This window comes from Xiphophorus hellerii, chromosome 1 (genome assembly GCF_003331165.1).
Source record: "Xiphophorus hellerii strain 12219 chromosome 1, Xiphophorus_hellerii-4.1, whole genome shotgun sequence".
NCBI lineage: Eukaryota > Metazoa > Chordata > Actinopteri > Cyprinodontiformes > Poeciliidae > Xiphophorus > Xiphophorus hellerii.
The window spans coordinates 20,719,253-20,842,867 of NC_045672.1; the positions used below are offsets into that span (position 1 = coordinate 20,719,253).

The 123,615-nt window shown below is 37.4% G+C and overlaps 2 protein-coding genes and 1 long non-coding RNA gene across 21 annotated transcripts; 2 read left to right on the forward strand and 1 right to left on the reverse strand.

Annotated features, from left to right (window-relative positions):
* The first annotated feature begins 20 nt into the window (after positions 1–20).
* On the forward strand, positions 21–1,535 carry LOC116720947 (rhodopsin). The gene has a single exon (XM_032564512.1). It carries the CDS (start codon positions 125–127, stop codon positions 1,187–1,189), a length of 1,065 nt encoding a protein of 354 aa, XP_032420403.1. The 5' UTR covers positions 21–124; the 3' UTR covers positions 1,190–1,535.
* A 1,094-nt stretch (positions 1,536–2,629) lies between these two features.
* Positions 2,630–108,199, reverse strand: LOC116707478 (membrane-associated guanylate kinase, WW and PDZ domain-containing protein 1-like). Of its 19 annotated transcripts, XM_032564716.1 has the most exons (25): positions 107,222–108,199; positions 78,046–78,162; positions 45,769–45,888; positions 43,372–43,560; positions 41,760–42,027; positions 41,419–41,466; positions 41,069–41,151; positions 40,475–40,513; positions 38,346–38,403; positions 38,037–38,149; positions 36,000–36,122; positions 35,290–35,475; positions 34,494–35,105; positions 24,402–24,436; positions 21,313–21,568; positions 17,703–17,794; positions 16,046–16,241; positions 15,603–15,905; positions 12,810–13,013; positions 10,708–10,792; positions 10,538–10,595; positions 8,976–9,119; positions 8,706–8,844; positions 7,399–7,490; positions 6,427–6,619 (listed from the first exon to the last, which is right to left on the reverse strand). In XM_032564716.1, exons 1-25 carry the CDS (start codon positions 107,517–107,519, stop codon positions 6,563–6,565), a joined length of 3,915 nt encoding a protein of 1,304 aa, XP_032420607.1. In that variant the 5' UTR covers positions 107,520–108,199; the 3' UTR covers positions 6,427–6,562. The 19 variants fall into 19 exon arrangements, with proteins under 19 accessions (XP_032422173.1, XP_032408233.1, XP_032414457.1 ...); XM_032566282.1 differs by lacking the exon at positions 7,399–7,490 and having other exon boundaries at positions 2,630–6,619; positions 12,810–12,977; positions 38,055–38,149; positions 40,475–40,510; positions 107,222–108,196; XM_032552342.1 differs by lacking the exon at positions 7,399–7,490 and having other exon boundaries at positions 2,630–6,619; positions 12,810–12,977; positions 107,222–108,196.
* LOC116723134 (uncharacterized) lies at positions 72,083–73,589 on the forward strand. Its single transcript, XR_004339967.1, has 2 exons — positions 72,083–72,978; positions 73,380–73,589. It is a non-coding gene; the product is annotated as an uncharacterized LOC116723134 (long non-coding RNA).
* Positions 108,200–123,615: the final 15,416 nt, after the last annotated feature.

The following is a 123,615-nucleotide window of genomic DNA, read 5'->3' on the forward strand; positions in this document are numbered from 1 at the left end:
TGTGCCTTTTAAAAGCCCAGCTGAGGCCACCAGAACCATTTGTAGCAAGGTCCATCTCCATCGTAATCTCAAACAGCCAGAAGAAACACCACCGCGGGGCTGAGAGCAACCACAAACCGCAACCATGAACGGCACAGAGGGACCCTATTTTTATGTCCCTATGGTTAATACCACTGGTATTGTCCGGAGTCCTTATGAATATCCTCAGTACTACCTTGTCAGCCCAGCAGCCTACGCTTGTCTGGGTGCCTACATGTTTTTCCTCATTCTCGTCGGCTTCCCCATCAACTTTCTCACCCTCTATGTCACCATGGAACACAAGAAGCTGCGAACCCCTCTAAACTACATCCTGCTCAACCTTGCTGTGGCTGACCTTTTCATGGTGTTTGGAGGATTCACCACAACAATGTACACCTCTATGCATGGCTACTTTGTCCTTGGGCGCCTTGGCTGCAATCTGGAAGGATACTTTGCTACCCTGGGTGGTGAAATCGGTCTCTGGTCACTGGTTGTTCTGGCTGTTGAAAGGTGGCTAGTTGTCTGCAAGCCCATCAGCAACTTCCGCTTCGGTGAGAATCATGCTATTATGGGTCTGGTCTTCACCTGGATCATGGCCAATGGCTGTGCTGCCCCCCCTCTTGTCGGCTGGTCTCGTTACATCCCAGAGGGCATGCAGTGCTCATGCGGAGTCGACTACTATACCCGTGCTGAGGGTTTCAACAATGAGTCTTTTGTTATCTACATGTTCATCTGCCACTTCTGCATTCCTCTTGCCGTTGTGTTCTTCTGCTATGGCCGTCTGCTCTGTGCCGTCAAGGAGGCTGCTGCCGCCCAGCAGGAGTCTGAGACCACCCAGAGAGCTGAGAGGGAAGTCACCCGCATGGTCGTTATCATGGTCATCGGCTTCCTGATTTGCTGGCTTCCTTACGCCAGTGTGGCCTGGTACATCTTCACACATCAGGGTTCTGAGTTTGGACCTCTCTTAATGACCATCCCAGCTTTCTTTGCCAAGTCAGCCTCCATCTACAACCCAATGATCTACATCTGCATGAACAAGCAGTTCCGCCACTGCATGATCACCACCTTGTGCTGCGGAAAGAATCCCTTTGAAGAGGAGGAGGGAGCATCCACCACTGCCTCCAAAACCGAGGCCTCCTCTGTGTCCTCCAGCTCCGTGTCTCCTGCATAAATGGAGCAACAGGCACAGGCTTCATAATCCACTATCCAAGAAGAAGACTTCCACTCCCCCAGGGAAACGACTGAAGGCTAACGTCTACAGAAATAACTTCCTCTTTTTTATTTGTACAAACGACTTGGTTCAACCTAAAGACAGTTGCAGGGAAGGTCAGCCTATTACAGAGTTGTTCCTGTATGTACAGAATATCCGACTTATCAGTCTATGAGTATTTATTTCCTCAGAATAAAGGGGAAAAATCTTATTCTCTATCAGTTGGATCCTATATGATACTGGCTTATTTTTGAATGTAGAGGCATGTAATCAAGGCAACGTAAAATAAATCGCACTTTGCAAATGACTCATCCTGTTTATGTTTTAATTTTAACTTGGGTGGAAAAGTTCATATGACTGTAGTATATTTATTCAGATAAATAAATAAATGTCAATGACCTATTCAAAATGCATTTATGTCTGGAGTCAATTTCTACTTCTTCTGTTTTTAGCCTGCTTTGGTGATGTCTACCTCAGAAATATGTATATCATATACAATTTTTATATAACATTTAAAATATTCTTTATGTGGTGCCTGCAAAGCTAATATAATCTAATTTCAGTCTCAGGTCACCTCGGATTTAGATCTTAGCATTATAAAGGGATTAAGATATTAATCTTAACAAGGATACATATAAATATAAATGGACATGACACAACATGGTTTATCTGATTACAAACACTGCCTTAGAAATAAAAGGTTAATAAAGATTAAGGATTAATACTTATATTACCAAAAGAGACCTTCAAACAAAGGTTATGAATATGGAGAAGTACAATTGGTGCACAGAAGAATATACTGATGTTATAACTAAAATAATTTACCAGAAAACTAAAGAAGAGTAAAGAATGGATCTTAAGTAACAGATAGTTTTAGACGAGAATAAAACTGAAATCATTACTAAAATATGAGGTCATTGCTCTGGGATTACACATGCATAAATGATTTATTTATAGATTAATATTCTTTTTATTCCCTGCATGAATTTTGAACGAGAGGACTCAAAGTAAAACAGAACCTTCAAATCCAAAGAGTTACTGTGAGAATGACTCATTACTTATCATTTTACAGTACAATTCAAATGTGGGAACTGCATAAAGTTTCTCTTTAACAAAAAATTCTCTAACAGTTGGATTCTATATATGATAACTGTTGGATATGATACATCCATTTGAAAGTAATTGTGATGCTTTCAGCACCAAAAAAACAAAAAAAAACTACGGAGATAGACGAAAAGGGTTTTCAATGTCGAAGTAATTTCTACTCAATGGGTTAGTTGCTCCAATAAGTCGAATGGCACATTTCATGTTGAAATTTAGTGTGTTTTTTTTTACTGAAAGAGACAAAGAAAATCAAAATGCTTCTCCTGGGACAACCAGCTGTGTAGAGAAGTGAAATCCTTTTGAATTTGTATGCAAAACTTTATTTGATAATAAAAATAGCATCCACATACTTCTTTTGATAGCTACATATACATTGTAATCCATCTGAAGGAAAAGAAGCTGGATAAGTCCACATCTACTTTTACTTTGACTAATGTTATGTATAGCTTCATGGGTCAAATAAAGCTATGGACAATGTAGTATTTATATATGCATAGTTATATAAAAAAAGATTGGCCCATATACATGTACTGCTTTTATCAACACAGAGACAGCATTATGTCTGGAGCACACTGCAAGAAATAATGCTTGAAGAACACAGACTGCATACAAGTGCTTTATAATACAAAGGCAGGCTAACCATAGAGAGATTCAAACCATTTATCAGCTGTTGATTGACCAAATACAGTCTTTCATTTTTAAAATGTCTTTATATACCTGACCCAGAGTAAATCAACATATTTACCATAAATTGTCAGGTCCATTTCAGAGATATAAACACAATATCACATTCCTCACTGCAGAGGTTCTTCATAAATTTCTGTTTTGTGCAAGAAAAAGGCAACATTTTATTCCTTGACAAGTTCCTAGTAGTTACATTGGGAGAGAAAATCTCTTTACAGGTGATGACCAACCTCCTAACTGTGACTCTATCTCTCCCTCTCTCATTTTTTGTTTGGTTTTGTATTTTTATTGAATACAGTACCATAGTGACACCGGTGATGAAACAATGCATTTGTTGTGGTTCATCCAATATATAGTTCTAGTTTTCAAACAAAACATAAAACAGAGAATAATCACACAAAAACAAAAACATGAAAAAGCAGCAGTCAGACTACAGTGGCGTGACAGTGTGGCTCAGAGTGGCAGAAATAGTTGTCTCATCTACCAGGACTCACTGTACGTTACCGTGCCAACAAACCTCATCAGCTCAACGTGTCAGGGCCCAGAGGATGGACAATGGGTGTAATAAATATGAGAACTGGGCTAGAAATAAGTGTTAGGGATTACAGTGTTTCTTTAGGCCTAACAAGGTTGTTACACTACATTTTAACTTACACATGCATCTTGCACAGGGATAATTAATGATTTTTTTTTTTTTTGGCATATCTGAATAAACGTACTTTATGGCAGCTTCAGCTGGCAGTATGGCAAAAATGCTGACTTTTCTAAATTACTACACAGGCTTTTTGAGAAATTTGGGAAACTCACTGTGTCATGAACAGATTCGGATGTAGTAGAAAGAGGCTGCTTCAGTTTAGAGAAGGGCAAAACTAGTCATTTGGTTTAAACAAAAAGTCTCAGGTCCCAGCTATACTACTCTAGATATTTTCAATGTTTTCATCCTTTGTTAAAAATCTATCTGTATTCAGTAGTACAACTTTTAAATGTTGTAATAACTGTGCTTCGCCAGCAGGTGGTGATAATGCTAGCATTAATGACAATTTTAAAATAATATTAATCCTGGTGAAAGCTGTGCTAGGGTAAAGATTCTTTCAAAACAACTGGATCGTATTTCCTTTCACTAAGTTTATCCTTTGTCCTCAGATCTTCTTCAGCTTACTGGGAGGAGAGTCCGGACAAATCAAGAGCGATGTGGGAAAGAATAATTACCCCACTGTTGTTACAGTTTTTAGCATAGAAAGGAAGAGCAGGCAATTAAAAAGTCAGATTCTAAGTCACAATTTTGGTTAATCACCACATATCCAGAGTAAACACATTTATAGCACACACTGACTTTTAAAAAAAATATTCTTCACTTTCTCTTACCAAAAACTCACCTTCTGCTCACCAAAAACTCAAATCCAAGCTAAACCACTCTAGAAATATAAAAAACTGAATGGAATGAATAGATCTATTGTGAGATATAAGGCTGAACACATTTGAAAAGCAAAAGCTGGTAAAATTAGGAAATATGTTCTTTAACTTCCGCCTTCTTTTGAAGAAAAGAAAAATTAAATTGGCTCTATTGATGCCGTGGTTTCTAGAAAAGAAATGTGTATCAGGTCTAAGAAAAGTGTTTCTCCAGGTCATTGTTTCCTATATAATCTCTGGACATCCAGTGGAGAGAAAGTTTTTACAAATCTTCGCCTTATAGTGCTTTTTTATATGTAGTTTTTAATTGAAAACTCTATGGATGGTAGGCGGAAGCACAGCAGAAAACATCTGTGTTAGTGTAGAAAGGGCCTCAGAGTCACTGAAAATAATTTCTATTAGGAATAATATGGGCTGTCAAACAATGATGCAACACAAGTTGAAGTACAGCATGCTTACACTTCTACCTCAGCCCTTAAAGATTTAATTAAGCTCACTCAAGATGCGAGTGAAATTCTAAATAAATAGAGCAAAATTAGAAATGTCATATATTATTACTATTTATAATTTAATGCTCTAGTTTCACCATCCAATTTAAATGTAGAGCTTTGCTTTACTTCCACAGTTCTTGTGAACCATCAGTAGTTATAGTGTCAGTTATTCAGGAGCGAAAAGGACACCTAAAATAATTTCAAAAACAAGCTCAGGATTTAGGATTTACCACAAATGGAAGCATTATTCAGACCTTTGAAGGGAACAAATATTTAAAGTCAACAATGCCTACAAAAAGCAATATCACTGATTTCATATGCAGGCACATACAATACCTTTACTACAGTACAACAACCTCTGTTATGCTCAAAATAACAAGAACAATGACAACACAACCAGTATAAACTGATAGAGGGATTGTACTCCTGCTGTTTTTATAAATCTCTAGATGGGACCACAAGTAGTTTAGTCAATCAAATCAATTCATAAACAATTCAACCAAATAAAGAGTAAGAGTTAGTATTGTTACAAGTCCAATTCCAGTGTATGTTACGTAGTTTGTACGGACAGAGGAGAGAGCAGTGAGGGTACTCTCCTCCCTCTAGATACTGAGGTCTTTAGAATTTTCTTTGTACAGCCTTCTCTTGGGCTCAGGGATCTGGTTTGAGCTGCGGTCTCCGGCGTTATTGATGGGTCCTGTCTTGTTGTAGGTAGCGTTGTTGTGTGCAGCGTTGTTCTTCATCATGCTGTAATAGTCCTTCAGTCTGGGCGCTGCTGCATAGTTCAGCTCATCCCGGCTATAGTTGCTGTCAGGGGAAGAGTCCTGCTCCGATCTGTATCGCCTCTCCATTGTCCCGTTCATCCGGTGTCTCTCCTCCTTCCTCTCTGAGGAAGAGTCTCTCAGAAGATTGCCATTCTTAGTGGCTTTCTCATACGCACGGCCTCTGGGGAGAGAATCCCCTCTGTTGTTGACGCGGTCCGGGGTGGACGACTCGCTCACTCGTCCAGCTACCTGGGACTCCTTGAGGTGCTTCCGTTCGAAGAGTTTCCGCTCAGGGGTGACCGAGAGGAACCCTCCATCATCGTACTCCTTCTCAGGTGTGTGGTCCCGGTGCGCACGCTCTGCCCTGCGGTCCATGGATTTCGCCCGCCGACGATCTGGAGATGAGTTGCGCTTCCTGGTTGGTGAGCGATCGAGGGAGCCACGACGGTGCAACTGAAACCTTCTGTCCAGGGTAGAACTGCTGCTCGAGAGCTCTCGACCCCGCAGTTTTTCGGCAGCAGCAGCCTTCTTTCCCGAGTTGTCCTTCCTCAGAGTTTTCAGGAGCTTGGAGATACCACTCTCTGATTCAGACTTCTTGACTTTGCGGCCTCGGCTCTTCTTGTTGCCAGCGCTGCTGTCGTTGCTGTTGTCGGGAGACTGCTGTCGGAGGGTACTTTGACTGTGACTGTTATTCCAGGTGTGATGATGATCGGGATTAAACTGCCGGCCGTGGAAGTCCATCAGATCCGAGCCAGCCCAGTCCCTGTTTTTGTCCATACCTCGGCCACGTGCAGCCTCCTCCAGGCGTGATGGTTTGTGAAAGTCTGGTGGATAACTGGACTCCAATGAGGTGTGATATCGGCTTTTTGGTGGCAACGTTCTCACTTCCGGAGTGTTTTGTGCCCTGGGTGCGGGAGGGTGCCCGTCACTGCTGCCGTCTGCAGGAAAGGCAAAAGGGAGAGGGATTTGATGAATGCAAATAGATTTGAGTTACATTTACAGTATCTTGCACAGATGACTTTTCTGTTGCATTATGTGATTGCTTGCACTGGCACAACACAAATCAATGCAGCTATGAATATCATGCAAAGACGTGTTCTTTTAATATGTTGCATGTTTTCCAAATAAACAAGCAGCCTTTTCTATAGTGATATGTCAGATTCAAATTTGAATCTTTGCAAACATAATAAAAAAAAAACACAAATCTTCTCTGGGAGTTGAGTTTACGTTTTTAAACAGGTTACATCAGCAAAAGCAGGAGCAACACATCAGCAAGTGAAGGGCAGCGGTTATCAATGACACAGCAGGCACCTAGGAGGTCATTCCAAACAGTATGATAAAGGCACACCAAAACAAACCAAAACCAAATTTAAAATGTGCATTTGGCTGAATGTCTGCCAAATAACACAGGTTGCTATGGCAGCAGCATGTGATGAGTGGTGGCATTAAGTTAGTTCCAGGTTTTTTTTTAAGTGGCAGAAGGGTACGGTTTATATGGACTGACAGAAGCCACATAAGTACAGTTTAATTCAAGCGTGATGAGACATAAAGTATGTCTACAGTGTAAACACATCCGCACACAAACACAAACAAAGTAGGATGCAGGTCAGGATGAGCTGAAAGGCTGTATAAAAACTCAAAGTGAGGAGAGGGGAGATGACAGGGAGAGTGAACTGGGACAGAGTTGTTGTTGTTTTTATTTTTTTTTACTACAAACCGTTGTCTGATTTTGGCCCATTAGGTAGAAACAGGGCTCTCCCATCTTGTCATTCCTCAATGTACCAACAGCGAGATGAGGAGCCATCATCGCTGGAGAGAGGAGGAAGAGCCCAGCAACAAGAGACGATCAGAGAGAAGGAAGGAGGAGGCGAGAGAAGAAAACAAATAGAACAGACAAGCTGTTTTACAGTACATCCGTTGAGAGAAGAAGGGGTTTGGCGTGAAAGACAAAAATATTCTTCACTTCAATTTTTAAAAATGATCCCCAACATAAATCTCTGGATTACTATGAGAAATAATACAACAGTAGAGAACAGAGCTCCGAAGAGCAAAGGCATTGTTAAACCTATGGAGCATCTTTACTGTACAGTTTCCTGTATAAATCCCACTATATAAGTTTTAGTCATTCTTTTATCAATACAGATCTCCTCAGTTATTGGCATTAACTTAACGGTAAAAAGGTAGTGTATTAATCTTTCTGAAAATTCCAATCTTATCTTGAATACATTTATTCAGTAATAAGAAAAATGAGAATTCTAAAGAAATATGTATATGATTAGAAGGTACTTTGGTAAGATACAAAAAGTCTTCAACAGTTCAGGTGTGTCTACATTAATTAATTTGTGAAAAAGTACTAATGCCCTTTGTTAAGCAAGGTGGAGAATCTGTGGTGCTATGAGCATATTTCACCTACGAAGGCTCAATGAGTGCATGGCAAAATAAACTCCTTGAAATACAAGAAGATCTTGATTTTAACATAAAATTACAATAGTCTCAGATCAATATTGTTTTTTTTTAATGTATTGATCTAGAAAACATACCAAATCAACACATAAAAACCTTGACAGAGACAAAATCCACCGTCTTTCATGGTCATCTAAGTCCTCAAACCAAAAACTGAAGCTGAAGAGAAGAGTGCATACAAATTCTGGGCAGATCTCTAAAGACTGCAAAAAAAAAAAGGCAAAAGATTCCTCTCTATATTCTCTATATGCATCAATATTATAAATGATTGCCAGTAAGTGTGGTACATATATCTTATTGTAAATTGTATTTCTTTTTATTAGTAGCTTTGTCCCACTGAATAACTGTACTCATGTAAAAAGCTGGATTTTTTCAAGTTTTCTGCATTTGGCCCTATAGAATAAAATATGCATTTATTATTCTAAAATATTGTTAAGTATACAATAAAGATGTATCTGTTCAAGGAAATACATTTTCTATTCCACTGAGTTTACAACATGAAAAAAAGATCCGACTTCTTTACTGGAAGGGAAGTAAAGCATCTGCTGCATGTTAACCTACCATATTCAGGTACTGATCCATCGCCTCTCTTCAGGACAAGCCGCGCCCTCCGACCTCCGTTCTTGATCAGTTCAATGGCTCGTGAATGCTTCATGTTCTTTGTGCTCTCACCGTTAATCTCCAGAATCTCATCTCCCACCTGCAACGGAGAAGGTAAGTAACTGGGACAGCCAAGTGATAAAGTGGCCTCATAAATAATGCGAAAAGAGGAAATTTAGCCTGACAAAATGTTCTTAGTAGAGAATCAGAGGGAACTTGTGAGTTTCATACCCTCATCTTGCCATTTCTGACAGCAGCCCCATCCTCGGCTAGTCTCAGCACGTAAAGGTCCATGTTGTATTCCCGGCCTCCTCTTAGGCTGAAGCCAAATCCTTTGCTGTCCCTCTCCAGGTCCACAGAATAGTACTCGGCGTCCTGTGGTGTAAGAAAAAGTATATATCTATACACAAGAAACACTAGGAAACAGTGACTTATTCATTGTGCTGAGGACAGCGACTGATGAGTCCAAACTTCAGAACTAATCAAGTCGTGTTCCACAAAAAAAACCCTCAAAATGTCAATGGCAGTACAATACAGTGGAATACATGAATAATTAATGCAGAAGTACATGTGAGCAGGGTGCAGATCACCAAGCAAGGGCAGCACAAGGGCTGCACCCCAAAGTTTCCTCATCCAAAGTTTGCTTCAAACACAAGATTTCTATGTGAGAACATAATTAGACTGGTCAACAAAATGTTAGATAAAAGTTCATACCAATGTAGGTATATATAAGGTTATCACACATCATACCCTAATCTCTAAACATAAAAAAACAGCTTTTTTTCTAAATATTGTATTGATTTGATATCACTATATTCCTTTCCATCGTTTCTTTGATAAATGCAAAACTCCTTCAGTTCATTAATAAGGGAACCAAAAGAATGACTGAGTTGACTTCGAAATGCCATCACTGTGCAATGCAGTAACAAAGTCACACATATTTAATGTTTTTCTGTGACATCAGTTGTATTGGTGTGCAAAACAATGCACACCATGCAAACCGCTCTCACTTATCAGGCATTTTAACACATGTCAAATGTAAAAACTACAATCTATATTTTGTTTGCGAGTCCAAACAAATGAAAAAATTGTAGTTTAATTTATGTTGCTGATAAATAATAAATAAATTGTGCCAGTTTCCCGGACAACTCACTACAAGTCATTATGTGCACATTATGACTTTTTTTATAATGCTGCTAAAAATGAAATGAAGTGAAAGTTCAACTCATCCCGTGGTTTAATTTGCATTCTTAGTCTTCAACTTATCCCTTCTACGTCCATCTCTTGGTGTGTTACTGCCCCCTACTGATTAGTAAAATATACTGCGGTTGAAAAGGTTTAAGAACATTTCTGTCTTCTTTCACCCAGTCCCTTTTTTAAATTACAGGTGAAGTACACAAAAGTTATGCTCTTCTCAAGAGACTCGCTGTTGTTGTCATGAATCAATTTGTGTTTCTTTAGAGAGGTGACAATTCACAAATTTCCTCACCACAAGAAATATAAACATTATTTGAGTGTTAGATTGGCAAAATATTGCAAAACTAAACAAATGTACACAAAAACAATCTAAAAATAGCACCCTTACAAACCAAATTAGACAGTTTATAACCAAAAATAGGTTATTTGGGCTTAGATACACTTTAGTTTTGAATGTATTTTCCCAGAGCAATAAATGATTCAACACATTTGTTATAGTTTTAGGCAGAACGTAAACCATGACTTCATGTCTTAACATATACATGGCAATCGCAAGTAGAAAATCAGTTAACTGCATTGAAAATACTGACACTTACCTGCATTTGAGTTTGTGAAGGAGGTGGAGGAGGAGCACCTTTTGACTTCGAATGATTCCTTTCAAAAAGAAAACAAAGATTTCATGCTGGCAATATATTTTATGCCACATTAAGCTTTACTATTATTATTACATATGAAATTTGAAACTTAAAAATGTATCAGGACCTACCTTGACTCTGTGGTCTGAGGTGTGTGCGTGGTGGTTATGGTAGCTATTTTCTCTGCATTAGTCAGCAGAGAAGCATTGGAAGATTCTGAAAATAGAGGGACAAGAAGTTAAATTAAGTGGGTGTTTTTATTAAATGCCTCAGCCCAGAGCGAGGTCTCTAAAAGGCACTGTGGTGAACAAAATACCACTGTCCAAAAGAGTTTCTTAAATCACCCTTAGGCAGCTGTATTGATCTGATGCTAACTGTGTGTGATGCTGTCATCTGCTATTTTCCTCACTGACAACACTGAACACTTTTGCATGGATCGGAAACAACACAAATGTAACAAAAGACTCTCTCTTATTGTTTTGACTAGTTTAAGATCAAAAACTTAAAAAAAGGCTGCTTTCAATTGGAAGGAGCATAGCTCTAGAATATCAGCCTGTTTCATTCTTCTTAGGCACCTTAGTCACTTTTCACTAATCTCCAAAAAAATATGACTTCCTCGCTGTCCTACAGAGATCAATCCAAGTCCCTCTTGGATTGTGTTTCTAGTATCTGTATAGGTTTCACACTGATGGTGACTCTTGTCACCACTTTTCATCCCTAATCTTTTGAAAATTCATTTTAAAATGTTCTGTGTCCGTTGAACCAGTATTTTTCTATCTGAAGATGATATACAGTGATTTGCAAAACTATTCAAACCCCACTAACCTTTTATATATTATGTCATGATGAAAACCCAAACTTCAGTGCATTTTGTTGGATTTTTATCTGATAGACCAATACAATGTGATGCATAATTTTGAAGTGAAAGGAAAAGAAAAAATAAATAAAAATGTGACATAATTATATATTCAGGCCCTCCCTCCTTTATACACCTGCATAAAATCTAGTACAAGTTGGCTCTAGCTGTAATGTGCACTCAGTTTATGATCAGCTGTTTTACATTGGTTTGTTATAAACAATAGTGCACAAACAACATCCTGAAGACCAAGAACAACTTCAGATAATTCAGGGATGATGATTAAAGTAAGAGTTAGATTATATACTAAATAAAAGGAAGAGCATTAGTCAAAGAAGGAGCCAGGACACCAATAGAGCTGCTCTAAACTAGTTACAGATATCAACTTCTCACGTAGGATAATATAGATAGAAGTATATTCCTGTGTTTCAATGGTCTAGTCAAAGTCCAGACCAAAATCCAATTAGAATATGAAACCAGACTGCATTATAACCCAGGGGTGGGCAATCCTGGTCCTCGAGGGCCGGTGTCCTGCAACTCTTAGATGTCTCCCTGGTTCAACACACTTGAATCCAACAGCTGAATCACCTCCTAAGTGCAGTCAAGTTCTCCAAAGTCCTTCTAATGACCTCATTATTTGACTCAGGTGTGTTGAAGTAGAGACACATCTAAAAGTTGTAGGAGACCGGCCCTCGAGGCCTGGAGTTGTCCACCCCTGGAATAACAGTTCTTACACTGGCCCTCCATCCAGTCTGACTGTATTTGAACTGTTTTTCAAAGAATAGTGGACAAAGTCATCAGTCGTCTCTCTATGTGTGAATCTGGTAGATACACACCTCAAAAGATCTGCAGTTGTAATTGCAGTGAACAGTGGTTCTGAAAGAATCGACTCAGGTGGTCATAATACAAATACAAAGCACATTTATCAAAAATATTCCTTCTACTCCATAATTTTGTGCCACTTTGTGATGATGTATCATATATTAAGTTTGTAGTTGTGCATTGACAAAATGTTATGTTTAACAGGCATCAAAACACCTGCAGGAAACATGCAGCTTTGGGAAGTAGACTGCTTGTGCTGAGATATTGTATTATATTTAATAGTAAAAGTTAGTGAAATTATCACCAGAAGAAAAAGTGTTTAATTTGTTCAATCCAGAAACGAAATGGACAAAAATCAAAGAAAAGGGAGAATTTACTTTGGCTTACTCCTACCTAGTGATTTTGCTTCTTACAAAAGGCTCCACGCCCTGATAAAAAAATTTCTCATGTCTCTGAAAAGCATTGGTGCCCTTTGCCTCCCACTACAACTATGAATAAGTCACATCATGATGCATTATGAAACATCCATGTGATGTCGAAAGATGAGAGCCTTACCATCGCCTGGAATGATCCTGAGTGAGACGGTGTTGCCAGCCTCCTTGATCAGGTTGACAATGTCTGAGTGCGACTTGTTCGTGATGGAGCAACCGTTAACGGCCAGAATCCGGTCCCCGACCTTCAGCTTCCCGCAGCGGTCCGCCGGGCTGCCCTCTATGATGCGGCCTATTTTGTGGGGCATCGCCACACAAGCATTTCCAGCTTTTTATGTTAGATGTGTTTGTGTTTGTTTTTTTTTTTCATTTTAAAAACAATGTGCGGTATAGATTTGTTTGATTGAGATGATTATTTGTGTTGATTTGCATTTAATGTAAGTGGGAAACAAGGAGAAAACATAATAGAAGAAAGAAAAAGGAGGGCAGATTAATTATTCAAATCACCAAGTCCCAAAATCACCAAATGAAGGTGAAAAACTATTGGAGTTTGCACACAAATTACAAATTTTATTGTAAAAAAACAGAAAAGAGAAGTCAAGCTAAAATTGATGTACTCCTTAATAAAAATGCAAAGGATGTCCTTTTGTCCCCCAACTTGACATGTTAATTAAAGATCTGGGAATCTGATATATAAGTGGATCAATGGGTATTTATACAATCAGGTACCTGAACTATGGTACCTTGGCTGAGATAATGATAAGAATTCAAAGGGAAAGTTCAGAAGTTTTTTTTAGGTGAGCTTGTGTTAAAATGTCATGAGCAATTCATATTTAACCCACCGTAACATCATAAGAAGTTAATTTCTAACACTGTACTCTGAAGGACTTCTACTGTTTAAAAACAACTCTGATCTCATACATTTGCTTGGATAAGTCTGAACGTGACTATTTGTTGCTGCAGCTTTAATCAAGACGAAACTAAACTTATGGTTTAAACAGGTGTTTGTTTTGCAAGTACCCAAAGTGAAAAAAGGATTATTTCTGTGATCAAATGATTATTTTCCATCTGTTACCAACAGACAAGGAATCAAGAGAAATGTGACTAAGGAGTCTAAATTTAAAGCAACCACTGAAATCCCAACAGGTGTATTCTTTTGTCTTTGTAAACAAAAGGTCAGAGAGGAAAATCAGAGCTAATGTACTATCAGAGAAGAAATGTCCATCTAAAAAATACTATCCCTACTGCTGAAAACAGATAGATCAGATATAATTTCAGGTTTAAGAAATAGCAGGTTGTTGTGATTTGCGATCTTTCCATTGTTAACAACATTGATAAACCAAAGCAAGAATAACATACCACTTAAAAATTACCAGTTCACAATAACATTAAATTTAAAAACAGCAAGTTAATAGTACCGTAAACCATATTCAATTTTCTCTCTGTTCTTCATCCTTAGAAGTGGAGTTGATGAGTCGTTGGTATGTTAAATAATTTTATTATATTATCCAATTTTAGTTTTAAGTGCAAAAGTTGATATTCCCACATGTTTTAATCTGTATTTTGTGCAAGACACATTATTTTTTTTTAGGTAAGATGGTCTGGACGTTGTAAACAACAATTTGGGTTATAGATAGATTGTAGATTTCTTGTGAGAAAGTTATATACTGCACATATGATACAAACTGCTTATAACCTTTTCACAGAACCTCACCATATTCTGAACTATCCCTTTAAGACTTTATGTGAGTCTAGGCAGGTGATGACTGAAAACATGACAGGACATCGTTGAATCAAAATGAGTTTAGGATTCCTGATGGCAACTTAGGGAAAATCCCTGCTCTCACCAGTTGTCCTTCTCCTTCTGTTTCACTTTTTCTATCTCTCCTACAGCTTTCATTCAGAAATCTGTGCAGCATCCATATTAATTACATAACCTTTCTTCACATTCACCTCTCCTCTGCCTTGATTGAAAATGCACTTGTATGCTGTCACTTTATTTAAATAATGAGTTATGGGACATTACAGGGCTTGACAAGGATTTAACACCCAATCTGCTAAGCACAACACCAGCTCTGGGTCATGGAACGAGGGGATCAGCTGGGGGATGGGTTTTGATAGACTTAGGAAAAATGGTTTTTGTCCAACACTTATAGGGAACTCAATCAGACGAAACTGCTTTTATTTTTCGCAGAACTGACAGGCATTAAGAAATCTTGAAGGAACGCTCAGAGTAATGTCACTTGTTAAAAATGAATTCTTGATTTCAGCCCGTGTCCCACATGGTTACAACCCATTAGAGGAGTGAATACAGGGCACTATAGCAGACGTCTTAGTCATGCTTAGGAATAAAGGAGGAGCAAAAACACTAAAACACAAAGGGGAAGAAGGAAAAACAGAAACCTTTTAAGGCCTGAAGAAGATCAGACAAGGTCATTTTCCAACACTGTCATTGTTAATAACACATTAATTCTAAAATTGCATTCTGGAAAGCAACACCATTAGCTCCTGGTATTAGTGGAACCTCCTCAGGACACTTAGTGTGGCTAGAGTATCGTCCAGTCTCGTCTTTCACCTATGACACATCACATTACATTATCGTAACAGCTAAATACACAAGGGTCCTTGATATGACATCTGTGTTCATCACTCAGAGCTTTATACTGAATTTGTTCAAGGACAGCTTGTGCAATTTCTCCTCAAAGCCTGACCGACTTTACTGAATGCATGTCTGGTGTGTTGCTGCGATGCATAAAAGTTTAATATTGATATCAGTGGGATTGAGAATGTGATGGAAATATTGGTGAGGGCCAGGATGAGGAATACATCTTTTCATATGGGTGAGAGAGCAGCAGATTTTAACAGAATTCTGGCTTCTCTACAGAGTAAACAAATTTCACAGTCCTGCATCACCTACCGAATGTGGTGCCAGCATCAGGCCGGGAGACGGACGACACAATCACAAAACCGAATCCTTCGTTTTCTCCCCGCTGGATCTCCACGTCGTAAGGCTGCAGAGAGGCCGGAATCACAGCGCTCCCGCTGCCGCCTCCACCACCACTGCCTATGCCGCTGGTAGATCCACTGCCAGAACTGACTGTGTTCAGTGAGTTCTGACTCCCCTGAGGGGTCCGCTTGCCTTCTGTTAGGCTGGGAGCCTGCGTGCTGCTGTGGTGTGAGGAGGCCGGCGATGGGGGAACGTCACCTTCTCCCTTTGACACTGGGGATAAAGAGGGTGAGAGCACAGTGGTCAAATAAATGAACTAAGAAGCAACTGGCAACAATATGTTTACATAACACAAATGTGACCGTGTATGACACACAGATAGATGTACATGTTTAACGAGAAACTTTCATCACCTCCGTATCCGGGGGTCTTGCGTCTGACCGTGAGGTTGACATGACCCTGTTTGGCAGCCTGCTGCATCAGCTGAACCACCAACTGGTGTGACTTTCCCACTACCGCTGTGCCATCCACACAGATGAGCTCATCACCAGACCGCAAACGGCCATCTTCATCTGCAGCCCCGTACTTCACTATGTGCCCAATGTAGATCTGGAAAAAGACAGAAATGTTTCACTCAAGATACCTTTAACAAATAAATAAGAAATTAAGAATCTGAATGTTCAGAAAGCCAAAAAAACAGGGAGTTCAGTTGAATTATTTCAGTGTGTTTATGAATGACAGGAGAATTTAAGGGGCAGTATAATGTATATTCTAGGAACATAATGACATAACGGCCAGCAGTACAATCAAGTAGCTATGCTACCTTCAATTGTTATACAAATGTTAAGTTATGAAGTATAACTTAAGAGAAATATGACTTTATAATTTAATGCCTTAGAATTGGGTCTTTGTCTCTAAACTCCTGCTCTTTCTGAAACTCCACCTTCAGGATGTCATCACAACATCGCTCTTCTATTAACCCTGTAAGGTTTTTACTAGCGTTGCACTGAGAAGTAGCTCATATAACGAGCTCAGCAGATGTACAGTTCCACCAGATGTTTACTAATTGCTGCTGGTTAGTCTGAAGGAGCTAAATGGGGGAGTTACTGCTCCCCTAAGGGTTTTGCACAGCTGAATGGCTGTCATGGGAAATGAAAGGATTTCTCAAACATGCATGACAGAATCAAGACAACACTTCAGGTATGTTTTTGATTAATAACATTATAGAATGATGTTATTGTTATTAAAGTGAATTTTACATAATGCTGGCCCTTTCATCATGTTTGTTGGATAAACATTTGATACTTTGGAGATTAGAAGAAGGTATACCAAAAACATCCAAAAAATGTAATCCCACAGGCCGACATTCAGATTTTGAAACAATTAAACTATAATGGCTGTCAAAGAAATGTCTGCAATCTTTATTACCTTTTATAACTCTACAGTTAGAAACTTCAGCATATTTTCTTTGGATTCAATATTCCAGAGCTTCCACTTATGCCCTCCCTATAAAGTACTGTTTAACTCAACATGCTAACCTCCTCGGACTACGATATACCAATCTAGCTGACTGAGCCCAGACTGCTCTGGCCTTGGCCCATCATATCAAAGCAGACTTTCTGCTTGTGAATGCTTTTGGACCAATCAACAAACCAACTTCCTGTGAGGCAGGCTTGAAACTTTCTACCACTTTACTTTATCCAATTGCAAGCTTTCTGTCATTCTTCAACTTGCTTTCCCTTTCAAGACAAATATATGATGCACAACAGCACAAGGATTGGAGGATACGGCCTTTGCTTCTCCTAACAAGCTGTCTGTAAGGTTCTCTAGAGAGCAACAGCTCCAGATAGGGAGTGGGAGTAATTTGTTAAGACTTTGTGCTATTCTGGTATAAAGGCAGACAGAACTGAAAAGACAGGGGGGAGAAAAACTAATGAAGCAAGCAGCCTGAAACTGAGGAGCATTCAGAAAAGTATTGTTACTGTATGTAAGCATTTATATACACACTTATCTATTAATTTGTAAGCATTTACAGTAAATAATGAGATTTAAAGGTGAAGAGACACTTACAGGTTCTCCAGGCTCATTTCCTCCCAAAATGCGGAAGCCAAAACCAGTATCCTTTCGCCACAGGAAAATGTCTTGCTCCTGGCAATCTGGCACTGAAACATACATAAAAAAAAATCTGTGAGATGTCTCCTTATTGATCCATTACAAACCTAGAAGTTACTATTTTTATCAACTACAACCAGTGCTTTCTAATCACTAAACCAGTGCATCATTGTTCAGTGTGTCTTGTCCTTTTTGCAAAGGCATTGTCACAGAAATATCCAAGATACATTTGTGTTTTTTCCTTGCCTTACTTTCTTATAGAGAGTACACCAGGCCCAGTACTTTTGTATTTAGTCCTTTCCTTCCTGGAGGAAGCCATTGAAAGAGTCTCAACTAACTCCCTTTAACCTTTTTTTTCTTTTTGCATAGAAAGTACACCTAGTTAAGAGCTTCTATATGTTTGCGTTGTGTCTACTTCTCAACATTTTCTCAACCAAAGAAGTGGTATTGTCAATTTCTTCATTTTTTTATCATTACTAATATGAACATTATTTAAGTTTTAGGTTTTCATTATGACTGTTATTTTATCTCTTCTATTCTCACTTGTAATTTAGAAAGCTTTTTGCAAATGAACCATTGTTGGCCTTGTGTTTTATACCAAACAAAATTTTTATTGAAAGTCAAAACATACCTAAACCCATCTATTTAAGAACTCATTGGTCAGTTTAGAAACATTATGGTTTGTGGTTGGTTGCTTCTATCGTCTTGTGCATGTTCTGTTTAAGATGACCTCAATGAAAACCTAAAACCTCACCTAAAGGAGATATATTATTAATTTGTATTTACAACACAAATTTGAATTGCGCAGATTGATTTTTTTCTTCATTTTTCTGTCTCTTCTCTGCTTTACATCTTACTCAAACATGTGCAGTGTCCCACACATTCGCATCTTGCCACAGAGTAAGCAGACTGTGGAGGAGGACGCAGGCAGTTCAGTGTCAGTCTGTTCAACCCACGGGGCCAGCATGCACAGGAGGCACAAGGCCTCTTTTAATGCACCGCCTGCTGTCAGTACGGCTGCCTCTCGAGGCCGGCAGTGAACCCAAGTCCCTCGCCTTCATCTAATGTGTGGTTAGTTTGAAATAAAGTCACTACTAGGGTTCTAATTAACCCTCAGTTCACCTGGGGGGAGAAGTGATCAAAGCTCTGTGTATATATTTTAACGAGAGAAGCAGCTGGACTTTCTCTTGCTTTCTTTAAGAGAAGCCATCTCTTTTCCATTTCCATGGGTCAGAACTAAGGCAGCTTCTTGGTTCAGAAGTGAAACATCTTCCAGAGTCAGAGGTTAAAACAAGAAAGATGTTTTCCATCTATTTTACTTCTGCCCTCCACCAGAGCATTTCTGGAGAATTTGGTGGGAATGCTAGGACTCACCTGGATAAAGAGGACATGACGTAAAACCAGAGTGCAGAAATGACTCTGTTATTTTTAATATTATGTTGAGAAAGAGATAAGCCTCAATGATGCTTTGAAGTCAGTATCACTAGCACATTTATTTTAAATGTGTCCATATTATGTTTCCTTCCAAAACTGGTGGGATGCATACAAATTAGCAGACAAGAATAACACAGTCATTACTATCTGCTCACACTAGACAGGTTACTGTTATCAAGGGTACAGACAAAAGTTGCTGCTTCAAAAGTGCACCACAAGCTCTTCCTATGGCTTAAAGTTCTTTCAATGGAGAGCCGTCACTCCATCCCTTCACCCATCTCACAAACTTGACCTTACAAAGTCTTGTGGGAGCTGATGCCCATTTCTCATTGGGCAAGAGGTGGGGTATACTTTGGACAGGTCACCAATCCATCACAGGACAGACAAAATACACAAAACAGGACAAACATTCAACAAAGGGCCACTAAGCGAGACCAATTAGCCTGGCAGTCAGGTCTTCGGATTAGAGGAGAAGGCTGGAGCGCCAGGAGGGAAAGCATTCTTACACAGGGAGATACACAGCAGGAACAAGCAAACTCCATGAAGAAAGATCCCAGACTGAGGTTGACTGTGCAACCTTACGGAGAAAATAATTAATTCATCTTTTAGTATAGGAGCAGAAACAGATCTAAAATCCTGAGAGTTTGCTCTATTTGCTCTTGCAACTTTCCTCAGTTTTTGCTTTTTTTGACACACATTAGTGTCTAAGATGCAACAGGACACTGATGGAAATCATAATAGCAGGTCCACCTCTATTTTCATCCAAAAAATAAAGCTTGAGATGGTCTAGTCAAAGTTCATACTGTGATGGAAATGCTGTGACATAACCTTAAATTGGTTTTGACGCAAACAAACTGCACACTATGGCAGAATTAAAGCAATTCTGTAAAGAAGGGCCAACACATGTATCTGTTTATCCCTACTGACCGTGTCAATCATTTTCTTTTCATGAGAAACATCAAAAAGAAGCCAACCGGCTTTCTTTTTCTGCTCTTAGGATTCACCCTTCCATCACACTCTCCTTCACTGCAACAGTGCTTTTCAAGCACATACGTTGGATGCACAAATGCATCTGCTGACGAACTCAAGCAGTGTTTGCAGGGATGGGGTGGTATGAACAGCATGAAAATGGAGGCAGGAAATCTAGGGCTGTTAGTAATTCTGTTTTCCCTCTTTCTTGTTTCATTGTGTCTCCTCTTGCTCCCCCGCTGAATCAAAAAAGGGGCTGTAGCTTCTTCAGAGGTTATCAAACATATACACCAATCATCTGCAGCTTAAAGCAACCCTCTCAAGACCCAGTTAATATTTAATTAGCAGCAGTCCTAGTTTCTTCTTGCTGACATTCTTATTAAGCAACTCTGCAACATGCGGCTGGTGCACAACTAGTGCATCTGGCCAAGAACAGTAATTCGACAAGCCAACAACAAACTTGCCGTGCACATCATCCCACTCTGATTACATAATGGCTTTTTGTTGCCACATGAAGCAGGATTTGAGAGTTTATAGCACTGCATACTTCTTCAGGTCTGAATGATTTAGATCACACAGACTCTCCTTCTCATCACATTTTCAGTGTTTCTCCATGAATATTGCAGGAACAAGCCATGGACTAGACAGGATATAAAAGAGCTTCATAGCTGCAATCTGAGGTATCAATTGTGTTTTTTTTTAGTTTGCCATCCAAGTAAACTTTTCAATGCATGAGACGTTCTCTTTTGCTTCGTCTGATGAGATAATGTTTTATCTTTCAACATGAGGTGCATCCACTTTTGAATTTGTGACCTTTCATTTAAAAGATTTGTACATCAGATTTTAAAGAGGAAGGTATTGATGGTGTGTATACGTGGCAAATTAAAACACATTATGTGCCTTTTGATTAGCTTGTTCCCAAGGACACTTCTCCCTCAAGGCTGTTTTTGTCACAGAATCGGATGTGACGATGTGTAAAATCTTGAAGCAAGCACAAAAAAGCCTTAACATGCCACACACACGTGCCTCAAATCTTTCAGATAAGTTTTCTTGTAGATTTTTGACTCAAACTCCAACGAAGTGAAGCAATGTGTGGTTGCTTTTAAGAAGAAACCTTCATGGAAGATTTATCATGCCTCCAACAGGACCAAAGAAATATACTCACGTCGACTTTCATACATGCTCCTGGACTGCGCCCAAATCTTGAAAGGGTCTGGCTTCTTCTGGAGGGTGAGAGTGCCATCTGCAGGGTCCTGCAGGGGCAAGACCGGCAGAGGCTGTGTGGGAGCTGCTGGAGTTGGGACCACTGCCTCACTGGGCATGGCAGAGGGTGGGTGGCTAGGAGAGTCGGTGTGGGCGCTGCGATGGCTGCACACACTGTGCTGGGAGCTGCTCTGACTGTCCTTTCTCTCCAACTGGTGCTGGATGGATGGGAAAAAAAGAGAGACGTTTTTGAGTGTAATGGAACCAGGGGGGCGGGTGTGAACTTATAGTCATAAGATGAAGAAATAGGGGAGAAAGAGGAGAAAAAAGTAACAAACAAATCGAAGACAGGAGTGAAAACAGAGAACAGAGAGAGAGAGAAAGACCGTTCAAGGTCATCTTTTTTAGATATTGTTGTAGAACATTTCTCACTAAAAGTGTCTACTGAGGTAAAAGAAGGGATGACATGGTTTCCATGGATGCAGGACAAAGACAGGTTGAAATAAAGTGAAAGAGATGTTGATTTTTTTCTGAATTTCATTTCTCTTTATAGCCGAAGATTAAAATTTTCTTCCATCTCCAGTACATAAATGCAACCACGATGCAGAATTCACTCAATTTCACTACTATGCTTTAAAAGTTTTTTTTTTGTTTTTTTTACAAGCTCCCCCTTTTTTCATGTGTTTATCCTCCACAGAAACTGGAGTATGTACAGATTACTATGTTAATATTTGTTGACCTGGCCTAAAAAACACTTTCCAGACATAACAATAAGTCCTACTCAGAAAATGTGATTATGACAGTGAAATGGGGGCAGCTCTGACAACTGAATCACTCTTTATTTATTGTAACTAATAAGATGGGGCTTGAAATAGTGGAGAAGTTATTTCACTCATCACACTTTATGAGATGAAGGGTCAAATTCCCATAATGCTTCATAATGAGGACAACAGCCACACAAAATTGACTTTTCATTCAATCACAGGAGACTTGATAATGAAGTGGCGTAGCAGAGAGTCTCTCCTGCATATGGGAGTTTACTGCAAGCATCTATGCAGATTCTAGACTGAAGGCAAAGAGGATGTTCTTGGCAAATGGAAAGTCACATGCAGCGTGACATTTCACTGACATAACACAGGGGAGAAATCTGGCTTTTCCTTAGACGAACACTAATCTGGAGTGACACTCAGCCATGGCCACTGTTGGCACTCGACCCCCAAACAGAGTCTACCCCCCTTCTCAGAATGCAACACCATGTGACCTGAAAAGGTAACTTCCATATCCCTGATGGATACCAAACTAATCCTAATCCTAATATCCAGTCAAGTCAGATGGATGCTTTCAATGTCAGTTACAGGAGAGTGTTTCTTCTGTCTCCGTTTGAGAGAAATTAACTTGTCCCTGACATCTACCGCAGACACGGACAAAATCTGACACACAAAAAATAAAGAATCAAACTTTCAGTCATTGTTTCTACCATTACCATTGGTGACACAGTCATTGACACACTTGCTTTGCCTTGATTTATAATATTTCAGAAGGTTGGCACATAGACGAAGAGGCCTCTTTAAGCATTCCTGTTTGCACAGTATCTTGTCTAGAGTTCTCCTCAGTTCAGCTTAGGACTGGGACAGACATGTAAGAAGGCTGATTTTGAGTCAGAGCCACACTGACATTTATTTGACTAAATCTTTGGTCCATTCCATTGCTGACAGATCCATTAAACAAAAACCACGTATGTTTCTGTTTAATGGTAATATGCACCAAATCTATTTCATTAATGCCCTGGTATTTTAAGGAGTTCATACTGTTCTGCACTTCAAAAAGATTCCCATGATCTTTGGGAGAAAAACAGGCCCACAGTTTCATAGATTATCCACCATACCTGGGAATCAGATGGTCTTCAACATATTTATTGTTTGTGTGACAGAAACCACCTTACAGAGCTTTGTCTCGTGTCACCAAAGAAAATGATTTATTTTAAAGTCCCTCAGAGTTGAGGAAACGCCGCCTGTTGACGTTTGTTATAGTAGAAGAGAAACAATTTTTTGTGGCATCACTCCTATAACTTCACTTTTGGCTAATGCATATCACCAGAGAGTTGAAAAGAAGTCTTGGTTACTCCACTATACCATTCAGTTCTCCAACCTACTATATATATTTTAATCTCTTTTACCATCCTGGTCACTGTGTAGTTTCAAAATAACTACAGTTTCAAAATAAATAAGACTCCTCATGCGGTCTACTGGCCATGTGGCTTTATTCCATGTCTTATTTGTACTCCAGGAAAACAGAAATTTATAGATTGACAATTAGCTCCTAAAAACTCTGATCAACTTTAACATAATTCATTGCACAAATTCTTAAATTGTCACTATCACTTTAATTGTATCACCACTGATTTTGTTTAAAATAAGTGTTTTTTGGTTGTCACCTGGTAATGAAAAAATTTTTCTTAAATTAAAGGTGAAATTTACAATTGCCCTTGAAGAATTGCCTTGCTGATTCTTTCTCAGATTTTCTCTGCCGCCTTTTTTACAATCCACAATTTTGGAACATGACATTGTTTCTCCTCTTTCTGTCAGTGTTCCCTCTGTAACTGTGGGTGATCTGGGTGACTCACAGCTGTGTTTCCCTTCCTTCCTCTCTTCCCTTTTTATCCCAATCTTCTCTTGTTGCCTCTTTCTCTGTGCTGTGGCTGTCTGCCCTCCTCAACAGCTGGTCACAGTTACACTACTCTGCCCAGGCTACGCTATGCTCAATCAGTCACAGAGTGGCAGCATTTCAGGAAGGGTGGGATGCTAAGACAAAGTAAAGAGGATATAAAACAAAGAAAAGTGACAGAAACAAGATCAGAGATTAAAAAATAAGGATCAAACAAAGCTTGGCACAAAGCTTGGCTGGTAATGAAGAAGAGGCAAAGATTTCTGAAGCTTAAGATCTCAGTCACATCTCACAAGTCTGTGCCTTCTGTTCTTAAAATAGCACTTGTTTCAGTGAGGAGTGTGCAGTGATATGCACACAAAGAGGAGAGTTGAAGACAGTACTCACCACCAGCTTTGGGCTTCTCTTGGCTGGCACCACGCCTGCAAAACATCGACACAAAGACAGGGAGAGCATTAATGACCTGCAGTGCTCTTCCTCAGTCCCCTCTGGTCAGATCCTCCTCAGGACGAATGGATGAACCTTCAGGTTCGTGCTGCAGACTAGAAGGCGACTGGCCTGATCCTCCTCCTCGTTCTGCCTCCTCTCCTCTCTCTAACTGAGCAACACACTGTGCCTGGCTGATCGCTGATCTAAGTGTTCTCCGCCCCCTTTTTCTGTATCCCGCTCCACTCCGCGCTCTCAGCCGTGCTAACAGAGGAGCGTCATCAATCTGATTGCGTTACATAGACTGGGCGATGCAGCAGGAGCAGCTACAGGTCTCTTTCACACCACTTCTCCAGGTGGAGTCTCAACTCTTACTTGCACTGAACAAACAACATAAAAGGGAAACCTGTCTGTGTACATCTTCTGAGTGACTCCAGAGCTGCTTCCTCCACTCCCAACTCCACTGCTTTGCTCAGGGCTGACATTGAGAAGCTGATCTTCTCGCTGCTCCCTCCCCCCTTCTCTTCTACTGTGCACCGTGCCTCGCTGTGCCCTTATCTCTCTCTCTCCATCTCGCTCCTACAACATACTGTAAAGAGTAACCAAGAAGATCAATCTCATTTGTGCCTATAAAATATTAATGCTCGCAGCCAGATGTCAGGGGAGATGTCAAACAGCATATCATTGTAGGGAATAACACACATGCCATTTAACCTTTCCAAATATCTCTCATAATTTAAGGTAAAGCATCTTCTACCTCAAATATTAGGTCTACTGAAATACAACCTGGCTATTTAACCCACACAGGACTCTTTCATCTTTTCCCAAGGCGACCCTACATCAAGCTTTTTTTCTTGGCACAGAACATGGAGACAAAAATAGACAAATGAATGCATGAACGACATGAGACGGGATAGGGAAGAGGGCTTGACGTTTCCAAGGTGATCAGGTAGTTTTGTTTTGTTGAGTGGGGGAAGGGAGTATAAATAGAACATAATTTTAATATTAACTGTAGACCTTTCATATATTGCATCCTGCTTTGTCTTCATGTTTGCTATAAAGAAGTAGTTGCAGATTTTCTTTCCTCCGGGGTGTACATCGAGTGTAGAGGGAATCTACCATTGACATCACAACACATCACGCAAACATCCATCCCAAGCTCCTTCTGCTGCATTGGCAAAAAAATCATTAAATGTTAAAACTCTCTGTTGCTGCAAAGCCCCTCTCCACTCAATTCATAATTTATTGCCATCTTTTTTTTTTCTGTTGCACGTTCTCTCCATCTCTCAGATTATGGTGTGCCTCTTACTGGACCAAATGGATCATCTCGCCCACTGAGCAGAGGCTTAAAGCTTTGCTTTATTTTATTTTTAATTTTTTTCCACAGGCCTAAATGATTGCAGATGTGCTTGTGGGTGCGGGTGACATAGGAAGGACGTCCATCACTGGGTCAAATGTCATGTCAATGTAATTGTTTCCTATAACACCGACTGGTTATGTGACCCATGCAATCTACACTTGGCAAAGTGGAAGGTCAAAGTAAAAGACACTCCTACAAGGCAAATATATTTTATAGGAAGAAAACCTAACGATCACAACTGTTAAGTCAAAAGAAGAAGAAATAGCTCGAGCAGGAAGTTAACAGCCAGACCAGTGAGGTGTTGTTTGTGGACATAAAGTTGAGAAAAAAGCTTTCTTTAGCAGCAGTTAGTTCTTCTGTATTTCCACAGATCACCTTATTAAATAAATCAATAACAACTGTAAACAAAAGTTCTTCCAGCATGTTTATCCACAATAATCAGCTGTAGCAGCATTAGTGTTTCTCTGTGATTGAGCTAAATAAGCCATGATATTGGTTTATAGTCAGCTGACTAAATCATTCGTGAGCCGCTGAAGCTCAGAAAGATAAATCCAAGAACTGCATCATGCTGCTTCATTCAGCTCTGAAGAAGCTGCCATAAACTGATTTATGCAATAGATCTGTGACATCAGCAAGTCTTTTTTATGCATGAACAAATAACAGTGCAACAGTTCAATAATACTACAGTATTTGACTACGTTGCAGCTGCTCACATTAAGGGTGGAAAAAAAAATCTTGTCAAAGATCTGGTTTTGTCAGAGACCAGGTAAGGAATCATGAAGCATTGATCAGTGGTGGAGCATAAAAAATTCCCACAGGAGAAATGGTTGGAATCTTCTCCACACAAAAGTAGGATATTTGATAAGCATCTTTTTTTTTTTTTGATGAATTTCCACCAGTCAAATTTGGAGCCAGCAGTTCCAGGGAGGATCAGAATGAGTCAAAGCATATCAGCATTCCTCAATATAAGATTCTCACATGATAATTTAAAGTAAAAATAATAGTTTTACTACATCATATGTACACCAAAAATATTAAACAAAAACATATATAATGTATTCTAACTGCTTTTATTTAAAATATAGCAACAAATTATCTAACTCCTGTTAAAAATGATACTGTGTAAAAAATATATTTTTGTTCAACATACAGCAAAGACCAGATATTGTCAGGTCTGGAGTTGGTTTGGGATGGATTCTAGTTTTGATCACTGTACTTTGATTTCCTTAGTCTCATTCTTTGATTAGATAAGCCTTATTTCCGTTTTACTCTCTTAACCACTCTAGTTTAATTATATTCCTTATACAGTATCTGCTCATTATATCTTAATATTAGATTCATTTTCCTAGTTCCCCTGTATATTTTCCCGTGTCCCTTGTGTCATTTTATTTCTTTCTCTACTCAGCCTGCCTTCTGCTCTCTTCCCTCACACCTACAACCCGTTAGCTATCAGCCCCAGTCTTTTGATCCAGCCTTCATCCCTCACTGTATTTAAAAAGTTTGTAATTTTGAAACTGTAAGGTTTTTAAACTTTGGTATGCCTTGATACTGGTGTGTACAGGAGCATTTACTGCAGATATGCCTTTTTAGGCTTGTTTGTTTTTGTAGAGATAACCGTAGGGCTGTTTTAAACAACGCAATTGTCAAAATGATTGTTGCTACGTTATTCAACACAGCCTTTACTGACTACGGAGTACATTGTGGTGAAGTAAATATCAGTTTTATTCCCCATCTGTTCCCCAAAGAATTAAGATGATGTTCCACATTTTAACTTCCTGGGTTTCTAAAATTCAATATTGCAGAAGAGGTGCTGGGATTCTTAGACATGATCTAAATCTAACAGTGGTGAAGAAGCAGAGCAGGTTCATGCTTTAGGGGCTGAATTTAATGTCAATCAAGCTGTAAATATACTGTAAGTGTTGAATGTAGGTTCAGCTGTCACCCTCTTTGTTGCCTAGCTACAGAAACCTTGACATTTGTTGGCACTACTAAGATGTGGAGCAGGACCTAAAAGATGTAGTTGTTATGGAGACTTAGTAGTAACCATAAGATGTCACGATTTAGAAAATTTGTCTTGCTTTATGTTGCATATCTAGGTGTTTAAAGTCTTTTAATTATGGCTATGAAGTATTTTAGATAGTAGGTATAGATACTTTTCAGACTTACTAGAATACAATGTGCCATTTTGAAGAGGGACTAAATATATCATATTCTAATTCATCTTCCTTTGTCAATGCAAATATTGATTATTATAGATAACTGATAAAAAATTTCTGGACACTGATAAACTGAAAAGTGAAAAACAAAAAAAATCATTGCAAGACTACAACACTGAAATAAAATATTGCAGGTTTTTGCAGGTTTGCAAGGGGAGTTGAATAGTGTGGAGTGAACTGCACTTTGGAAATGCAGTTATAAACAAACACACCTTGCAATGTAAATATTTTTTGAGGAATATTGTGGATAATAACTGGAATTTAAAGTATTGTGCAACTCATTCTGGTTCTACAAGAATGAGAAACGTAATGTCAAGCAGTTCTGCAAGCTAAGAAACTAAACAAAATACCAAGAAAAAACAGAAAGCAGGACACTACATAAAGGCTTTTTACCCAAAGTAGTCAAAAACCTGACAAGGCAAATACGTGAAACGGAGATTGTTTAGAGACCAATGCTGTGCGGATCTATTTGTTGTAAAGGTGGGGAGAAAAATTACCAAAATATCTGCATTCGTGCTGACGGCAGAGGAGGATCCTCTTTATTTCACAGTATGAACATTTTATTTTTCTAATGGTTAAAAAAGATTTACTTTTATAATGTTTTTTCAGGAATTTATTACCATCTTTCAATTAATGTCAGAAAAAGATGAGATATAAGAGAGTATACCAGTCTTGCACGCAAACAAGTTTTTTATTTTTATTCATAAGAAGCAGAAACATCAAATATTCAGGCCAAACAACACATAGATGTTGTTGAGTGGGCCCAAACGATGTACGCAGGTTTATCATTCTTTCATCATTTTCAAAGGGAATCTGCAGCAGCTTGAATGGACCTTACTTCTCTGAGCTGCTGAGGATGTGGCCTTGGTGACTCCAAGCTGAGCCCACACGGATTGAGTGAATAGTCCTTCCTCCAGGTTTTCTATCAATTTTGTTAGAGAAAACAAAAAAACTGAGTAATGCTTTGGTTTATTAAATAAAGCCCGTCAACCTTTGTCCTTGCTCTCCATACAAGATTGTCCCAGTATCCTGCTGTCCTTTCCATTCATCTGCTCTAAATTATTTTGGTAATAGTTCATTCCTCCACATTCATTTCCTCTTGATTTTATTCCCCTTTCTTTTGTTTTTTATTTTCTCTCCTCTTTCTCCTTTTCTCTGGGGACAGAAGCACTCTGCAAGATTGTCATAGCAACAACGATGGAAAGAGAAGATGGAGGAGTCATAGCTGGCCTGCCCTCCTTTACAGGGAAGCGCCTAAGTGGGTGAGTACACTTGATGCAATCTTTAATGTTGTAGGTGATGAAACAAGTATTTAATAAAAAGAAGTCACTTATAATTTATCATTCTATTTTTAATGGAGAAAATATAATTGGAATAAAAATTTATCCACTGGTGCATATTTGCATTTTCTATAATTAAATAATTTCTAAAGACATATTCAATAATATAAAAAAACTCATTTTAAATAGATCAGCATTTTGAAAACTGTTTATCTTTCAAAAGAAGACAGCTAAGCTATGCACATTAGCCTAATTAGATGTCATTGATTTAATTAGGTGAAGTTAGAGTTTCTTTAAGAAATTTACAGGTAATCCAGAAAAGTGCACATAACTCCTGGTGTCTAAAACTACTGTGTGAAAGATGTGAGAAAGAATTTATACACTGTGATTAATGCACAAAACAGAAACAAATAGTAGATTATTGATGCAAGCAATCGGGCGACCCCTTCAGGGCATAATGACCTAGGGGTCTGCAACCTCGAGCTTTCACAATAGCTCTGGCTAAAATGCAGATTTTAGCTATTTTTTTCATAGCTAAAATGCCATTAAAAGTACCAGTAATGTTTTTAGATCTATTTTTCTTGTAAGATAGGTGCCTTATTTTTTTTTTACAAATATCACCCTTGCATTATATAAAATGTATCCGTTCGTGTTATGTTTTTCTTTTTTCTTTAAACCTAAACTCAGAGATAAAATGCTTTTTAGAATAACAACATATTCCCTATTGTAGCTATTCATTAAGAACTAGAAGTTGTCTTTTCAAAAGGATGTAGGATGTAGTTCTTGTGAGGAAGCCCCATCAGCAGCAAGCTGAAACTGTTCTACAAAATAATCTATAAAATAAGATCGATCGGCATTTCATTTCCTGCACAGTGGCGCAGTTGGTAGCACTGTTGCCTTGCAGCAAGAAGGTCCTGGGTTCGATTCCCGGCCGGGGTCTTTCTGCATGGAGTTTGCATGTTCTCCCTGTGCATGCGTGGTTTCTCTCCGGGTACTCCGGCTTCCTCCCACAGTCCAAAAACATGACTGTTAGGTTAATTGGTCTATCTAAATTCTCCCTAGGGGTGTGTGTGTGTGTGTGAATGGTTGTTTGTCCTGTATGTCTTTGTGTTGCCCTGCGACAGACTGGCGACCTGTCCAGGGTGAACCCCGCCTCCCGCCTGGAACGTAGCTGGAGATAGGCACCAGCAACCCTCCCGACCCCATTAGGGACAAGGGTGAACAGAAAATGGATGGATGGATGAATGGATGGGCATTTCATTTCTATTTTTGATTTATATGGCTGAGTTCTTAGTACTTAACTTTTTAACTCACTGACTGTTTTTTTTTTTAAACACAGCTACCCAGACATGATTGCAAAACATTCAGGCATCCCTGTTCCATGCTCTATTTGTATAAAGTTAGGAAGTTCAGTTTAGAGTGATTCCGTCAAAGTGACAAGGACAGACAGAAATGTATGACAGAGGATGTTTTTAATCTGCTGTGCTGATCTATCAAGACAGAACACTTGATTTGAACCTTTGACGAAAATTCTTTAAATTAGGTGAAGTTCAGGTTTTAAGCATCTCCTCACCAAGTAGAGCTATAGTAGCATGTGTACCTCATATTTTTTTATAGAAGGCTGTCACCAAAAAAAAACAACTTGCATTTTGTAGTCTTTACTCCTCTTAAAAGCTGAGTCTGCTCACTCTGAGTCAGACAGCAGAGATTGATGAATCGCTGATAAACAGATTAGGGCTTTTCCTTCTCTCGATGAAGCCTACCTTATTTCTCCTCCCCCTGCTATCTGTCTCCTGTACATCTCCGAAACCAATCCTCTCATACACGCTTCCCTTTGGTGAACTTCCCGCTCTGCTCAGCAAATCTCACCCTCTCTCTTCTCTAATCCTCCACCTCCACTCTTTCGAAGCACGATCCCTGCTCCTCTTATTCCCATGCACTCCTCTTACAACTCTTTTTTTAGCTATAGTTGACCAACACACTAGCTCTGGAGTGAGGATAAAGTCACAGATGCATGCTCAACCATAAAGTCAAACAGAAATCTCATTGGAAGGAGCTTTCAGTCAGTTTCAATAAATGCAGTAGCGGTTTCTTCAGTGATACATCTTTAATTTTCTGCTCATGCAGTTTACTGATACTACATATCTAAAGCTACTGTCTCACTGTCTCATCATGTATGTTAGTGTATCTGAAAACACATTTTATGTATGTCTAAACATGAAGAAATAAAGTTTATTTTGTAATGCATTAAATTGGTTTCCTAAAGTTGTCAAGTTATTGTGAAGTGAATTAATATGAAAACATATCTGAGTGCCCCATCATGTACTTCCGGTATTCAGCATGACGAGGTGAGTGAATCTACAGACAAAGCATCTACATTACACAACAAGAGATCATTACTGTGACTGCTGAATAACTTTTGCATATGTTGTGCAAATGTTCCATGACATCTCTCAGATGCAACACTTGTGCCACATTACAAAAAAAGAAAAGGCAGCCTGCTTTGGCTTCAGATCTATTCATAATCAGATATGGCAGAAAGCATTGCAGGAGTGTGAATTACTTTAAACTGAATATTACTGAAATACAAAAGCATAAGCAAAGACACGATAGTGTAACAGGAATTATTCAGATGTACTATATTTGTAAAGTAATTAAGCTAAGAGGAAAATGACATGTTTGAAAAAAAAGGATTCCAATGAAACTGAAAACTCTCCACTGTATTTTTTATTTAGTTCTTTATTATTGTAGCTGACTTTTCGGCTGATAATTACAGCACCTTACCAACTGATAATCAACTGCTTTCATAATCTGTTTTGATCTTTATGACTCTGCAGTTTTTCTGTCATTATTATTACACAGCACAGAATTGATGGAATTAGCATTAGCAATCCCATCAATTCAATCCTTCAATCCAATAACTTTGTCTACAAGTTAAAGTTTGATCTATAATTTATAGACAAAGTGCACATGGATAGGTTGGAAATTAAACATTTCTGAAAAACCTACAAAAAATGTCACTGAAAATTTGTACAAAATGCCCTGCCAGATTAGTTGCTTATTTGTTATACTTGAAATTGAAAGCATCCAAACAAACACTTGAAAATTGCAGCCCCGCCTCCACCTCCCGCTTACCCCTGGAAGGGTACTGTGTGTCCCTCATCACCTCGCCATTCACCTGAACACCCCGTTATTACAGGTTGGTGTTAAAGCCAGCAGACATGATCTACAAACCTGCCAGTCACCCTGCCAGCTCCTGTGACTTCTGAAGCCTCCTACCCATTTATCCTCTCATTTATTCCCTCTCTGTGCTTTGCCCTCGGAGCTTGCTTCTGTACTATTCGTCTCCTCACACCTTCACACAAACCCACACACAGAGGTTCGTAATGATGCTGACATTTAACACAATACAGCAGTTATTCCAGCAGCAGTGCACAAGGTCAACTCATTAGATCTCATAATTGATGTGTGGTGCATATCCCAAGCTGCCGTCAATATAGCAATCACGTGGTTAGAAATTTAACATAGAAGAATCTGAGGAACCTTGAATGCGTGTGTCTGTTTGAATACTAGCTCATGTTTTTTTCTTATTTGACATCTTGTATATAAGAACAAGCGTACTGATTGAACAGGCAAGAAGTCCAGTTTGTAGAAACTCTGAGTCTATTTATAAGCCTAAAAATGAAGGCCTTTCCGAAAGCTCCATACGTTAAAGTGCCTTACCTTTCACATTCTCACGTTAGGGGCACAACTTTAACACATTTTACTAGGATTCTATGCGACGCATGAACAAAAAATAATGCAGAATTGTTAAGTAAAAGAAAAAAATAGGAAGGCTTTTTTTGTTTGTTTTACAAATAAAAGTCTGAAAAGTGGAGCATGCATCCTGTATTGAGTCAATACTTTTTGCAGAACCACCTTTTGCTGTTATTAAAGCTGAAAATCTTTTGAGATATGGCTCAAAGCCTGAAGATTTTCTCTCATTTTTAGAAGAATATTTCAAACTGCGTTAGATTGGAAGGAGAGAATCTGTGAACATAAACTGATAAATCTTGCCACTCATTTTCAATTTGTTTGGACTTTGCTTAGGTCATTCTACCACATGAATACAGAATGCTTTTTTTGAAAATCATCCATGTTTGTTGAGTTCTCTTTGAGTTCACCTTAACTGCTGCCAGTTAAAGTGGATTGCCATGCACTCCAATTCTGGAGGATGGACTAAGCAGTGTTCTGTGAAATGCTCTAAATGTGCAATATTGTTTTATAACAAAAACCTGCTTTGAATTTCTCTACAACTTTCTTCACAAAATGTTTACTGTATTCCTTCATCTTCAGACCTCTAAGGTCTCCACAGAATGACTTTATTAAATCTGTAGTAAGGGTTAGACACAGGTTGACTCTATTTACTTAAAAGGAGCTTTGTGAAAGCTTGTGTTTGGGTTTTATTTAAGGTTATCAGATTAAAATGTACTAAGCACACCCCATTTTTTAAGATTTTAAGAAAATGAAATAAATGTTTTGTTCTTTGGCTTCACAATTACAAAATGTGGTACTTTGTGTTGGCCTATCACATATAATGTCAGCAAGATGAATTGCAGTTTGTGGCTGTAACATGGCAAAATGGAAAAAAGCTCAAGTGGTGAGAATACTTTTGTAAGACACTATTATATGTGATTTCAATAGTGAATATAACATGAACCATTATGTGGAAAGGACAACAATGAAGACAAAGCTTGATTGACTCTACTTCATTTCAGATGGTGATTAGGTGTAGAAACATGTGAAACACATCCAACTACTGCAGGGGCAGTTTAAGGTGACAAACATTTACCAGTGATCTACGAGCCTCTGACCTAATGTGCAGCAATTTTCTCCCCCTCATTCATCTATCTTGACTCTCTACCCATCCTCCCACTCTCTCACACTCCTGTACCCCCACCCTCATCTCATCCTGCTGTCTCTGTACCTTTCCTCCTTCCATCCTATCCAGTCTTAGCATTTTCATCCTGCAGCCCACTCTCTTTCTCTCTCTTCTCCATTTCATTGTGTCACTCTCTACTTGCCAACTATTCAGACAGTTGTCTATTCAGCAGATTAAACTATGTTCTCTTGTGCACTTCATCTCGCAGCATGTCATGTCAAAACTTCATTTCCTGCAGACATTCATCATCTTCATACTCTGAGATGTCACACATACCTCTTTGCACTAACATGGTGACTTCACTGCCTCTCGGACATTTGCTGAGCAGATCCACCACTTGGTTGTGGCTCATATTCTGGACATTTCTCTTGTTGACTTCCATCAGGATGTCCCCCTCTTTCAGGCCACGGCACCGTGGATAGTCCACTATCTGCTTGACCCTCTGTCCGCCTCCCGTCAGACTGTCAGCGATGGTGAACCCAAACCCTTTGTCTCCCTTCTCCATGTGGATGGTGATCAGCTCTGGCTGGGTGGCAATGGCTGAAGCCAGGGTGACCACATCACTGGAGTAGCCGTGTGAACCGTTGGAGGCTACCTCGGCCAGGGGGCTGTGCGGCCGTGGCTCCCGCATTCCATTGATGGGTCCGGCCTGATTGGTGGGTGCGTCAAAAGTCTCTTGTCCATTGACAATGATTGGCTCTTTATCCAAGATCGCCACAGATGTCACTAGGCTGGTGTTGGGGTCATCGGGGTCAAATGGCAGCGGATAGCCACGGCATAAGGATAGGTCCACCATTGAGCCGATAGGGATGGACTGGAAAATCTTCACCACCTGTGCATGAGTGTAGCCTAGCACGATGGTGTCATTCACACTGACGATTACGTCGCCTACAAAAAGGAAGACGGTATCTTCAGCAATGTTTCTATTACCCAGTAAAAACTCTGTTACTGTTTGTTACATCTCCTATTAGTTTCACAGTAGTGAGATTTCAAAGGTAAGTTGTTCAAAAACACCTTTGTGGGTTTCTGAATGAAAGCAGTGCCCTCTTTTGATGAAGGCTGTGTACTACACCTGTCTCCATTTTGCCATCCACAGCTGCAGGCCCGTCCAGCACCAGACTTTTGATCTGCAGGAACTCATCGGGCTCGTCACCTCCAACTACTGTGAAGCCGAATCCACGGCGACTTTTCTTCAGCTTGGTATTGATGAAGGTTCCTTTCAGCTCTGCAGGATTTCTGGTGAAGAAAGGTTTCCCTCCTGGAGAAAGCAAACAACAACTCAAACTCTGGTCCAGAGAGCACACTGCTGCATATAATCAACAACCCATTGTTTACTTTTAATAAATGACATGGGGAACACAAAGTATTTATGAAAGAAAATAGGAATTGACTACAATATGGAAGAAGAAGGAAGTTAAGATTAAATATGCGAGGAAAAACATAAATGTATGGAAATGTGTAATAGTGATGTTGGTTTAAAGGACTGAAGAAAAGCTCAAGGTAGCCATAATATACACAGATCCTGATAAGAATGGTGAAATTAAGATAAATTAAGAAAAAAAGTGTAAATATAAATAAATATAATAAAACAGCAATAAAAGAAATAAGCATATACAATGATTTAAAATCAGATTAAAGAACAAAATATATGTAAAATATTCTACTGCCAGGATATATAATTTCATTTGCTGGACAAAACTAAGTAGCACTACAAAAAGATAACCTCGGGCACACATGCCATGTTAATTAAATGAAGGAGAAATATCTACAAGTGAGACTTACTCTTAACTCCAACCGGGCCAGGAGGAAGAGCAGGTGGGACTTGTGGGTCCCTGTAGGTCTCCAGGTGGTTTGGAGCATAGCTTGCCAGTGGAGCTGCTGCTGATGAGTGTTCCTCTATCCACTCTGCACACACATCGATCATTCCCACTTTAATCCCATACTTACCATACAGGTGCTGAATTTATTTATATGTAACATGAACACACATAAAGAACACACAATAAACACAGAGCTTAAAGCAAACTCTGCATGTATCCATTTATTCAAGTAACTATTTAAAAAAGTGAAACTTGTATAGATTCTTTACACATACGTAGAAATATTTCAAGTGCTTAACTGATTCATTTTGATGATTATGGCTTAAAGCTCACATTTTTCTGAAAAATTTAAATAGCACTCAAGACCATTAAGAAGAGATTTCTAATACAAGATGGTTTAGCCTACACAATCATGGGGAAAGAACTGCTTGACATTCCCCCAAAAGTAGAGAAAGCCCCCAAAAAAGGTACTGCTGAAGAACCTGACGGTTCTCAGAATGCATCATCGAAGCAAATGATTAGAAAGGCTAAAAAGAAAAGGTAGACAAAGGTGCACAAGCAACTGGGATAACTTCAGGCTTTTTAAGACTGCGAAGCAAAGACACTTTAAGAGTTTGTGGGGGTTTCAGAAGCCTAAGTCAGTGTGTCAAACAGCATCACACACTGACAGATCCAGGAGACAGGCTACAATCATTTTAGTCCTTTTGATAAGGTGCTGCTGCTGAATAAAGTCAATACCAGGACTATGTTACCTGGGAAAGGGAAGAGGGAAAAGGTTTGACTTGTTGCTCAGGGTTCCAAAGTCCTCTTTTTAGATGGATGTAAATGTTGCATTTCATTACAAAATCAAGATCTCACAGTAACAGGGAATGTTTCAACAGTCAGCAATGCTTTGGGAATCATGATACGTGGTATTGTTGGGCCAACGTGTTTTAATAAATCCGAAGTCAGCACAGCTGTTAACAGGAAACGTTAGACAACTTCATGCTGATTAATTTTCGCAGCAGGACGTGGCACCTGCCGAATCTTGACAAAAGTAAAAACTACGTAGAGAGAGACTAAGTAGCATAATCCAGAAGCAGATGAGTCACCAGAATCCACAGTGCAGATGAACTGAGTGCTGCTGTTAAAGCAACCTGAGCTTCTTCGACACTTCAGCAGAACCACAGGCTAATCGCCTCCATCCCACATCTCAATGATGCAGGAATTCATACACTAGGAGACCTGACAGAGTAATGAATGTACATCCTGTAGAGAAAATGGATATACTTTTCAGTAGGTGGCCACTTTTGAATTAAACAAATGAATTTTTGTTCTTATTTATTTTTTAAAACGTCTTTGTGGCACTAGTGGCTTTATTGGCACTTACCAGACAGAAAAAGTTCAAAGATCTCAGGTTGGGAATTGAACAAAGGGCGGCCACGTCCGCTACAACATCCAGTGCCCCGTTTTTGTTTATCCACATTTTTCGCATTTCTTTCTATAAGCCATTATCATCAAAATAAGCAAAAACAAAAATCACAAATGTCTCTTTGTGAATCCAATTATTGAAATTAGTGACGTTCTTGATAATATACAAGTTGCACATTCACTAAAATTATAAGTACAAGTAGTATTCAGTTCAAACATCACAGTTTTACAACAACAGAGATAAAGTGAACATCCCCCCTTTGTTTATAATGATGTGATACTGCAATGATCAAATACAAAATGGTAGTTATGGCTAAAAAACACATAAATTAAAACCTGAATTTAAAGACAACACCAGGACTTGGGCCAGCTTAATTTTGGTAAAACCACAAGTAGCAAAATTTGGAAAACCTTATTTTTTTTAACTGCAACATTATTTGGAGAGAACATGTTAAAAACAACAACAACAACAAAAACAGGACAATGAGGAATAATAAATTCTGGCCGAACTCCTGGCAAACACCAGACGAACAAGAAAGACATGACACTGACAGACATGAAGAAAGAAAGAAATGGGCAGGAAACGAACCTCGGATATACCGCTCACCTTCTGGAGGCTGCGGCGGTTGCTGCTGTTCCAGGATTTTTTGACGCCGCGCCTCCAACACTGGGTTCTCATACTGGGTCTTCCTGTTTATATGGCTTTGAAAGACAAACATAGGGTAAAGAAAGAAATCACAGTGATATAAAACATAATTGTGCCTGTAATGTCAGAAAAAAACCCTTCACCAGTATGTTTTTATGGAAAAGAATGACCAGATTTGCAAGAAGACTTTAAAAGTGGCAGAACCCACGTTTGTCTTTGTGAAGTGATGCGTCAATGAGGTGATTAACTTACTCAACATAATACACTCCATACACCGGGTCATCTATTCTCTCCCATCCTGGAGGCAGCTCTGGAATACAGAGAGTACACAGCATTAAACATAAACACTCTTATCTCAGTCATTAGCACAGATGAGATAAGACCAGTGGTGGGGATACAGTGATCTTTATTTGTCTTTCTGCTTCCAGCGAATTTGTCAGAACATGTTATTTTTTATTTTTTTTTAATTTTTTCCATTTTTTTCTCCGAAGAGTTTTTGCGGCTCTAGTGGCTCATATTTTTTCTACAGTAGGCAGACAGGAAGGAGGGTGAGGAGAGGGGGGAAGACAAGCGGCAAAGGTCGTCGGGACCGGGAGTCGAACCCGCGACGTCCGCGTCGAGGACTAAGGCCTCCAAACGTGGGGTGTGCTAACCCCCTGCGCCGCCACAGCACGTCCCCAGAGCATGTTATTTTATCGAAGTTGAACTAGTAAAAAATATGTCCTCAAAATTACAACCAACAACAACTTACTTTACAACCATTTTACTACTGTATTTTATGAGATTATAGCAAGAACAGATTGGACGTCAAGAACAATTACAACTTTTAATGGATCCATGTTTCATTTTTATTAGTTTAGTGAAAGCACACTCCATTTGTTTAAGAACCATTATGCTCTTTATGGCTACAATAATTACTTTTGTTATAACTAAAATTTTACAAAAAATGGAGAGATAAAAAAGGTTTTTTTTACACAGTCATAAACATCGCAGAACAAATAAAGAGCTGGACTAATTATAGAAGATTTGCTTTCTTTTCAGTGTGAGCATCCTTCATTTTCAATGTGACATCTTAAACTATGCTTAAAAGCTGTGTGAAATGTTCAGCTGGAATTGTGCCAGTAGCTACATAGTAGGTTTAAAAATTGAGGTGCATCTTTCCAAGGAACATAAAACCAAAAATTAGGAAGGATGTAGGAAAATATTTGAGCCCACTTGTACAATTTTTGAGATTCCGTGGTTTTGATCAAAACCAGAATGAGTTAAACTTGTTTAAAACTAATTATATTTTTTTAACAACTTCAGTGTTGTGTTGTTTTAAGATTCTGCTGAAAGAATGTCTGTTCAAATCAGTCATCAAAAGTCTAACGTCAATGTAACATTCATTCAAATTATAAACATATGTAAACCCATTTTTAGCTGTAACGCCATCCTGGAGGGAGCCATTGACTGAGACAATACTGCCAACAGCTAAATGTTCTCCCTCTCCTGCTAGTAACTTTTTACTTTTCATTAACATAAGTAGTCCTGTGGTAGTTTTTCTGTTTCTTTTTTGCACATTCTGCTTTGTCTTCTCAAACCACCAGTTGGTTGTAGCAGATGGCTGATCGTACTGAGCCAGGTTCTACTGGAAGTTTCTTTCTATTAAAGTGGAATTTCTCCTCTCCACTGTCACTATATGCACGCACAGTATGAAGGATTACTTTAAAGTCCATGACAGTGCAAGCGATTGTATACTGTCATTACATGGTTGTCCAGGAGGAGTGAATACTTCGTGTCAATGACTCGATGCAACCAGTTGGGTTCCCCTGAACTGGAAAATGTTTAGTTTTTTTTGACAAATTAAATTATAAACTAAACTTGAATGTGCAATGAGGACACTGTTGTCTTCTAGTGATGCTAATACTTGTTAAATGCATAATCTGGTAATTTGTCAATGAGCTTTGTTTCTTCAAACACCCATATTCTAATCCAATAAACACCACCAAACAACAATCAGTAGCAGAATACGCAAAAATTTGCAGTTTTTCCATAAGTGCAACCTCTAAACAGATGTTCAACATACAACTAATACATTTCCTTACAATTGTGGCACTATTCAAGGTGACTTAAGTAGTTTTTTCATTTATATATGAAAATGATTTATTACAACACACATTAATACAACAAAGAAATATTCAATTAAACACAAATGTACTTTTTGTGTGAAGTTTATATGTCAAAACAATGTCTCAAAGAACAAAAATACATAAGGGAATAACAGATTACAAAAAAGACAAGAGTTTTGATGACTGCCTTTTTCTCTATTTTGTCTACCTGAATAAGGAAAAAAAATCCTGTGTAATATGTTACAGTTTAAACACAGAATCATAAAACCGTACCTAGATTACTCTCCAGGTCTTCTGTATGTATCCCTTCTTCTCCAATATTGAAAGCAGGATGAAACACAGATGAAAAAAAATGAGGAATAGAAAAAAGTATGTATGACAGAAAAAAAGTTGGTTAGGAATGGAGGAATCGAGAGCAAATAAGAAATGAAGTGACAATCCAGAGAAAGAAAAGCAGGGGAATAGGAGACCCTTAGAAATGGGTTAATCTAAAATATTACAGCAGCCTTTTAGGAACCTGAAGTAGTGCAGCGTTTCCTTTTTATTTCACCACTTGATGGTGCAATTCCACAACACTGCACATAACTCAAGTGTCATTTGGATTTCATAAAGCACTACTTTATTACTATTAAGGAATATGTCAGTTCCAATGACAGTAGCCTCATGAGAAATCTATGACACATTCCCAACACATGAAATGTTGCAAAAGAAACCAAATCAAAGCTTGAAAACATTATTGGAAATCAACAAAGGCATCACTCAAAACACAAGAGGACACCTACGACTGAGAGCCCATAATGTCTTTAAACCACTACACAGAACTGTGCATATACAATGTAGTGCTCTAAATAATGTCTGGAGACTTACCATCATCATCACACTCTTCCAGAGGCCTGGGGGCTTTGTCTCTACATCGAGGATCCAGCCAGGATGTGGTCTTTGTGTTGTGGCTGAGGAAATAAACAACACAACGCAATAATTCAGCAGCAAGCAGACAATCTGTCATATCAAAGCACAGCAGGGGCACCTGAACACATCAATAAAAATTAGACAAAAAAGAAAATATGTCAGCAAGTTTGCAGAGGACAGACGCTGCCTGCTGCAAACACGGAAGAACATTGGGGACACAGGCAAGGAAACCATAAACAACCTGATTTTTTGTCTCTACTGCTAGGTGAAAACAAATTGTAATTTGGTGATAGCAGAAATTAACATACAAGCTCTGAAAACACACAGCCATGTCCTGGTGGAGAGTCTTTGCCGTGCTGCAGAGGACAGAGAGGTGGAGGTAGTCAGGTAATCAGGATGTGATCTCCTTTTGAGCTCGGGACATGCAGGGATTAACAGGAAAGCGGTTGCGCCCAGGGGGCTGGGCAGGCCGACAAACCAAATCATTGTGAAAGACAGGCCAATAGGCCAACAAAAGCAGCAAAAGTGGAAATAAAACAGAGTGCAAACACATACAGCAGAGGCTAAAAAGAGAAAGACTTACTCAGGCACTGCCAAGGCCGTGTTCAATAGACACAACTTTTAAACAGTTCAAAATGTGGATACATACTCTATGAAGTACAGTTCCCCGTTCTCGGTGTAGGCCATCTCCCAGTTTTCGGGCAGCGGTCCCACAGGGTCCTCTGGAGAGACTTGGGGCTCTGCAAGTGTCTGCTGCCCGCTCTCTGCAGTGGAAGTGGCTGCATTGTTCAGACCACAGGGTAGAGCATTATCACGCACGGGGTACGGCCGGAGAATGCCACTGCGGCTCTCGTCCTGGTCGTTAGGGTTACCTGTGCACAACAAAGGAGAGGGGAACAGACTACGCACTAAGGATCCTGGATGACACAATGAGCATGACATGGAACAAGAGAAACAGGAGAAAAAAAAATCATAGTTTGTTTTGTGCATGCAAGATGGAAGAAACAGACATGCTCACTAATTTCATGCAACTTCAGTCACATCAAGCTCCCAGAAATTCCCTTCCCCCAGTTTACCTCTAGCTTATTGCTAGTGGAAGTAAAGGAGTAACAGGATATGTTAATTCCTACAGCAAAGGTCCCTAACTCAATTTGACCCCCACCCATTTTACCTCCCTAGCAGTAAGTGTTTTTCTAGCTAGACCAACCCCTATTCCCACTTGCTTCCCCCATTTTGGCTAGATAAACTCCAACACTTCTCCAGGCCTTTCACTGGCTGCTCAAATGCAAATGCGACGCAGGCCGCCCGGCAGGGGAATAAACTGAGTGAAAAGATTTAAAGCATCAAAGAAGAAAGAAAATAAAAGCAGATGTCCCTCACACTAAAACAGGTTGAAGACAAGCAAGGGAAATACAGTTGTTTGCAAGAGTGTTTATACCCCTTGGTCTTTTTTATATTTTCTCCACATTACAGTGACAAGTTTAATACTGGGATTCTATGTAATGTACGGTACTATCAAACCAAGTACAGCATGATTATGTAGTGAACAAATAATATTTTCTACATGTAAATACCTAATAAATTTGTATTTCATTTGCACAGCATTTGTTGAATACATTCATATAAATTGCATCGACAGACAAACTTAATACTTTGTGTTGCCTGTCACATAAAATCCCAATAAATACAAAAATTTTGTGGTTGTGTGATGTCATAAAATGCAAAAAAAGTTGACAAATTAGGTTTTTAGCAGTTATCTTTGGAATTGTTTACAAGTATCAGTCTGTAAAACATTAGACATTAAAAACTCTTCTGTTGCCAGATGCAAAAATGCAACACATTTAGTCGACTTGTTGAGTAGAATTTAGAAGAACATGAAGGTTGAGGCAGAATAGAATCAGAATGAATAAGGATGTGAGTGATGTGGTGTGGAATTCATCTCCACCACAACCTCCTCACAGGCAGATGGCAGTGTTGGGAGGAAAAGATTCTTCATCACAAAAACATGATGTAACTGCCAGACACCCATAATCCTACAACAGAGGAGCAAACCACAAACATACAAACACCAACACTCTCCTTCTGCAGTCCTCATCATGTTCTTGCATATATGCACTTAAAGGGCATCCCAAAAGAAGCACGAGTTGTTTAGGAAACTCAGCAGAGATGGAGAACACTACACATGCAGAGACCAAGAGAGCCAAACAATCATGCACTTTGACAAACACAAAGAGACAGGAGGGGCGCAGCAATGCCCTCACCTGTAAAACTGTTGTTCATTTCCGTGGCCTGGTCGTCATCGTCATCGTCAGCAGGCACTACATGGACTTTTTGCATGTCATGGTAGGACTTGGTGCGCTTCGGGGTAGACGGATGGGAACCCGCATCACTGAGAGTCACTGTCCCAATGATGGGCTGCCTTGGAGGCTTTGGGGTCCCATAATAGTTACCTAGGCAACAAGGAGGACATTAGCATGCTTGAGAGACGGAGAGGGAGAGAGAAGGGGATGAAGAAAAGAAGCCAGGGATAAAAACAGGCAGTACAGGGGGACAAAGAAAAAGCAGCCAGGGGATCTGCACATAATCTTGTGTGGAGAGTAAGAGACACGACGTCGGACTACAGTGTGTCTACAATCCCGAGAAATAAGCAGCTGGTGAGAAACCCAGAGTGTTCCCGTTTGTGTTATGGCTGTCTTATGAAAACCCTGAAAGCATTGTGGCTCAACTTACAATATTTGGTTTGATCAAGCTGAAACTTAGGTTGTTATTATTATTATCCAACCATCCATCCATCCATTTTCTTACACTCTTGTCCCTAGTGGGGTCGGGAGGTGCTGGTGCCTATCTCCAGCTAAAGTTCCGGGCGAGAGGCGGGGTACACCCTGGACAGGTCGCCAGTCTGTCGCAAAATTATTATTATTATTATTGCATTACAAATTTTATGAATGATCAGACTACCTCAACCATGCATGTGTATGCATGTGTATGCATGTTTGTCCTTTCATGCAAGCAGCTATGTGGGAGCTGATTTTGCAAAATTCAAACAGAAAATCCTGCAAATTTATAATTTACTCAGTGGAAAGTAGTTGACATGTTTCAGCCACTTTGATCTTTCACACATCTCTTGATGGATAACATAATGGTTGCGTAGGCCAGAGATATTTACAAGTAATTTATCCAAATTCCAAGCCACGTCTCTAATGACTGAAATAAATATTTTTCTAATCCAACTTAATATTTGGCCACTTTGTTGGAGTGTCACTGCACTTATTACCCACAACTACTTTAGATTTTCATGACTAAGATCCTCAAGGGCAGCAATTTTCAGTATTAGTATTAATGTTTGCCAGTACATGAATAGGGTTTTAAACTCTGGCTGTCATTTCAATATTAAATAGTGTCCCTTCGTTGACTCTGAGGTAGAATCATATTTGCTTACAGTGAACACTGTTTATTACTGTCTTTCCGAGTTTAGTTAAAGCCAAATTAGTTGTTACGATGACTTGCACACAGAACCTGCGTGATGTTTGTAAATTTGGTCTCGGTTTACCACCATTCACTTCTCTCTGTGTTGCTACTTCACTGAATAAGACCACTCACTATTCAGTAGGATTAATCTCTCCCCCCCTAAAAAAACCCCTGATAAAGTACAATATGCAATGCTAATTTTAGGGTAGATTTTGCAAGACAACCACAGTTATCTCAGCAATGCTTTATTGCAAAGCTACACAGACCAATTATTTGCCCACGCCTAAGAAGCTTTGGCATATCTGTTCCAAAAAATTTATGAATAAAGCCATATAAAAGGTAAAGGTAATTTTATTTATATAGTTCATTTTCAGCAACAAGGCAACACAAAGTGCTTTACAGGAATTAAAAGGAAATACAAACAAAATTACAAACCAAAGGAAAGAGCAAAAGAAGAAAAATAATCTAATGTTGATCTAGGTGCTCCTATTCAGGGTTGCTCAATAGTATCCTCTGGTATACACTAAAGTGGAGTCCAAACTGGTTTGCTAATGCAGATACTATGAGATATATATATATACTGTATACATATATATATACTATCTCTGATAGTCTTTGACAGTCATCCAACTATCAAAGATCTGTTGTACTGGGCCCGCCTGCTGATGTGTGGAGTGCCACGGACTCCTGTGGACAGGTATTTGACATTGTCTGTGTGAAAGAGAGTAACGTGCCAACACACAGCAGAGCCAGTGCCAAGCAGATTAATGTCGTAACATTTTCTCTCTCTCTCTCTTTCTCTCTCTTACTCTCTCATGCACACACGCACAAACACACAAATCTGACTTAGCAGTGCATAACGCAAAGCCCAACAAACAATCAGCCACCCACATGTTTTACACACACAGGTTTGTGTCAGTCTGAGACTTAGCCTTGCACAACGCTGTCCTAATCAGAGTGAGAGGGGCAGATGTGGAGAGACCTGCTGTCTCCTGGATGAATCTCCCCCTCCCATCATGCACGGTCTAATCAGAATCAACTGAGTACACTGTCTTACAGCCTGCCTACATGCAGGAAAAAACTAAATATGATGGCTGCTATGCTCGCCCGATCTGTAGAGAATGAGGACACCTGCTCTATCGTGAGTCACATGAAGTGCCACTTTTGATTTTTGTCATCATTCTCCTCACCTTCATATGTTCCTACTTCCAGTAGTGTGCCACTCTCCTCCAGTTGTATGAAGTCCTCCACAGATAGGAAGTTGTAATCCAACCCTGGGACCTCTCCGTCTCGAGGGGGACGGGTTGTACCTGAACAGAGGAGAAAATTCAAATTTCTATCAATATGATTCGCAAATGACAATGAAAACAGAATTATTGTTTGAAGAACAACAAAACGTTTTCTTAGCACCTACAGTCATGATAGTCTGTCACTACATCTCAAGATTCCTTCAGCTGTCTGAGATGAGTATGAGCCACCAAGAGGGGCTCTGAAATGAAGACGGTGTGATTGTAATTCAGCACCATCATTGGAAGCACACTGCCTGCGAATATTATGTCAAGAAATTAAATCAAGGATTGCATCTCGAGCAATTGCTTTGTCTCATGGGAACCTGCAGTCTGCCAAGTCCAGGTCCAAGAAAAAGGTCACCTTAAACAGCGCATTCATGTTCATTCTGTAAATTTGCTCTTGGTGTAAATGTATGGATTTACTATGAAAATTGCGGTTTTGTTCAAATCTGCTGATCTGAGGTTATTGGATTAGCTGCAGTATGTAATAATTTCCTTGGTGTTTTACTAATTTCACAGTTGGACCGTAAACTAAATATAGACATAGATAGTAAATAGTAAATTCTTTCAAAATTCGGATAAGACTCTCAGTCAACTTCATAGGTTCAAATTCCCTGTAAGGTCGTACTGGTTGAACAAGTAGTGATTAATAATTAGTGCTCTGTGGTAATTTGCAGTGCAGTCAGATCAATTTGTAGGTGAAAGCTGACACCAAACAGTGGAGACAGGGGATATTATGTCTCTGACATTGAAAAAACCCAAACAAGGCAGATGGTTCACATAAGTTGAATCTCATCTGTAGTCACAGCAGAAGTGCTTAAAGGATCATAGAATACACTCAGTCATGTATATATTTCAAATAAATATCAGCTTTAACTCAGACATACCACTGTTTGACAGCTTGAAGAAAAAACAGACATGCTGGGTTGATGACATTGTTAATTTAGAATAAATTTTAAAAAAAAACAGTCTCTCCAAAAAAAACTTCAAGTTCTGATATTTTTTGGTCCAAATGATTACAAAAACAACATATTCACACAAACATTGCATAACTATTAAAGTTATTTCACCACCTTCAGCTTCCCTTGTGGCTTCCTTGATGCTGAAAATATATCTGATGAAATATACATCATTATATTTAACACAGGACGTCTGAGAATATGTTTATATATGGATGTGATCTACTAAATCTCAGATAAGTATTTTTCACTGAGATGCTGTATTGGTCTCATCAATAAAATTATTTAAATGACTGATGAGTAGATTATTTTAACACCTAATGTCACAAAAACCTTGCTATCCTGTATTAGTGAAACATTCATGTAGTATTTTCAACAAAATTGATCGACACAAGCAATTGAATATTTTGTGATTGAACTGTTGAAACTTTATATATGCAAATATATAAGCAATATGATTTGCTTTACACTTAGTAGGGGAACATGTCTATAACGTAAAATGTTTAAGAAAAATAGAGACAGACAAAAACAGGATTTGGCAAAAAATATCATTTACCTTTTTAAAGTAGAACAAATAGAGGTTTGCAAACTCAAACTAAGATTGTATTATTGTCCAAAATTAATTTGGATTTTTTTTTTCTCTAGTTGAGCAGCCTTAAGTTATACTAAATGATCCTATTCATCCTCAGAGTAGAAACAAAGTACACAAAAATGAGTCTTTCACACAATGATGAATTCTTCTATCCACACAGCGTGGGAAATTATTGAATGGCTTATTGGGCACAAAAATATTGTGAATTATGCATCCAGAGGATTTTGAACTCATCGGATCTCCGCTAAACAGAAACACCAATGGGGGACAACAGACAAATGTTTTAACAACAAAATCGAAATAACAACTGAAGAATTGTATTTGTGAATGTGGTTCCTCGACCAGCAGATAAATGCCAATAGATGTCCAACCCAAAGAGAACTAAATGTAACACAATTCTCACATTTCATGATCAGGCTCAATGAGTCTGTGTCACATTTAACAAAATTGTATTGACTAGTATTTTTGTTTTTTTTAGGTTTTGTGGATTCATAATGAAAACTGTTGTCAAAATGTTTCTCAAAAGTATACAAATATGCTATTTTACATAAAGGTGTGTAAACTTAGTCTAAATGAAAAAAAAACTCAAAGTTTTTTGAAACATCAAGTTCTCCAACCTTGAACATTTTGCATTGAGTGTGTGTAGATGAAGGGTGTATTGCTGCTGTGCCAGGGCCAAGGGAGTTACTTTTGCCTTCACGTCTCCACAACTAATGACTACCTCTCCATCTGGGGATGAAAGTTTAATGCTCTGTACACAGTCTACAAATGGCTGTAAATGGCCAAATAACTGTAAGCAAAAACACCCAAAAAATAGGCCAGGCTCCCATGCACTTGAAGCCACCTCAAGCTTTTCTGACATGTCACTGAGTGAATCTTAATTAGTGCAGAAAAAGCAACTGCATAGTACAGTATGAAATTAAGTGATTCATTATTGGGCCATTGCTGCAATATTCACGTACCAATCCCGTAGCAGCGACATACAGTATATGTGCAGTTTGCATCTCTAAGATTATTGTCCATATCACAGTTTTTTTTTACACGTGCAAAATATTTGCCGCAGATCCCATAGGCTTCAGTATTTGATGTGTAAAAAGAGTATGTTGCAGCACAATATTGTAACAAAGATATAAAAATGTTAACCTGATGATGGTCTTGGAAGAGAAGTCAAAGAATCAGCAAAGCAATAAGGCTCTTTTTTGGGTTCAACCACTCTCACTGTACAATTAAATAATATATTCTCCTCACTGTTGTTAAACCACAGATACATACAGACCATAATCTTGCACTTTTTCTTATTTTGTAAGGATAAGCTCACTAAGCCTTCTCATGTCTGAATGTTTACTTTGGTCTTTCTAGTATGCCAGCTCATACTGCATCCCTGAAGGTACATCCAGTCCACAAAGCACTATATAATGAGCTAGCTTTTACTAAGCCCTGCTCCATCCCACACCTGCAGTGTTAAGAAAAGACAGATATTCTATTTCTGTTTCTATATTTGGAAAATTATACAAAAGATAAACTGGCAATAGATAATAGATAAACTGACACAGATAATAGATAAACTGGCAATAGATAATAGATAAACTATTATCTATGTGTCAGATAAACTGACACATAGATAATAGATAAACTCACACAAATCCCTTCGTGTGAGGGATTTGTGAACATACACAAATCCCTCACACGAAGAAAACAACATGATAAATCATCTAACAGTCAGTTTACAGCAGCAGCACACAAGCCAAGCACTGCTTTGTATTCACCTCAGCAGAGAGAGATGAGATGAAAGTGAAGGTGTCTGGGAGTTTGAATCATTGGAATGGGAGGTCCCCTGATAAAAGGCAATGTTTTTGAAGCTCAGCGTGCTTTAAAAAGAATGTCTTCTGTTATTGCAGCCATTTTCACCACAAACAGTGTCTCGGAGAGGCAGACTGATTCAAGTGTGCCAATATGAGAAGCTACTGGATAGTTATTTACATCATTGTCGCATCAAGCCATCCATTATGGACTCTCAGCCATTCATACATATCAAATAAATCGATGCAGCAATAAATCATCCAAGACCTTTCTGTCTTAAGGTAAAAGGTTAGAGAGAAGAAGCCAGAATCATTTTGGTTTCAGATCGTCTTCAACATAGCATTGATGCCACGACTATTTGACATAATCGGTGACCACAATAATCTGCAAACATCACTATTTTTGGTCAGCATATAATTTCAATGAATTTATCTTTCATTTACCTAAAAATAAACAATGAATTTAACAAGGGTCACAAAATTGTCCCTCCAAGTTGCAAAGCATGAGGAGAATCCCCAAGGTACAGTCAGAAGGTACATTTGAATGGGTCTAAATATCTGAGTACTGTATGAGAGTATTTAGAGTTTGCCAATGACAGTCAGAAGTTTGGATGGCGATAAAAATGCCATGCATGATGAGCAGCAGAAAAGAAAACACCCTGGGACAACCGATGAGCCATAAGAAAAAAACACACACACACTTGTGTGAGCTGTTGAATGTAGTTTAAAGATAAAGTTGTCTAACTTTCTTTCTGAGCGTTTTGCTTTGAATAACTGTGTAACATTTATATGCACCGTTGATAAGTTAATGAGGCGTCAGCATGAATTAATGTGCAGACTTTGTGCATCCGAATACATTTACATCATACCGTTTTAATCACATCTAATTGTGTAGATAATGTTAATATCTAAATGAATCAGATTTAAACAAGGCAAACTAATAAATAATACATGCAGTTAATAAATGCAGGTCATTTGTAATTTACATGGATTCTGAAATCTCAATTATTACAATTTGAATAGGTTTGATAATAACAGACTATTTTCCCTTTGTAGATGCACCATTTTCATTTCATTCACATTATATTTGACACCGTGAAACCTCATGTTCCTTGGATTCTTATTATTTTCTAAAATTAAATAATGAAATTATCAATTACATATGTTCTATTCAACTGTCAAAAGGTTTATTCCCCATAGCTGTAGTTTTGCGAATTGAAAAACCTCAAGACCTCAACTTTTACATACTTCTTTTGCACACAAGCAAGAAGACCCACAGCTGACCAGTTTGCACTGTAGTATGTGTAAATAAATATTACATCATCTAATGCTATTCTGCATAACAAAAACCCACAACTTTGTTAAGATAGTTGTGGGTTTTTGTCAAACTTCCCTTAAAACCAAAATATTATGTTTGCTAGAATCAAACAATTCAAGTTGGGTAGAGACTGTAATCCCAGCTGAATGTCAGACAGTCAAAAACCAGAGAGAGCATCACTTGTTTCAGAGAACAACAGTAACAGTGGGGTCAGGCTCATCTCATCACTATCATTGTGGTGAGTCAATAAGAAACAATGACAGGCCACAGTCAGGCCTCGCTCTGATGTACTAACTTACTGTGACAGTCATCAATCTGTGTATTGTTCACTCACAGTTTGAGAAGTGTCTGTTTCTGGATGAATAGAAAATATAACACAAACGCACTTGATCTGTGGCGGTGTTGGAGTGCATGTCCTTTTGTGAGCAAGTTCTGCCATCAGCATGAGCAGTGCTGCATTTTATACTGCTGCCACAGATGAACAACATGCTGCAGTTCCTATTTTTAACAGTGGGTGCTGCAGTAGAAAAGATCTGTCTCAAATCAACAAGTGGTAGCTGGTTAAGAATCTAAAGGAAGAACATTCCTACTGTTAACTCCACAGTATGATCTTTCACACTTAGCGTTTGAAGTTTACAGAAGATTTCAAATCAAGTACTCCTTTTGTGGTTATGATCAGCTGTGCATTTTCCCCCTAAAAACAACAAGCCCTCAGATTCTACCCTGCTGCATTCCAGTTTGGCAAGCGCCACATTCACTGCCTGCAGAAATTTACAAAACCGGATTGTACACAGCAAGATGAAACAACAGAATCCCAAAAATGAGAGAGAAATTTTATTTTCTTTAGACGTTTACATCCATAGTATTTGGTAAACTTTCAGTGAAACTATATGACTAAGATAAAATATTTTGGTGTCCTTCTTCCTATGCGTTTCTCATAATATTCTCCATTTGTGGATCTTTCCTCCTGACAGTACTGGTGTGCCTGAGTCAGATTTGTAGGCCACTTTGTTCACACACGTTTTTAGCTCTGCACACTGATTTTCCATGGGACTGAAATTCAAATAATAGACTTTATTATCCATGAACCACTTTGAACCAATTTGGCACTTCACTTAGTATCCTTGTTCAATATGAAATAAGTGCCTCAATCTGTACTTCATGATGCCATCTATTCAGTAATATACAGTACATCAGTCCCTCCTACAAGTAAATATTTATTTTTCTTTGATCTTCCCTGAATATTTGATAACCAAACCACTGCAGGGAAATCAGACCAGCCCACCCATCTCCATACCTCAAATAAGTTTTTGAAAAGGGGATTTTACATACTGCATACTGTTAAAAATATATATATATATTTTTTTGTTTGGCTGGGGTTAGTAATGCAGTGTTAGTTGTGATGCTCATGTAGATATTGCTACTAAAACAGAAGGATGCTAAACAACTTTAGAAGCTCTCTAGGAACACATCACCTTACAGCACAGATATTAAGTTCAAGAGGCTGCATGTCTTGTGCTTTCAGACTATAGCTTCAGAGCATACTAATCTCACTTAAGCCCTCACAGAGAGTCTCTGTAGAGTGATGATCTAATCATTGGTCAAAAATCCTGCAAATGTCTAAGGCTACACAAATGATCATAAAAAGCACTCTCCCAGGGTATTTAATCTATTTACTTTTGTCCATTATTTTGTTAAGGTTGTTCAAGCTGTTGCTAGAGCTCACAAGCTTGCAAAAAAGCTGTCCATGATGGAATAAAAACGTCTCACTGAAATGGCATTATACAGTATATAGAAATAAAGTTGGGAACAATGAAAAAATATTTATTCAAACAGAAATATTTTTAATGAACACATTAATTTATATTGTAAGACGATGACAAGGGATACCCAGGCTCACTATTAATCATGATGGAGAAAAAAATTATCTGAATTAAATTTTACTGAAAACAATCTACAAGGATTTCCTGCTGAGCTGTTCCATTAAGGACCACAAACCACAATTTAGACAGAGGTCAATGTAAAGTGCTTTTGCTGCTACAGCTCTGAAGTCCAGCATGTTTTGTGAAGTAAACATTGAATCTTGTATCTGGGCAAAAGACTACAGGGTTGTGTCTGTTAGGAAACAATCAAGTACATATTAACTAACAGGTATCATTTGTGAAAGCTGTCTGTGGTACAGTCAGGAAAAGGTACAGCAATGATGGCATCATGGTAATTTTGTTTAACAACTTTTCAAAGCAAAGAAACAGTTCTCTGCACCATCTGTCTCTGGCAATACAGCTGGATCTCAGCACTCCAGTAAACCTTGTTGCAAGACAACAGAGACCGTCAGACACATGGGAATTTTCAGATATAATATACAAAACCAGAGGCAGCAAGAAGCAAAGGTAGCTGTGTGAAGTAAATGTAGCTGTGTGCATCAGTGACCAGGTACATTTGGTGAATATTTAAAAATAAGATGAAGCAACATTTTATGTCCTGGTGACATTATCAGAGCAGTATGTCCTGGAAGCACCAACCAGTCACAGTTACATGTGAACTGCTGCAAAACATAACATTTCTGGCTAAGATCAGTTACTGGCCACATGTTGTGCATGACAACAGTTTTCAACCTATTTTCTTTTTTGCTGTTGTTTCTTTCCAGTGTTTTATTATTATTATTATAATTATTATTATTATTATCATTATTAATGCTGTTCATGTAATCATTATTTTTTAATAAATCAGCCAAAAAAACAGCTGGCAAGTGCAAAGTAATCTCAATATAAATATGCGCTTTCAAGAATATCAGAGTTCAGTCATCTGTTTGTGTATTGCTTTTACTTAAAGAATGATTTTATATTACCCTGAGAATTTATGAAATATAAATAGGCCAGCCAAGGAAAAATAATCAATTTACTTCAGTGTGTTATTGCAATGTTTGATGTTACCAATTCCAAGTCAGGCTGTATCATTAAAAAACACAATATTTTTGCAAGCAAGAATTACCATTTCTGACTTTTGTAAACTGGGAATCATGCACTTAGCAATGACAGTAGTGAACATCAGGTTAGAAATCTCAAGGCTAAAACGCAACATAAATATTTTTACTGTAGGATCTCAAGCTCAGGAGGTTTTGTGTTGAACAGGATGCACACTTAACATGTGTATAAGTGTGATAAAGATAGATAAAGAAATATCTTTATTGCAATTTTAACACCAAGAAATATTCAAAATATTATCTTGATTGGGTTCAGGGGTCTAAAAAAAATATAAGAGGTAAATATAATGCCAAGCAATTTGCCAATCAAGGCACAAATTCTAACAGCTTTAGGCAAACAAAAATTGACTATTGCTAAAAAAAATTATATAGGTGACTATTCCCTGAGTTGGTTCCTTTTCAAAGGGAAATCTGTTGAAAGTATTTTAACACTTATAACCAAAGATTTAAAATCACATATCCTGTAGATGCTGAACTTATACCAATTTATTAATTTTTAAAACAAATATCAAAGTTCTCAACAGAAACTTGAAAAGGAAAGAACTGATCACTGATGCACTTTACTGAGTGCAGTATCTGCCTGTGTGCTTCTTACAAACACACAAGCTTCAACCAATATCTGAAAGACGTAACAGAAGTGAAAATATTTTTAAAAGGATCAGAAAAAATTATAAATTACAATGATGATGTACTCAAACATCCCGACATCAAATTAAAACCTAAATTTGTTTATATTTTATTGACTCCAATGTTAGTAAAGGCAGATTTTCTGTTTGAACTTGTGTCTGTTAAAAAAATCTTACAACTTATTAGGAAATTACAGGCTCATTTTCTGTGTAGAAAATGCTTGGGCCTTTGTGTGTTGTTCCCCCAAACTGAAAGATTAGAGCCAGGGAAGATGAAGCTTCTGTCTCAACATCCCAGCAAGGTTCAGTTCAGCTGAAGTATTCAACAAACAAAGGGCTCTTTCATAGAAAGCAGCTAGTGTTTAAACCAAAAAGGACCCACAGCAGAAACTCAGATGAAAGTCAAAAGATTATTTTAATCAGTCAAATAAAAACGGTAAAAAGTACAAAATCTCTACACATTTTTCAAGTCAAAACTGTAACTCAAGCTAGATTTAAAAATATAAACACAAAACTTCACTTTGAATTGTATGAAAGATGCTTTTACATTGCTTATGGTTTAAATACAGAACATGTATTGGATGGATGGATGGACACAGGTGTAGATTGTAATTAGTGTGATAGACTAGTGGCCTATTCAGGGTGCACTCTTTCTTTTTCTCACTGTAAATGAATTTACAATTTTTCATTTTACAGTAACTTTTTAAAAAAATTATAATACATACCTAAAAGCAGTAAAACCAGTATTTTTACTCCAGGCTACGAAAGTCTGACTCTAATATCAGAAAAAGCTTAAGCATAATTTCTAGTAGTTTACAAGGTTTGTGACATAGTACTGCTTAGACTCTGTCCATTATGTGACAATTCTGATAATAAAGTGGAAAAGGGCTGTGGGAAGAATTAAGATTTTTGAGTTCAGTTTATAATGCAGATATACTCCTAATTTCTGGATCTATTAAGCTGTTTAAGAAAATGTATTGATATCCTCCCATGCCCTGTATAATATAAGAAAATAACCTTCCTCTTTGGTGGACTTTGCTTTTCAGTGAAATGCAGAAACATGATTTGACCACTGTTGTTGTGCCACCTTTTCCCACATAGTAAGGAAGTAATTTAATATAGCTGACTTATTCAAGGACTTATAGCAGGCAAATGCAGGAGACAGTTTTGAGGTGTGACAAGGTTTACACTACAAAACAGATGTTTTCCACACATGATTGGGTTTGAAGCCTAAACATCAACATGAATCCATTCCCAGAGGGATGGAAGGAGATGTGACAGGGAGCATCTGCCAAATGGTGGAATAGCATAAAAAAGGAGATGGAAAGGAAGAAAGAGGGTGAAGGCAGGACAGACACATGCCAGAAAAAAAACCAATCACCTAATGGGCATGTGAAATCTACAACTAGCTCACACTTTCTACCTCACTGTCTCCTCTTAATGAAAAAAACAGACAAACTGAGGAATAAAACATGCAAACAACCCCATTGGCTGCTTACATGGCACTTACTCTGCTTTTCATGTTATCAGGTTATTGTGGGAATCAAATCCCACAATTTGATTGTGACACAAAACAAATAAATCGGGACATGTTTACAATTGTTTGCGTGAGTGCAGTATTGATCTGAGCACTGCTAAAAGGATAAAGGGTTTCAGGCGAGCCTGGCTTTGTCTCCGTCACGTCACCAACATTGTCTTTACAGTATGTCCATGTGTCTTTACAGCTACCCTGTTTAAAGCTTTGCAGAAATAGTAACGCTAAAGCAAACAGCCTTTGCTGGGGTCAGCAAACAGCCTGACAAATTTGCAGCACTTTGAGAGAAAAACTGCTGCATTTAGTAAATTCAAATGTTTTTGTAGCTGCTTTTCTGTGTAACATCATTAAAGCAGATTAATATTATTTGCAATACTAATACACTAATGACAGCTTAACAATGGTATGGTTGTATTTCAATTCACCTATGTTGAAATACAACCATGTTCCAATCGACACAGATCAGCTTCCCAGTCTCTCCTGAAGGAAAGCACATTTCCACAACATGATACCACCACCACCATGTTTCATGTGGGGAGTGTTATACTCAACATGACATGCAGCGTTAGTTTTCTCGCTTTTAAGAAAGCTAATCTAGACTCAACTGCTGGAGCAACAACAATGGTTGTTAAAATACCACCATATCATAACAGGAAGGTATAACTGAGGCCAACTTCATAAACCTTCATACTAGTTTAGCCAACTTATATAGCATTTACAGTAAACACACACGGTTTCAGGGATGCACAGCCCAAAATCAACAATCATGAAGATAAAGACACAAAAGAGCAGAAGTGTAAACACACATAAAGCATACTGTAGTCGGTTTAGTCTGTTAGGAGTTTGAACTAAAAATATAAGGTTGGTAAGGATAGGATCTGTCCTCACTGGCAGTTCATAAAAAGCTTCAGAGGCACGGGACCTGTGTCCCTCAAGTAGCCTGTTTTGAGTGCCTGCTATGACCCACATCCTACCTCCTAATACTGGGCCACTTACATACTGTGACTGAACATGTATCATAAGCTGCAGGAACATCAGAACCGCCCTAAGATATTAATTACATACCTTGAAGTTGCACACAGAATGAAATAGGATCCCCATGGAGTAACTCAGGATGTGAATCTTGATAGCCATTTAAGAGCTTCAGTTCAGAAACACAACAAATATTCAAATAGAAAATAAATAAAATTGAATTTAATAAAACTAGAAGGACTGTATGAGATTAAAACTCCCAGCTCAAAACTAAATGATGTTTAGATAAAATATACACATTAGATTGCTTTAGTTTTTATCTGGCCATTCTTCATATAATATATCAATAAGAGGAAACACAAAAAATTAATTCTGACATCCACATGTTTAAGCAAATGCTTTAAAAGTTACCTTTGAAATTGAATACACAAAGAAAAATCTATTTCTTTTTGTTTTATTTTTTTAATTATTATTTTATCACCAGAAAACAGATGTTTATTAAAGATAAACATGATTTTACAAGCATTGAACATATGCTTTTAGTACATATAGCAGAAAGATAATTCACATTTCTTAGGCCTCTTAAGCTACAAATTCACACAAGCTCAGCAGATTTAAACTGAGAGGTGAGCTATTATCTGGGTAGCCTGACAAAATATTTTATTACTGATGAATGCCATTAATTAGCCAAACCAGGCCAGTCAAATATATCCATAGGTATCATGAGATCATTTAAGATGTTCTGATGCATCAGTCATTCTAGCCAAGCCAACAAGCATTTTTAAATGAAATATCTGCATTCATTTTTTGCAAGAATAATTAAAATAGTTCATGGAATTTCTGAAAATGAACACAATGTTTTGCTACTACTTTAGTAGATCATTTTATGTAAAATCTCTTCCTACTCATGCACCCTAAAAATCATTTTCTAATTTCCTTTCATCATGTTTCTCAGGCTAAAAGCAGAGAAAGAGAAGAATATACAGTATGTAGAAGCCATTAAACAGGATAAAACATCCTAACCTCACAGCTGACACGTTGAACCATTGCAAATTAAATTTTATCCATACAAATTAGCTCGACCAAAACATCCAACCAAGTTGAATTTAATTTTATTACTAATAGTACAATAAAAAAAATCTACAGCACAAACAAACAAAAACAGCACCATATCTCAGTCCATCACCTCATGGGACATGTCAAATAGTAAAAGGCTGAACAAGTATGACTCTTCTGAAAAGGTTTATCTTTTAAAAATCAACATCGCAGCAATGCTTAGCTGTGGACAAGGTATTATGAGAGAGATGAAAGCAAAGTGGAAATAACATTCATTCAAAATCATAACCTCTAGCAAACCTTCATGCATGATGGTGATAGGCTCATTTTTGGGTTTGTTTCACTGTGACATGACTTTGGCACAGTGAAGTAATGAAGTAAACCATGAACACTATTGTTTTTAAAAGCATTCCTAAATGAAATGTAAGACCACCTGCCACCAGATGAAGCTTGTTTGATTAAAAGTATCAAAGAATAAAACAACAGAGTCACTTAACAGTAACAAACTTACTGTTAAGAGTTATTACTGATGAATGCCAAACCAGGCCAGTCAAACCTATCCACAGGCATCATGGATACAATTTAACCCCTACGTTAGAAGCAATCATGGAATTAAAGCTGCAGTGTGTAACGATTACAAAGAATATGCTTTTTACATATTTGTTAAAAATGTCACCACATTTCAACAAATATGTAAAAAGCATATAAAATTTTTTATAAAGGTTACACAGTGCAGCTTTGAGTTTTAATACACTCCCTGCATCTAGAGGTAGAGCCTAATAAACTAGAATATCATCAAAAATATTTCAGTAAAATTAATTAAAAAGGTAAAACATACATTATTTGCATCTGCACAAAATTGTAAAGGAAAGATAAAAAAGGCTTTTTAATGAAGAAATGCTATGGGTTGTTTCTATCACGGACAACATCCAAAAACAGAGTAAGACACAAAACAATCTTTACAAAAGGTGGTTTTAATGAATGCTGTATCTAAAAATTCTAATGGAAAGTTGAGAGGAAGGAAAAAGTGTGGACCCGGAATAGAGACAACCACAGTCTTTATCTGCTTGTGAAGCAAAGCCCTTTAAGGGATTGAACAGAAATTTCTAATGTTTGAGCTAAGGTTAAATATATCATTTCAAGAGTACACTTCAGCACAAGAAGAGTCTGACATGGAGATCTTACTTGTTATTCAACAGAAGAAATACAATTTTGCAATGCAGTTTAAATCGAGGTCCCAGATTCTAGAGAAGGAGTGAAAGGATACAGAATCCAACTTGCTTGAGGTCCTGGATGAAGTTTCCACAGTCAGTGATGATTTTGGATGTAATGTCATGTGTGAGTGCTACAACCATCTAGCATAAAATTTTAGAGCAGCTCATGCTTCCTTCTGCTGACAAGCTTTAATGAGATGCTGATTTTATTCTCCAGTAAGACTTGGAATCTGCACACGCTGCCAAAGGGACCAAATACCTGCTTTATTGACCCTACTATATGTGCTAAAATGACCAGAAAACTTAACTGACCGACATCCTTCACTATAGAGAATTATTTGAGTATTGTCAAAAGGAAAATGACAGACACCAGATCCAACAATTCAGATGACCTAAAAGCCACTATTAAAGCAACCTGAGATTCCCAGACACCTCAGCAGAGCCGCAGGCTGATCACCAGTGCTGTCACCTCCGCACGCTGGTGAGACCCGAGGAGCCTCTGGGGATTTATCTTATGAATATGTAAATATTTTTTATGTCCCACCAACTACAGAGATACAGTAAAGTGCTCTCAATTTTGTTCTGTTTTTCTCCCGGTAACTAAAAGAGAATATGTTGCAACATTTCAGATGTTTCACACGCAGATCCTTTGTCTTTTCCCCTCCATGACTTTTAGACTTATATTATGCAATGATGGGTCAAGTTTTATTTTGAAAGCAGGAAAATAATTTTTACTCTTGAATGACAATGGATAATATTAGAATTAAACTATTATTTCTATTTATGCGTTATATAAGTAAAATGAACATGTAAAAGACTACAAATTATGAAATGGTGCATTTTAATGTTCACACATTTTTAAGTCAAAAATAATAACTTAAATAGGTGAGATCAATTTCTCCATTGGCTCCCTTTTATTAAGATCCAATGGTGACAATGAAAGCTAATAGTATATCTACTTTAACAGAGTTAGAAACCTGTCCCTAATTTAAATACCAACAACAATCACATCCCTATATCCAGGTGAAAACTGCCCTCCAGAGTATTAACAATAGACATTGCGATGACAGCACTATGTTGCCATCTGATACCCTTCATCGCCTTCCTGCTGTTGATGGTCTGGGGAGCTTCCACTTATTGTCTAACACTGACACACACACTTGCAGTCACACACAAACACATGCAACATCTGCTGTTTTTAACCCCTGCTGCTTTTATGTGTGAGCATGGCAGGGAGTGCATACAAGAACAAGAACTGACCTGAGAGTGAGATTAACCTTAGATGAAGGGATTCTAACTAATGTAAAAAAAAAACTGGTGTTTTCCTTATGAGAAAAAAACCCAAACAGTTCTATTTAAATAACAGAAACAGCAAGAGGTTTGCATTGGACAAACATTTTAGTGAGTAACTACAAAGGAGTAACATGCTGTGTATTTAAAATAGGGCATTAAAATCATAGGTCCAGCACAGACTAGAATTTGTTTCCAGAATAAACAGAAGCTTTGCGTTGATGCGGAACTTGTGTTGTGAAAACAGAAAAAAAAAACCGAAAATATGTGAACATCTTTTTGCAAGACAGCTGAACAGGAGCAGAGACGGCAAACAGCCGCAGAGGGAGTTAGGAGGGAACTCTCCTGGGCCTTTAAGCCAATTATCAGAGCTACATTGATTGAAGCAGCACTTTAAGGCCTCGTCTACACAAGCAGTCCCTTAATACACTGGTCAAGAGAAGAGAGTGTCTCAACCACAAATTATGCAAAGATAGCCATTTCCACCCATTATGGTGTCACAGGGACAAATCCTTTCAAACATGGTCATGTAAATATTATGTCTTTCAAATTGAAAGTTTTCAAATATTATAATATAAGGGCACTGACCAAGAAAGGGGCTGATTTATTGATTCCAGAGTGAAAACATGACATATTTGGAACAGATCAAGGACATTTTATGAAATAGTCACTAAAAAGATAATTAGCAGATGTAAAAAAGAGAAATGCATCTTAAGCCTGAAGTAGGCATTGGAGTTACAAATGTGAGTAATGAAGAAGAACCTGATTCAGTAGCTTTTCAACCTGGTGTTTGCACTTACCAAACTTCATTTTTACCCTCCAAATTCAGGTGTAGGACACAGATGGGGACCTAAAGGGATAGTTTTGATTTTGTGTTGGTTTTGTGATCACTATCAGTATTGGTTCCCTTACTAGAGTTTTTAGAGAAGTCAATAAATCATTACAGCAATAAAAAGTTAACAACTAGTTAGACAAAAGCCCATGTTTTATCTGATTTTGCCAATTTAAAACAATTCAAATAATTCCTATGAATGGGTCAACCGGGCTAACTGTTAGCTTTTCATCGTTGTCAAGAAAATCCGAGCTCATCCCACTTCCCCATGCTGGAGATTTAAGTTTAACAGTAATAATAAATAAAGTTATCTTTAAAATGAATCACTCAAGTGACATCAAGGCCCAGCAGTAGACTTAGGTGTCAATAAAATAAATCTGGTTGTGTGTGTTGTTTTTGTCTCATGCAAACTTTGCTTTAATTCTACTTTTCTCTATCTAATCATAAGAAATCATAGTCAGACAGAGAGAGTCATTAAACAGGAAAAGCAGGTTTCCTGGAAAAAGAGGAAGTTTCCAGCCTGCAGATTTATAAAAATAGCTGAGACTATACCTTATTTCAAAGCATGAATGTTTTAAAGAATGAAATCTAAACATTATTAGTAATTGGATAAGATTCAAAGTAAAATACTTATATTAATATTGGTTTACTTGTAATAATACTTACACTTATATTTGTGGGAACACTTACAAGAAAAACAAGTAACTGTAACTTTGGTATCAAATAATTAGAATCATGGATTATTCTTGGTTTCTTTTCAGAAAAACATCTGTAATAACTCACATTAAGATTATAATAAGTATAATTAATAAGTTATGGTTATAAAATCATAAATGAATGCTAAATCAGAGAAGCTAAAGAAAATAAATGTGATATAAATGTGATTTTGACATTGAACTTGAAATGGTGTAAAACATGTAACTGCAATTAAACATCACTGATATGTTGGAGGTAGATGGTAGGTGAAAGGTGAACGGTTAAGGGAAAAAGGGGAACTAACAGGAGAGCAGAGATGACCAACGCCTTATTTAGAAACAGATTGAACAACGTAAACGTTTCAGAGAAAATGTCGTGCAGGCAATGGACACAGGAGGTTGAGCAACCCTGAGACATTAGCACAGACATCAGGACATAATGTCGGGACATATGAGGTTGAGCAACCCTGAGACATTAGCACAGACATCAGGAAATGTCTGTAAGACAGTGATGGATATGAGATCATCTGTCTAAGCAGACAGCAGGCGCACCAGGGGGGTGGATAAACCCTATAAAAGGTGGGTGCAAAAGAGGAACCTTTTGTTGGATCCTCCGGGCAGCTTCGAGCCAAGATCGAGATGGACAAAGAACTCTGCAGCTGAAGAAGAGCCGGGGCCACGGAGCCGAAGACTGTCCTGCCATGAGGACCAACCCGTCAGGCCCTGCAACCTGTGGCTTCGAATCGCACTTCTCTCATCAGCTGGGTTCAGACCCCAAAGACAAAGATGAAGACAAAGACAAAGGCAAAGACAAAGAAGAAGAACTGGTGCCTTTTTTCCTGCCAGCACCAAGTCCTGTGTGACCTCACCATCCATGCGGAGAAGAAGCCCATCAGACCTACAGAGATTCCTGCCTTCATCGATCAACTTCCTCCTCCTGCTGCAACACCTTCTTCATCATCAAGCCAGGTCTGGGGTTCGAAACGCCAAACTCCGTCCGTCTCTCTCAAAGGTTCCCTTTTTTAGTTCTCAGTGTCAGCAGTAGGGAAAGATAGACTAGATGATTGATTTTACTTATTTGATTATTTCTGCTACTGAATTAAGCTGTACTGACCCTTGCAAAACTGCCTTACTAATAAAATATTTAGCATAAAGAAAATCTAAAAGATGTTGTGGACATTCAGTTAATGAGTCACCTTAAAGTTCTTTGATGGTTGTAAAATAGCTATGATGTTTGATTCTGGAGAGGAAAGGTGGAAAATGTTTTTAGGTTGCTGGTAGCCCAAATGTAAAACATCATCCTTGGGACTCGCCCGAGTCACTAAAACCTACCTGGTTCAATAACAAATGCAAGTTGTAAAATAGAGAACGAGCGACCGTTAACAGGTGTGCTCTGTGAAACTAGTTGGCTGTAGGCTGCTCAGTCTGGCTAATTCACAGGGGGAAGAAGGGTGGGACACCTGGATGTAGGCCGTCAAAAATCAGGTGAATCGTTTCTCGAAACCAGCTTAAACAGAGTTTACTTCAGTTCTGGACAGGGTAAATCCCAGCAGATTTAGAAAACTCAATTAACCCGTTAGAAGGAGAGCTGGTAGCACATCTCCCCTCTCAGAAGAGGAAGTACGAGAGTGAGAGAGTAGAGAAAGGAGGGGGGGGGGTGTTGCGCAACAACATCGTTGATATGATTTTTTGTTTTCTAGAATCTCAATTAGTCAATTAAAAGCAAAGGAGCCACTAGTAATAATAAACTTAGAGAAAAATCAGACATCTCTTTAAGGCTCAGATGTTGACTGAAGTTGCATGTACGTGACAAACACAAAGATCTGTGACCTGATTTGAACTCAAGACTTCACTTGAAGTTGTGCTCTTAAGACTTGACACTTGACTCATGTAACGGTGAAGGAAAATCCTAGGTTTATACATTGTTCTATTTTTGAGGTTGTACAAATAAAAGTAATATGTGACATTATAACATTATATTCGAAATAAATACACAGATAAACGAAAAAATAATAATTTAAAATTCTCTAACAGGTATGCATATCCTATATTCTCCTGTGAAAATGTCAATTTAATAAGACAAAGGAGTACATGATTGGATGTCAAAACCCGCAGTAATATAGTGTTAATGGTGGACTACACAACATACATTAAATGAGAGTTATTAAAGACTTACAAGACAAACTGGAAAAGATGACCTGTGAAAATCTTTTGTTTTGCTAACAAAGCTTCATATAACAAAAATAATTTTCCCAGCAAAAAGGCAATGGTTTTCTCTTTAAAACCTGCAGCTTATGTCAAAAAATAAATTAAAAATGAATTTAAATCCACTTTGTACAAACTTTTGATTTACATGAAACCTTGACGGACCTTGGGATGTTACTAAATATTACACTTTGACAGCTTGGCTTCAGTTAGTGCTTCCATACAACTTTAAAGGGGATGCTGGCCTATAATGATTTATGAAGAGAACAGGGAGTGAATCAATGTAGTAGAGGCCCTTAGATAATGATTAAGCAAATAGCCACTCCGCTCCAGATCCTGCCTATGGTTAAAGGTGCAGTTAGAAGCACACCATGCTGAATTAGTGTGAATTAACTAAAATGGGGTTAAGCGAAGCTTCAACACCAATCTGTAATCCCTTATTGTGTTGCATGATGATACAAGACTAATTGAATGTTGGCAGATCTTTCAAAACCTCTCTTTTACTACAATTTCTGGAGGCACAAAAACTTCTCTATGAACAGTACATACAACTTTCAGTTTAACACATTTTCATAAATAAAAATCTGGAGTAAAATGAGGCTTAACTCATTTTACTCTAATGAATAAAATCTAAGCAGGGCTATTGAGGACATATTACTCAATTTTTATAAGTGTAAAAAAAATCACGTAACAATACTTATTATCTTGGAATGAATACTTTAAATGGAAACACTGCATGCTTCCCTTACCCATCTGCAAATTACACCTCAGCGCACCTTTTGTGTTATTTGTGGTCACTATTCTTGAAGGGAAAAAAAGGGATATTCAGTTTTGTAGTTTGCCATTTGAGATGGAGCATCCTACAAGCTGAACCAAGCTAAATTTCTCCTCCAGGTATCAATGCAACACATATAACAATATAATTATTTTTGCCTGTCTGATAAACTCTTGTATACATTATTTTCTCTATGAGAGAATATTGTATCTATATTTACGTTTAAACAACAATACAAATACAAGTGTGTTGCATTTGAAATATACCAGATAGTTAATTCTTCTACTCACTCAAGGAATTTTCCACAGGCCCTTAAAACCTTAGTAATTAAGCTAGGGATGCAGCTAGTGATTATGTTAATAATCGCTAACTATAAATAAAACTGAAACATTCTGCAGATTTTTTACTTACCACTTAAGTTTATATTACACAATATTAGAAATCCAAATAAACAAATAATTCAATGTATAAATAAATATTTTCTTCCTAAAATGTAATAACATAGTATTTCTTCAGTGAATGTTTGAACATTTGTAGCAAAGGATGTTTCTGCAGCTAAAAATACTGTAACAAAAATTTGTGAAAAGCTCAACTCTTTCTGCTTGACTTAGAATCAACTTAGTGTAGTGGGGATCAGTTGATTATATTTTTCAATTCACCGATTATTAATTGCATAGCAAAATGTGCTTAATAGGATTTTTTTTCCTTTTTTTTTATAGAATTTGAAACAGGTGAAACTCAAACTATGCCACTTGAGGAGTTCTGGGTAAAACATATTTACACTATTTCTTGACATCAGTCCTGCATTGAACACCGATAAGTTGAAAAATTAGACAGAATTGTCTGGTACTGTGTGGAATTGGTTGAAATCTTAATTAGCAGACCAGGGCTACTTTGTTTCATTTGGCAATTATTAATCTAATCAAACAAAGGTATGGCGTTCCTCAAGGCTCCATTTTCTGGCCATTTTTTGTACATCCATTTGTTCCCTCTAACTATGTTTTCTTTCAGTGAAACCACATGGATGAACAGTTCTGAGGCCCATATCAAGAAGTTAACAAGTCATAATTTCCACCAGCCTAATGCATAAAAGTCAGAAGCTATTTTTTACAGTCACAAAATTATAAGATTAGATATCAGAACTCAACTAGACTAAAACAGCTGCAAAACAAATGAAGAAACCTGCCATTATGGAATCAAATAAAATTTTATCATGTAACTAAATCGGCTTACTACTCACTTAAATCATTGTCAAAGTAAACGGTTGTCCACATAAGCTACACACACACGCACACACGCAAAGTGCATGCTTTTATTTTCTATATTAATTTTTAAATAATGATAATAATAATAATCAGGTGCCTGCAGCTCCCCCAAAGTTCTGGATCATATTACACTAGTCACCAGTCTTAGTCTTTGTAATATTATACATTTTAAATACATGTCATATTTATTGAGCAGGTACGACACTTAGACTTCTGAGGTTATAGGATAACTGTTCCCTCTTGTGTTCTCAGGTTTGGAACTAATCAAAGCGAGGCATCATTTAGTATCTATGCTCTTAAATTTAGTATCTATGCTCTTAAATCTATGCTAATTTTAGAGCATAAAATTATGCTCTAAAAACTCCCTGAAAGTCTAAGAGATGCAGAAACCTCTGCCTATAGTTTTAATCAAGACTTAAACGTATTATTTACTTTACCAGATTAACTTGTAGACATATTCTTGTTAATGTTTTTCTTGCTTTGAATAAAATTTTCTTTACATGTATTTTTTTATTTTTTATTTTGGAAAAGCACTGAATTGCCTTGTGTATGACTGTACACACTGGCCTAGACTAAAAGAAAAAAAAAATTGTGAAATTGAGAAAAATGTTTCTCAACTTAAGTTGTTCAGCTGAATGTAATATGTTAGGTTTTATTTCTGAGGTATTTTATTGGCACAATAATTAAAATATAAAACATTACCCAGGTCTCTGATTACGGAAAGTATGGCATTCTTTCTCATGTAACCTGTTTTATATGTTTTGTTTTGTTTTTTACAAAATGGACCTCTAGCAGGTTCCTTGTTGTGATTCGTTGAATTAAAAGATGATGGAGTTGCCATTAAAGAGGAGGTTAGAAAGGGGGAGAAAACCCAGATTCAAAATGCTGCTACTGCCCAACACAACAGGCTATTCTTTCAGCTCGCGCCACAACACTCCTTACAGCTGAGCCCAGCCGCTATTCTCCTGCTGTTCTCACTGCTCCCTCCTTTCAATATGGGGGAAAAAATGAGGGGGAAAGAGAGGGGTGAAAATGAATAGTGGGCAAGCACATGCAATCTGAAGCATCGTTAGCTAGGAATCTTGTACAATGGCACAAAAGGCTTTGAATTTAACATCTTCATAGAAAAGACTATTTGTTGGGGAAATCTAAGGCTGAGAAGGAGGAAGAAGAGGGTTACTCAAGGAGATACAAATGTAGGGTAGATGGGGAGGAAAAATAAAGAAAAAGATGCTGCTGCAGGAGCTAACGACAGGGAAAAATGTCCTCCAACAGCAGGCGAGGGTGTCAACACATCAGTGTTTAAATTCAGCCCATCTAACCATCTCTGATGATGAGATCCCTCATCATCACAGAAGCACACAGCAACACATCAAAACATATGAAATCAAAATGCACAATCTGCGTAAGCACTGATTCCAGCCGTCTCTACACCTGAATGTATTTCTGCATCTCTGTATCTGTATATTCTCCCCACCCACATCGCTACCAATCTAATCCCGGAAGCCAGGGCATCACTCCCATGAGAAGAAGCAAAATGTCAGAATTACCTCTAAAACGCCACTGCTTCTGCTCTCTTCCTCTCTGCACGCTAATCCACGGAATATTTCAAAATGACAAATCCGAGCAGGCTGACTCTGGCTTTTCCTTCCCCATCCAAAACCATCCATGGATCATGCAGCTGTCTTTCCACCCGTACAGGCTTCCAGTTTACAGGCTCATTCAGGCTGGTGGTGAGTCGGCAGCTGCCGTTTTTCTTCAAAGCTCCACAAGCAGAGCAAATTAGAGGTCCAGCCCAGCTTAGAGGCTAAGCCAATGTGTGCTATTCACACTTCGGTTCCTGTCTGAGGCCAATGGCTGCAGCCTCACAACCCCCTGCATACTACCGCCCACTGCCTCCCTCCCTTCTACTCTTGTTCTCTTTCCTTCCTCTCCTCTGTCTTTTCCTTCATCTCCTACTTTCTTAGTCATAAATATAGACTCTTGACATTACCTAACACATGGTCTGTTTAGATAAACAATGAGCAGTGTGCAGGTCTCTGCAGTAAAACAAATAAATAAACAAATAAAAACCTCGAGGGGTGAGAGCAGGGTTAAAGAGGGGAGCAAAGGGCATAAAAAAGGGGTTCACACAATAGACATGGACTGTGCAACAGATGGTAAGAAAAGGACAGTGCAAGACAACACAAGATAGAAATTCCTAGTATTAAGCACAGAAAACTGGTGGTCAATGTCTGGCATTCACCAGAATTTGTTGAAACCAGAGATTCAGAACCCGCTGCATAGTTGAAGGAAGCTTGTAATCAGAAAGTGCAGGCCGGTAACTGCAAGGGCATATGATGGTACCCAGACAGTCTCCTTATAAAACCCAAGATTTGTTGCTAGAGAAGCAAGTCACACAATGAAATTTAATTTATTTGTCCTCATTGTCATATTCATCAAACTACCGTAAACAAAGTAAACTACAAGGACATTGCTGAAATTAATCAATATATATGTGTTAGATGAAACTAAGAATGCTGGACGGTGTTTTTTTTTTAAGGCAGATGCAATAAAATCTATACTATAACCGGTTGCTTATACAGGCAAACTATGTAATGACAAGATAGATACCCTAATGATTACTTGGACTATTTGGGGGCAAATAGTTCAATTACAAAAAATTGTCAATATTATATTTAACACAGGTCATAATAAATGTAAATATATTTGTATACTATTGAAAAACTAAGTCTTACTCCTTGGAGATTTAGATGTAAACTGTTTCATCCAACCTAGTTTGTTTTATTAGAAAAATGAGATAGACATCTCAGGAGCATCAACTTTGAGATTTGAGAATTTTTTTTTACTTTTTATTTAATTGAAAAATTGCATTTTGAAAATTACTTGCATCCATCTCAACAATTAATGCAAAAGGCTTCAATAGCAGTATACCCATTCAACCCTTTTTATAATCACTGACCAGATTTCTGTAAGTTTCTTCTGGTACTATTTAGTATTAGTGATGAGCTCCAACTCATCACTTATATAGGAATTAAATCTTATGGCTTTTCTATTATAGATTTAATTCATTACTGGCTAGGCAGCTCGACTGTGTTTGAGTAATAAAACTTTTGATAAAAATTTTCCTTCAGATTGCAATCTATTCATTTACAATCTGCAATAATGAAAGTACCAATTTCAATTTCAGTTTCACAATATATAACAATTCTGCTCACAATCAAAATTTTAATAAGTACAACACTGAAATCTCAAAGACTGCAAAGAAGCAATGTTTGGTTATGTCAAAGGCCATGCAAGCAGATTCTGAATGTGAAAAATATATTTGGCCTGTTGGATGGACTTTCACTGCTATCGATTATTACACTTGATGCATATATTAATGACTTCGGTGGTAAAGCTAATAAATAGAACTAAGATGATCATTTTAATCAATATTGTTATTGTAATATTCAATAATAGCATCGTAATTATAGATGTTCCTGATATTGTGCAGCCCTATATATCACAGCTTGTCAAAGTGGGAATAGTAGCTCTATTTTGTCCTCACTGTGGGTAATGCTATTAACCTTTAAGTCACTAGAAAAATCCCACTGCGATTAAAAATGTCTTTAGCACCAGAATCCTGACCAAAACTGGCAGCAGCACAGAGTTTATAGAATTCTGCCTACAAAACAACCAAAACTACACAGGTATACTTCTACTCAGATAAACCTGAAAGTACAGATTGACCGATTCTGAAGGCAGGAATTTGGAGACATACTGTACTATAATTTTTCCTTACACAATGATTATCTTAAATCATCAGTTTTCCAAAACATCCCCAAAATAACTGTGAAATGATGCACAGTGAGTCTAAAATAAGATACTCTTTTTATATCTGGAAAAGTTGACTACAACATGATTAAAACTTTTAAATGCAGATTCTCATTGGAACCAACTATAGGTTAGAAATCATCAACATAATCAGCAAGTGCTGTTTTCTCTCTTGGAAAAAAACAACAACTGTAAAGTTAATCATAAAGCTGGTTTGCAGATTACCTAAGGTTAGCTTACAAATCTGGAGCATGGGGCGCTACACTTTTAATGCTTCCTTGATATTTTGTTAGCTCTGTATGAGTAGATTATGGTTCTCTACTCAAAGCAAAAAATCAAACCGTTCTCCTAAATCAAGCAGAAGTGCCACTGTTACAGTACATTTTATTAGCTCTGGCTTTAGTTTCAGCTTTTAGAGGTCAATGTGGAGCAAAAAAGGCCCCAAGAGAAAAAGAAAAAAAAAAACTATTAACAGGAGTGGGAGTGATTTAAACTCAGACACAGCAGCAACACGAACACAAATGTCAGCAAAGAAAGCTAAAGCATATCTAATGAAGCAGCATCACTTCTAGCTTGGAGGCACTCAGGCTAGCTAAAATACAAGTTAACTGCTCATCCCTGGCACAGCATAAGCACATCCAAATCATCACAAGACCCTCACACTCAATACTGGACCATAACAGAGGATCTTTGTGCACTCCATGAATGAAAGCACTTAATTTCTTCAACCTCCCAAGGAGGGCCATCATCAGCATCATCATTAACAGGCTAAAATAAAATTAGCTAAAAAAGCTAACAGTAAGAAAATGAACAGGGAGCAGAATCTAGCCCTATTTTAACTGTTTAATCAGTTAAATAGACTCCCTTGCTGTATATTGAACTCGCATTAGCTCAGGTCTGCTGTGAATATGCAGAAGCTGCAGTCTGATGGTTTTAAGTTGACCTGAGTAACTGGGGAGAGCCTGTCAACCATCTACACATCCTCACTTGAGCATTAACAAGATCAAAGGACGATTATCCCAGAAACGTTTGACGAAGCACAGTGAATAAGGATGATCTATTACATCAACATTATTGTGAGCTACATTTTGTACGCATAATCACGGTGGGTCGGCATCAAGATTAATTAAGTTGATTTCCAGAAACTGGGGCGAGGGTGCAGTTTTGTCCTAATCTCCAGGTGCACAAGCATAGGAAGAGGTAATGGAGGATTTACCTCCAAATTCCTTTTAAGTGGGATTGGAAGAAGATTGGCAATATCAAAACAACATCAAAGACCACTGCCTCCATGGCTGCCAATTGACAAGCCAACCTCACAGATGATGAAACAAAAAGGACAATTTCTGGTTATAATGGCCTACATATATTCTGTGAATAATTTTAATGGTGGCAGATGATGTTCCTTTGTGTATATATCCACAAACAATTATAGATATTGCTCGACAATCACCCTATTCATAAAACATGAACCTCTCACACACACACACGTAAACACATACAGAGAAGGGGTGCACTTGTCTTCATACACCATTGCTATGTAAAACACTGCTTGAAAGAAACAGAAGCCAAAATGCTTCTGTTTCTTTCACCGTTGACAGAGCAAACTGTGTGTTATTTGGTCACATGAGCAAAAATATGAACTGTGCATGTTTGAAAAGCAGGGGAACAGAAGCTGGGGCCCACTCATCCGTTACTAGAATGAATGGCCATCATTAGCATGAGGCTCCTCAGCAGCACCCTGCAATGCAGCGACACACAATGGCGAGTGCCACGCTTCCCCCTCAGAGAAGCCCTTTTGTTTGGGCAGCATCTGGACCTGACCTCCCTGCATTCAAGGCTGATGACCCCCCTCTCATGTCTTCCCTTCTTCTCTCCAATCTTAAAACCTTCCCTGCCTCTGCTTGCTAGCACCTTCTTCCAGCTAAGGAGAGCGGCCATGTCTTGCTTCTTGAAAAGAATGTCTGTGTATTAGTGAAGCTTATACAAAGCCTGCAGGGTGAATCAGAAAAGCAAAAAGGAAAAAGCACCACGGCTATTGGCCATCTGTCCCTCTGGGTTGGACGTGCCTGCTCCGAGCGTACATGCCCCCCCTCACATAATTCCCATCCCTACTCCCACCATCCCTGATTCCCTAGCCTATATACACAGCGTCAACCACACACACACACACACAAACACTCTTTGCCAATGCATACACCACAGTCTGATGGTGGATGATGGCGAGAGCATCAGAAAGAAGAAAGAGAGAGAGAGAGAAGAATACAATAAGGAGCTGCCACTTGCCTGGATGCTGAAAAGAGCCTGGAGCCGGAAAAAAAAAATCAACCAGTAATCCCTTACTTTGTGTGAGCGGCAAACAGAAATTTGTCTCCCACAATGATTTCCCCGAGATCGGCAATGGAGTGGAAAACAAGGAAGCGAGGGAGTGAAAGACAGCAAGAAAGGGAGGGGAGGATGAGAGAAAGAGAGAGAGAGAGAGGGGTGGTGATGAAGAGTAAGAACAGCAGAGGCAGGGAGACAGCGGGAGCAGCTAGAGTGTGACAGAGAGAGACGGAGAAAGGCAGCCGCCACCGCCAAGCCACAGGGACGCTGACACTCGCTTGGAGGATTTGAAGTGAAGAAGAGAGGAGAGCGACAGAGGGAGGGATCAGGTGGGGGGAGGGAAGACTGGTTCACTCTGTGGTTCAAACCCTGGGATAACGCAGAGATAACCCTCATCTACAAGCAGCAGCTGTAGACGTGAGAAGGAAATGAATCCCAAGAGAAAAAGAGAGAGAGACTTCCCTATCATTTGTGACATTTGCTGCACATGATAACAATGGCCATCTGTAGCAACAAGCCAAAGAAAAGGAGAGGAGGGTGAGTGCTCTACTAGGATGTCCTTCATATAAACATTACCTTCATGGACGTTCTTAGGCGAAATGACAAAAAAAGTATCTATATCAGCTGATGGTGCAGGGAAAAGCACCTGTTTGAGTCAAGCACTGCAAGAGAGAACAACAGATCCACTCAGGAGAGGGGGAGGAGACACAAAGAGACGGAGACAAAGAAAACACAGGCCAGAGACGTGTGGCTTTTATTTGACTACTTTTATCATTCTGCCTTGTCATGCTAAGAACAAATTTGCATGGGTCTGTGTGTTTGAAGAAAAGAAAGAAAGACACAACAACAACAGTGATTGTAGGTCACTAAGAAAGGAAATAAGGTGGAATGTAAAACAGATTTTGCAAAAAAAAAAAAAAAAAAAGGTTGAGGTCAAGTTAAAGCACAAGAATAAAGATAAACTCCATATAAGCCAATACAAGTTAAGATAACTCAGTATACTTTATATAGAAAAATATAGGATCAGTCCTTTTTTAATCAAAAGAGATTTTCACAATTTTACTTGAATGTGTCTCAATAACTTAGAATGTCAATGAAAAGTTTATTTTAGCAATTCAATTCAAACTCTTTATATAGAGTATGCCCTGATTCAGATGTGGACAAGTAAGCTTCTAATGAACTGTCCTGGAAGAACAAACTTTATACAATACCTTTCACACCTTCTGGTATTCATACTGTTTGTCCACTATTTGTTGCAGTTCTTCCTTAGTGAAGTTTGGAGAAGTTTTTGACCCCACCTACCATTCTCTTCATTGAAAGTACTCCTCCAGCTTTGACTCAACTTGTTTTAAGCTTTTAATTACTACTTGTGAATCAGATATGTTTGTTTTGAAAAGTTTGAGAAGGCCACTCACTGTGAATTTGTGCTATGAACATCATCTGAACTGAAAACTAAAATCATTACTGATTATGGGCCAGTTTCTTGTCTTGTAGCAACATCCTAGCTTATGAAGATCAAAACTCATCTGCCTGACTTAAGTCTTTTGTATTTCCCATTTTAAAGACGGTAAAAGAAATGAAACTTTTATATACTGTACATTAGGTAAATGCGACATCAATTACAAATACACTCAGATGTTCTAAATAAAAAAAAAAATTCTTCTGTCGTATTTATTTAATATCAATTTTAAGAGGATCAAAAATTGTGTTTCCAAATATTTAGCTGAAAAAGCATTTATTTCTAAAAGTTCTACAACAAGTTGTTATTTTTTAACAAACTGTAGCAGGAGGGTCAATAAATGTGGCAGACAATGTACAAAATATGGCAGAGTAAAAATCTGCCTGATAAAATTAAATACCTTGTTAGCAGTATCATTAAAAAGACACAAATTTGCTGTTTTCAGTTGACCCAACATCTTAAACCTCAAGAAACAGCCAGAAAAAAATATTAGTGTTTTTATTTAACCACAATCAAAGGTTTTTGGTCATGAACTACAATTTGTAGGCAACACCACAACATCTCAGTCAGGTTTTACTTGAGGCTCTAACTCAGTCAAAATCTTTTTTGGCTTGATTTTTACTTTTAATCATCAAAATATGAACTTGCTGGTGCTTTTATAACCAAAGTGACAAAGTTGTACCAAGCTGCACTGCTGCAACCAAGAGAAAAATTAAACTGCTTCAGAAACGTTTGACAGAAGACCCAATAGTGAGTTGTTTTTAAGCAAAATAATACCGAACTAATAGAACTGAACAAAAATGTCAAAATTTGCACAGAAACATAAAGATAAAACCTTAAATAACCTTTTTAGACAGCTTATCAGTGCAAGTTTCATAAAAAAAAAAACTCTCTGATTTTTAGTGCCATATTTGAAGGAAAAAGGAACATTATTGTGCCATCCCTACAATTTCGTACAGTTTTGGGATGACACAAATACAATGTGTGTGCATTTTTTATTTTTCAGTTTGGTTTTCTTTACAATTGTATGGTGAAGTTAGATATTAACTATTTCTTTCTGAAAGGCCCATTGACATTCTTTATACTAATCTAGTTGTTGTTCAGGCTAGGGATAACAAAAATACTGAGAGGTAGAGTAAAACATTAACCTTTTTCATGGGAACACTACATACTGAAGTCCTGTCTAACAATTTACAGTATGTTTACAAGTACAGAGTCTGCTCAGATGTCCAACAATTCATTCAGAAACAAAGAAACTTTAAACATAGATATTTAATAAGTAACAACCATCAAGTTGATTATTAAATGTTTCTTGTGTTAGATTTCTACAACCTTAATGAGCAACAGGGACTGCTAATGTCCGCCAATTGTTTTCTTTTTAATTCTTCAAAAGGAATTACTTTCAAGCCTATGTGCTGTTGATTCCATAGTTTGTCCTCAGCATGTAGAAAACTATGTGTCAAATTGTAACCCTTGGAAGAATTGGAGTTGTTTATCACATAATCAGGCAGGAATCTATTTTCAATATATCAGAACATTATAATCCGAGGCAGGGCACCGAGGGAGGCTCACAGAGAGGCGGATTTAACAGTCACATGGCTCAGTGCAAAAGAAGCACAGAGACTGAGAGTGAAAAAGCCTCGATCAAGAGTAAAACAGAGAGAGAGTAAAACTGCATCCATTTGCAAACTATATTTTCCTAAGGTGCAGTCCTAACCAGATACATGCAAAACAGTAAACAAATCCTATTTTAAATAGAGAAGAGAACTGAGTTGATCACTTCATTTGCTTGGTTAGATCATAACAACTTGATTGGTTAGAACATTAAAACATTTGATTACTATGTTTACTAATTAATACAACAATGGCAACATCAAAGGTCCAAAGAAATTAAGATGATCCTAAACCCTCCTAGCATGTTCATTTCTGAGGGGGAGCAGCAAAGATCCTGGGTCAATTTGACCTAGAACATTTTTTAATATGCAGTAGTGTCAGAGTCCAAACATTTCTCCCAAAACATTTTTGTATATTATCATTAACTCCATGACTAACAATTTCAATCAATATTTAGTGCAATGATGTTCTCTACCTCTAAGAAATAAATGATGAATGAGAATAATTCAACTTGTTTTTCACAAAAATAAAACCATTTTGATTTTTTTAATGTCTACAAGAAAAATCTCGACTGAAAAATCAATGGTTATGCATGAAAATTATATTGTACCCTAATTCTTCTCCAGAGCTCCTAAAGCTATTTAGCTGTTTGGAAGACATACAGTACAGACCAAAAGTCTGGACACACCTTTTAATTCAATGAGTTTCCTTTATTTTCATGACTATTGACATTGTAGATTCACACTGAAGGCATCAAAACTATGAATAACACATGTGGAAATATGCACTAAACAAAAAAGTGTAAAACAACTGAAAATACCCCTAGTTCTAGTTTCTAGTTCTAGTTCTAGTTTCTTCAAAGTAGCAACCTTTTGCTGTGATTACTGCTTTGCACACACTGCATTTTCTTGATGAGCTTCAAGAGGTAGTCACCTGAAATGGTTTTCACTTCATAGGTGTGCCCTGTCAGGTTAATAAGTGGGATTTCTTGCCTTATAAATAGTCATGAAAATAAAGAAAACCCATTGAATTAGAAAGGTGTGTCCAAACTTTTGGTCTGTACTGTATATTGCCAGAATGAGGACCTCCCCTTCAAATGTGCATGAAAATTTATTTTATCCAACCTCTATCTACTTCTCCCCTAAAACAGACCTTCTTTCTAGGTTAGTCATTTCAAGGAAGATTCTTTATTGAATTGGGCAAGAGTAGCCCAAAAACTGACTTGATGTCTTTGACACGAGTTACTACCGTACTAGTAGGCCCTGGCACTGTCATTTTCAGCTCACAGTCTTCTTGGTGTGTACTTTACGTCATTTATTTCATAATCAGAATCATCAGACTTAGAACTGATCTCAATAGTGATGGCTGATCACACTTCAAACATTCTGTATTTCACTGTCATGATCAAAGACAAGTCCCAGCTCCTCCAGGACTATCACCTTTTTATTTCTGCTGGTCATTTAATGGAAATCTGAAAATCACTACATAATGCAATATGTAATGTTTTTGGACTTCCCTGTAGAGAATATGTATATGTTCTCCCTCTCCTTGCTGAGTGTCCACTGAACATGGATCTATCAATCAATCAATCAATCAAATTTTATTTGTATAGCACATTTCAGCAGCAAGGCATTTCAAAGTGCTTTACATCATATCAAACACAGAAACACAATGCAACATAGAATCAACAATCAAAACACGACTTTAAGTCAGGTTCCATCAATAAATTTGTAATTGATTACGTTTCAAGTTTGCCCATGGGAATAGAAAAGGTTCACAGCACATACCTTCTCACAGTTTACTAGTGAGGTAAAGAGAAAAGGGAAAGGGTGTGCACTTGTGTGTCTGAGAACCAATCCAGTTAAAACATTAACATGACAAGTTTTGTTTGCCTAAAAATGTATGCTAATTAACAAGGGGTGCGCTGACAAAAATCAACGTGGTCTAAAATAGCCCAAAAATGAGCTTATATTAATAGTCACTCACCTCACACCCCAGCAAATAGAATCCAGGCTACATGTTGTATCACACTAGTAATCCCGACTGCTAACTCTTAAGGGGTAAAAAGCATCATATGGCTTTATAAGAGTTTGATGTTAAATCATAGCAGTCACAGTGTTGTTGGCATGCCAGTGGTTTTATTAAATTCACTATGCTGGGCCATAAATACTTCCTAAGCTGGAGGATATTAATCTTTTAATGTTGTTTTCTGGGAGTGCTTTTTTTCCAATGTTGGTGCTCTTAATAGTACTGAAATCTTTATTTTTCAGTGCAAGTGCTTTTACAAAGATGCCTATGTTTCATTCGGTTTTTATTTTCATTTGTAAACAATGTTAGTTCATTCAGAGTTAAACTGCATTTTAAGGTGCGTGAAGATTTAGCTTCGACTTAGCAAGCAAAACACTTAGAAGTACTCTAGAAAAACACTGAGAATTGTTGGACTTTTCACTCAGATCCAAGTATTAGGCAGCTGGGGAGTCTGGCTGGTTTCTAAATATTTGGTTTAAAGCAACTCTTTATGTATTTAATCATTCAACTTAAGGAACTGCTTCAGTTCTGTCAACAGGACAATGTTTTTGTGGGCTGTACTAACAAAATTTTTAGACAGTGCTTAAAATTTTTTATTTTAAAATACTAAAGATTATTTTTTGTGATGGAAGCAAAATGAATCAGAACAAGATGATTTTTCACTACAAAATTAAAGAATTATATTTGAAAGACGGAGATGAAACAAATAGGAAAGAAGCCAAAGAAGCATAACAATGTGGAAATTATGATCGTGTAATGCTAAATGATTTTCCTTCTCCACTTAGATGTTCGTGTTTAAGCATGATGTTAGGTATTTTACTCACAAGGCACAGCATGGCGATATAAATTGGTGCGGATAGTCTTCTGTAACTCGTGGTCAGGTGACGTTTTCTGAAACCTCAAGCTCAAGAAGTGCTTGAGATCCTTGTTGAGCTTGTGACCTGAAAAAAGGAATCAGAAACAAAAACAACTGAAGTTAAAAATAAAACAACTTTAATTAAAAAGGTAATTTTATTTTGCTAAAAGGTTACAGCAATGGACTGTAATAATACAGTCAGATTTTTAGTGTCAAAGAGCAATTACCTGTTTGAACATTTTGAACAAGTGCAAATAATTAAACTTTTTAAAAGTTTGTATGATGTATGCTGTAATTCTTACAATATTAAACATTAAGATTTTTGTGCACTCATAAAGATTCATGACTTTAGGAAAACATCAGAGCAGAACAAACAAAAAGACTGAAAATGTGCCACTGCTAAGATCCCAGATAAAAAATACATTAAAAAAATCAAAAGAAACAAAAACAATGTTCAGTGTTTGAGCCTCACATCAATAAGACACACAGTATGCAACAGGATTTTTCACTCACTGGAAGAGGTTGCAGCGACTCACTAAAAGTTACTCTGATTGGATAAAATTCCACAGCACACCCAGAATTTACCCAATCGTATGTGTGTTTGCTGCTGACTGAGTTTGAACAGAGCTCTGATGCTCACAATGGGGCCAGATGGCCAGAGCTCGCTCTCACGCCAGGGTCTCATTTAGGACCATTTAATGATCTCCAAATATATCACCATGTCTGCCAGGGCTGGCAGACAGTTCTTGGGGGAGGTGCCATGTCCCCTTGTCAGCCTTGGATCCCAGCAGAAGAGTTTCCTCTGGTTTCTATGCTTCAGGATAACAGAGTCTGCTCAGCTTCCTCATTGGAAGATTAGTGATGGCTTTACATTTTCTAAAGTTCTCTTATCAAAGAAAAATTTGCATAACAGAAGAATCTGTGCTTCTTTTTATAATTTTTTCTGCATTACAACCTTGAATCTATTTCAGTGGTATTTTGTATAACAGACAAAGTAGCACAAAATTATGGAGAAGAACAAGGACATTTCCATTCAAATAAGTCTGAAAATTGTGCTATGTATTTATAATATATCTCCCCAAGTCTATTTATTGGACAGATTTTGATTTTACTTACTTTCTTGCTTCCTTCACTGAGATGAACACATTAAATTTTTGTAAAAGACTAAGAAAAAAATGTGCGTCCATACAGCAGGATGCAGCAATGCACTGTAGCACAGAAAGCACTTAGCCTGGTATGGGATGGCAACAGAAGTGAACCAGTAATGAAGATGAAAGTCATTCAATTTACTTGTGATAAATGTAAGAAACACTAAATAGCTAGCCAGTTTACCAGCTTGTTACCAGTATCCTCAACCACCTTGAGTCGCAGAACACACTGAAGAAGTCTCAAACTTTTACATGACAGAAACATCCAGGAAGAAAAAAAAAACCTATATAGAATATACAAGATTAAATAGTGCTGGCCACCACGGTGTAAACAACAAAAACATTTTGAATGAGATTCAGCCTAAGAATATTATTGTCAAACTCAAATCTCCTCCTGCTTTGAAATATTTCTGCCCAGATGTTGAGACACTGCTTGGTATTCTACATTGCTCCATTTTTCTATTCCTAAACACACTAACACACACACACGCACACAGCCCACTGTGTGTAATTCAGCGCAAGCAAAGCACAGTCAGGTAATTGTTACCTAGCAACCAGCCAGTGCTGACGACCATGATTATGGTCCCTGCTAGGCAAGCAGAAGTCAAATTGTTAAAGGAAAAACAGATACAACAGCATTCTCTCTCGTTCCCTTTCGCTCTTTACTGCAGCAACACACAGTGTCACACTTAACATAAATAAACATTTCTATTATGTTTCTATAAATGTATTCTCTGTTGCTTCCTTTTGATTTATACAACCCACACACAAGTAAGGATAAATATGTAACTTATATGTTAGCATTTGTACTCATCTTCTTGTCAGATTTCCTGTCTCAGACATTTTCCCAGAGATAAATACCCTTGTCAGGAACAACCTCCTCCTGCAGGCATGTAAAGTGAGCATTGACTGGGCCCCCCAGGTGTCATGCTCCATCAATGAGAAAGTCATCAAATATTCAATATTTATGTGGATTAGGACTGTGGGGATCACGTAATACAATCACCCCACTGTGTTGCAACTTTGCTTTTTTTTGGTTGTGAAGATAAAGGCTTATCTGATCCATTTTCATTGCTCTTAGATATGCCTAAAGATTAGTTTTAATATGTATTTATTATAAAACTAAACTTTACAAAAGCTCCACCAGTATCTTATATGACACAGTCATATAAGAAATTCAATCATCTGTTTTCCATGTCCATCTATGAAGATCCTGTTCCTGATATGATGATTTCTATTGATCTTCCCACAAGGAATACTTGGGAATACATAAGGAATACTTGGGTGACACAGGCTTGCCGTTAATTAGCTTAACAGTTGCGTATAAAAAGCCTTAGGAAGCTCATAAAGCAATTGCATGATTGGTGCATTCTCAAATAGATAAAGAGCAAAAATCTGGTTCATCATTGGGTTCAATTTCCAGATAGCTAAAAGTGCCAGTTCAGCTGTTCAAAGAATGATGTGCCATTGTATGAACCTTGTGAATCTCCAGCTTTTATACTGCGTAGGGAGACGGTGGATTCTGGGGATTAACGTATTTTGGTGTGAAATGTGTGAATTAGAAGCAGAATGAACACAACACTTTGTGAAGATACTGCTGGCAAGAGAGTGCCATTACTCACAGCACAATAAGCACAGTACCAATATGAAATGAGAGCCAACCCAGAGAGGAAGAAAACATTACTTCAAAACCAACGTAAAACCAATTATGATCAGACCTAAAAAGGTATGTGTGAAAGTGGCTTATTTGACAACAATCCTACCAGGAATGATGGACAAAAATTGCACCTATTAATAAAACTGTTCACTGCTAAAGGCTTGTGAAATGTTGACCACAACATTTGACTAAAGTCAAAAAATATAGTTTAAAATACAATTCTACCTATTACTTTGGCTATAACACAATATAATGTAAAGTTTGAGGAAAGCAATAAAAAAAGAAACATGTATAATATCAGTAATGTTTTGCAGATTCAAATAATCCTGACTGAGCTGAAACAGAAAAAAGTTTATTCTGACAGTGAACAAAAAGAGTGTGTGTCTTTTTATACACTGTATGTAAACTTGTAGCTTAGTCCTGACACAGAACCCTGAGGGACTTCACTTGACAGGCTGATTGAATCTGACATGATCGGGTTGACATGAACACTGAAGGCTTTGTTTGAAAGGTAAGACATACAGCATTGAAAATATGACCCAGATATCTTAATTAGATTTTGCAGCCTATTTATTAAGGCATTTTGATTGACAGTGTCAGAACTGAGGTACAGTCTTACAAAAGACTGCAGCCATCAATATCACTTGATATTCTATGTGGAGGAGTTTAGGATAATCTTATCTGAAAATTATGAACAAATAGGTAAGTTGTAGTATCAGATGTGAAGGAAAGTGATGGTGAAGCGTTTTTGACATATTTTCTCATGTTTCTGAAAAGCAAGGCAGATACACAGCCATGTAATAATGTAAATAAGAGACTGGTGGGTAATTTCAATATGCTATGTTGAATGAAAAAAAAACACTTGTTCAATAGCCATGTTTAACATTTTTGGTACTGGCAAGTAGAACAATAGAACTGCAAGAGAAAAGAGAAAAATACAGCCACCTTCAATTTCTAGGTTTGATCTTTTAGTCAGTCAATGCATGTTTTTTTAAAGTTTATCTTAAAACATAATAGTCCTACAGAAGACTGTTCACGTAGAAAAGATGTGAAAGCTGATAGAGATTCATCTGTGTCCTCATAACACAATACTTTATAATGGAGGCTGACAATGAACCAAAAACTCTAAAATTCCTCCATCAGAAGGCTATAATGCACCAGAGATATTAATGCATTGTGAGGTGGTTCCTAAGAACTATTTGCAGAAAGCTGGTGAAATACTGCATGTGGCAGGGATTGGTGCTTTTCAGGCTTGATGATGCAGAATGGAGCTGTGTGAGGATGTGAGGCCTCTGTCCTCTTACAGATAGTACATGATGAGAGAGAAAGAGAGAGGCATGGATTTAACCCAAATAGGAGTGGATTATACACATCCTCCATGCTTCCAGTCGGCATTACATAACCTTAAATCTAGTTATGCATCCCTGTCTCATTTTAGAAGAGGGGTTGGAGGGAGCTGAGTGCAATCAAACATCTGAACACAAACAGTTACACATTTCCTCCCACATAAACATGCACAAAACACATCCATGTGATGAAGCTGTGGTTTTAATTGGATGGGATTTCATAATGGCGGACAAAATTAACATTTTGACAGGATTTAAACAACAAAAAAGATGATTAGAAAGAGCTCAAGCATATGTGAGTAGCTGCCTCAAACATCAGCAGCTGCAGTCTGTAGTACCACACAGCAGCTGTTCTCAAGTCATCGCTGCTGCCTGTCCATCATGACTCGAGAAATAAACCTGCACGTGGCTGTATGTAAAAGAAACAGCTTAAACAGAAGTGGCTTTCATTTTGGGAAACGTCCACATCTACGTGTGCTTCCTGTGTGTGTGTGTGGGGGGGGGGGGGGGGGGGGGGGGGGGGGGGGGTGTAAAACTCTTTTCAGCTGCTAATTGGGATTCTTCTGCCGTCCTCAAGCTCAACACTGCCCTCTGTGTCTTTAAGCCTCATGACTGAGAGGTCTGCTTCATGTAGACGAGTATCTATGGCAACACAGAGTCAGCCAATGACTGTCTCAAGCTGTGTGGTCATAATTGTGTGCTGCCCCCTAGTGGCTGAGTTCACTGTTAATTCAAAACCTAAACTTTCTGAGGTTTCTTTGAATGGACAAGGAAGATGGATTCACTTGGAGTACATATGAAAATAAAACATTGCTTTAAGATGTTCATGAAAATGTTTCTTTTTATTTTTTTAATTGGATTTACTTTTTAATGTTTTGGATTAAAAAAATCTGCATCTCAATAAATATGAATATTTATTTGATTTCAGTAATTTAATTCATAAAGTAAAAATCATAGAATATATTGATTCATTGCACACAGAGTAATATATTTCAAAAATGTTTTTGTTAATTTTAATGGCCTATAGCTAAAGAAAACATAAAATTAGGTTTCTTCAAAAATCCCATTGCATATACATTAAGATCAATAAAGGACAATTTTAAACCCAGAAATATTTTATTTTTCATGGCCTGCCGACTTGACAGTTGTCCAGCAGACAGTCTTTGATAGTTGGAGGGTAAGACACAGAAGGTTACTGCTGAAGCTGCTGGTTTTTCACAGAATGCTGGATCCAAGCACATTATGGACAGCCAAGTGGAAGAAAAAAAGTGTGGTAGAAAAAGTTGCACAAGTAACTGCACCAGTGAAAGGGGTCATGAAGCAAATCCTTTGTAAGAGGCAGATGGAGCTCCACAAGGCGTGGACTGCAGGTGGAGTCAGTGCTTCAATAGCTGCCACACAGACATATTAAGAACACACTCTGTTAACGCCTTTTTGTTTACCAATGTTCTCTAACAAACCTCCAAGGCCTTTACAGAACAGATGAATTCATAATGATTAAATATATATTGACGCAATTTATTTCTTAGGTGACTTTTGAAATTTATTGCTTCTACTGGATTTTATTTAGGGCCATGATTGTTAAGGTTTGCTAAGAGAACTTTGAAATATTGTTTCTTATGGCTGGAAGAAAGAAGAGTCATATTCCTTTTCTTGTTTGTGAGTTCTTACAGTCTGTTCTTGACACATTATCTTAGCATACCATGGATTCTACAGATGGATCAAATCTCTATTCAACACCTCCCAGGAGGTGAACTACAAATGCATACTACACATTTCAGATTTTCCATTTAAAATGTGTTATAATGCATGTATTCCTTGCATATATTTTGTTTTGTGGTTTGGTTTTTTTTTGGCAAATTTGGTGTCACATTCACTTTCCTGTCTTTGACCTTCCAGACTGCCAGGTCTGGGTCAGGCTAGACCCTGGTTCAAATATTAGTAAAAGCAAAATTCATCCAGAATGTAAAGGCCCAGATATTTCACAAGCCTGTCTGTTATCACTTTCTGATTAGGTGGGCTCCACTGTGTCTGCATCCTTCAGTCTGTTGAGGGGCTTTGGCACAGTAGGGCTGTTTCAAATTAAAATCAAAGCTTTTCTGTCACAGTTCACATGTACTAAACCTTTTATAAAACAAAACTCATCAAACCTCGTGTTTAAAGTTCCAAACAAGTTAGGCAAAAGTTTCTGATATCCGGAGACTGCTAGAATGCACAGCAAACAAGTGCTAAGTCTGTGTGTTTAATACTTGAAATTTTAATAAATCAGTACAAAATAAGTCAACATTTCTTTATTTAAATTAATATTTTTGATGCACAGTCTGCTATCTATCTTTTTAATTAACAAATTAGCATATTTTGACAATTGAAAAAGTTTTCTCAAATAAAGACTCTTGATGTACAAAATGATCACTCATACCACATTTCCTCACTATTACATCTATTTTAGTATTGTTATTGTGCTCTACCTAATTCACTCCATGAAAATCACATGTAGGAAGCTTTTCATTTTGCTTGGGTTTCTGGACATTCCAGAAAAAGTTCCAAGTGTTTCAGGTGAATTTCTCCAGCACAGTTAACACTGTGCTGGAGAAATTCACCTGAAACACTTCAAACTTTTTATTTTACTTCTCCAGAATTATCTGACTCAATACATTTGGCTATAGGTACTCAGTAAACATTGCTGAGAAAATATTTGCTGAACACATGAAGTTACTTTTGATTTTACTTATCAAAGATTTGCCTTGTAACTTGGTTTATTTGCAGTTCCACTTGTGTGAACAAAACATACAAAGAGATTTTCACCTTCTGTTTTATAAACTAAGCTTTACTTGGAACACTGAATATTATTAACTGGTGTTGCAGTAAAGTAATGCTACACTTTCTTTGGTTCTTTTTCACAAAGATCTTGGTTGTGCTTAGACTGAGCGTGCCGTGAAAATTACATGAGGTTGGGTCTCAAAATAGTTGCAACTTTGAGAACCACATTAAAATTTGTTTCTGTAATTTCATTAAGCCGCCTTAGGTTTTTAATTTACTTCAACTGTTCATGCTTTTGTCTTTAAAGACAACAGATTAATCATTTTGATGGATATGCAGTGGTCAGACTTTCACAAATGTTCAGTTTTGATATAGTTCTTGATTTTAATTTGAGTCGATTCGGATTCTCTAAGGACGCCAACGCACACAAACTCATCTGTGTAAAGTCTGTTCTAATCAGCAGTTTTAGCAGTAGCAGTTAGAATTAAACAAAATATGCATCAAAGAAATATTGGTAATCTGAATTTCCTTTCACTGTTTGTCAATTAATTTTCAAATTAGTGGACATTTTCAATTTTTATGCATTTAATGAAAAATAAATTAATAATTTCAGATTTATTTAGAATTTAATTGAATAAAATTATGATAAAACATAATGATAATAAAAATGTACTTAGATTTATTTAACCTAGTTATCAATCAGAGCTCATGAAGGAATCAATCATGTAAGTTTAGATCAATCTTTAAATAATACTAATAGTCAATTTAGTCTCGCATCATTATGCAGTTTGTTCTAATTCTGGTCATCTATGCACAGAGTATTTTAGTTATTTTTTGTAGCTATCCTTTCAAATATGAACATTTATTTTTTACTATTAATTTGATTGTCTATCAGTTTGTTTTTTTTCTTTTTACATCATGCTCATTTTATATGACCACAAGCTTAACCCTCACTACTGTTCGAGGACAAATGTGTATATGTGTGAGCTCAAACCGAGAACAAAGAAAAGGAATTTCCTTCAGGGGACAAATAATATTGTATTTCCTTGGGCTGATTTCAAATAATAGGAACCAAGAAGGAACTGGAAATGCTGGTTCTTAAAACAGTAAATCCCATTGTTTCTGCAGCTTCCTTTGGTTCTCAGGACATCCTGTCAGTCTACACGGAACACTACAGTTACAGATGAGAGCATTTAACTCTGCATTATCTAGTAATGTAAGGAGGGGCCGGCTGAGAGAGGTGAAGATCAAGATGGAGGCAGGAGGTGATTTAATCAAAAGCTGCTGTTCTCCCTGAAAGGCTTCACTCTGCACTCTCAGACTGATAAAGTACCTACAATCTCCTGCTATTACACAGTCATTACTCAAACGGAGAGATTTTGTGACAGCTGATACAGAAGATATAACGGTAATGATATTAAGCATGGTGCTTACTTATGTCAATTATAAATTAAATCTCTGTGTTTCTGTTAAACACATAGACCTGCTTGCACATACAAATTGTAGATAGAGGAGTGGTGTGCTTAGCATCACCTACACATGCTCACCTCTAGCAGGCGCTGTCTTTGCTACTGTTTTAGAGCCCTTCAATCAGAGTTGAAATAATCACAGAGTGCATCAGTATAAGGCTCTGGACCACATCTCTCCTGCCTCTTGCTATAATTACCTCTACGCAGCCACACCCAGAACGCCTTTCATGATGTTTTCACTGAGATCCCTCTTTTACGTGAGGCTGGGGTGCATATAGAAAACAGGCACGTTATCATCTGACATGCTCGTGCTCAGCAGAACTAAAAATGTCCACAGCTCAAAATTGAAAATTAGCATACATTTGATGTTACTTCAAACAAAAATGAACATGAAATTGAAGTTTTATTATCACAGAAAGGTTTGGACTTTTAAAGGCCAATTATCATCATGTTTCAAAGCCAATTAAGTATGAAACCCAATTGGTGTTTTTGTTCTTCAAAGTGAACAAGCAGTTTCCAAATACATTTTTTGACACAAAAGGAACCTTCTGAGTAGCACTCAAATTCTGAAATGTATTTCCACAGATGGATGAACACATTGCATCTGTAACAGCACCATCTTGAATCCCGTCACTGTCTATGATTGTAAACACAGAATGGATGACACACACCTTTTTAATTGAATGGATGTGCGGCCACTTTTGGGTGACACAGAAAAGATTAAATGAGCACTTTTACTAGGAAGAACATCTGTGCAGTGAGAGTGGAGAGTCACTGTGGGTGTAAACAAGCTAAAAATGGATATATATCATTCAGATTTCATAGACGCTGTGAAGTAAGACTTCTAAGAGTCGGCACAAGACTGAAAACATTTTCTATGTATAATAGTGAATAATAATTTGGGAGGGAAAGTATTTCTAAACTGATCAAGTTAGTCCAAAAGAAGTAGTAGTGAAAATGTCAGAATACATACAGAAAAAAATATATAAAGCCACAAGTTAAATTGAATATAAAATAAAACAAGTAGTAACCCTTAAAGCTTTAAAGTGTATGGATAGTATCTAAAGTTCATATCTCTTGAAGACAAGAAAGAAAATTTAGCAAAGACCTGATGCGGCACCTGAGGGATGAATCTTTGTCAAACTGATCCATTTACTGCTCAGTGATATTTCATTTGAAATTACCTCAACATAAGGGACAATCTACAAGCAATTCTGAAGGTAGAAAACTGTGCATGACAAATCCTGAATACCTGGGCTAAAAATTACATCTGTACTTTGAGGACATGATACTTTACAATTGAAGATGAAAAAGAATCTGCTGTTTTTGACACAACCTATTTTATTTTGAACAGATTATTAACGGTTGTGGCTGCAGTGGTATGTTCAGGACAGTACTGACCCGGTTCTGCTGTGCTGCTGAGTCAGTGTCAGCAAAGCATGATGGGAAAGCATGCTTGATGGAAGAGTCACAGACAAAAGCATCATCAGACAGACAGAAGCATACACAAAGGCAAGCGGAGGAAGTATGTTTCGCTCCAGTGCGCTGCATCTGTTCATTGCTAAATATATCCAAAGGAACCCAGGCTGCACAATCTCTTTTCTCCATGTTGCAAGCTGACTAGGCCAAATGTTAAGGGAAGAAAAAAGAAGGCAAGAACAAAGAAGGCTAGTGCAGTTTTTAAAGACTTGAAGAAGCAACGCAAGCCTCTAGGTTGAATCATTTGGAAATCATCCTAAACAAACAGACAGAAATTAAACCAGACAAAAAAAGGAAACGTATTCGTGTCAAAAACAGCAATGCCAAACTCAACATCTTCCAAATACTGTAACAGGATCTCAATTTATAGCCACTGGTATCGCTTTAAAAAGTGTGGAAAAACAGTTCTTGTGTCATGTTTCCAAAGAAAATGGAAACAAAGACCTATTTTTACAGTGTCCATTGTACTAATTTTTCTCCCAGGGTCAACACGTGCAGGAACACTGAAGCTTCCAGCAAGCTGAATCCTTCCTGTCACTAATGGAAAACATAGAGCTACAGCTGATGCATAAGAGTGCCATCATTTTTAACTGGCTGCCTCTGTTAAATGTCACTGTCTGTCTGGCTGTCACACAGAAAAGGCCCTTCTGTCATTAAAGCACTCCTTTCAGAGGTTCCAACATCCACAAGCAATGAGAAGGAGAAGAGATTCACCTCCCCCTTCTCAAGCAATTCTTCTCTATGGAAAAACTTTTACCTTAGGCTTTAAAGTGTCATCACCAGCTAGCTCATATGATGAAACACAATAAAGACACAAGACATGATTATTATCCTATTACATTTGAGCTGTGGTTTATGTGCATTTGAATGAAGGATGGAAAAGGAAGCATAGGTCCGCAGAGGACGCTAATTGTGGGTTGTGATCGAAGAAGATCTGAATGATGTTAATGCAGTTCGCAAACAAACCAGCGAAGTTAAAAGACCAGTTTAGTGGTAGTGCATCTCTGAGGCCTGTATGTTGTTAAAACTATAATAACAGGATATGGAACACCACGGTTAGGTAGCCGTTTGAAACATGAAGCCATCCATCAGATATAAAGAGCCGTGAGCAAGGAGAGAGCTAACAAACAAGAGACCAAAAGGGGAATTTATTAAATCAATCTGTCATGTGAAGAGTCTTAGCATGCTGCCTTATAGAAGTTGAAGTTGAATTTTATCTCAAGAAAAAGCATTACTTTAGAATGCCAAATTAGCATTATTGTTATAAATAAAAAGCCAAAAAACTTTTGGGCTGAAAGAGACTGTAATAATTTCTATATATTTCCATACAGTTTAAAAGAAATGGAGCACAGACAGATGGAACTTAAATGCAGATGTGATCCATTTACAGTGAAGCCCACATCTCAGTTTTCATCAAAACTGACTGCGGATAGAATGAAAACACAATATGCTGACATCTGGAAAGCAACATAGAGAAGATTGGAGAGAGAATCATAAAAAGCCAGAATTCTACTGAGTACAGATGCACTGATCAGACTTAGGGTGTATCCTGCATCTTGACCAATGACTGTCAAACAAATGGTAAACAATCTTATATTTAATGTAGTTAAAATACATCTTGGACAGGTGACATGTTGTCTAATCTACCCAAGGAATGTTGAGAAACTACTTTCAAATATTTACTAAATCCCTAACAGGAGCCATTTCAACTTCACATGGATCCTCAGTTTCAGACTTAAGATTAATACACAAGGATGTAATGTCTATTCACATTCCTATGATGAACCCATGAAAAAGAATCATCAGCTTAAAATATCTGTTCTTTAAAATGTAGAAACCACAGATTTCCCTTTGTAGCTTGGAAGACATCCGATATGTCATTAAATGAGGAACACAGGCACAGACCACAAGAGGAGAAAGAACATTTTAGAAGAGAGGGGGTCATTATGCTGCTGGAGCAGCAATCTGTAATGGGGAGTAGTTGTTACAATACTATGAAAAATAAGATGAGTTTCTGTCTTTGTTTTCTACTTTTTACTTCATCTATTCTCTAAGAATTACCAAGAACCTTAACAGAAACCTCATCACACTGTAGTTTTCTTGTCTGAGGATTTAATTTTTGTATGAAAAAAACTCCAGAATCTGGTACAGCAAGAAAACATTGCTTTAGCATAATCATTTTTATTATTCATTTCAGTTTTAGTTATACACATTAGCCCTGTTGAGATCCACAATATAATCCTCATGAGGGAGTTGTTCAAACAAATGTGGCAAACTAAAGTTGCTAAGTATATGGGACATCAGTATTTACATAGTTTATATAACTGATGCACAGCAGTCGAAACAGTGACCCAATAGCTATATTACTTAATGTAAAACTACACCATGCTTACACTATGTATGCGCAAATAAGAACTCACTAATTTCAATGTGTCAAATTATGTGTGTTTTCTGAAGTATTCAGCCAACAACATACAAAATTACATATAAAGGGCTTTATATTCCACAGACACAACTTCATGTTTTTCATTCTGACACAAAAAAACATGTTTAGATATACTAAGATAAGAAATGCAACAGCAGCTTTAACAATATTTTTTTGTAGGATTTAGTATAATCAAGCTTTTGTTATATTCACTAATACTCTTATAGCTATGGCTACATGAATGTTAAAACAGATTAATTATCCCCTTCCTTACATCCTACAAAGCAGTAGCAAGAAATCCACCCAATCTGCCAGTAGACATCAAAATGAATGGATCGTTTCCAATGCTTACTGAGCCATATTCAAATCAGCAACCAGGTCAAGATCCAACATAGAAAAAGTGTATTTATTGAAACCAGAAACATTTACCTTGTGCTATTTTTTAAATTGTTTCTGTTGAAACTATTATAAACAAGCCACAAGGAAACTGCAAGATGGGAAGCAGACTTTTTCACCACACATTCAACACAAAATTAAACCCCAAAGTAAACCAGAACACCACATAAGACCTACATAATCATTGGGAAAATGCTGACAGACTGACACTTTCCACAAGGGAAATAAGCCACAAAAGACAGAAGATGGTCAGTCACAGAGTCCTCTATCCAAGCATGTTAAAGGGAAATTTTGGGAAAGGAAAATGACTGCGGTTCCTTCTTTATTGTTTATAAGTAACTCTATAAAGAAATTAAACCCTGAACCACAGAACCAACAGCAAACCACAGGCATCACAACACTAAAATACATCCCTATGTGTGCAAAAAGTTTAAGAGACAAGTTTCTCTTTTTCAGTTGAATTACTGAAATTAATTCATTTTTCAACAATTTTACATTTTATTTAGATTAACCTGCATACGTGTACAACTAGCGTATATGTCAACAAGGCATCTGGCAATTTGAACCGCCCTTAAAGATGGTCACCAGGTTTAGGGGGGATATGAGCAGTCACAAATTTCACTATAATGTGAAATTTGACCACACTTGTTCAGAGCTGCATGTTTGTGTTGCTTTTTTTTGTGTCGCTGTTATTTTCACTCTTTTTATATGTTTTAATTCTTTTTTCCCCATTGGCAACAATTGTTGCCTTGTATTAAAAACATTTTCACTGACATAAATAACTTATCTTGCAAGATAAAATCCTTGGGATAAAACAAATCAACATCACAGTTAGTAATTCATTAGATGGTGTAACACAGATTACTGTTATCAAAATTAAAGAAAGCATTAAATCCACTCTGCTAAACCAAATGTGTTTATGTCAGTGAAACCATCTGACGCAAAAGATGCACTATATTATACAAAAATAAAAAAGAATGCTTTATGCAAATGCTGTTTAGTTTTTACACAAGATTTTTTTTTCCATTAAATAATCCCTCTTTCAAGTTTTTCCCTTGTCCTCTGTGTCGTCCCCACTTCCCCAAGACCCCCTACTTCCTTCAAAAAAGCCAGATGCTGCAAACTTCAGATAAACAGCTGCAGCTCGAGGTCAGTCCCTCCCCAAAAGAGCCAGAGGCATGCAAACAGTCCCATCCCATGTGGTTATGTACTGTATATCAGTTGTAACTCTGACAAACAGCAGAAACAGAGATGTGCCTTTCAACATCTTCTAACACTGCCTAAAAATACTTATTTGCGCCTGCCCTTCTTTTTAAAAATCAGTCATCTGGAGATATTTTGGTCAGAATGCTCCATTTGCAGTGACAGAGTAGTGATTAAACACACTGATGTACTATCTACAACCTCAGACTGAATCTCTATATTAGGAACAGGGCTAAATATAAAATACTAGAATTCCTTTTTTCTCTCTATTTCAGAGAGCTTGATGTGCTTAAGTTGGTTTAGTTTGAGTATGTAAAGGCACAACACAGAGATGAGCCAGTTGAACAAGGTGTGTTTGAAAAGTCAAAACGAACAGCTGCTACAGGAAAGCAATTTTAATTATCGTAACTTTATGATTCACAACAGGTGAGAAATGGAAAATGACTACTATTAATTACAGTAATTAACTAAAAAAAAATAGACTTTTAGCTTGTATGAAGGCCTAAATAGAGCTAGATACTGGTCATCACCTGAACAGCACTTTAGTCTGATATGATTATCTTTATGAGATGTGTTCTCATCCCTTGGAGCATTTTAGGACACCTTTACAAATAGTGAATCAATTAAATAAAACATTTTACTACATGAAGTAAGCTATGAAAAAAAAATCTAAAAAACTACCATGTTGTTTTCAATGAGGACCATTATTCACAGGCAAAGACAACATGGGACAGTGGTTAGCTTTCCTAAGAGTGGTCGGCTTACTAAAATACACAAAAGAACCAAGAACATCATTTAAAGCACTACAGGCCCCTCTTGCTTCAATTAGGGTCAGTGTTTATGGTTTAAGGAAGGGTTGGGGAGCAATGGAAGAAACCATTAGGGTAGCCTTGTCTGTCATTCAAAACATTTCTGCAGTTAAGTCTGGTCTTTGACAAAGAATGTTTTTGTGATGGGGATTGAAACAAGAAAAATGTACTACTAACAGAAATAACTGTGGGGAAAATGTTTTTATTCTATCATGAACACAAATAAAAATAATAATTAAGGCTGCACAACAGAGTTGGACAGAATCTGATGGCAGTAGATACTCAAACTGGAGACAAAAAGAACTTGCCAAAATGCTAAAAGTCACAGAGAGCAATGATGAGAAAGAGAAGAAGAAAATTCACATATCATGACTGATATTGCAATACCAACATTATCGCCATCACATTTTCTAATATTGTGCAGCCCTAGTATTATTAAAAGATTACATTCTCTTTGAAGCTGTATAAAATTCTTACATTTACCAGATTAAACCTAGACTTGGACTAGGTTATTACCTCAAAGCTGCAATGTGGCTCTGTGTTCAAACAGAACTAAAATATGCAATAGTGTCAAAAAAAAACAACAAAAAAAACAGTAAAACGTCAGTTAACAAGTAACTATCCTCTGAGTGATCCTTGCTAAGATACCAAACACATGGGAATTTGCTGAGAGATGCATTCTTTATATTTCCTCTGTATTTGAAAATACATAGATGTACGTATGTTTGACTGAAGCAGCTGCAAAACGCTGCTGGTCTTTAAACCTCTTTACACCACGTCAGTCATTCAGTGCTGGGATCTTCTTTCCTTACACACTGTGGCTAATTGAGAACACCAGAAATGGAACAGACTTCAAATATCTTAACAGTGATGAGAATAACAAATGGGGAAAGGTGGTTCCTGCAAAGCTGCTTTGATTTAGATAAGGCTTTCTTCCATCTGACAAAACCTGCAAATTTATGACCGAGAATAGAGGAGCCAGTGTGGGCACTGGAACAAATCCCAAATGCACTGTTACACAAAGTTAATACGGGTGTTTGACTGTTTGTCTTCACCTGTTCAGTCATCAGTCCTGTGGTGGGATTTCACTTTTCCCACCATGTTTAAGTTGAAAAAAGGGGAAAAGATTCTGCTGATCCAAACTTGGCTCCTATCTACCTATATAGATATATAGGAGCCAATTATATATATATATATATATATATATATATATATATATATATATATATATATATATATATATATATATATATATATATAAATAAAAGGTGGTTCCTGCACCACCTTTTATAGATAGGGTTAGGTCAAACACTATTTCTACCATGGGAGAAGTATTGTTTGCAGCAACAAGCTGCAGATTTTCTATCATTCTGTTGTGGAGAGTGCGATCTCTTTTCCCATCATTTATTGGAGCAGCAGCATCAGAGCCAGGGACTTATAAAGGCTAAGCAACCTGATAAAGAAGGCTGGTTCTGTTCTGCGGACTATTCTTTAAAATCTGGAGATTATTGTCCAAAAAACTGATTCTTCATGAAATCGAGAGAATCCGGCACAACCCTGTGCATCATTTTCACGACACTGTTATACAACAAGACAACGTCTTCAATCAGAGGCTTCTACAGAGTCACTGTAATACAGGCTGCTATAGGAAATCCTTCCTGTCCATAAACTTCAGAATCTACAGTTTTTGGAGCAAATTACATAATATGAGTTACAGCAATATTTCATTTGAATTTGTGGCACACTGGTTTAATTCCACCATTTAAATCAAGTGTGTTGTAATCTGTAATTATGTATCTTTTCATAATTAGAAACAAAACAAAACAAACCTGACAAACAAAACAGACCTGAAGTAATTAAACAATTCATAATATTTAAAACTTATGGAGTTGGATTTATTTGAGATGCACCACATGTGCGAATAGAAGAGAATGAAAAAGGAGGTAAATTGAATGAGAAAAGATGCATGTCCTAAAAGGTTATAATACAACAGTGAGGGTAACTTAGCCTGGCCATTAACCCTGAGGAAGGAAGAGCTGACCAAGCTAAATTACTGAAAATGAAGGTTGTGGGTTGTGGGTTTAATAATGGCCTAGCTCTGGTGGGAAAACATCCTAATGAGAAGCATCAGTGCAGACAAACATAAAGTTAAACATTATTCTTCACTTGAACAGACAGGTCACCATAACAACAATTTGATCAAATATCCACCAAACTAAATACACTTGGTTAGCAACCTATCAATGCTAACATAATGATTAATTTGAAAAACATGATTGATTTTTTTTCTCTCGGGTCTCCAACTGATTTTATGGTCTTCAATCAGCAGCATTTTCTGGCCTGGACTCTGTAGCACAGTCGCTGTTTCACTATGCTATTTTAAACAAGTGGAAGCCCATGTAAGTTATCTGTGAGGTAGACATAAAGTTGAATCCACCATTTATTTTTAGATGATGTAAAAAAGAATTTAGTATTTGTTTGTAGGTAGAGTCAATCAACAGATCATTCATTTTTCCATCTAAATTTTGCTAAAAAGTTTTTGTATCACAGTTCACCTAACTGTTTTTTCACTTCTCAACAAAGTAGTCTATTTTATGTTCCTTTAAACCTGTTTTAGTCATTAACTCAACGCTTCTTTCTCTCGGATCACAATTATTATATCCATTGAAAGCAAAACTCAATAAAGCCCTCAATTAAATTTCAAATGTATTTTACTGATAGCATTCCTTTTATTATCCAAAAGGTACACCAATCAGGCATAACATTATGACAACTGAACTAATTAGCACATATCATCTTTATCTTGGTAATTGTTATGGAGGTGTAGATTAGGCAGCAAGAGCATAGTTTTCAGAGTTGGTGTTCAGAAGCAGGAAAAATGGGCCAGCGTCTAAATAGAACCAAATGAATAGAATAGAAATCATTTAATATGCTTCACTAAATAACAGCAGGAATGTTATTTGAAATAAACAAGAGAGATGTTTGGAAAAGGGATGAGAATAATGTTTCACGGCTGCTGAGAAGAAGGATCACCTAAAATGCTTCTTTTTGCAAATTAGATGCAGCAGCCTGTCACTGAAGGAGCTCTGCAGTTCAGCAACAGCTTCATTTGGTGTAGGTGACATTGTCCAGCAGTGAAGTTATTTTAGCCACAGTTCTTCTGTCTCCCGCCACCTGCTTTGAGGAATGGCTTTACTGATAAGCTTATCTAGCCACTTCCTCTCACCTGTAGACAAGGTGCTGTTCCAACAACTACACCATAGATGGCTTATGCCAGAGTAAAAAAAAAAATGTCTTTAGCAGCACTCAAAATGATCTGCCTTTTGGAGTGCTTGGGCTGGATTACAATGGTTAAATGGGAGGAGGGAAGGCTTATCCGTGTGGTCCAGCACTGAATGGGTCAACAAACTGGGAAGAATCTGATCTGGACCAACTGAACACATTTTCTTTTAAACCATGTAGATGGCCGAGTGTATTTGCACATATTACCAGGATATAATATATGGATGTAACATGTGTACCAGATAAATAAACATTGCTGCAGATAATGTACACCCCATCAAGGAAATACTGTTTGTTGACATGTGGCCTTTTCAGCAGAATGTTACACTCTGGAACAAAGAAATGGTGAGAAGCACAGCAACAACTTTGAATGAACCACCACAAACTGAACATATGTGGGACATGCTGGATAGGCAAGTCAGATCCATGGAGGACACACCTCATTTTACAGAATTTAAAAGGTTTTGTGGCAAACATCTTGGCACCAAATACCACAGCATGTCTTCTGGAAATTAGTGGGGGTTCAAATCTTGACAGGTCTGGGTGGTTTCAGCAACAAAACAGAGACCGCCTAGTGGAATAGTGAGCTCATCGAGTTTTGCCTGATCAGTCTATTTGGATAAAATAAATTATTTTCACCAGTATGAATAACATCACAATTCACAAAAATACAACCTGAAACAGAACGTTTGCCTCCATAGTTCACAAGGACAACATGCTTAAAAGTAACAGAAGAAAATAACAGAGGAAACTGTGGAATATCACAATGACCTAAGTAACCAAAATAATTAAACATATTAACCTTCATTTTGTCTTGCAACATCAACAAACTACTTAATAATACACTATTTTACAACATAGTATGAATTACAAATATCTACCTATGTTATATAAAAGCAGTCAAAATGGAAGGAGGCTTTCATGGCCATATTTAAGGTCAGTAGTTAATTTATCTGCACTAGAAATGCTTTAATGTCCCCCTGCACAGTTCTAACCTGACCAGTGTTTACAAAACCAAATCACAAATCACAGCCTAGGCTTTGTGTACTGGAGCAGATATGACTAACAGTTCTCCGAGGATGTTCCAGAAAAAAGTGCCTTATGTCAGCTTGCATCATGCCCCTAAATTTCATCTCCAACTTAATGTGTATTTATTACAGAATTTCCTACTCATGCTAGACTTTCTCTTCATCCTCTGCTTCCCTGCTATTTTTTTCCCCATAAAGTAAGCCGTGATCCTGCCAGAGAAATGTAGACATTAGAGGCTTTTACAGTCTGCGCAAATTAATCTCTTGCAGCACTGTAGCAACAGCCTGGCAACTCATTAAATATTAACAAGCCATGTCCTGCCAATAGAAAGTCTTCACAGCCTCATGCACTTTTAACAGCATGAGTGGTGTGCTGTGTAAGAACAACAAAGGATAAGTTAAAATAAAGTGGCTTTTCTGTAGCACTTACTGCACCGTTGTGTGACATTAGCTTTAACACACTGGCTGAAGCTGGGTTATAACAGCCAAATGTTTCACATACAGTAAGCATGCTTACAGATTAAACAGAAGGCGGTGTAAACATTAGTCTCAGAATATCAGCTGGTGATGGTGCATAAAATGTTTTACATACTGTTAGATCCTGCCAGGTCGGGTCAGCCTTAAGAGCTTATGAGTAACCTATAAATGTTAAGATTTAGAAGCTAAGAGTAAGAGGTATAGTGAGAGATGAGAAATCCTTATGTGAACATTTTATGCTCACATAATGAGCGTAGTCTGATGAAGATTAATCAGTCAAAATTGCTTTAAAAAATGTTTGAAGTTTGTGAGAACACTTTTTTATTCACGATAAGGTGCCTGAAAACCACTACAAAAAACCCAAACTAAAACTAGAATTGTGATTAATGTATATAAGAGGAAGTCTGTAATGATCTGAAATGTTCTCCAGATGTGAGACATTAAGAAGTTTGAGAGTTGCATGACTATTTATAGCTAGTGACTTGTGAGTATTCTTAATATTCTTTCACCAAAATATTGCACATGAAGAAGTTTAAAAGCCTCTGAAAGCTGTACTTCCAAGGTCTCACTAGTTCAGATTGTTTCACATGAATAAGTTTGTTGAATATTAGTCTTAAATCAGAGAGCTGCAGTTGATCCAGAATGCTGCTGCTCACATTCTCAATAAAACTAGGAAAATAGAGGGCATGATTCCAGTTCTAAAGCCCTTCCACTTATTCCCTGTAGCTCAGAGAATAGACTTTAAAGTGTAACTGACCTCCATTTTTTTTTTTTTACTTATAAACCATCTATTTAGGTTTCTATCTATATGTATACCACAGATGTATGTTCTATACGAATTTTGAAATTTTTTATGTAAAGTTTTTTAGTTAGCAGTTGAATTCTCCTATTGCTTAAAATGGCATGGCTTTATCTCATGCAGTACCGTTTTTTGTCACACAGTTTGAGTATAAAAGCCTTTCAGAAACAACAAAACCCAGTGGAGTTGGAATACGAGCATGACCAAGGCGAGCATCGATTGATAGAATTGCTCAGCTTCACAAATGTGTGAACTATTTGCAATGTGAACAGGGGTCTTCTGTGCTCTGACTATCAGTGACGATATACTGCAGGACAGACAACTGTCAGACTGACTGCGGTGCTTGGGAAGAAGAAGATCACAGTAGCACTCACACCCTTGCTCAGGACTGAGCAGGGCTGCAGTCAAACTGCACAGAGTTGACACCGTACAAGTCTTTGAAAACAGAAAGAAAAAAAAATGCTGGATTTGTCAGTTGCTGACTTTACATCAGAAAGTCAACAACTGACAAATCCAGCGATACCTCCTCTTACACCTCCGCTCCTCACCACACTTGGTTGTGCCTTTCCGTGTCTCTTGGCTCCGCCCACTTTGCTGTAAGTTTTCAAAATTTGTCAGGGACAGGGGTAGTGCTTTCATACGGGAGTTAATTACATTTTTAAATACTTTTGTTAGTTTATAAATCAACAAACGGTGATATTTACAGGAACACAAATAGATTAACATTTTAAAATGAAAAATATTTGACCAGTGCTTTTCATAAGGAATTGACTCGCATAGCAGTTGCACAACTAAAATAATCCAGCTTCAGGCAAACAAATGCATGTAAACTGTGGTTTAATATTAACCTAGACCATCAATTTGTTCCAGTTTCAGGTCTACTAAAGAAGTGTTTTCTCAACCGTGGTCCTCAGGACACAGTACCCTGCCTGTTTTAGATGTTTATCTGCTTCTCCACTCCTGACTCAGATGATTGCAACGCAGCAAAACCCTGTTAATCAGTTATGAGGGAAACATCTAAAACATGCAAGCATTGAAAAATGTACTTCAAAAACAAAGAAGACCAGTAAGTGACTTATTATAATTGTGTGCAATCAGGAATCTTTAGCTTGTTCTTTTTTAAAAAACAACTATTAATAGATCATTTAGCTATTCCATAAAATCAAGTTCATTCTTATGTTGTAAAACACAAATCTTACTTTTAGTGAAAAAATAGATTTTTCATGTTCTTAATTATTATACTTATTTTGTTTTCAAAAATATAAATTTCAGCAATGAGAATATTTTCTCCTCTGCTCTATGCAATTAAAAATGTATGCCCAATGTTGGTCTAATTTATTGGCTCAATATGTAATTTTATTTTATCTCTGTTTGTCCCAGTTGCTTTAAACTTTATAGTTATTGTTCTGAGAGTAGACATGGGCAAATTTATTTGATAAGCTATCTTTTTTAAACAGACATTTTTTTCCTAGAGAGTAACAGAGACTAAGATAAACTGATCTCTGAGGCTCTACTCTAACTCGACATCTTCTCAGTTTTCACGAGGAATCTTTGGCTTTCGTAATCAAGGATGAAGTAAGTCCATAAGTGTAAATCACTTCATCATTATTAATTTCATCCCCTCTATGTCACAGTAAGACATTCAGTTTTCTACTGTTTTTCCAACATTGCAGAAATTCCATTTTGTCTTATGCTCATAAACCAAATAACATTTATCATCTCATCTTGTGAGCTGGCTGTTTTGTCATATCTCATGACTTAAGCATGGAGAGAGAAAAACCTTGTAGTATTCTTTTCAAGTATTTGACACAGCTTGTGTCAAAGACTTGACACAAGTCACAAGGCAGTTACTGCCTGCTTGCAGTTACAGTGCATCCAAAAAGTATTCACATCACTTCACATTTTGCTATGTTGCAGCCTTATTCCAGACAGCATTAAATTTGTAACATAAGTAAGTGTGCATAACATGAAGTACTGTAATACTTTCTTGATGCACTGCATTTTCATTAAGCACTTATTGAGAACCATTGTTTGAGAATGGTTCTCAATGCCAATGAGAACCTAACTAATATGGTCAGGTTCTCAATGGTAACCTAACTAATATGCTTCCAGGAACAGGTCCACTACAGAAAAGATCTAAAAGGTTTTCATATAATCGAACTTATTTACCACAAAAACACCCCCAAAGCTACTGATCTACCATAAAAACACCTGGAAGAAATTGCATACATCACTCAAATTTATCTAGTCTGGAAACGCTGAAATAACTGAAACTATATCTATATAGCTTTATCTACAGATCATTACAACCAGTCAAAATAAAAATATACTTGTGTCACTTTTCAAAGTCCAAGTGGAATTATCTTGTCTCTGTTTTTATTTTATCCACTGAGAGCCACCCCAATTATTTTCTTGCATTAGATACAATGATGATACAGTGATGCAAGATCTCCATGGAAAATATTCAGCTAATGATTCCACTGAGCAACCTGCATCCTTACATAAAACCCAGCCTCTATATAGGAACCTCATTGTTAAATATTAGGCTTGAGAGAAATGTTCCTAGGCAACTAAAAAATTTAGTTAAAACGGATAATTTCTCAATTCCTTACATCTTAACTTTAGACAAAAATTAACGTTAGCATTTGATCATTATTATTATTAACAGCAATAACAAATCTATTTTTCCCATATGTCAATAATCCTATTATTGATTAATCCTTTCCCTTCAGGGTCAGCTTTTCAGTGACCCCAAGGTTGGTGTGCACTTTGAGTCGCCCTTAGCAGAATAAATGCTTACACTCCTAAAATCTTGAATTATTAAAGGGATACTTCTCAAATCTCTCCCCTAGTAGTAAGGAAGATGACAAAACCAAGAAAATTGTGGCATGAGTAAGGGGAAAAGGCAGACACAACTGAGGATTGTTTGTGTAAATTCTACTATGTATCATCAGTGAACGCCCCAACTCTCTGGAATCCATGGTATGCAGAGAGCTGGCCTGGTTTCCTTTATTCGAGTTTAGGTTCAAGACGGGACTCAGGATCTCAAATCGTCCATTTATCACGAAGAAGGCAAAAACTACTGGATAAAAGATTCCAAAGTAATTTAACGACTAAAGGAAAGTTCAACAGTGGATCTTTTCAAACTTACATATTTGTACATTTTTGTGGGACTTCTCAGTTTTAAAAGCACACACTATTTACGTCAATAAGTATATACCATGGAATGCTACTTGCTGCACAGCATTCACACGTCAATAAAAACCACAAAACGTCAAAGGCAATAATAAAAGTTTCAACTGAAACTGATTTAACCATGATAAAGAAAAGAAGTTAACATGTTCCATAACACTCCCTCTTTGGACTTTAACCTGACTGTCATAAATTTGGCTTGTGTCTGAATACAGTACAACTTATTTGATATAATGTGGCAGCAGCCTGGGAAAGAAAAGATATTCTATCACATTTTAAGTTCGCTATTATAAAAATGATATATGTTGAGGAGTGACAGACCATGTATTTACTCAAAGATTTATTTTCTAGAGAATCTCACAGCAGTCCATTCCTGGAGGAGTGTCCTAGTGACAGAAAAGAAAATATTGCATGTATCAGAAACTGCACTACAAAATCTTCAAAGATTTGAGTAATAATAGTAGTTTGGTCATTTATTTTTGTTAATGACACACCTCTAATAGGAAGTCTGAATCCTGAAGAGAAGACTTCGAGATAAAATCCACAAACCAATCAGGTGGCAGAACTATCTTATTTTCTCTATATATAATCAAAGTCACAACTATGCAATCAATCTGAATATGTGGTCAAACTACAAACATGCAGCAAATCTCAAAATATTAAAGTCAGTACAACAAGGCCACACAATTGTATGTCGCTTTTCGGTCTGCATTTATCTTCCAAAGAAACACACCTGTGAGGCGTCACAGCGCTAAGCGGCCTACTTGCACACACTGATACCGTTTCCACCTACAGCAGTCAGGTGGTGCAGGCCAATGTAACATGAGCCACATCTGTTTGGAAAAGAAAGGATAGCGATCACATCAGTCTCACCGATCTGTCATCTGGTCTGGGTCAGCTTGGATAGTTAAACCCTTCCTGGTTGTGCATGGGAGCCTCGCAGATTGCTAAGCACAAAGAGGTCTTGTGAGCCGCTCATACCGTCAAAGCATATCCCCTCCTTTAATTAGAGAAGGAAAATCTGCTGACTCATGCAAGAAACTGATGACAGATGGACAAGGATATCCTTTATGTCACTGCTCAGAGCTTTGCAGCTTTCTTGGGAAGCTTTTCAATTGAAGGAAAAAATATTTAGACAACTGTAAGTGGATACTAAAATAAAATTATGCGACAAGTTTGGTCTGAATAAATGGTACAGTCACGCAACAGTGTTAGTTCGATGTTTTGGGAACAGGTGGTGAAACTTCAATTCCAGAGGTCAAATATTCTTTGTGGACATGACATACAAAGACAAAGATGCTGCACTGACTGTAAACAGCAGTTATATAACATGGTTAATGATTTTCCACCATAGGAGGTACTGCTTGCCTTATCAAATACAGCAAAACTTCCTGTGAGAAACTCCATTTGAATAAGCACGACACACCAGAAGTGAAATATTGGAAACAGGAAACCTAAGCTGTAAAGTAAAGCTGTTCAACAGACTTTTCAGCATATAGTTAATCAAACTCCCTTGAAATAAACGTCATCATGGATAAAACAGATTACCTTTATCTGTTTTTCTTTTTGTCCTGGTAACTTGTTGTGAAATTCAGATTTAATCGAGATAAACTCTACAGTCATAAACAAGTTTCCACTCCCAGAAATCATATCATCTGTAAGGAGACTAATCAAACTTGTTTTAAATACATTGTTCTTTTAGATTTGCATTTTTCTTGTTTTATTCCTGTATTTGGACATTTTTAATCAAATTTTGCATTCCTTATGGAGTGTTCTGCCTTAAAGCAGTTGAACTCTTGTTATCACAAATCTTAGAAAGTATTTTTCCACCAAATTTGAATAAAAGCATATAGACATGCTAATGCTTTCAAGTAAGATACTTTTAAGCGACAACATTGTTTCCTGCAGAAGTGCAGTACCACACACTTCTTCAGAAAAACATTAGGAAAATAACTGGGAGGGAGAGAGAGTTACAAGGCCGTAGATATGAATAGAATTGAATAAGAATTAAAAATTAAAACTGGAGAAATAAACAGATACAGTTCTACTGTGTCACTGTGCATTTCTGCTACACTTGTCTTGATTTTTGTTTTGCTGGAAACCCAAGCATAAAATGCAAACATCTGGAATGCACATAATGCACTGAATACTGAGGAGGAATGATTAAGTAACATAAGGCTGCACAAAATATCAATTCACAGCAATATAAAGGACCTATGATAGGTGGCTATCCTGTATTCCAGGTGCTATGCAATAAAACTGCTGACAAAAAATATATCTGACTACCCTATATGAGTTAGTTTCCATTTAAATTTCTATTGTATTTGTCACTGCCTTCTTAGTTCAAAAACAAACAATTTTAAAGAAAAGGGTGGCAGCATGTGGTTTGATTCTTGCACGTACTTCTGACTTGATTGTTTGAAAAAAAGATTTAAAAATATACTTCATTTCTTGCAAAAACGTAGACAAAACAATTACTTAAAAATCTCTTACAACTTAGTTGAAAATGGGAGTTAACTTAATTTGATGTTTCAAGTTCAAAAGCTGTTCCAAACATTTTACAAAAACCTCTCGTCATCACACACAAAGGATCTCTGCCACACACCTAAAAGGTTCCCAAAGTAATCTAAGCAATTAAAATATGAAAATTGATTACAGATTTTGGTTCTGACATAAATATATTTAAACTGTCCTAAGAAAAAGTAATTTAATAGAACTTATCATTTACAAAACTTTGACATAAATGGCCACAACATTATTATGAAATAACACTATTGGAATGTCAAACCTTTCTCAACTTCTTCAGCCTTTCTTATGAGTCAACGGTGTGTGCTGCAGCTATGTGAGAAGCAAATTGAGGAGGTGAGGGAAATTTTGCCAAACTGATGCAGAACGGAAAGAGAAAGGATGCAAGGGGGCCAGAGAAAAAGAAGAGAAATATCAGTGCATAGCAAACAGTAATCCACTTTGCATACAGACCTAGCAAAACAACACAAGGCAGTTTGACAGATCATGACATCCCACAGAGGAAAATCCATCTTGGTTCGAGGTTCACTGGAGTCAACTCTGGTTCAAACACATAACGCTGAAGCCCTTGCAACTGAAAAACAACTTGAATGTTTCAGATCTCTCAGAAATCTCTTGTCTGCTATAACATTTACCAAAAGCAGATTATTAACTCAATCTTTGACCCTTTTGTGATGCAACTGACCCAAATACACACAAAGAAAATTTAGAAATCTTTTTCTTCAGAGTGCTTTTTAACAACTATCGGTATATGCTTATAAAATCATGCAGTGGAAACCCACACTTCCTTACCACGCTGTGTTTTACAATGAGTGCACATTTTACTAGTGAAAAAAGGCACACATAGACCACAGGATAGTATCTTTAAGGCTGTGTTGCTCTCCTTCTGGGCATCTAACAGACAGATGCACATGCAGCAGGCTGGAAGCAATAGGTCAAGCTGCCTCAATACACAAGCAGTAACTGCACAACAACAACTACCCCCAGTTAGATGTGTCTTGCTGTGATGGGCAACAGTACCCTCACATCAGGCAGCAAAAACAAAACAAAAGTGAAAAGTTCCAAGCAAAATCAAGCTCTGAGCAGGCCATCAATTGAAGGCAACATTCATACATGTCACCAAAGCTGACTGATATTTCAAAACGCATGCAACATCAGAAAATAAGATTAAAGCTTTTGGTCCAAATGACACAAACGGCACAAAAACACATATTCTGTAACATGCTGTCAGCCACTGGCAGAGAAATTTCCAGATACCCATGGTCTGTCTTAAATCACAAATCACTGCGGTGAATTGCTTCGACACAATTATTGCTTTAATGATGGAGTAAGTGGTCTAAGCTGTAACCCTTTAAGTACGACCCACTGTGGCTTTGGCAATGTCGAACAAATGAGGGCACAATGGCTGTCAGAGCAGCTTCATGTCAAAGCTTATTTACTCCAGGCTGCCATGGAGGGAGGAGCGGCAGTAGTAGCACTTCTCTGCTTCACTCACATCATAAACAGTTTGTAAAGTATAATGCTGTGCTATTTGCAACAACGCAACCAAAAAACATATTCCCTAAGGATTTCACAGCTATTATGTGTGACTGCCTTTGGGCCAGGAAGAGCAATGAATGCATGAGATACAATTCATTTAGATGCAATGCTACAAATTAGGATGAAGCAAGAGAATGAGGATTTACAAGTGTACTAGAATAAATAAACTAAAAGCAACTAATACAAGATGTTACCACCATATATGTATGATGATGTTGGGTCAGTAATATCTGGAAATCTGTCATGGGATTCACAGAACAGATTGTTACAAAATTAATTTCAACAGGAATATGTCAAATGGTTATGCTTCTTGGCAGCAGAACAGCAGCTAAGTAAATGCTTCTACCTCACTCCTACCTGACACAGAAAACATCAATGAGCTCTGTGAATGTAATCGGGAGTAAGGAGGTTGGCTTCACTTTCATACTTTTTCATTTGATACATTTTTGCCCCAAGAGTACTAAATAATACAGAAATCTTAAGCTTAAGGGCATGCTAATATCAGCAGTTTGCATTAAGACAGCAACCTTCCTTTGTAGCCATTCCCCAGGAATGTTTTGTGACAATAAGCAGTTTTAGCTACTATTTCTTCCTATGTGTCTGAGCCAAATAAAGATAAGTGATTGTTTTAGGTGGAATCCAAAAGTAGATCAGTATTTTCTTTCGTCTTACATTTCCAGTGTCTTTGGCATTAGCTCAATGTGACTGCTGATTGAAATTAACTGTAAGTGGACTGATAAAGTTTAAGTAACAGAACAGATGATGTCTGCAGAAAATTGTTCTGTTTGTGACATTACTGTAGTGCATCAGTGAAACAGATTGGTTATGTGGAAAAAAAAGTGAGTCTTACATAGCTACTCCATGGCTCTTAACATAAAGTAGCCTATTCTGATTAAAGAGTTATGCTTGTGCATGTCTCTGCACATTCTCGTAACAATGTTCAGCTGGAATAGAGAAGTAGTTGAATGCTGCAAAATCGAAGTGCAACAAATTATAGATTTTGTCACAGTTTTGTTACTTGCAACTTTGTGATTAACAGGAATGATTGTCTTACCACAGAGCACTTTTAAATCCCTCCATATGGTGCCAATTTATTAGATCCCCAACATAATTTCTCCAGATTTTCTCAAACCCATTGTATAAATCTCTTAAATTCTTTAACTTAAATTTGAGCTTTAGACATTGAGATCACTCATGTCCTCTTGGCTGGACAGTGTGCTCTGCAATTTTGCCAGATATCAGCATTCCAGACATAACATCATCATTAATAGGGAACTTTAAGCCTCATTCTGGGAAGCTTTTAGTGCTGTATTTTATTTCCATTTCTTGATTATGGCCATGAAAGGGAAAATTACCTACCATGAGCGACCTCCTTGAAGACATTTGAAGAAGAGTTTTCAAAAGTTACATAAAAACAGCTGGATTAATTAATTTATGTTTTGTTTCTTTGTTGTTGTTTTAAATAGGACCTAAATAGTACATGAAACATATGCTTCCTAAATTGTAGGTGGCTTTTGATTTACATGTGTCACCAAAAGATTTGGTCCCCATCAAAACTTTCTGGAGGCGCCCCTGGATTCATGCCGGTAATTTTTACGTCAGGACTTACCTTGACGAACAGTTTTTAACCTGACAGGTCCTTTGCAGCAGTTGATTACAGTGTAGATGTCATAAAGAGGTAATCCAGACACTGACAGCCCCTCAACTTCAAGAAGCAGTTCTCCCTCAGACAGTTTCCCGTCCTGGTAAACCACAGCATCCTCTCTGATCTGTCCAATGTATGCAAACTCTCCATTCTCCGCTCCACCGTGCAGCTCCACGTTCAGCTCCCCATTCTCGTCCCGGATGACCGCGCACTCGTTCACTTTTGTTATCCAGTGGTTCTTCTTCTGAATGACTTTTGACATGGTGGGTAGGCTCCAAAGAAAACCCGTAAATTCCGAGTAGTGGAAAGAGAATGAGTCGATTCATAGCACGGAGGACATCCCACGGAAAAAACCTTCATGTCCTTTGAGTGCAACTTCGAACATGTTTACTCTTAAACTTGGACATGCTGCTCCTCGCTCACGTATCCTACATGGATCAAGCTCCAGACTTCAACAGCTGCTGTTGTTTCCGCATCTTTAGCAGCAGCACACGCTCTTATTCCTCGTAATTGGATCTAATCCCTCCCCATAGAATTATTTCAAGATTTATCTCACAGTTCCGCCTCTTTCGTTAGAATAACACAATGTTTGCTTTCCTTTTAAAACTTTCTGTTTTAGGGGAAAATTAGGAAAGAACCTCTATCACCAAGCTTCTGTGTATGACAGCCAGCGGCTCCTTTAAGCAGGTAACGCTTCAAGTTCCCTCTGTACAGTGGGGATGGAGAAATAGGGGGGAAGGCGCATGCGTCTCGCTAAGACTCCACGTGGAAAACTCCAAGCCAACCCCAAACCTGCCGGGTCTTGAAGCTCCTCCCGCCGACCAGCTCTCGTTTCAGGGCGGATTACTGCGATCCGTGCGTTTAATCCTACGGGAACTCCGGCAGGCTGTTGTCCTGACCCGCAAAATATGGAAACGCGGACACTAAGCGCCTTCCTCTGTGAGCGCGAGCTGCTGCTTTATGGATGTTGTTAAGGTGCAAACTCCAAACCCGCCCATTTAGTCCAGCACCGTCATGAAGTGAGTCATAAACAACAATTACTTTTCATCCGGGAAAGATAAGCTTCAGAGAACATCCAGGGATCCTGGGGTGGAAATCTAAATTATGAATATTTTTAAGAAAATTTATAAATTGGTTTAAAAAATTCTGAAAACTTATTTTGGTTCAGTCATTTAGTAATTTTTACAGATTTTTTTTTTGTTGTTAAAATTGTTGTGAAAGAGCTGATCTTTAAAAATAATTATACTAACTGTAATATTTTTTGAATTAAAACATAGTTTAGGTACAGATTGCTTCTCATCAGAACTCACTTAATGTAACTGACACCACTACTACTAATACTACTACTACTAATAATAATAATACATTTTATCTGTCCATATTTTGATTAGTGCAGAATAAATGTGGCAACAGACAGTATGTGACTGTTTCAAATTATGATTTATAAAATGGGGCTCTATTATGGCTTTCTTATCTACAGAAATAAGATTCCAACATTCCCATTTTTAAATTAAAAACTGCCCTTGAGCAAGCCACTTCTTTTATGCCTTACAATTTTTTATTTAACCATTACAAACATAATTTTTTCATTTGAGTTTAAAATAGCTCATTTTTTCCCCCTGAAGACACAATGCCTTGAAGTGGAGTTCACATTTTAAAGGTCAATTAGTTTTTTCTGTTTTTCTTTTTCTGACCAGTCCAATTTAATTGTGGACAAAAAAAATTCCTTGCCATTGGCAAGCAATATATGCAATTGAATTATCCAGAGCCTGCAAATAACAAGTCTGTGTTGTCTGGACAGACCCAGGAGGGATCAGGTGAGAAACACATGCCATTGCAAAGGAAAACAGGCTCTGTGTGTGCTTCCTGCCAGTTCAGATAAAGTACAGTAACTGGCACTCTACCACTGTGAGGGCGGTGACCTGGATAACAGAACATAAAATGAACCTTTCCATCCCATTTCACAGAGAACATTTTTGTATAACTCCACTCTGATCATTTTACACCTCCTGGGAAACTATTTCTCTGAGTTTATTTTTTATTCTTTTAAACATCAGATTTACACCAGGTTAATTTTGGCTCTATATCTATGTCCAGCCTTTTTTTTTTCCAACAAGCTCACCACTCTCTTATTTGCTCTGTGCTGCAAAGTGGGCTTTGTTGCCTGTCATGTCACATGACATTTTTGTTGAGCAAAAGTAATGGCTGCAGGCCAGTGAACGTCACACTGATGTACTCTGACTGATGAGATGCAGACTGTTTCCAAGACAGAAGCCTGCGAACACCTAAAAATTTAACATGCAAAAATTGCTTTCATCTTTCAAATTGCAATAATATATAGAGCTCCATAATTTATGTTTTAAGTTGATGTCTTTAATAGCTAAGATGGAACAAGTTTTAACCTTCCTGTTATGTTGTGGGTCAAATTACCCGTTTTAAAGTTTAAAAAATGTAAAAGAATACTTGGAAGTATTTTTTTTTTCATGAAACGTTTTCTATTTGTCTTAATAGGTGCACTTTAAATATAAATTGAAAATTTATTCAGTCTACACATTTGCAAACCCCCCTGCGTCTACTTTTTACATAGATACTGTTCTGGTCAATTTGACCTGGCAGTCAAGTTGAAGGGTAAAAAAGATTTTTTTTAAATTTCCAATTCTATATGTTTCCTTGTAGCTATGAACCATGTTTCACCACACACACACAAACACACCCCACGACACACATACATGCGCATGTGCACGCCCACGAATTCACTTTCTCACTATTCTCTTTACTTCACTAGGAAACTGCGAGAAAGCAGGTGTTCATACAACTTTTGACGGGAACATTTTCTGTTCCTGTGGACAAACTTCAGCCACACTGAGTGGACACTCAGAAGAAGTGGAGGAAAAGATAAATGCTCTCTGCATGACTCATTTATCTTCATTTTAATCAGCGGGTCAATTTGACCCAGAACAGTATATGTGTCTCAAGTTCAATGATAAAGATCACCCCTTGAAAAAAAAGCAAAATGTAATATGAAACATTTTTCAAAAGATCAATTTCAAGGAAATTATTGTTTTTTTTGTGTCTAAGTTTTTTTCAGTGGACATAAAAAATGTAAAATCCATTTTTTTTTGTCCAAATGAGTAGGTTGTCGTCATTGATCCTTTATTTGTGAGATATAAAAAAACATCATTGCACAAATATTGATTGAAATGGTTAGTATTGGAGTTAATAATCAGATACAAAAATGTTTTGGAGGAATTTTTTGCGTTCTGACACTATTGCATGATTAAACACTCCCCGGGTCAAATTGGCCCACGAACATTTTTGCTGTACCTCAAAAATGAACATAACGGAGGGTTAAATTATGTAAACAGCAAAGAATAACAATGACAATAAAGGAAGAAAAACATAATGAGAAACAATTGAAACACAAAAATATTTTACATTCACAAGAAAATTTCATTCAAATCAAACTCATAATTTTAAAATTATAAAATAACTTAAAACATAAAAGCCCTCTGCACATGCACACACTAAATATGTTGTCTGATTGATCAGATTCTTTTTTAAAGCGACTGTAAACAGCTATTTAAATTTTTTTTTAAAACAGGCCTGTGATTTAATCCGCCCTAACATTGATGGAAAATGGCTTCCAGAAATTTGCTGCCATAAAACCGAAATATTAGTTAACAACTATAAATAATTTTTGATCATTTTAGTAGTCCAAAACTTCAAAGACCAAAACAAGAAAAATTGTAATGTGACCAATAAATAATACATCTACCATTTAAGGTATACATTTTCATGTGTTCCACAATATTACATTCAAGAGAGGAATGCTGTTCCTGTGCTACAATAAATGAGATGATAACTCTGCACTCAATGATACTTAAAGGCCACTCTGCAGAAATGATTCTTAGATCAACAAATACAAAACATCAAGTACCGTATGACGAGGGCTGTGCTTGTTCTCATGAGCTGGGGTTATTGAGCTGCAAAATTTCAGGAATGCCATCAGTTCACAGTATCAACACTGCAGGTAAATATTAACCAGCAACTCAAACACTTGGTTCTTATCAAGCATACTGCATTACAGCTTTCAGAATGAAAGGAACACAACACAGTCAAAGCGGTTTCACTGATTCTTATTGTTCACTTTGAAACCATTTTTTATTTCTAGTGATTAGTCATGTATGAATCTACTTCTAACTTGTAGAGGACATTTAAGTAAAATACTTATTACGATAATGTTTCATAAGTTGTGTCACATGTCATGAATGTGCCCATCATATTTAGATTGCATTTGTACAAAATCTTAAAAAAAAAACTATTCAGAAAAGGTTAATCTGACTTTCAAGTTAATGCATCATTGCTATTGTTCAAATCAAACAACACAATATTTCTTAACTTTACTGGGCCGGTCTGTTTGTTTCACATATACAACCCCCTTTGTGGTATCAGCTACTTAATGGCAGATGAGAAGAGACAATGTTTTAAAGAAATAAATGCGAATTGCTGATCATTTTCTAATTTTAAATTAGTACATGAGGCATCTGCCAGTAGAGCAGTGAGCTGAGTCTTTCAAAAGGAAAGTGACTTCACTGAAATTTGACCTGATCTGGTGAGGAATGTGCCTGGAAGATCTAAAAAGAAGAACTTTTTTGTTGAAAACAGATACTCCCAGTAAAAAAAAAATAAAAAGACTAATTTTATATCCATTGGTAGATTAACAAGTTATGTTTTACATTTGAAATAAAACTAATATTATAACAGCTATTTGTCATAAAACATTATCCCTGGATTATTAAACATTTCTTAAGCTTTTTATGTCAAAACAAGAACTCTTATCGAGGAAATATTTTCAATCTGACTATCGATAAACTTCCTCCAGTACTTAAATGCACATAGAGGATACAGGAAACAAGCAGACAAAAGACATAGAAATAGCTAAGTGCAAATAAAAATGTGTATCCAAAGTAAATGTCTTTCATCTAGTGAAGTGACAAAAAGATCTTTACAGGGAACGCTTATCTATCGAGACTGATATGAAGAATCCAAAGGCTTTTATTTGTCAGTTTTGCCCCACTGCAGGGAAATAAACAGGTAAAGAAGTGGGAGAAACAAGCATGCTCAATTTTGGGAAAACATGCAATTTCCTCACTGTTTTTCATCCTTTCTTGTCAGCATGATGTTCTGACAATCCCCCAAGATGTTTAGCATCTCTGACTGTAAAATCTAAATCAGGTGTTGAATCAACTGGCCAAATATAGTCATGTGAAAAACTGTGCACACCATATTTAACATTTAGCTCTTTCAAAAGAAATGTTGAGCTATATTAACATGTAATCTCTTTTCAGTTGGAGAAAGTTTACATTATGGCTAAACACTAAAACACACTTTGCTTTGTTCATTAAACAAAAGATATCAACAATACTGAAATGGGCTGCACAGCGATGCTGTAAGTAGCACTGCTGCCTTGGGTCAAGAAGGTTCTGGGTTCAAATCCTGAACAAGGGACTTTCTCCATGGGGTTTGCATCTTCTTCTTGTGTAGGCATGTGTTTTCTCTGGGTCCTCCAGCTTCCTCCCACAGTCCAAAGACACAGTTGTTGGGTTACATGATCACCTGTACTTAGGTGTGAGTTAGGTCTTAGTGTGGATGGTTGTTTGTCCTGTGTTGCCTTACGATACCGGCCTGTTCATAGTGTAGCTCAAGGCAACATAACGTTGGCCAAAGGCAACATAACAGAAAACTATGAAAACACTAAACTATTTAAGTTAATTTGAATAACTTCAAAAAGACTTGAAGTTACTAATGCAAAAAATTTACACAAAACAACAGGTTGTTGAAATTCATTGTTCCTACCTGTCCAAACAGAGATATTTAATACCAAGCAACCTCCAAAAAGCTCATATGCAATACATCTACACACAAATGAAGACAAATGTTTTTGTAATTATTTTGAGAAACTTTGAAAAAGGTGTAATGGATGCATGTACAACTGAAAAAGGCTAGATGGCTGCACGTTGTACTAAATAATACAGTTACAAACTGAACATTTATATTTTATATGTCTCATTACGTACAAGGTTTCAATTTTCTCTCTAAACAGGTGGTATCAACTTTTTTAAGCTTTATATTATGTTATAATGTTATTATCAGTAAACACCTGGTAAAACTGCTTGTCAGAGCTTTTCATAGAAACTACTCAGTCCAACGCTCATGAGGAAAGTTGTAAATGGCAAAATGAGAAGCATTCTTTTGATGATGTGCTGAAGGCGACATGTCAGAAATAGTATGAGCTTCTTAAAGACACAGAGACCTAAATTCAAGGCAGAGTCAAATTTCTTTAAAGTCATGTTTTAAAGAAAAACATGACATACACTGCATTTTTATAACACCTGAAGGTAACATACTGACTGTGCTATGAATGACACTATGAGTCTGGAAAATACACCCCTTTCAGTAAAACCTTATCTTTACGTTTTAATAAGAACAAATATCATTTTCATACCAGCAATGTACTGTACCACACAATTTTTTCAAATTAAATCTACACATGTATAGTAGCTCTTAATAAACCCACATATTAGAGACACAAAGTCATCAAAATTCTAATTATGCTGGAAACAAATCTCAAAGTAATTGGTTGGTATTAACATGGGAAAGATAAGATTTAAGCAAATTTGCACGTTAAAAATCTGATCTGTTTATAAAATACATCAACCGGTAATTAAAACTTAGGCCATTCTTAAGCTTGGGAACCCTCTAAACTGCAAGTGTGGATAAGTGAGAGCCTCGATGACGAGGCAACATGAGTTAATTTGCAGTGGATGATGTGTTTTGGCCATCCAACCCCCACCGTTACATAAGAGATGCACGCTTGGCTGCCAGCGTAGAAAACAAGCCGTGTCCCCATGCATTGAGCTTTCCCCTTCACTGGTTCTTAACCATGCAGCACACAACAAGAGCAGACAGTGAGCAATATTGAATTATTCAAGCACAGAGAATGTTTCAGCAGAAGTGGGCTTTTTGTAAATAGTCTGAAAAATAGAGGAGAAAATCTGAATTATGTATTCAGGAAAATGTTAAATGGAGGTTTTTCACTGAAAGTTCCTTTTTAATTACATTTACAGATACTTTAATTCAATTACCTTCAATTCAGTTTATTTATCTACTGTCAATTCATGTCTCAAGGCTCTTTACCAAAATTTGTACTTCAGCAGCTGTAAAATTCCAATCAGCCTCCTTATATTGGTACAAAACTATCTTCTCTATCAATACAAAAATAGAGCAGTGTAATACAAGAAAATAAAAGAGAACATGTATTTTCCAATTGATAGATTTGTTTTTAAAAAGTTGCAATTCAATCTATGAAATTCATACTTTTTTATTTTAATTAGGCAATTACACATGTTTAATGGTATAAAGTATGCAACAAACAAAGAAACTGCTTCTGCACAATAATCTTATTTTCTCTTTTGATTTAAATTGAAAATAAAATTCAGTTTCACCTCAAATTTCTTTTTTGAACAAGTTCTAAAACAAAACTATCACATTAAAAAACCCATTATTAATTATTTTCTCTCCTCTGTGAAAATAATTATATATAAAAAAATATTTACAGAAAAATTGAAAACATTTCCTTACATTTTCTTTAGAAACTTGAAGTTTTTATTGCTAAGGCTGATTTGCTTGTATAGCACAATAAGGATGTTCTATTTTATTTCAATAAACTATTAAGTGTTTGTTATTGATCATTAAAAAAATGATAAGCTTCTTGCTCATTTAATGACTCACCGCTACTAGTGGTGAGTCATACCTGAATGTTATACTAACTAACTAACTAACTAACTAACTAACTAACTAACTAACTAACTAACTAACTAACTAACTAACTGTTTTACCATGAGATACCTTAAGAACTAAAAGCATTTTAAATCTATTGATAACATATACCTGACAGATAATCTCTCTCCAGGTTTGAGTTTATTTATTGTTGCTTTGAATCTTGTCTCAATTTCATGTGGTTCTAATGCTCAGTGAAAATCCTTTTTTGTATGTATTTTCAAGAGAGAATGAAGGATTGATAAAAAGAGACTTGTAATTGATTAAATCTTAGTACAGGGTTGAATATTCCAGTTGAGATCTCACCAGTCTAAACATTTTTAAACTACAGAGCACGCTTGTTAAGAAAAAAAAAACACTGAAAAGGCCTTTTGATTTAGCTTTTAATTCCCATTGGCAATTAACAATAGAAATGACATTTGTTGAACAAAAGACAGATAACTGTTTTTGTGTGCTGCTACCCAGACTCCAGCTTCCTCCCATAGTCCAACTCTGACTGTTAGGTTAACTGGCCTCAAATTGCCCTTAGACGATTGTGTTTTCATGGTTATTTGTCCTTTGTGTTTCTGTGTTGCCGTGTCATGGACTGGAGACCTGTCCAAGGTGTTCGCCACCTCTTCCATAATGACCACTGGATTATTGGGATAAACAGGTATAGACAATTAATGGATGGGAACAAAAGGAAAAAAAAAACTGTTTTCAGTGTAACGTTTTCTGAGTTTGTTTTGTAGATTTTGTGAGGCTGTTACTGTGAACAAAACACACAGGATATGTGGTGGATTTGAAGAATGTGGATGCTTGAAGTCCAGGAAGTCACAAAGCCACGCAATTAGGGGAGGATGTCTTTGCTTTTTTTAAAATGAGGATATCCTCCTCGCATAATCACCAAAATGTCATGTGGTCCACTCTTCTTAATTGTATCACACCAGGTTTATTTTTAGGCTTAGTGCCTTGTTTGCTTTCACTCTTTATTCTTTTACAAGTTTTTTAAAACAGACCACTCAAGAATCAGAGCAAGGCGGTATTATGGCCTTAATTTTTCTGAAGTGTTCACAAACAAGTCTCAGTATTAACATGCCTGAATCTTTGTTATAAGAGAATTCATATACTGACGTAATGTTTGAAATACTCTTCTTCAGACTGTCATTGAGAACGTTCCTGTTGTGTTTGAGTATTTTTTGTGTTTTGATGATTATCAGAATTTTGAGATTTATCTGGCCTTCAGATATAAACAGAGGATCTTCGCCAACACTTTTATGGTAAACTTGATTAGCCCACTCACAGATCAATTCTCACTAACATTTCTTCGACCTTATCCATGGCTAATCATGTTTTTGAATTCTGCATAAACACAACTTGTTTTACAATAACTAGGCTACTCAAACAATCTCTGACAGGATACGTCAGGTTTATTTATTTTGAAATTCATTCTTTCTCATTAGTCAGTCCACTCCCTGTGTTCTGGCTTTCTCCAACAGAACAGAAAAACCTTCTAATTTAGTATGACCAAGAACAGCTCAGTTGTTTATTCTTTGTTGTCCTGTGATTAATTAAAGACCCATCTAGGGTTACTCTTGCATTTTATACATTTCCCACTGATGACAGATGGGTGGACACAAGTAGTACTGAATAAGAGAAGAAAGACACTCCAAAAGGACCTAAAACCCTAAGAAACCATTTGAAATCTTAACTTAAAGAATCCAGTTTTCCTATCAGTACCAATCAATTTCTAATCCGGATTGATGATGGTTTCATATTAGCTATGTGTCACACAAGAAGTATCTATTGATTTGCATAAGATAAGAGCAATTGCGACCTTATTGAATCAGTGCTTCTTGCTTGATTTCAGTGAGAGTAACTAAAAATAATCAGAAGAGATATGCAAGAACTGCAGAGAGACCAGGAATAGCCAAGTGTTTCAAAGCGAAATATTGCACATTACTCTCATTTGCCATGTCTGCCATGTCTACTATTATTGCACACTACCTTAAACTCTACTGCCAAAGAAAGCCACATTCTATCCCATTTAAAGTTTGCTGCAGAACATTTGGACAAACCAATGAAAGAGCAGACTTTTCAATAAACCACTGATCCCAAACACACAGGCATATAAACTCTCACTGATTTCAGAGAAAGAAAAATTTCCAGAAGGGTGTAATATATATCCCAGCATGAATCCAACTGAAAATTAATGAAATAACTGAATATCAGAGTGTATAAAATAAAACCCTTAAACCACCATGACTTGTAGACAATTTGGAGTTTCTTTCTTTAAGAACAAAATGTTTAATACATTTTTATTTAGCATGTTCAAAACTTAATATTTGAGTGGTTTACATTATAGCAATGTTCATAAATTTACATACCCTAGAAAGATTCAAGATTTTGAGAATTTTTTTAAAAGTATATGTATGATAATGCAAAACATGTCATATCTGTTTGTGGTTAGGTAAAGCCATTTCTTGTCAAGCAGTTGTGTTTATTCTCTTTAAATCACAGTAACAAAAGAAACTACAAAAATTGACTTTATCAAATGCACATACGTAACCCAGTTCTTAATATTGTGTCGATGACATCGATGACAGCTTGAAGTATTCTGCAGTATTTGTGGATGAAATAAAATCTGACGTCATCCTGACTGACAGTCTAGCTGTGTGGAGTGTTAAGGGCATACTTTTTTAAAGTTAGGAATTATAAATATGACACAAATAAACAGGCTTTGAAAATCTGCAAGATTTCAACGCATTATTGAAAAACAGTAACATGTAGTTTTATAGCACATTTAAGCAATGCAGACAACAGATATGGAACCTCCATAGGAGTTGTCCATAGGTTCCAAAAGTTTGGACACAACTGTGTATCCAAACTTTTGGTCTGTACTCAATACAGACCAAAAGTTTGGACACACCTTCTCATTGAATTCAATGAGAAAGTGTGTCCAAACTTTTGGTCTGAACTGTACATGCTGAATTCCAGGTCAGAACATACATATCCAAATCATTATTAAACAGTATTGTTATTGCTTTAATGCTAAATGTTATTATTCCCATTCAGCTGTGTGGTTAATCAGGTCATATTTAATGTAACTATAAAATGAACTCACAGTGTTTGGCAGTTTCTCATCAACACGCATAAGGCGAATTATAATTTAAACCAATCCACAAAGGTGAGGCTATCAACACACACATCTCTCTGTTATTTCTTCTCTGTTCTAATCAAATATTTATCTAAACACACATTCTGCAGCAAACCAGAAGCTGTAGCACTTGATGCAATTTCCAAGTGTGTGCCAGATGTTTTCTATTTATCTAGAGCAAGAGTTTAGTGATGTCTCCTCATCATTTAGTGGAGAATGTAAATCACAATTTTTAAATATTTAGTATGAAATCACTTTGTTCCCTCCAGCTTAAAATGTATTTAATCGATTTTAACACAATTGAATTGTGTGCAATTATTCCTTTATTTTGAACCCAGCAGAAGAATACATTGACCGTATTTACATTGATAACTTTTAAATAGATACCCCGTTGTGGGACAATCAAAAGCATTGTGTTAAAAAGCTTAACACCTTCAGAGCTACAACAAAAGTCAAATGAACTTATTTCTGTATGTTGTGCTGCTAAGATGCAGTTAATATCCCTTAATTTGCTTATTTCAAAACCTCTCCTTGTTCAGTTATTGTTAGTGATGTTAGCAAACATGTTGCTGCTTGTGCATCAATGTCATCACCATTTCATATGCATTTGAGGTCAGTGCCAATAATTTACCTTATCATTGTGGACCAGCTTTTCATGTATTTGAACTTCTTCAACATACACTCAATCAGATTTGCAGACACTGTTTTCACTCAGCAGTATGTGTGTTCTGGATTAGGGTTAGTTGATCAGTTTTAAATTAAAACGTAAGGATTTCTTTCAAGAAACCCTTTGTCTTACAGAAAGACGGACAATCTTTTTCATCATTGTTGAAGCATTTTTGTTGGCCACCTAAAGATAACAGACTCTTTTTATGTTTTCCCAGAAAGAATGAATAAGATCAAGCTTCCCAGTCCGTGAGACTGGATCTCCGACTCAGTCAGAGCAGGAGGAAGACACATGCTCTAATTTCTGGCAGATGCTGACCTCTGGTGGCCGTTTGTATTTACCCATACAGGTCTCGAAACAAAATGAAAAATAAACTTTAAGTTGGATACACTCTGGAACAGTATGAAACACTCACAGAGCTCTTTGGGATGAATATGACATGGATGTGCATAAAATATGTCTTTAATATGTCCTTTGGTCTCAATTTCAAAATTTTTGACCTCCCATTGTGAAGACTGGCCCACACATTGTAATGCATATTGACTCCAGATGCAAATGTAGCCTAATTCAGAGTTCGTTGGATTTAAATTCAAAAACATGACTAAGAAGAAAATTACTGGGATCAAATTTTTTTATGTGCTGGATTTCACAAAATGAGTGCAAATAAATAAGTGAAAAACATGCCAACATTTTGTATTTTATACTTGGAGCAGCTGGTTAGAATTTGATGCTTAGTGTTTGTGACTTTGCAATTTAGGCATGTTTGTTTGACAGAGTACTTCCATTGAATCTCATTCAGCTGCTCTGCTTTGTATCTGTCATATCGTATAAGAGTTTCTATAATTCTACAAGATTAGTGCAGCTAATGTGTTTTTGTCCCCATTGAGGTTTTGCTTGCTGTAACTATGGCAGCTTCTTTATTTTTCCTATTTTTTCACAAGTGTCTCTGTGTTTAATTTCGGATGAGAAACACAGACGAGATCGACATGGATCGCATGCAAAAATCAAAAGAGTTTGAAAATAAACAAATAAATCACCACAGAAGCTCCAGGAGTTTTACATTTCCCATGCCCACCAGTTGAGTGGGCTCACTGAAAAGGTGAGAGGCCATGCAGGAGTGACGCAAGGACAGTGTGGGATACAAACATAAGAGTACTGATCTACCTGACCCGCTCAAAAGTCAAATGTGCGTGAGACTGAGCAAGAGATATTTTGTTTAAAGCCTGTTTGTCAATAAACATTTCTAAGTCTGCATCTGGATGTGTGTAATCCTTTCCATATCAAACTGTTTCACTGGTTCACTTTAACTGCTCTCATCTTGTTTCCAGCTTGCAACATGCTCAAAAAACGGCCACAAAGATGATAGCATTTTCATTACATTCCACACAACAGGTTTCTGGAATAATTGTTGCAATATACAACAGATTGTGGGCTATTAAGTTATAAGAGGAAACATTTTCTTCTGAGCACAAGTAATGCTAGTAATCATCCTTTTATGACACCGGTATACGGAGGGTTGAGGAGCATTCTCTTTTTTTTTAAACAGCTGCCTGCTGTTGTTGACAGCATCAATATGACAGCAGTCAGAGGAAAACAAAACAGATTATCTAACAAATTAGTTGAAATTCACTATAAATCTCAATCTCGCTTTACAGACACAAACTATGATGAGTTATACTGAGATTATATGTGTTACAGCAACACAACACAGTGCAAAATTGCATATTTGAAGGATAATTCTGTATTTTGATTTTGATTTTTTACAAATAAAAGCCTGATACAACTGGTGTGCTTTTGAATTTAGTTCGTTAAATCAATACAACCTCCTTTTTGCCGCACATAAAATGACAGTTCTTTTGGGTGTGTATATTTGTCCCAATTTTGAATAACAAAACAGTTTTCCACATTCTTAGCCTAGTCAGGTTTGATGGAAAGTGTTTGTTAAAAAGTTTGAAAGTTCTACAATTTGCTTTACTATCACTAGCATATTTCTACAAAGGAGTAAGTTTTGATCGAAACCTGTCTATAGTAGCTGTGATTGTTTAAAATCTGTAAGACATTTTCTTCCCTGTGCCTGCCTAAAAACGCTCCCTAAAAAAATGATGCGTTGGAAATATTTTTTTACAGGATGATGCCCATGATGAAGTTTCCCCACACAAATTGTTTTACATGTACTCCAAAAAATTCAGTTTTGGACTCATCTGGCCAAAACTCCACACATCTTTAAACACTTCTTCTTCTGGCTTTCTTTCAACATCTGCTTTCTTCTTGTGTGTAATAGCCACAATTCCTGCATTTATTTAATAAAGGCCAGATTTATGGCGTCCAGAACCAGTAGTTTTTTGGGGTTTTTTGTCAATAGATTTCCCCACAACACTGACATGTTGAACAGTGGATCCTTGCCACTTCTGTATTCCAATTTTTCTAAGCATTCATTTCTTGGTGATTTTGCAGTTGCGCCATTTCCTTCCCATTTTCAATTACAGATATGACACTCAGTGAGATAAAAAATTTGGGATATTGTTTTATAACATGACTCTACCTTAAACTTTTTCACAGAGTTCTCCTGTACTCCTTGTCTTCATGGTGTTTTCACTTTCTAATGTTTTCTAATAAACCTCTGATGCCTTTAAAAAGTAGCTGGACTTATAAGGTGAAATCTGGCTGAATACAAATCGTTGTTTCTTTTCCTTCAACTTCAGACTTATTCACTTCCTTTTTGTTTTCTATCACAAACAATGTCACAATGTTGCAAAATGAGAAAAAATTAAGGAGTATGAAACTTCTTGAAAGACATTGTTGGCTGAATCTGTGTATGTATTTATTTCCATCTAATTTCCTCCATTATTTTGTGCAAGTACAAACATTAGCTACACTTCACAGATGATTTGATGTAGTGTGGCTGAACTGCTGTTTTTCTCTTTTAGTTGAGTATATGCTGAAAGAAATGTGGCTTTCTCTCACAGGTTAAATTAGGGGCTGACCACAAGGCTCCCCAATGGTTGTCTGATCTGAACCCAGATGCTTCTTGAAGTGTGTGGTCAGTCAAGTGTCAACACACTGACAGGACAGATATTGTGGGATTCTCATAGTTCAGCTCAGGCACTGAATAGTAGAGTAAAAACCTCACTGAGCAAGACATGCGTATGAAAACACAGAAACCTGTCAATTCCCCTCCACTGGAAAATGCACTCAACATGGGCTCTGCCTCCTGCCAGCATTTTTTATCAAAACAGCAATCCGAACTTCCACATGTGTATTGAGCTTCACCCTTTGCATGTTTTTTGTGAAAATGTGCAGTCCGTCAGTGATCTGTCTACTGGGAACTTTCGTCATTTGGACATAGACATGTGAATTTTAAGGATAATTGAAGAGTGGGGAAAAGAGACAAACTGAATGAAAACTCATGACATCCTCTTTATTCGTACCACTGATTCACTAACACAACTGTGTCAGAAACTGTTATGTTTTTAAATCAATGCTCCATGTTTGTAACATAAAAATACTATGTCTAATGTATGCATACTAGTTTAATGTATGCATTAAACTAGTCCTTGTTTAATGCAACAATAAAAGTAAATGGACTTTAACACATCATGTGCTCATTAGCTCTACTCCCTCTTCACCTACGACTGCAGACCTGTCCATGGCTCTAACGCCATCATCAAGTTTGCAGACGACACCACGGTGATCGGCCTCATCAGAGATAATGATGAGGCCGCTTACAGGGAGGAGGTAGACTGTCTGGCTGAGTGGTGCGACAAAAACAACCTGCAGCTGAACACCGAGAAGACCAAGGAGCTTATCGTGGACTTCAGGAGGAACGCTGACCTACATCCACCCATCCACATTAAGGGGACAGTGGTGGAGCGTGTGGACACCTTTAAGTTCCTGGGAGTCCACATCTCCGAGGACCTGACTTGGACGACCAGCTGCTCCAAACTCGTTAAGAAGGCGCATCAGCGCCTCTTCTTCATGAGGACCCTGAGGAAGAACCACCTGTCCTCAGAGATCCTCATGAACTTCTACCGCTGCACCATTGAGAGCATCCTCACCAACTGTATTACAGCTTAGTATGGGAACTGCTCTGTCTCCGAACGGAAGGCGCTGCAGAGGGTGGTGAAAACTGCCCAGTATATCGCGGGGGCACCGCTCCCTGCCATCAAGGACATCTACAGGAAGCGGTGTTTGAAAAGGGCCGGGAAAATCACAAAGGACTCCACTCACCCAGCACACACACTCTTTTCCCTCCTGCCCTCTGGGAAGCGTTACAGAAGCCTACGGACCAGAACCACCAGGCACAGGAACAGCTTCTTTCCCACAGCTGTCACGCTTTTGAACGCCTCCTGACATAAAACATAAACTATGAGGACTGTATTCCACTATCCTCTCATACAACAATAACACATGGACTATCCTCACACACACACACATCACGGACTGTTTTCTTCACACACACACACATACAATCTGTAAATTTTATCTGCCATTATTTATCTTGTATTATATTATATACAGTACATATATAATCCATTTCCTAACATTCTTGTATATTCTGTATAATCTGTATAATCTGTGCATATAGCTCCTATATTTATATTTATATTTATACACAATATCTATATCTCTTTGCTATAACCCCTTATAGTCCATACATACTGTACATAGTCTTGTACATCTGTAAATAAATATTTATATCTCGTAGAGCACTTCTGG

Excerpts from the sequence above, each read along its gene's own strand:
- LOC116720947 (XM_032564512.1), top strand. The coding sequence starts at position 125 with ATGAACGGCACAGAGGGACCCTATTTTTATGTCCCTATGGTTAATACC.
- LOC116707478 (XM_032560069.1), bottom strand. The coding sequence starts at position 107,519 with ATGTCAAAAGTCATTCAGAAGAAGAACCACTGGATAACAAAAGTGAAC. Across the intron at positions 13,014-15,602 it reads TGATGCTGGCACCACATTCG|CTGGAAATGCTTGTGTGGCG; the intron begins GTAGGTGATGCA and ends TAACATAAAAAG. Across the intron at positions 10,793-12,809 it reads CAGGATCATTCCAGGCGATG|AATCTTCCAATGCTTCTCTG; the intron begins GTAAGGCTCTCA and ends CTCTATTTTCAG.